The sequence below is a fragment of the Rousettus aegyptiacus genome, unplaced genomic scaffold, assembly GCF_014176215.1.
Source record: "Rousettus aegyptiacus isolate mRouAeg1 unplaced genomic scaffold, mRouAeg1.p scaffold_m13_p_5, whole genome shotgun sequence".
In the NCBI taxonomy this organism is placed as follows: domain Eukaryota; kingdom Metazoa; phylum Chordata; class Mammalia; order Chiroptera; family Pteropodidae; genus Rousettus; species Rousettus aegyptiacus.
The window spans coordinates 16287588-16396428 of NW_023416308.1; the positions used below are offsets into that span (position 1 = coordinate 16287588).

General features: G+C 47.8%; 6 protein-coding genes and 2 pseudogenes across 16 annotated transcripts; 3 read left to right on the forward strand and 5 right to left on the reverse strand.

Annotated features, from left to right (window-relative positions):
* Positions 1–2393: 2393 nt before the first annotated feature.
* CUNH5orf52 (chromosome unknown C5orf52 homolog) lies at positions 2394–9606 on the reverse strand. The gene is made up of 3 exons (XM_016135767.2): positions 9305–9606; positions 6261–6369; positions 2394–2908 (listed from the first exon to the last, which is right to left on the reverse strand). Exons 1-3 carry the CDS (start codon positions 9574–9576, stop codon positions 2687–2689), a joined length of 603 nt encoding a protein of 200 aa, XP_015991253.2. The 5' UTR covers positions 9577–9606; the 3' UTR covers positions 2394–2686.
* Positions 9607–9729: 123 nt separating this feature from the next.
* Positions 9730–15690, forward strand: DUSP18 (dual specificity phosphatase 18). Of its 2 annotated transcripts, XM_016135735.2 has the most exons (3): positions 9750–9859; positions 10027–10096; positions 12905–15690. In XM_016135735.2, exon 3 carries the CDS (start codon positions 12975–12977, stop codon positions 13539–13541), a length of 567 nt encoding a protein of 188 aa, XP_015991221.1. In that variant the 5' UTR covers positions 9750–9859; positions 10027–10096; positions 12905–12974; the 3' UTR covers positions 13542–15690. The 2 variants fall into 2 exon arrangements, with proteins under 2 accessions (XP_015991230.1, XP_015991221.1); XM_016135744.2 differs by lacking the exon at positions 10027–10096 and having other exon boundaries at positions 9730–9859.
* A 343-nt stretch (positions 15691–16033) lies between these two features.
* Positions 16034–18884, reverse strand: LOC107505524 (annotated as a pseudogene).
* A 10352-nt stretch (positions 18885–29236) lies between these two features.
* On the reverse strand, positions 29237–29355 carry LOC118603342 (annotated as a pseudogene).
* Positions 29356–31062: 1707 nt separating this feature from the next.
* On the reverse strand, positions 31063–37792 carry SLC35E4 (solute carrier family 35 member E4). Of its 2 annotated transcripts, XM_036221013.1 has the most exons (3): positions 36497–37792; positions 34001–34099; positions 31063–32031 (listed from the first exon to the last, which is right to left on the reverse strand). In XM_036221013.1, the coding sequence occupies exons 1-3, from the start codon at positions 37113–37115 to the stop codon at positions 31598–31600; spliced, it is 1152 nt and encodes a 383-aa protein (XP_036076906.1). In that variant the 5' UTR covers positions 37116–37792; the 3' UTR covers positions 31063–31597. The 2 variants fall into 2 exon arrangements, with proteins under 2 accessions (XP_036076906.1, XP_015991194.2); XM_016135708.2 differs by lacking the exon at positions 34001–34099 and having other exon boundaries at positions 36497–37787.
* Positions 37793–41789: 3997 nt separating this feature from the next.
* Positions 41790–54968, reverse strand: TCN2 (transcobalamin 2). Of its 2 annotated transcripts, none has more exons than XM_016135698.2 (10): positions 54852–54968; positions 54368–54570; positions 51251–51443; positions 50347–50504; positions 49349–49510; positions 48051–48223; positions 47733–47919; positions 46587–46758; positions 44405–44520; positions 41790–42373 (listed from the first exon to the last, which is right to left on the reverse strand). In XM_016135698.2, exons 2-10 carry the CDS (start codon positions 54429–54431, stop codon positions 42312–42314), a joined length of 1287 nt encoding a protein of 428 aa, XP_015991184.2. In that variant the 5' UTR covers positions 54432–54570; positions 54852–54968; the 3' UTR covers positions 41790–42311. The 2 variants fall into 2 exon arrangements, with proteins under 2 accessions (XP_015991184.2, XP_036077194.1); XM_036221301.1 differs by having other exon boundaries at positions 54368–54584; positions 54852–54939.
* Positions 54969–63276: 8308 nt separating this feature from the next.
* On the forward strand, positions 63277–78139 carry PES1 (pescadillo ribosomal biogenesis factor 1). 2 transcript variants are annotated; one of them, XM_036221226.1, is made up of 15 exons: positions 63277–63515; positions 66169–66248; positions 66972–67125; positions 68702–68811; positions 71120–71291; positions 71380–71469; positions 73965–74081; positions 74198–74272; positions 74497–74583; positions 74736–74869; positions 75255–75380; positions 75512–75696; positions 76167–76330; positions 76462–76623; positions 77604–78139. In XM_036221226.1, exons 1-15 carry the CDS (start codon positions 63492–63494, stop codon positions 77685–77687), a joined length of 1764 nt encoding a protein of 587 aa, XP_036077119.1. In that variant the 5' UTR covers positions 63277–63491; the 3' UTR covers positions 77688–78139. The 2 variants fall into 2 exon arrangements, with proteins under 2 accessions (XP_036077119.1, XP_015991175.2); XM_016135689.2 differs by having other exon boundaries at positions 63281–63515; positions 74739–74869.
* Positions 78140–79028: 889 nt separating this feature from the next.
* Positions 79029–94084, forward strand: GAL3ST1 (galactose-3-O-sulfotransferase 1). Of its 7 annotated transcripts, none has more exons than XM_036221509.1 (4): positions 79904–79923; positions 88339–88476; positions 91676–91815; positions 92669–94084. In XM_036221509.1, exons 3-4 carry the CDS (start codon positions 91685–91687, stop codon positions 93807–93809), a joined length of 1272 nt encoding a protein of 423 aa, XP_036077402.1. In that variant the 5' UTR covers positions 79904–79923; positions 88339–88476; positions 91676–91684; the 3' UTR covers positions 93810–94084. The 7 variants fall into 7 exon arrangements, with proteins under 7 accessions (XP_015991166.2, XP_036077402.1, XP_036077404.1 ...); XM_036221507.1 differs by lacking the exon at positions 79904–79923 and adding an exon at positions 87092–87148; XM_036221508.1 differs by lacking the exon at positions 79904–79923 and adding an exon at positions 87195–87276.
* Positions 94085–108841: the final 14757 nt, after the last annotated feature.

The following is a 108841-nucleotide window of genomic DNA, read 5'->3' on the forward strand; positions in this document are numbered from 1 at the left end:
AGGCTTGAGGTGGGCTTTGTCATTTATCAGCTGCCCAACTTTAGGCTAGATTCTTACTCTCTGAGCTGCAATTTCTCATCTATAAAACAGGGCCAATAAAATTACCTTCTTTGTTGTTGGGAGGACTCAATAAATCATGTTTGAAAAGCCTTGTGCCTGGTGCATTGAGTGCTCAATAAACATTAATATGTCAATGGTTTTGATAACTTGAATGGGCTTCCAGATAAGATTTCATTTGAACTGAGTTCTGTGTGTGGGTACGGGCATGTTTCCACTGGAGAATCTCTAACCCCATCCCTAAGCTTCAGAATTCTATTTCTCAAACAATATCTTCCCATCCAACATCCTTCCATTCTTCCCTCATTGATTTTCCTTCCTTTTTATCTTTTTTCCCCCTCCCAATAATTAAGCTGCTTCTCCAGAATATCATCACCTCTTATTACCAACTTAAATGCAAAATCCTCTGGTTTTTAACGCAAAAATGAGAAGAATAAGTCCAGGCAATCAGAGATAAGTTAGGGACTTACAAAGGGACTCATTAGGTTGATGTACCAACCCCCATACCCATTCACTCCCAGGGGGCCTTTGGGCCACAATATAAGATGCAAAGACACTCAACCAAGGCCTGCCATCAGGGAAAAAGGGTGCATGAGGCTGGTGGCTAGACCAGGGTAAGGCTCAGAGAGGCTGTATTAGGTGAAATCTAGGAGGTGGAGAGTTCCTGGGGACAATTTGGGAAAAAGAGGGGCCAGGGCTGCTCTGTGGAACCTCTAAAGACTCCAGGATCTCCAAAGCCTTTCTCCTTTCCAGGTACAGTGCCAAGGAAAAAGACTTGTTGAAATGAAACAAATACACCAAAATTCAAGCAGTGATTGATCTAATAGAAGAGTTTTTTTGTTTTGTTTTGTTTGTTTGTTTGACAAAAGTGGTCATATTGCTTGTATAACAAAATTTAAATATATAAAAATCAGTTATTCTAATCATTTGTGCTCAACCAAAGAAATGTACAAGAACATAGAAAAAGATTGTTTCGGCTCCTACTCAAAAGTAGCATGTTTTAGTTCTCCAAGGAAGAGCATAAAGGGAGGAAATAGAAACAACACAAACATCTGGCTCCCTACCCCTGTCTACTCCCCTGTGCTGGGGGCTCGTTGAGATCTAGCTTAGAGGAAAGCCTGCTGAATGGCCAGGCAGCAATGTTGGAGAGGCGTGATGAGTGAGGATGAGGATGGTGAGGAGGACTTCCAAAAGCCACCAAGAGGACTGAGGTCCTTAACTAGCAACTGCGGTGATACAGAATGACTATTCCACAGCAGTCAGGAAACCTGCTTCTAGTTCTCAGACACTAATTTGCTATGTGATGTTGAGAAGTCAGATCACCTTTCTGGGCCTCAGTTTCCTCTATAAAATGAGGGGACTTGGTTAACTAAAAAAATATGTACCAGGCTCTTATTCTGTGTGTGGTGGTGACGCTGTAATACAAAAAAAAAAAAAAAAAAAAAAAAAGAATAAGGTAGTCATTCATTCAAACATCACTGAGTGAATACCCTATTTACTAGGCATTGTGGTTACAGGGATGAACTAGCAGGCGTCTTGGCCATTAAGACATTCACAATGTGGTCAGGGAGACAGGGAACAAACAAGAAATGGCCAACCAACCCTACTAATCATTTAGTGGTGCAAAATGGAGGCGTAGGCACAGGTAGGAGTGGCCTTTCTACTGTGGCCAGGCGAGGGAAGTGTCATGGAAGAGGCCCGACCTGGATCTTGGAGGATCCTTGGTCTCTGCTCTCAAAGACTGTACAGTCTAATAAGGGGTTGGACAAATACCCAAATAGCTACCACAAAAGGCAGAGTGAAGCCACCACAGGTAATTTAAGTTCAGAGGGAAGGGGAAACCCATGTAACTTAGGCAGGGTAAAGTAAGGGGCAGACAGGAGGTAGAAGGTCAGAGAAGCTTGACATTGAGATAAGCCTTAAAGGATGAAGAGCATTTCCTGAGAGCCTTGGGGTCTTGGCGGGGGCGGGGGACTGAAGAGGCATTCTAGACAAGGGGTCTGCTCAAGTAAAAGCACAATGCGGGGAACTGTCGAGGGGTAGTTGGAATAACAGGCAGGCCAGGGAGTGGGGACTGGCAAGGCTGGAAGCCAACTGGAGCCATCGTGATGAGAGCCACTGGAAATGACTGGCCCTGGGCCAAGCAGGCCACATCCTCATGCCAGTTCTTGGAGGTAAGTTCCCTTGTTACTCTCGCATTCTTTCAGATAAGGAAACAGTCTCAGTAAGATTACAAAGTCAGGTACCTGATGGGCAGCATAAATAGCACTTGACCCAGGGCTGTCTGATGCTCCACCCTGATACCACTGGAATGCTAGGCAGTGGCATTACCGAGCCCTTCCCATATAAGGTACCACTGTCTCAGCATACCTGGCCTGGCATTTCACCTCAGACAAGGTTGATCTTTGCCTTAACCATGTAAGCTGCCTTGATTCAGTCTCCTCCACTCAGGCAGCTATGGGACTATCGGGATCTCCTTCACCAGAACAGAGGGGTGGCACAGGACGGGGAATATTAGAAGTGCTAGAGTTTTTATGCTCCACTGTCTACTGGTCTTGGTTTATTGTTGTTCTACAATGGTGTCAGCTGGCTAGCTTCTACATCTATTCCTCCTGTCAGTCTCATGTTGTCATGCCCCTGAGGCAGATTGTCTGCCACGAAGGCGGCGGTGGCTAGCTTCTTTTTTTAGGATGGAGTGACCTTGCACTCCGGTGCTATTCAGGTACTGCCGGAGGTTCATGGAGTCCCGTTTCCAACTCCCCAGCTTTCTAAGCTGGTCCGTCATGAACTTTTTTTTCAGGTGGTCATACAAGTAGCTCATCTTTTTCTTGGTCTTGTCTGAAGCTTTTGTCTTATAAAAAACAGAGGAGAGGTTAGGGTGAGGAAACTACTTCATAGCAAGAGAAGCATCTGTACTACTGATATGGGAGTGAAAACGTACCAGCTGGACCCAATATTCCATAAATAATTCGATTCACAGGGAGCCCCGTCTCCCTGGGCATTGAGCTAGATAACCATTATGGTGCCCTCTGAACGTCTGCAGCCTAGGAGACTGATTTTGACCTTAACAACTCTATTTGAAAACTGGTCAGAAAGAGGTGGGGAGGATGTGGGAAAAGGGTGCATCTTATTCCTCACCCCTTCTTTAATTTCTATCACCCTGTCCCTACTAATTTAGTGGTTCCCACATATTGTCTGTGACATCCCCCATATCACACTTAACTCACTTCTTCTATCATATAGCTTTGTCCTGTCCCCAACAAGACTTTACGCTCTGAGGAGGCACATCCTCTATCTTACTCACTCATCTATTTATTCCAGTGAGCTAGCTGTGGAGTGGATACTATGGAAAATCAGCCACAGGTCTTCACAGAAATTATGACATAGGAAGATGAGACACTTAACCAAATATTTCTAAGCAAAGCAGAGAGTGATACAGCCCTAAAAAACAGTATAGCGTTCAAAGAAGGTAGATAGCAAGATAAGCCTCATGGAAAGTTGGCATAAAAACTGGGGTTGGGTTTTGAAGGCTGGTGAAGTGTTGGGCATGTTGAAATAGAACCAAGTGAGAGGCAATCCTGAGAGTCAACATTGTAACAAATTCTGGGGATTCTAAGCGCCGACATTGTCTCAAAATACTCAGCATAATGTAAACAAAAGAGAGCTCCACAATGCTGCCACCATTATTTGATACAGGGAGTTAGTGCCTAAGTGGATCTTGGGAACAAGAGATGAAGAGAGAGGGTGGGTGGCAGAGAATATGGACACTAAAAGACATACTTCAAATCGATGGTCTCTGAATGGCTGAACATCAGAAACCTTTCAGTTGCTTGATAAAAATATAGACCCCAGAGATTCCAGCTTAGTAGGGTTTACATGGGGCCCAGGAATCTATATTTTTATCATGTATCTGAGATGCTGCTGGTACAGCCATTGAGAAATTAAGTGGCTGCTTTGTATCACCATTTTCTAGTTCACTCCCATGACAGTAGGCTTTTCGGCCTCTCTAAGCTAGTGATTTCACCTTGAGCTTCACCTTTACTATGGATCAGAGTCTCTCAACCTTGGCACTACAGACACATAGGGCTAGGTAATTCTTTGTGGTGGGGGCTGTCCTATGCATTGTAAGATATTTAGTACCATCCCTGGTCTCTACCCACTAAATGACAGTAGAACCGTCCCACTCTCACTTGTGCTACCAAAATGTCTCCAGACATTGCCAATGTCCCCTAAAGGGCAAAACTGGCCCCAGTTAAGAATCATGGGCATAGATGAAGAGATCTTAGCCACCATCCCTTGTTCTCAGAGTATGCCCAGGGGATTCCCAAGACACTAGACCTTGGCTGTCCTCATTATGGCCCTGAGAAATCAGTGACTAGCCAATGCTACTTCTTCCCCTAATATTAGCACTTCTTCCCCTAATATTAGCACTTCTTTGGAGAAGACATTTCAGGCTTCAAATCCACTGAAATTCCTACAAGCTGGGCCTTCAGCAAGCCATTAGATCTACAAACAATGAGAAGACAGTCCCTGTCCTTAAGGGAGAACATCCTGCACCATGGTCAGTCAGATCCAGGTTTGAAACTGTAATAATGCACTCTGTGACCTTAGCAAAGCTACTCCATTTCACTGACCATAATGAACACTGAGTACCTAAAATATAGAAGAGCTCAATATGGCTTTAAAAGAACTTCTGGATGGCTGGAGGATGGCACAGCCCTCTGGTATGTATAAAACCAACTCAGAAGAGTTTCCAGGTACAGTATCTTAAAGACACTCACCCTACTTGCCAAAAGTACAACATCTCCCACCTATTTAGAGGGGGTTACCCTCAACCTCTCCTGGGCCACTCATAATTACTCGTTTACCCGTACAACCTGGCCACAGGACAGGAATGGGCCTATGGCCCAAAATGGGCCAACGGGAGTCTTTCTCCAGGATTTGTCTAACTCAAGCAACAGAAGCACTCTAATTCCTTTCTGGGCTATAGGCCAAGGTTTCCTATGACCGTACTCCCCAGAAACAGCTAACCTGATAATGATGCCAACATGCAAAAAGCAGAAAAGGAGACGGAGAGAGTGAGTGGAACACATGTCCAATGGTGCTGGAACCCTGGTTTCTCTCGTCTCAAACACTGGTGACCCTGCTCTATCCATCCTTAATTATGTAAACTCATCATTCTCTATTTTGCTTGAACTAGTTCAAATTCAGTTTGTGTCACCTGCAACTGAAAGGATCCTAATAGATCCTATCTTATAAAGGAAAAAGAGTCCTGAAAGAAATATAATTCCCCAAGGTCTCACAAAACTGGACTCTTCGGGTCCACCTTGTTTCCCTTGTATCTGGAAGTTTGGCAGAGGGAGAAACACCCAGATCTCTACTCTTCTTTTGGTCTTTGTGGTCCTTGAGAGGATCTGGCACTTTCTTAAGCCTCTCCCACTCTTTTCAATGTGAGAATCCTATGAGTCCATCTAGATTTGGCCCTGGAAGATGGAGGGAAGCTCCATAGAGTAAAAAGCAGACAGCAGCTCAACTCTGGGCTGCCTGCTCCACTTGAAAAAATGAGTACATCCTTGGACTTTGTCATGTGCACTAGTCTCTTCTCAGTGCCCGAAACAGTGCCTGTCCCAACAGGCCCTAAAGATACATTTAATGAATTAATCAATCTGGGTCTGCAGGGTAATGGCACTGTGGTTTCCCTCCTCTTCTTCTGAGGGCTCTCATCTAAGCTGGTCAAGCTCTACTTCTCCATAAACAAAAAGTAGAACCTCAATTCTCTTATGAACAATGGGGGATGATCCCTAAAGGGAAAAAAAAAAAAAAACTGACTAAAATGTGTTGATGTCACTTGAAGGTCTAGGACCCAAGACTTCTTTTTGTGTGGGTGATGGTAGGAATCCATTCACGGATTCCCCAAATAGAAAGGTAATGTGCTTTGAGGGGGAATAAATGCCATAAGAGTCAAGAGACATAAAATCCTTTCCTGGCTCCCTCCGTCTAGAAACAGCTGCGACACTGTGGGCAAATGAATAATCCCAAATTTCAGTTGCCTCCTCTGTAAAATGGGATTTGCGTTAGAGCACCTTGACAGCTCCCTATCACCTCTAAGATCTGTGATCTTTCCCCAAGGTATTGGGGAGAGTGAAATGAACATGTGTCAAGCCACTAACACCCTCTATTACAAAAACTTGTGAGGACTTTACCTCCATCTCATAGAGTCGTTGTGCACTGAGGTTGTCACGAATAATCACCCGAGATAAGTGGCTCTTGGGTAAAAATTTTGTCACCGCTGCTTCGCTGGAATTCATTAAGCTGGGGGGAGCAGGCGAAGGTGATACAGGTTAAGATGGCTGGGGTCATGGCTAGGACAAGGCCTGATTTCATGGGGTCCTAGAGCAATGGCTGAGGCTTCCCCAGGTTTCTTGGAAAAGGTACAGTTCTGTCATATTTGTCAAAGGAGCAAGGGAATAGACCTAGGTTTCTTCTGGTGGAAAATTTATACTAAAGGGGTGTTTCTTGACTGCTGAGAGAAAAACCATGCTGAGAAGGATGTGAAAAGTCCCAGAGAAGTGTCAGTAGGGACTTAGAACTGTCCCATGGTGAAGATGCAGGATGCAATGGGAGGTGGGGATCTTGGAGGAGAGGAGCAAAAGTTGTAAGGTAGGGTTTAGAGGAATGAATTTGTTAAGGGTAGAAAATTTTCCAGTAAGCCAGCATTAAGGATTTACTTTTGCTTGCTTGTTTAATGTTTAACCGGGGTAAGTTCTAGGAGATATCCTGTGCAAAGATATGCTAATGGTAACTTCTGCTTCTGTAAACCTGCTTGTTTGTTTGATGTAGTTTTGGGCGTTAAAAGCTGCCTCCTCTGGAAGTTCGGGGCTGATTCTCTAGTGGGGAGATCAGTCACCGGCCGGCTAATAAAGGCTCATAATTAATCTCAATTGGCTCCGTGGGTCTTAGATTTGAACGCACCACAACAAATTTGAGGGAGGTTGAGGAGTGGGCACCTGCTCCAGAGTCTTTTTAAGGGGGGCCTGCAAGAGGGTACTCAGAGGAAGCAGTGAAAAAGAGAATACAAAGTTTGGACAGAATTAAGTTTGGTTAATAAAGAAATTCTAAGCGAAAAGGATTTAGAAAAAATCGAAATGAAGGAAGTTTGGGGTGAACAAACATTTGAAGAAACTCTGAAGGCTAGAGGTAGAAGACGGGATGGGGTGGGGTGGAGTGAAATGGAACCAGATGAAACTAGAGATTATTTGGTCAAAATGAGGAATTAGTCAAAAATGGATAATCTCAAGCACCGAGTTTTCACTTTTTGATAATTTAGTTATACCATGAAGTGGTTTTGCAACTATGTACCTTTAAATATTTCTGCCCACTTCAAAATAATTGCTCGTACTTTCATTCTAAAATTTGGAAACTAAATGTACAATTTGGGAAGCACTCGAATAAATTGTGGTTAGGTCACACAATAAAATACTATGCAGTTTTGAATAAAATAGACATTCATAGTGTACTGGAGAAAAAAGCTGATGAACTTTTTGTCGACACTCCTCCCCTCTCCATCCCCCCACCACACACACACACAAAGTGTGTAAGCATGTTGCCATAGATATATATGAATGAATCTGGTACAATATATACCAAAATGTTAACAGCGATTGTCTCTGGCCATTCATTTTGCTTGTGTCTTGTCTGATTTTTCTGCGTGTATACTGCTTTCATAGGACCAAAAAAGAGACAATTTTTAAAGGATAAAATATTTAGAAAAATTAAAATTTTTTCTAAATAATTTTCAGCCAATTTGAAACTATGGTTTTATACATGTTTTTACATTCACACACTAGTAGAACTAAATAAATGGCCCCAATTTCCCATTTACATTTTTCTAACAGAAAAAGGAATGAAGCGATGAAGAGCTGGTTTTGAAATCAAGAATTTCACATACAAAAGTCCCCTAAATCCCGTTTAAAAAAAAAAAAAAAGAAAATATTTAAAGACATAAAACACTTCACCTATTCAGTGTTGCACCAAATATACCATTACTTCTTGGGAGGGAACAACAATGAAAAGGAGTGACAGGAAATATTCCCTTTCAAGTTAATAAATAATGGTAATTTTGAACCAAATTGCTCTCCAAAGCAAGACTTCTGTGGGAGCCTGGAGGATGTTGTGAGGGTTGCAAAGGAGGAGAAATGTGTGTCTGTGGGGTTAATCAAGCCACATTCAGAGACTATAATGTGTTGATTAGCCCTGAGGCCAGGCCAGGAGGACATCTTTAGAAAAAAAGGAAGATTTCTGGTGGATTACTAACGACCCATTCTCCACACCAGTGAAAGGGAAATAGGATCCAAGATTCATTCCCTATGGCTAAAACCATGGGGGGAATCTATGAATTAAAGGCTAGAACTGCTGGCAGGCCTTTCACTCTACATAGTCTTAACTTATTACAGCTACATACCTACATACCTTTCCCTTCCTCACTGTTATGTCTGCATCAAAGGAAATGGGTTGACAAAGCTTTTTAAACAATAATTCACAGGAACTAAAGAGTGATATATGAACTGAATTCCCTAAACACTTGGCCCGCCTCTACTCACTATCTTTCCAAGCATCTCTTGGTCCCTTGCACTGTTTCTGAGAGAAGACCACATTCTGCCTGTGGAGTGTTAATCCTTTTCTAATAAGCTTTCCTTTTGACTTTAACTTTGGCGTGTGTGTTGAATTCTTTCTTCACTCTCCATCAAAGGACCTCTTCTTCTCTTGGTACAGGGCTTGATCTCACCGTCACTTGGGGAAATTCACCCTGTCCTGCATCACAGGGACATTGGGGAACACAGAGGCTGAGAAGAGATGTATCTGAGAAGAGAGGTATTGGGGACTGAGGGGGAACTGGGTCTCACTAGGCTTTAAAGGAAGTTCAAGCCTTGGCCCAAAAAGGCACTGGGGACCCCCGGGCTACATGATGTCAAGCCTGAGAGACTACAGGGCCAAGTCGATTTGAAGGAAATGTGAGCTGGAGGTGGCAATTCCGGCTTCTCCCTGGAGTCTGGGCTGAAGAAATTCTGGCTCCCGTGCTCCTGGCAGTGTGGAGTTGGAATGAAAAGGAACTTGGACCCAGGTCTGTCAGAAATCTGGACTCTTCTGGAATCTAAGAAAGGACCTGACTGGCTCTGGGAGGGCCAGGACTTGGGTCCCAGAGGCCAGCTGAGGGAGCAGGGGTCTGATCGGGGTACCCAAGCCGCACCTGAAGAGCACTAGCGGCCGCGCCATCCGCGGCCGCAGGAAGCAGGTCTGTGGCTGAGTCCCTACAGATCTGACCTCGGGGCGGCTGCCAAGCCTATCGCGGCGGAAGAAGGCCGAGGCCGGATAGGTGCGGGAGCTGGTGGTCGCCTGGGCGGTGGAGTCCGGCGCGGTGGGTGAACTTAGGGCCCACGTGACCGAGGGCCTGGACTGCTGGGTAGTAGCGTTTTCCTCGCTGGGGAACGACTCAGCAACAGAAGCCAAATTGCGCGCCATGCTTTACGGGTGCCAGCAGACGAAGAGTGAGCCCCTGCGCAGACGCGGTGGGCTGAGCCCGGCTCGTTGCCCTGGAGACGAGTGAGGTGGGGAGGGACGTGCATGCGGAACCCGGGGAGCTGCGGTCGAAGCAGGATTGTCCCTCGGCGGCCGCCGTGGTGCGGCCGGTGCGTTGCCGTGGAGATGGGCTGGGCCAATGGAGTGAGCTGCCGCGCGCTGAGACGACACTACTTTTCGGCCAGGACGGCTGTGGCCCCAGCGATCACGCGGAGCGCGTAACCGGGTGAGTTCGGGCGGGGCAACCCCAGGGCGGGGAGAAGAGGCCGCGGTTTCTCCGAAGACTCGGCACGGCGGATTCCTCCGCGCTGAGGGGCCATTGCTATGGAAACCGGAGCGCCGGGCCGCTGGGGATTGTGGCTCCCAGCTGGTGACTGGTCTTTTCTCTGCCAGAGACCCTCGTCCGAAGCTTCTGGCGTGGTTGCTTCCTGAACGAACCTGCCCTCCCGCCCGCGGGAGAGAGGTAAGACCATCTGGGTCTTAACACCCAGTAGATGAGGAAAGCCATTTCAACGCCAACTTCCCAGGAAACGTGTCTGGCTCTCCCCTGGAAGTGGCACCTCACTCCTGTCAACCCTTGGACTTTGTTTCTCGTTCATAACCCGGTATTAACAGACACCCTTCGGTGTTTGCCGACTTTTCCCACACAAAATGCGACCATAAAGACTGGCTTTCAGACCTCTCTTTGTGACCCTAGACAGGTCCCTCCCTGCCTCACTTTCCCCATGTGTAAAATGGAGTTTTTAATTCCAGATACCAGTTTATTATGTCGCTATGAAGATCGAACCGGATGAGGGAAGCCAAAGGCTTTGTGGGCTATGAAATGATAAAATTGAACTGCATAGTTGCTGTGTCTCCACCTCCCTCCCCCGCACTTTAAAAGTTCTTCCTATCTTTGTGTCATTTATTCAGGCGATCTTTGCAATTTCCTAGCCCTGGGCCTGAAGTAAATCCCTTTAGACTTCACTCCTATAATGCCCCACATTCTAACTTCTCTAGCAGTACCAACAGTAGTTATCATTTAGAGGGTGCATGCTGTGCCAGGCCGTGTGTTAAACACTTTACCTGGGTTGCTTCATTTAATTTTCAGAAGATCCTTATAAGATAGGCACTGTTGTCCTGTTTTCTAACTCTTGCGCCTATAGTTGTCTGTTTAATGTTTGTGTCTCCCACTAGATTTTGAGCTCTGTGAAAGAGAGGGCCATAGCTGTTTTGTACATTTCAGCGTACCCAGCATCTAATGGAAACGACTTTCCTCCTGTCGCTACCTTCACCGTCAAGAGCAGTGTCTCTGCAAACTTTTTGTCACTGTAATGAATAGCAGTTTTCCCTGTTGTCCACTGGACCCTAGTTTTTATGGGGGGGAGGGCGAGGCTCAGTCCACTTCTCTCTGGGTTTTTCGATGATGTGGATCCAAAACATTCCTTAGCATTTAGGCTTCCAACTGGGTTGCAGAAGGGGGGCTTTTCCCTGCCTTCACATGACCTTTAGAACAAACCAGCCCATATTCCCTTCCTGGGGTAAGCCTGATGCATTTGACTCTGAGGTCTTGGCTGGATTTACCTATGCAGTCCTTCCTCTCCAGCAGCCTAGGAACCACACTCACCTCCACCCAGCCTTCCCTCCAAATTCTAGAGAAACATGGCTGAGTATATATTGTTTCCAGAAAACGTCTCAAAAGGCAGAATTGTGGTTGTTGGAAACATTCTCTCATTCAGCAAATATTTTTCAAGCACCTACTTGTGGGGACATGGAGCTTGGCACTAGTGATACAGTAGGAGTGAAGACAGATGCAGTGATATCCCAGTAGAGTCACGAACAGATCAAGGCAAAACGACACCTTTAAAAAGTGTTGGGAAGGACAGCACACAGGGCTTAGAAAGCCTGGAGCAGGGATTTTATCAAATGTGGGGAAGGGGTGTGATCACCATAGATTTCCCTCAGCAAGTGATCCTTGGCTAAGATTCAAGGCTCACCTATTCTCTGCTGAATGTAACAGATAAGTTTCCGACAGACTTGTAAGGAAAGAGACTGAGAACACCAAAGGCAAAGGGCTTGGGCCAGAAAGGACCAGGTGTCCATACGGAACTGCAAGTGGCTCAGCCTAGCTGAGGCCCTTCAGAACCTAGAGAAGGCTAATAGGAGGCTAGAGAGATGAGCAGAAGCCAGGCTGTAAATGGCCTTGTCAAGGAAAGAGGCTCCATCTCATTTCGACAGTAGGTAGCCACTAAAATATATTAAGCCTGGGAACAGAACTTCAGCTCCTCATTTGTCTGTGCCAGATGAAAACTGCCATTTGGTTTGAGAGATGTGCTCTAAATTCAAATGCACCTATTTCAGTGAAATGCATGAAAATGTGGTATTTGTATAGCTTTGATCAAGACTAGATGAGTAAGGGGCCTGGGATTTCTTAGTAGAAAGGGGTCTGCCCCTCCCTGGGGTACATGTCACAATCCTGCTGTACACAGCATCATGCTGGTATGCCTTATCTGCCTGAGCCCCCTCTGCCTCTCTGCACTTGCCCTTGGAGGCTGCTATGGTGCCCCTTATGCTGGTTTCCAGAAAGTTTTCAGCGACCCTCTTCAGAGGCTATCCTTAGAGGCAAGGTGCAGGAGCATGGTTAACAATGTAGGACTGTAATTTAACATCAGCTTCACATGGGCACATTTTTGTCTATTTAAGGAGATAGTTCCTGAAGAGGGGAAGCTAAGACCCTTTTCTCTCTTATACCACCAGGGACTCCCAGCACAGTGGGCTGTGGTTTCATGTTACTGGTTCAGTCTCATGATTTGAGCATAAAGTCAGGAGAATGTGAGTTGTTCCCACTTAGAGGCGCTGGAAGGAAGGAGGGGATTCTGAAGAAAAGGGAGAACAGGGCTGTGCGAGCCTAGCTGGAGAGTCAGGCCATTGCTCAGCTGTAGGACACAAGTTGGCCTGCCCAAGAAAATGGGCCCCTCAAGGAGGGCCTTCAGTGCCAGGCTCAGGGGGTTGTCCTTTGTGCTGCAAGGCAAAGCACATTAAGCCTTCTGAGAAGCATGCCGAAAATGTAGATTCATGCTCCTCACCCCAAGTGCCTACTCAGTAGACTTGAGGAAAAGCTTGGGTATCTGCATTTTTAATAAATTCCCTGGGTCATTCTACCATGATGGTCAGATGGCCACTTTGGGCAATCTGCTTTAGGTACCTCCATCCATTTCTTGGAAATTCCCCAGGTTTGGCCTTCTGGCACAACTGGGCTCCTGCCTTCTAATTATTCTTTCCTTCCTTGCAGTTTTCCATGGACACAGCCTAACAGAAAGATGCAACCTTTATGCCTCATTGGACACTGACCGGCCGGCCTCATGACAGCACCCCCATATACCTTCCCGGTTCAGTTCCGGCAGCCCTCGGTTAGTGGCCTGTCTCAGATCACTAGCAGCCTGTATATCAGCAGTGGGGTGGCTGCCAACAACAAGCTCATGCTCTCCAGCAACCAGATCACCACGGTCATCAACGTCTCAGTGGAGGTGGTGAACACCTTATATGAGGACATCCAGTATGTACAGGTACCTGTGGCTGACACTCCCATCTCACGTCTCTGTGACTTCTTTGACCCCATTGCTGATCATATCCACAGTGTGGAAATGAAGCAGGGCCGCACACTGCTCCACTGCGCAGCTGGCGTGAGCCGCTCAGCTGCCCTCTGCCTTGCCTACCTCATGAAATACCACTCTATGTCCTTGCTGGATGCCCATACATGGACCAAATCGTGCCGGCCCATCATCCGGCCCAACAACGGCTTTTGGGAACAGCTCATCCACTATGAGTTCCAGCTGTTTGGCAAGAACAGTGTGCACATGGTCAACTCCCCTATGGGAATGATCCCTGACATCTACGAGAAGGAGGTCCATTTAATGATTCCACTGTGAGCCATGCAACCAGCCCCTACACCGAGGTCAGAGGTGCAGATCTGCTGTTGATCCTACACCAACATCTGAAGTTAAACATTTTACTTTTGTGATCCAGGAAAAAAAAAAAAAAAACAGATGATGCTTTTTATAAGAGCCAAGAAAAAAGGAAGGGTGCTGTAGATTTTAACCTTGGAATCCATCTCTTTAAAGATTAAACTCACTAAATGTAAGATGGTAAAGATAAGTTTCCTACCCAGTAAATAACAGGTCATGGCTGCTGGCCAGAGGGAAGAGTAAGGCAGATAGTACCCAGGTCACACAGACCAGCGCCCATAGTAATTGGTCAGTCCGGAATCCCGCAGCCCTCTCCTAAGCCACTAACCCAAGAATGGGTCTGCCACAATCCTACCTTGTTCTTTCAAACCCCAAACCAGAGCCTTATACATCATGGCACCACCTCGTTTCTCACAGTAAGTGCCAACCTACTGGAAAAGTGACCTTCGGTGTGCTCCAGGAGCCCAGACCATCCCCGCTTCCACCTTTAACCACAGGGGACCACTCTGGTTTTCTAGATTGGATTTACGCATATTTTTCAGTGAAGGCATTCTACTGTATAAATTTATGAAAAACTTTTTTTGAGTGCTGTATTGTGCATGGCAAGGTATCAGAGTGCCCTTGGCTTCTCCCACTAGCCTTTGAGGGAAGGTGACATTAGTTTCCTCCTGGGCACCCTTGGAGAGAAGGCCTGACACAAGGAAGGCCTCAGGGGCTCCTCTCGCAGGCCTTGGCTCAGAAGGCTGCAGTTGCAGACTGGAACCTAGCTTTATCACCTCCCCATGTGATCTGGGACCTCTTGGAGCCTCAGTTTCCTCATCTATCCAAGCAAGGATAGCCCTTTTCTCACAGGGTTGTCATGAAGATCTGATGATTCTTTAGCATGGTGCCTGGCACCTGGCAGGTGCTCAGTGTAACCAGCAGCTCTTGTGGTTAATGCTCTGGTCCTGCTGGCCTAAGTCAGCACAGTCATCCTCATAATGGCATTCCTCCCACCTCTGCACAGCCCTTTACTGTTTACAAAGTGTTCTTCCAAAAAGTCATCCTTCGTGGGGGGAAAAAAATGGTTTGAACCCTTTCAGATCCTACCTTAGAGGGGGCCTAGATTTCAGAGCCTTCGCATAGTTCCCACTGTATTTAATCCATCTGCAACCTGTGGGCCTAAAACCAGGAGCACACTTCCAATTTCCCCTCAAAGGCCTTGTTTAGGTCACTGAACATTAGAGCCAGCGTCCTGGTCTGGTTCAACTCCACTGGGGTCCACAGAGATACATGCCAAAGGGACAAGTGAGTGGGCCCTACCAGTAGGCCCTGAAATCCAGGACTATTCAAACCTCCCAGGGGCCTGAGGATCTGGCTCAAGACCAGCTATTCTATCTAACAGAGATTTTCAGATAATATATAAGATAGACAAAAGCACAACTGCTCTGTGGGTCCAGAACTCGGTGCCAACCAAATGCTCTTTATCTCCTACCCACCCCCAGTTTCCACAACAAGCATGCCCAGGGGTGAAAATCGAGGATGGTGGGGAGAAGGAAAATTACGTTTCTAGACTGATCTCATTTTACAGTATAAACACCAGGACTGGCATAGCAGAGTCCTCATAAAGCAGCCTTCCTGGAAGAAACCCAAATGGAAAATTTCTTTTAAAGCATTTTAAAGAGAAATTTATTTGGATATATTTTGTTTCCATTCTTTAAAAATTTGAAATTAACATCATAAAAGTAACTTTTTTGTATGTACAGTTCTGTGTGTTTTAACACATTTGTCTACTACCACAGTCAGGACACAGTTCTGTCACCCTCCAAATCCCCTTATGCTGCCCCTTTGTAGTCAAACCTTCATGCCACCCCAGCCCCTGGTAAACACTGATCTGTTATCTGTCCCTATGGATTTGCCTTTCCGGAATGTCACATACATAGACTCATAAAGGACCTAACATCCGGGGACTGGTTTTTTCCAGTGTAACATCTTAGATTCACACATGTTGCTTTTTATGGCTAAGTAGTAGTCCATCATATGGGTATATCAGGATTTGTTTTATATTTACCTGTTGAAGAATATTTGGGCTTCCAGTTTGAGGCAATTTTGAATAAAAACTGCTGTAAACATTTGTGTATAGGTTTTTATGTGAACTTAAGAGTAGGGATTGATCAGTTATATGGTAAAGATTATGTTTAACTTTACAAAGAGCTACCAAACTTCCAGAGTGGCTATACTGTTTTTTTGTTTCACTATGAGAACCCAGTTTCTCTGTATCCTCGACGGTATTTGGTACTGTCAACATTTTTTATTTTAGCCATTCTGATACATACCTGGTTTTAATTTGTATTTCCTTAATGGTTAATGATGTCGAGCATTTTTTTGTGTGTTTAATTGTCTTCCATCTCACTTCTGGTTAAATGCTATTCAACTCCCATATTTATTTTATTTTATTTATTTATTTATTTATTACTCTTAAATTTCATTAATACCTTCAGTTTGCGCATCATTTAAAACAAGATATGTGCATTAAAAAGCATTCTTATACGTAAACAGATCATATATCCCTAAGACATGCTCACCATTTTTATTCAGTTGTGTATACGAAAGGGAAATCCACTTTAAGTCTGCTTCTTTGGATTAAAGAAATTATTATTCAGGAATGGCAAATGTTTTCCTGGAACAAATGTGTTTTCCAATAGGAAATGCTGATGCAATTAAAAGCCATTAGTGTTGATAAACAGAATTGGAAAAGCATTTGTGGAATGCATGGTCACCAGGAAAAACGTTCCAGTGGGCTAAAATCCATGTCCAATTAATGAATCGAAAGGTTTAGATGGAAGAACAGGTAGCATCAGCCAGGTTATGTGACATATATATATTCAAGGCACGTGACTAGGCCAAACAAGTGGCTAGATTTTATAGACTGATTTGGTGTTTCATTGGGGAAATAGTCCAATATAATGTATTTTCCATTTACTGACACGTATTAATAAATAAATGCACATAGGTTCAGAGCAGTAAATGTCCTTTCAGATACACACCAAAAGTACATACTAGTTAACAGATGTCAGAGTAGCCGAAGCAAAGCGATCACGCTCCTGTTTTCTTACAGTGCAGTTAAATGAATGCTAAACTGTCATACATCGTTGTGCCTACTCCTTTCACAAAAGAATGCTTCAAAAGTAGGTAGATTAAAGAATTGACTCAACCACAAAGGATGCTCAGACTATTATTATTCAACAGCAGCCAAACCCAAACCCAGCAGTTGACCATGTTCTCTTTGGGCATTTCCCAGACAGAAAAAAACTTCCCACACTGCCTCCATTCATAGAGCTAAAATACTAGCAAGTCCTCTGTGGTTCTCTCCTTTTGCTTTGGTGAGCCAGAGGACTCTGCCTTCCCACCCCCTCCACTATGTATTCTATTAACTATAGAATTGCTCTAAAAATCAACTGAAGAAAAATATATAAAAAACCATAACTTTCAACAATATTTAAACCATTATCTTCTCAAATCAACTGCAATGGGGAAACAAAGTACCAAGCTCTGCGAGATTTACAAATAGTCAAATTTTTCTTCCTGAAAGTGAATACTAGGAAGTAAAAAATAATTCCGCATACTTATAATGGGTTAGCAAAATATTCTCTCTCTGACCAAGATAAAATGTCTACTACTTCATCTGCTTGGGCTCCTAGAAGCAGGCAGCACCAACAATTGAATTAGAATTCCCCAAATAACAATAATTCTCCATTCATATTGTTTTCAGACATCTAAAACTCAATAACAAAAGACATAAAGATGAGATGTTAGCACTACATGTCTCTTGAATACTTTTCTGTGCACATACAACGTTCAACTGTAGTTTTAGCAGACGATTTATAAGACTAGTGTTTTCCACCTTTTTGATGGCTTTGTGTAATCACACAAAAACGTTTCTCTAAGTGTGTAACACTAGTTAACAAACTAAAGAAACAAAAAGCCTTTTTAAGGCTACTGTTGCAATAAATGGTTCAATTTAGGGGCACTGGAATAAACTGATTGAGAGGACAAAGATAAATCTAGATGCATAGAACAAGATTAAAAACCAAAAGAGGTTTAAAGAGACACAGACACCATCTGTCAGTAGTGAAAGGTTTAAATCATTCGGGCTTTTAACTCCTTGTTCTTCTGTATCATTGGTTTGTCTTTTTTATTTCTTCACACAGCTTGGCCATGTAAATCCACTACACAGAGATGACACAGTGATATAGATGAACATGATTGATAGGATGATGATGATGATGATGATGATGATGATGATGATGATGATAGCGAGCTTGAGATTCTTCATGCACATGGCTCGGGCAAGGTTTCTGCTGGTTGTTTTGAAGATGACAGATGAATCCATGAGATTTTTTTCTTTTATCTATTAATAATTCCAATCTTTCTCCTCACTGGGCTCCCAGATCTATGTTTCTGACCATGATTCCTTTCAGTTCCACTTGGCCTTGAGTCTCTATCACTTTGTCTAGGCCCTTATTCTGAGAATGATGCTTCAGCTGTGTGGCCAACACACTTGAGAAATCACTGTTCATGGCCTATGGGAGTGCCGTCTGTGATTTTGAACCATAAGTAGTCCAGAATCTCTTCTTTATCTCATTCAGAAAATTAAAGGCTCTGGAACAGTCAAAATTGTCATCAATGCTACAAAGGTACATGATCCTGTCTTGGCAGATGTAATGAAACAAATAGTTGCTGTGTGAGTATGTTAGTTTGTTATTTTCAGAAGGTATCTGAGCCAGAATCTGCTCTGTCACCTCCAGGATGTGTTCCTCCACACGTGTTTGGCAAGGATGGTGGTTCCCCTGGCAATGACAGCAAAAAGAATGGCCTTGGCTTCAATCTGTCTGAGCATCCTCTCAGAGTATGCAGGCTTGAGAACATGGGGCATGGATCACCCTGGCGTTGCCCACCGCCCACTCACAGAGAAGGCTGGGACTGGACGCCCCCCATTTTTAAATTGGGTTATTTTCTCACTGTTGAGTGTTGAGAATTTGTTACATATTTTTGATACAAGTCCTTTGTCAGATATGGTTTTGTAAATTTTTTTTTCCAATCTAACTTATCTTTTCATTCTCTTAAAAGTATCTTTTCACAGCCAGAGTTTTTAATTTTGATGAAGTGCTGCTTACCAGCTTTTCCTTTTATGGATTGTTTTGGTGTCAGATGTGTCTAAGAACTCTGCCCAACCTCAGATCACAGAGATTTCCTCTAAAATTTTAGAATTTGAGAGTTTAAATTTTTCACTTATTTCTATGATCCTTTTTTATAAGGGATGAGGTTTATTTTAGTTTGAGGTTCATATTTTTTCATATGGGTTTCTAAAAGTTCACCTTTGTTTATTGAAGACTATTTTTTTTCCCATTGAGCTGTCTTTGCACCTTTGTGTAGGTCTATTTTTGAACTCTATTATTTGATATATGTGTCTTTCTCTTCAATATTCCTGATTACTGTAGCTTTACAGTAAGTCTTAAAAACATAGTGTGAGTCCTCCAATTTTATTTTTTAAAACATTGTTTTGGTTATTCCAGTTTCTTTGTCTTCCTGTATAAATTTTTAGAATCAGCTTGTCTGTATCAACAACAAAATCTTGCAATTTCAGTTGAAATTGTGCTAAATCGATTAACCAGTTTGGGAAAGAACTGACACGAATTTTTTGATTCATGAACATAGTATATCTGACCATTGATTTAGGTCTTTGATATCTTTCATCAGTGTTAAGTAGTTTTCAGCATGTAGATCTTCTATATTTATACCTGACATTTCATTTGAGGAAGCATATTATAAAAAAATTTTTTTTAATTTTGGTTTTCAGTTGTTCATTGTTAGTATATAGAAATACAATTGTTTTTCTGTGTATTGACATTGTATCCTGTAACCTTGCTACATTCATTATTCTGAGAGCATTTTTGTAGATTCCTTGGCAATCTACCTGAGACAATCATGTCCTCTGCAAATAGAAAAAGTTTTATTTCTTCCTTTCTAATCTGAATGCCTTTGATTTCTATTATTATTATTATTATTATTATTATTATTATTATTATTATATAGGTTAGGACTTTCAGTGTGATGATGAAGATGAGTGGTGAGAAATAGACATTCTTGCCATGTTCCTTATCTTAGAAAGTGTTCAGTCTTTTACCATTAACTATGATGTTAGCTATAGGTTTTTGTAGTTGCCCTTTATTTGCGTAAGGGAAAGTTGGATAGTATTCTCTCTTCTATTTTCTGGAAGAGATTCACACATCAGTATTATTTCTTCTTTAAATATTTAGTAGATTTCACCAGCAAAACCATCTGGGCTTATAGACTTCTTTTTTCAGAAGGATAGAACAATGAATTCAATTTCTTTAATAGTTAAAGTACTATTCAAGTTATCTATTTCATCTTGGCTGAGTTTTGATAATTTATGGTTTTAGAGGAATAAGTCCATTTCATCTAAGTTGTCAAATTTATACATGTAGAGTCATTTGTAATATTCTCTAATTATTATTTACAGGGCCTATAGTAATACTGCCTTTTCATCATTCATACTGATAATTTGTCTTCGCTATTTCTTTATTCGTCTGGCTAGAGGTTTATCAATTTTTAAATCTTTTTAAAGAACTAGCAACCTTGTATTTTTAAATTTTCTCTATTCTTCCCATTTCTATTTTGTTGATTTCTATTCTTTATAAATTCCATAATTCTGCTCATTTTGGGATTATTTTGTTCTTTTTCTAATTTCATAAGGTGGAAACATTGATTTGAGGCCTGTATCCCACAAATTCTGATGTGCTGTATTTTCATTTTTGTTCATTTCAAAATATTTTCTAATTTCCCTTGAAATGTCCTCCTTTACCCATGGATTATTTAGAAGCGTGTAGCTTTATTTCTAAGTATTTGGAAATTTTACAATCATCTTTCTGTTGTTGGTTTCTAGTTTAATTTCATCGTAGATAACATACGTTGTATGATTTTGTTTCTTTTAAATTTGTTAATGTTTACGATGTAGGATATGTTTATCTTGGTGAATGCTTCATGTGCACTTGGGGGAAAAAAAGGTTATTTTGTGTGGAGTGCCTGATAAATGTCAGTGTTGATTGACAGTAGTTTCAATTCTTTTATCTCCTTCTCTATTTTCTGTTTACTTGTTCTATCGATTACTGAGTGAGCAGTGCTGAAGAATTCAACTGAAATTGTGGGTTTGTCTGTATTTCCTTTCATTTCTTAATTTTATTTCATGTATTTTGAAACTTTGTTGTTAGGTGCATACATACTTAGGATTGTTATGACTTTATGGTAAATCAACCTTTTTATCAATATGCAGTGTCTTGTTTCCTTAATTTTGTGAAGTCCACTTTATCGGATATTAATATAACCACTCCAACATTGTTTTAAGTAGTATTTGCATGGCACGTCTTTTTACATTCTTTTACTTTTAACCTACCTATATTGTTATATTGAAAGTGGGTTTCTTGTAGACATCATATAGTTGGGTCTTTTCTTATATATCCAATCTGATGTGTTTACACCAAAATTATTGATATTTTGATTTAGGTCTACCATTTTATTGTTTTCTATTTGTTTTCGCTATCATTCCTGTTTCCCTTAAGATTACCTTCTTTTGAATTATTAACTTTTTAAAGTATTCCATTTTAATTTTGTATAGCTTTTTAGAGGTTGCTAAAAAGTATATATATTATATTACAGAGATTATAATATATATACTTAACTTTACATACTCAATATTTTACCACTTCAAGATGAATATAAAAACCTTACCACATATAGGTCTCTTTACCCCTTCCTGCTTTATGTAGTAGTCGTGATATATAACACATCTACATATAGTGAAAATCCTACCAGACAGTGTTAAAATTTTTGTTTTTAGCCACCATACATATATTAAAGAATTTAAGAGAATATTTATAATTACTGTTGCTCTTCATTTATTCCTGAAATTCTGTTTCCCTTTGATATCATTTATCTTCCATATGATGGAAGATTTCTTTTAGAGGAGGTTTGCTAACAATGAATGATCTTAGCTTTCCCTAATTTGAGAATTGATTTGGCCTTCGTTCCTGAAGATTTTTTTAGCTGGGTATAGATGTGTCAATTAATCATTTTCTTTCCTTCAGCACTTAAAAAATATACCAGTATTTCCGGTATCCACAGTTTCTTATTAGAAATGCACAGTCATTCCAATTGTCATTTCCTAAAACGTAATGCTCCATTTTTCTCTGGCTGCTTTCAAGATCTTCACCTTGTCTTTGGTTTCAACAGTTTGATTATGATATGTGTGGGCATGGATTTCTTTATGTTTACCCTCTTGGGGTTCACTGATCCTCTTTCAACAACTTTGGAAAGTTTCCATCTATTATTTAAATGTTGTTTTCTGCACCATATTCTCCTCTAACTGTGTCTTCGATGACATGAACATTAGACCTGTTGATATTATCCCATAGATTCCCAAAGCTCTGTTTACTTAAAAAAAAATTTTTCTTCACTCTCTGCTGTCCATATTAGTTTTCTCTTACTGCCATAACATATTGTCATAAACTTAGTGGCTTAAAAGAACAACTGTTATTTTACAGTTTCTGTAGGTCAGAACTCAGATTGGGCTTGACTGAATCATTTGCTTGGGGTTTCACTAGGCCAGAATCAAGGGGTTTCATAAGGCTGAAATCAAGTGTATTTGTTACTTGAGGTTCTGGGAAAGATTCTGCTTCCAAGCTCATTGAGGTTGTTGACTGAATTCACTTCTTTTCAGTTGTAAGGCAAAGGACCTTATTTTCTTACAATCAGCTGGGGGCTGGTCTTTTCACTTGGAAGCTACCCACATTCCTTCTAATGCTTTCCTTGTGGCCCCCTCCAACAATGGTGAGTTGAGTCCTATTCATGCTTTGAATACCTCTGACTATTTCTTCTGCTGCATCTTTCTAAATTCAGCCAGAGAAAATTCTCTACTTTTAAGGATTCATGTGATTAGATTAAGCTCACTGAATGATGAAGATAATCCCAATTTTTAAAATGCATAACCTCAATTATGTCTGCAAAGTCCCTTTTGTCATGTAAAGTAATGTTCACATTTTCCAGGGAATAGAGCCTGGACATCTTTGTCAGGGCTGGGCATTCTACCTATCACAGACAATTTCTATTGATTTATCCTTCAAGTTCACAGACTCTTTCCTCTATCATCTCCATTCTTGTGCCAGGGCCATCTAGTATATTTCCAAATTTTGATTAATATATTTTCTTAGTTTTAAAAATTCTGTTTGATTATTTTCTGTATGTTCTCTTTCTCTGCTGAGACTTTGTCTTTTTCATTTCTAAATTCATTTCCTGATAATTCCAACATCTGAATTATTTCTGCGTTCAGACTTTCTTAGTTCTCTGTATGTAAAATAATTTTGGATCGTATACTAGACATTTGAATATTATGAGACTCTAGGTCTTGTTTAAGTCCTATGGAAAATATTGAGTTTGTTTTAGAAGGCACTGACCCATCTAGGTTTAGTTCTGATCTGCCTCGTATATGCTGTTAAAAACAAGACAATAGGACCAAAATGGAGCCACTTATGCTTAACCCTACGTTATCAAACCAAGATTTAACTTACGGTTTTAGCTTTCCCAGAAATATTTGAAACCAGTGAATAAGGAATCTTCTGATCAGCACTAGTTAAGTAATCTGCCTGATAAACCCCTGCTATCCCCTAAAGGATAACAACCTTGCTAACTAACCCACTTTTTTCCTTAAGATAGCTTCCTTGTTTCTGCTCCCTTCTGCCTATAAAAGTCTTTGATTTTGTACGGCTCCTTGAAACTCTTTTATGTCTGCTATGTGGGATGCTGCCCGATTCATAAATCATTGAATAAAGCCAGCAAGATCTTTAAAAATATACTTAGCTGAATTTGTTTTTCAACAGGGGTATAGTTCAAATATCAATCAGTTAAGTTTTCACAACTTTTGCAGTGTAAGTCAGATCTATCCTAAACTTGTGCCACTGAGGGGGTCAGTTTGAAATCTGGATTATCCATTTAGTAGCTTAGTTTTCAAAGTCACTGAAGTGCTTTTTAAGGTCAGACTCATACATGTGAGCCTAGCAGCCTATTTGCAGCTTTATGGGATCTATTTCTCAAGCTCCCTCCTCTGAACAACCTCCTCCACACTCCAGGGCCTTTAGTCTCCCTGCTCTGCTGCATACATTCTGTGACTGGGTGTGCTCTGGGTCCAATTGACAAGATGAAGAGAGAGAAAAGGAAATGACGATTCCTTCCCTCACACATGCTTTTCAGTCCACAGTTCTTTTGGTCAGAGAAGATTCCTCTCAGGGTTTAGGTGCTTTTTCATCTACCGATGCCACCACTGCTGCCAGGTTTCAATTTCAGTGTGAGGCTTGCCTAGGGGCAGGGCCAGATGGAAAAGAAAAAAAAAAAGATTTCCCTCATTCTCTGTGATGAAGGGATTCTCCTTCCTACTCCTCGAACCTGAAAGACAGGGCTGCTCTTAGAGTTCTTTCTTTCTATTTCTAGTTCATAGTTCCAAGATTCACACTGCCTTTGAGCCCAGGCCAGGAAATACAGGAACAAAAAACAGGAAACTCATCGCAAGATTGTTTATACTTCAAGTTCTGATCTTTTCCCAACCCACCTGCTACCATTTCTTCAGATCCCTCAGATAGCTAGCTGCCTTATGCATTCTGTCCAGGCTGGGGTCCAGGGTTTTAGTTGCATTCAGGGGGAAGGACAGACTATACTTACTCTTTTTTTTTTTTTTCCTACTTACTGTATCTTATTCAATTGTATCTTATTCAACTGTTTCTTATTCAATTCACACTGAAATTGAACTGGAACTCTAAGAAATTTATTTTTGAAAACATGCTCATTTGTGGAAAAAGGAAAACAAATATGGTCCATCTACAATACTATCTTCAAGCTGTAACCAAGTCAACATTTGATATTGTATATATTTCCTTTCTTCTATACATTTTTTAATAGTTGAGAAAATATAATGTTGGATCGTACTTAAATTTTTTTTTTTTTTTTTTTTTTTAATATTTAGGATTGGATGTAGTGAGACCAGTATTTTACATGTTTAGTTGAAGAGATTGAAGTTGAAGTTTCTTGAGAGGGTCTAGGTCCTTTTCCCAAACAGTTCACTCTGTTCTTTCCAGACTGAGAGTGGCTCTTTACTTAGACAACCTAGGAAAAGAAAGGTCATGTTGGAGTTTTAATGCAATCCTGACATAGGAAAGAATGAAATGGCCCTCACGGCCCAACAACCCTGCTTGGAGAAGAGATCCCAGGCCTCTGTTTGATTTCATGAACCTTTAACTTATTCCAAAAGTGAAGAATCTCTTTATGATGAATTGAAGTCAATTAAATTTGGCTTGAGAAGTTTCCGTGAAATTAATAATACCCTGTAGATAAATAGGGACATGCTGGTGGCCCTGGGGATTTCCCTGAATGACCTCTGCTGAGATAGGGATCTGATTACAAATCACAGGGACAGGTAGCTCTTGACCCTGAAATACACAGCCCTCCTTACCTATCCTGGAATGTAAGTCCAAATACCCTAAGAAACTATCAACCTGCACCTCTGGACTGAGGACCTGTATCACTTAGGAAGGAGCTTGTGATGAGAGTCAAGAGGGGTGGAATTTCATCCTCCTTTGTGACTTCGCGCAGACCCTGGAGTTTTCCTGGAATTCTGACCACCCTGTAAAATAGGAGTCAATGCCCTCCATGGTGGCCATAAGAATGTGTCTCTCAGACCTCCAATTACAGAAAACAAAATTGATCAAGGGCCTCAACTGTGGCATTCTGAAATCCATCACCATGTTTATGCTGTGACTAGACTTCCCTCAGGCTCCTTCTAGCCAGTTCCTGAGTATAACAGGGATACTGGGCGTATTAAGGTAGCCCAATCTAGGGATACATGGAACTCTTGTGATTGGCTTCTTTGCTTCAAGAACTCTGAGGCCTTACCAGACCTTCCTTAGACTACATCGTGGTCAAGAATACTTCCACCTGACCTACCTTCTCTCTCTCTTCTGTGGAGTCAGACTTGCATCATACATGTCTCACAGCTCTCCCAGCCTTTCCAGCTCCCTTCGCATTTTCTTTTATAAGTGTTTGCCATCATAAAATCATTACACTTTTAATCCCATCTTGGTGTTTGCTTCTCAGAGGACCTGGACTAACATACCATTCTAACCACTTCTCAGAGGTGCCAAGAATCACTCAAAAGTAGAAGGTTCTTAACATAAATCTCTCTAGACTCCCTCTTGGCAAAATATTTATATTGCCTTTCCCATGAAGAAAAAAATGTTTTGCTGACTAAGCTAGGGGATACCCAGCTGGTGCCTTCTTACAGTAAGTACTCCCCGTGAAATTGGGCCAGAACCTGCATACCCCCATAACTTTGTACCCTGGCTTTGTTCTTCATAGCAGAATGAGGTGCAGGAAATGGCAGAATCCCAAGAATTAGGAAATGATGTCCTAGCCCAGCGGCTCTCTCTTCGTGCAAGATCATTGCTATGGTCTGAAAGTATCCCACCAGAACTCATATGTTGAAAACCTAATGCCCAAGGTGACGGTATTAGGAGGTGGGGACTTTGAGAGATGATTAGGTGATGAAGGCATGAGAGTCATGAATGGGATTTGTATCCTTATAAATGGGGGTCCAGAGAGCCAGCTTGTCCTTCCTGCCATGTAAGGATATGATGAAGTATGTAGCCCAGAAGAGGGCTCTCATCCAACCGTGCTTCTGATAGCAGACTTCTAGCCTCCAGAACTGTGAGAAATAAATTTCTCTGTTGTTTATAAACCACCCTGTCTGTGGCATTTTGTTACAACAGCCTGAACAGACTGAGACAGCCCTCTTGGTTTTTCCTCCTCTTTAAGCTTCAGTTTCCTCACATCTATCATCAGGATTGAACTAGATCTTTGGTTTTCAAATAGGGTTACTGGAAAATTTGGTAGAAGTACCTCAAGGGTGAGGAGGTTCCTGGTTTATCTAGGGCAACACTGCTTTGGCTTTTTTATATTGGGCTCCAGCATAAGATGCATGGACAAAGGTTCTTCCACCAGAGAAAGTTTAAACACACAAAGAGAAATGCCCAGCGCAGGCGGCAGGTACTGCGGGGCCAGTATCTACCCAGCTGGGATGCTGGAATGCTTAGAAAAGGAGGGAAAATGCAGAAGGAAGCCTAGATATGGTAAGGTTCTACCAGGCACAGAGAATAGGAGTGACCTCATAGCTAGAGGGGTTACGGAGAGTGGACTTGAAAACAGAGCATCCAGGGGTTCAGATACCAGACCAAAAGCTCAGGCATTCTGTCTGCAGTAGGGAGCAGAGAAAGAAGCCTACAGCCCTCGTGGAGCAAACATTTGCCAAGGAAAGGTCTGCTGTGGGCCAAGATTGTACAGTACTGTGTCGGGGAGGATTCAGAGGTGTGACTGACAAGATCCTACCATGGAGCAGGAAGCTCTCGAGCTAATTCCCCATGGCCCCAAGCTATGTCCTCAATCACTCACTCAACAAACATTTACCGATGTGCTAACCAGCCTCAGAGATGACCTCAACGACCATCTGGTATTTTCTAATACTGCCTGGTATTCATGCCCTTGTGTAGTCAGGGTGGGAGGGCCCGCATCAAATAGGATTGACTTGTGTACCAATAAGATATTAGGGAAATGATGATGTTAGAATTAAATAATAAATGACTATTAGAGAAGTGAGTGTGACTTTGAAATTGGGTCAAAAAAGATATTGTGGTTTATTGCTCTCTTGAATCACTCACTCTGGTGAAAGCCAACCACCATGTCATAAGGAGCCCTTAGGAAAGGTCCACATGGCCTCCTGCCAACAGCCATGTGAATGACCCATCTTGAAAGTGGACCCTCCAGCCCCAGTCTAGCCTTCATATGTCTGCAGCCCTGGCTGACATCTTGACTATAACCTTGTAACAGACCCTGAGCCAAAACTATTCCACTAAGCCAGTCCCAAATCCTCGTCCCACAGAAACTGAGATAACTGATATTTGTCATTTTAAGCCATAATGTTTAGGGATAATTTGCTACCTCCAATCAATACAACTGATGGTACTCTGTACTGTGCCCAAGACACTGTCTCTACTGTCATCTGCTCACCTGGACCACAACAATATCTCTTCCCTGTTCTCCCTGCTTCCTGTCTCAAGCCTCCTTCACATAGGACCCAGACCAAACTGAAGATCTAGTATCAAGAAATTTATTTAACTTTTGAAATTTATTGCCTGCTCAAAACCTACCATGGCTCTCTATTGTATCTTGTGTTATTTCCAGGAAATATTTGCAACCGGGCAGGAACAGTCTGAGTTTCTGGCTGATTTGAGAGCAAGCAGAGTAGGAAGCAAAAGTCCTTGTTTGCTCTGGTCTCTGGAATGACAATCCAAGGGCCCTCTGGGGAGGGTGGGAGAGGCCCCTGGCAGCCAGGGCTAAGACAAGGCAGCAGCTTTGTTCTGAGTCTACAATGGCAGGATGCCCAGCATAGGCTCAGCTTCCCTGGCTTCCTCCAAGGCAGAGGGCAAGAGGGTGGGAGCTGGGGCATCCATCCTGCTCTACTCAGGAAACAGCATGTCCTGGGGGCTCTCAGTGTGGAGTGGAAGGCTGGAGGTGAAGGAGCTGGAGGTATCTGCGGTGAGTCAGTTTGTTAACATTTCTTGAAGACCTGTTAGGTTCCAGGCACTGTTGCTAAGCACTTGCAGCCTCCTGGAGCAAGACAGGGTTAGGTTCTACTGCTGCCCCCACCTCACACACAGAAGCCCAGGGCCACACAGCTTAGATAAACCAGAGCTTGGATTTAACCCCAGGTCTGGCCCCTGCTCTTGACTAGTATTCTCTTCCACTTACTCCAACTGTGCCAGGCACTGTGCCAATGCTGTGGTGACAGCGATGAGCAGGACAGTTGTCGCAGCACTTCCAGAGCCCAGTCCAGTGAAGAGGTGATAAACCAGTTCTGAGAGTGGGATGTACATCGGGTTCTGCCTGGAGAAGTGCAGGGAGCTGGGGTGACATTTAACTTAGCTTGCTGTGGGGCCGGACAGGGGTAAGAGCAGGGAAGAGCTTCCCAAGGAAGGTAAAATCTGTTATCCTGAGGAGAAGTCTTCCCAGAAGGGAATGAGCACAGAAACTGAGGCTCAGAGAGCCGAAGTGACTTGCCTGAGGGACCAGGACTAGTGAGAGGCAGAGCCTAGAAGGACAGTGGCCCGTCAATGGGAATCATGTGCTAAGCCCTTCTCTCTAGTTATCCTGGTGATCCTTACTCCCGACGAGACTGTGAAGTCAGAAGAGACCAGACAGGTCACACAGAGAGGAAGACCAGACAGGACACAAACCCAGGCTTTCAGACTCCCAGTCTAGCGCTCTCTGTGCCCACTGCTGGGAGGAGTGCTAGATAGTCCTAAGTCTGGTGACAAGCCAGCCCCCAGGCCAAGCACAGTTCCAATTCCCCTGATGCCACGCCTCCACAACCACCAGGGGCTGGCTCTGATCTGATGAGAGGTTCACCCTTTTTTTTTTTTTTTTTTTTTAAGGCGAGGCAACCCTTGGTTGACCTCACAAATTGCAAGGACCTTGTCAGTTTACAATCCCTTATTTTTTAGTTCTTATGCCTACAGCGCCTGGTCTTCCTAGGTGGTCTCCCATCCAAGTACTAACCAGGCTTGACCCTGCTTAGCTTCCAAGATCAGATGGGATCGGGCTTGTTCAGGATGGTATGGCCATAGGGGGAGTTTCATTCTTAAGCCAAGCATTCGGTGTGACCCAGGAGCCAGGGTGAAGTGCTAAAGGGAGGCTCCCGCTGTGGCAGTAGACTCCTTTGAATGAGGAAAGGTCCTGAGTATAAAGAAGGCTCTACCCACCCAAAGCCGCCTGTCCTCTGTCTTGTCTGGCCAAGGCTCAGAGTGGACTCTAGAGGTCCCTAGGCTGTATAGGGATGGGCTGAGCGAACGTCATCTCTGACTCACAGGGACGGCGGGTGGTAAGTGACTGGTCCCACTTCCCCTCCTGGGCGGAGGCCAGGACCAGGAAACCCTGCCTGTCTTCTCTGGGGCAGGTGACTCACAGGCCCTTCCTGCCTTTACCCCTAGCCTTGGGCTCACCCCTCATGCAGCCCTGTCTGGCACTGGCTGGCAGAGTGGTCCTCCATGAATTTAGGCTGTGTGAAAGAATGAATGATTCCTAAGTCCCAGGCCTCCTAGACCCCACCTTCTGCCTAGTCTGGCTCTCATCCTCACACAGAGAGGGGAAACCATCCCCACTTTCCAGATGGGCTTGGAGCCTCAGAAAGAGTAGATAATAGGACGATAGCCCAAGATGGGGACCAAGCCAGCTGACACCATCACTCCTCTTCTCCCCTGGCCCTGCCCACCAGGCTCCTCATTGAACCCTCTCCATGGGGACCATCAGCCGCATTTTGCAGATATAGAAACTGAGGCCGAGAGAAGGGAGGCTGCCTACCTAAGGCACACAGTGAGATGGTCAGAGCAGGATTAGGTTCCTGTTCTCTGAACCCAGGTGGGGTCTTTGTGGTTTTTAATAGGCAGCCTCCAGCAGAGGCGGGGGTGGGTGGTGGTGGGGGGTGGAGTTAAGTGCACAGAGCCAAGGAAAGGATGAGAGAGGAGAAATGATGAAGCTGAGTTTAGCCAGCCAGTCAGGGAGGCTCTGGGCTAGTTCTAAGGGTTGAGAACACTGTCCTAGGTTCTCCACTTGGCAGGCCCACTTCCCTGCAAGGCCCCTGAGTCAGCCTGCTAGGTGCCCCCACAGAGTGCCCCCTATTCCATGAAGCCACCCCGATTCCTTGCCCTCTGAACCCACAGCCCTGGCCATGGCCCCTTGTCCAGACCCTTTTTTCATCAGGCTTCCTTTTTTGGTTTTTCTTTTAAAGGAGAGTTGCATGTTAGAGTTTTCTCCTCCAAGCAAGGATTTAGTCATGAAAAGGAGAGACAATACCAAGCAGAGGGAACAGCACGTGCAAAGGTCCCTGTGAGCGGGCCTGGCATCATGGGGGACCTGAAGGAAGTTGGAAGGTGGAGCCCAAGAAGAGAAGAAGTGAGACTGCAGGAGACTGGTGAGGCCACAGGGGCCAGATCCCAAGGGCCTTGTGATCTGGAGCAGAAAGTTCTGACTTTGTCCCAAGAGCTGTGTGGAGCCACAGAAGGCATGTATTTTAGAAAGGACCCTCTGGGGCTGTGTGGAAGATGGAGTGGAAGGCCCAGAGTAGAGCAGGGAGGAAGCCACTGCCACGATCCAGAAGATGGGCAATGGCAGCCTGGCCAGCGGAGGGACTTTAGAGAATAAGACTCAGTTGGGGGCCTGCACAGGACATGGTGGATGAGGGAGGATGTTCTTGTCCCTCTGTGGGTGGTTAGTGGCCAGTGGGCCCATTGCTCTCCCTCTATTTCCTTGGCTATAACCGTGAGGAATGACACAGGTGTACAAGCAAAAATAGTTTATTTGAGGACGGAAGATCCAAAATTGGGGGGCCCAGGGGCGAGGCCACAGCAGCTGCCAGGAGTTGGCGCAGAGGACCCCCCTCCCTCGGGGAGCCCAGCAACAAAGGAGCCCCTCCCTGGGCCCTCTAGCTGCCTCCCCCACTTTGTGGAGGAAGGATTGTGCAACTGCCGAGAATCGTCATTGTCATCAGAACACGGTGAGGTTCTCAAAATTTGGCCAGCAATTTTCAGCATAGTAGTTGATATTAATAATAATTACTCTGACAAGCACAGTGAGCGTGCCAGGCTTGGACCCACCATCCAGTGGTGAGTGGGGTCTGTGATGAGGAGACACAGGCAGGGACAGGTGGGTCTCTCTGGGAGGCCCCATTCCAGCCTTCAAGGTGGCCCTTCCCGAAGGCACCTCTCTCTCCCATGGTTCCAGCAGCTGCCTGCTCTCCACTTTTCCCATGGCCACTGGCCAAGGTTGGATTCAGGCTGGGGCTGTTCCAAGTGGCTCATGCGCTCTCCCAGGTCTCAAAGACCCTTGTCAGTCTGGTCCCTCCGCCAGAAGCCCCGGCGGGCAGCCCAGGAGGCCACGAACTCGCAGTTGTGGTAAAGAAACATTCCTGAAAGGGTGAGTGCAATGCCAACGTAGCTGAGGGAGCTGAGGCGACTGCCAAACAGGAGTCGGGACAGGACGAGGTTGCCCACGACAGTGAGGTTTCCCAGGACGTGGACGGTGAGAGCAGAGGTGAGGGCCAGCAGGGAGAAGCTGGCCAGGTTGTAGAGCACGGACAGGAGGCAGCTAAGCAGGATGCAGGCCCAGAGGCGGGAGTCGGTGGGAGCAGGCGGCAGTGCCACACCAGCCTCCAGCACCAGGGCCGCACCTGCCAGCAGGCAGAAGCTGGGCAGGGAGGTGGCGTACAGCAGGGTCACTGCATCCAGCCTCTCCTCCTGCAGCAGGGCACCTGCAACCAGGACGGCAGCCATCAGCACCTGGTGGGAGGACAAGCCCCACTCGGCCAACCTGGCATGACCTACAAGGCCCATCCCCCAGGAAGCCTGCCCAACCCCTCTGGCAGAGCTAGTGGCTCCTGCTCCGTAAAGTAACGGTCGGGAATCTGGAATCAGATGGCCTGGGATGTGACTTGCATCCACTCCTTACTAGCTATGACCTGGCACTTACCTTCTGGAGGCCTAGGTTCCCTCACATGCAAAGCTGGATGATAATAAAACCTAATACACAGGTTTTTTGTAAAGATTAAAATAGATAATGTGCATAAAGTCCTTATAAGGTAAGTGCTCAGTTACTGTAAAAAGATAAAATAAAATGAACAAGCTCATTATCCCCCACTTCAAACTGCCTTCCATTGGCTGAAACAAGAACCTGCTTGTGATATCCGAATTACCAATAAACATAAAATATGGCTCAAAATAAAAATCTTCAGGGGCTCCCCAGGGGAAAACTATTGTGGGTTCTAAATGAGCTTTGAAGGCCCTGCACCAAGTGGCCCCGACCCACCTTTCTTGGCCTCAGCCCTTATCACACCCACTACCCCACAGTGCAGTTCCCACCATCGCAGCAGAGACAGGCCAGCAGAAGGCCCCAGCTCTGCCACTTACTAGCTACATTAGAGAGAGAGAGAGAGAGAGAGAGAGAGAGAGAGAGAGAGAGAGAGAGAGAGAGATTGAGAGAGAGAGAGAGAGAGAGATTGAGAGATTTAAAATAATAAGTTGTTTGAGTCAAATGTTGGGTCCATTCATTGCTTCATTCACTTATGACCATTGGGATGACAAAGGAACAATAAAAAAAGTCATCGTTTGCGCTTGGCTGTCACTCACTAATCAGTATCTTCTGCTAACAACATTGGGGTTTATAGAGGAGAATTTAGGACTAAGAGGAAATCTTTTTGCTTTGCAAGGAAAGAGGGGATCCTACCACTTTGCGTATGTGTGAATGCATGCCTCTGTGTATGTGTGCGTGCATGTGTGCATGTGTGCGTGTGTGAGTGCACACATGTGTACACGTTACCACCCAGCCAGTTTACAAAGGAAGTGCTGGTGCTCATCGTCAAAATCAGACACTGCTCAGGTGAATGGTAGTATTTGCACAAGGGCAATGACGGTTTGGGGCCTTGTCCAAATTTTAGTGGAGAGAAATGAGTAATGGATCTAAAGATTGCATTTTCTGACACACACTTTCCAAAAAGCCACAGAGGAGCTTACTCATAGGCTATGCTTAGAATAGGAAATCTTAACTTCTCTCTCGATTTCATTCTGATGTTTTTTGGCTTTGTTCTCTAGGCAACAGTCCCTCAGGCTAGAGCATTTCTAGAAATGAACAGATAATTAAAATGCCTCCTGCTCATTCCCTCCAAATATAGTACTGTTATGAGCGGTCCGTGACCTCATATCAAAGATCCAATCACTAGAAGGTGTTTAGAATTTCAGATGAACTTCACCCAGGAAGGTCTGAACCTCCTCACCCAGCCCCTGTGCCTGTTCTGCATCCCACCCACCCAGCCCTCTGCCTTGCAGCCCAGGGAAAGTGTGATGATCCTCTGCCAGAGGTGACTCACCCCACCGAGGGCCTCCAAAATGCCAGCTTGTCATCCTGCCTCTTCAGCGACCCCTTTTCTGTCAGCAACCCCCAACCTTCCTTTTCAACTTCTCCTTCAAAGGTATTTTTGTTTCAGCATCTGAAAATGCCCAAGCTTCTGCCACATGTAGACAGATATGTTTCCTGGACCCTATTCTGGGGCTACTGGTTTATTACATCCTTACCTCTTTCACTAGCTGTGCAATATCGGGCAAGTCAGCCTCCCTAAGCTTTCTTATGTGTAGCATGGGGAGGGTGACAACACCCCTCCCCACAACGCACACAAAGCTGTGTAACGTACTGAGCACAGGGCCTGATGCCCAGTGGTAACTGCTCACCATGACAGCTGTCTCGATCCTCCACACTCTGCTCCTGTTGGCTGACATCCTGTGCCCTGGCACAGCCTGTTTCCTGCTCCCAGAATGCCCTTTCCTGCTCTGTGTATAAAGAACGGGCACAGCATAGACACATAGTGAGGGATAGCGTTTGCTACTATTATTACATTATCGTTATTGTCTTCACTGCACGCTTCCTCCCCTAGGCAGCCTTCTCTGCTTTCCTCTAGAAATAACTGTTCCCATCACACCTTGGCTCTAGAGCTTCTCTCCTGTCATTGTGACCTCTGTTTCTGAGTGTCTCCCCACCAGCCTGAGAGCTCAGAGGACAGGGATCAGGTCAGGCTGCTCTAATGTAGGTGAGTGCAGCTGAGAATAAGCTCTACAAGCTGGCTCCCCACTTCCCAGCCTTTCTGTGAGTGGGAGGTTGGCATCACTCCTTTCCCCGTGTATTCCCCTGGGTCTGCAACTGGCTCAGATAGGAATGAGGCTGCTGGATGCCTGGGGGCTCCTCTTCCTGAACTCACATCTTCTGCTCCCGTGAAGTCTGCTCTCAAGATAGGAGCTGGTGTCAGCCATTTACACTCTAGTCTGAATCTGGCCCTGAAGCCTTTCCTGAAACCTCATCTTATGCAAAACCCATGTCACCCCCCTGCTCCAATCTGTTTCTCCCTTCTCTGCCAGATGCCTATCTCTGTTGGTGGGGCCTCTAGCTTCCTAAGTTCTCTCCTTAGCACCCTGAGCCATATAGCCTAATCGGCCTACCAATTCTGCTGTCAGAGCCATTAATATATTCACCATTAAGGTGTACCTGCCCTGTGCTAGGCCACAGGCCTGGTGCTGGGGTGAAGATGTCCTAAGCCAGTCTATGGCCTCTCAGAGCTCCTGTCTGATGGGAGGCAGGCAGGTAACCAAGTGGATAAAAAATAGGGCATTTGGTCCTAATTCAGGAAGCAGAAGGTGTTGTGGGAGTCTAGAGCAAGCACCCAACCCACCTTAGGGGCCAGGCAGTTGACACAGGAGGGATGGAGGGAACTGGCATAAGCCAAAGTGGCCTAATGCCAAGCACCTGCCACTCTCGTGCCCATGTGCCTGAGGCCTGGCCTGCCGTAGCCCATCCTGTAGACCAGGGCTCCTTCTGGGTGAGGCATGTTGTGAGGCTTAAGGCTGGGGCCGTTCTAGACTTGTGACCCTGTCTGGGGTAGAGGTGGCAGGGTCGGTGCACCCCTAGGGTCAGGTTTCCTACAGCCCAGAACTCAGGCCCAAGCTCAATCACCAGCTCTCATGTAACCTGAGGGCAAAAATAGAACTGGGCTTCGGGCCTGCCACAGGGCCCAGGAGGATAGGGACAAGGCCTCCAGGTCTTGTCTCTGAAGATACCAGGGCAGGGCTGAACTCTGATTTCAACCTTCCATGGCTGCAAGCCACCCCCAACCCAGCCCAGTGCCCCCTTCCTTCTCCCAGGTCTGGGTCTCAGAATCTCAGAGCTGGACGGGAGGGAAAGGAAGAGGCCTCTGGGCCTCCATCAACTCAAACACTCTTCCACTGAACAGATGGGGAAACTGAGGCCCAGGAAAAACCTGGACCTGCCCAAGGTCATCCAGCAAGTATGATCAAAGGTGTGCCTGGAACCCTGGCCTCACCACCCTGGGTGGGTACCCTGGCCTCCCTCACATCTCTCTTGCGTTTAGGCAGAGGGAAGTTGAGGTCTGTGACTCAGATGCCCCTCAGAAGGACAGGCAGGGAGACGGCCTCCACCCTGCGGCAGTGATTTAGCAGGCTAGTCCTAGAGCCTCCACCCCACCCTTTGCCCAGAGTCCCCCTGTTTTCTTTCATCAGAGGTAAGGTGACCCTAGGAAAATCACATACCTCTCTGGGTCTTAGTTCCACCCTCTATAAAATGGTGGTTGCCATGACTACTCAAGGTCAACACCCAGTACAGGGCCTGCTACACTGCAGCTCCCGGTAAACATGAACCCTTCCCAGATTCAGCCAAACTCCTGGCCTTCCGAATCCCAGCTCAAGGCCTTGTCCTCTTTCTCTTTCCCTGGTCCCCACTATCAGGCCTCCCTCTGAGTCCACAGCCTTATTCCACATCTTGGTCAGAATGCAGATTGACTGCCTAGGTTCAATTCTTACCTCTACTGCTCACTGGCCACATGGCGGAGGGCAAGCAAGCCCCTCTAGCTGTCAAATGGGGACAAGATAGTGACTTCCTTGATCAGGGCAGTATGGAGATCCAGCAAGATAAAGAGACAAAATAGGGGACACAGATCAATGGCAACTATTATTAAATACTAGTTGGGCTTCTAAAGCCTGTTTGGGGCCTGGAACTCACTGAGCTGTTGGCCCTTTCTGAGTCTCAGTTTCTGCCTCTTCCAAAGCTGTTAGGCTCAGTTTCTTCATCTATAAAATGGGATACCAGTCATACCCCTAACAGGGCCATCCCGGCCTCATACCCACCCTGATTCCCACCTCCTCAGTGACCCAAGCACTCACTCTGCTGAATGGACTTGAGGCCACGGAGGCAGGTGGCCGCCAGCAGGAAGCCACAGCCAGCGGGAGGTGTCCGGAGCTCACCAGCCAGGCTGCAGGCAGCCCCCAGGCAGAGTGGGCCCATGGCAGCAAACTGCAGCGGGTGGTGGCGACGGCCGAGCAGCAGCGCTGACAGGGCCAGGGTGATCAGTGGTGTGGTAGTAGTGGCCAGCTGTGCCAGGTCCAAGGGCACAGCACTCAGGCCCACGTTGCCGCAGGCCATCGAGGTGCCGAAGGTAAGGCTGAGCAGCAGTACTTGCCGGTGAGTACCACGGGGCATGGGGTGCTGTGCCCCCCGGTAGCATGCCAGTGCGGCTGCCAGCATGTGCAGTGCTGAGAGCAGTAGGGGCCTCCCAAAGCCATGCACTGTGAAAATCCACTTGTTGAGGCTGGACATGCTGGCTCCTGCCAGCAGCCATACCAGTGCTGCTATGGCCACCCGGGCCCGGCCAGGCCGCCCGAGAGTCTGGGGGGTAGCATGGGGCCACTCGGGGGACCCGGCCACCAGAGCACCGCCAGCCACTGCCACTGGCTCAACAGAGGTCATCCTGCTGTCATATTGCTCCAGAGGACAGCGGCACATCCGTACCAGTGGGGCTGGAGCAGGAGGCGAGCTCTCAGTGACCAGTTCTGGGCCACCAGAGAGCCCTCCTTAGAACCAGTCCAGATCCTGGGTCCTCAGATCCCGGCCCTCTTCTCAGACAGGTGAGAAAACCACTTCTTGTGTCACGCCTGCGCCAGCGAGGTCCAAGAGCTATATGCTCTGTTCCCAGCCCAGGCAGGATAGAATCCAGGTCGTGGTTCCTGGGATGCCAGGTTCTCTGGTGCTCAAGCCTGGACTAGTAAGCTCCGGGCACCTCTGCTCAGTGCCTGGTGAAGTCTCCACTCTTCTCCTTGCCTAGTGCCCATGCTATCCTTAGATGGAATCTTCCTTCCTTTGCTTCTACGGTCCAGACTCAGGATTTCTTGATCGTTAAGGACGTGCCCAGGCCTGGCAGGGGTGATCCAGGCTCCTGCGCCCAGTGGTGTCCGGTGGTGCCCAGGGATCGCAGCTCGCTGCCTTCGACAGTGCCTAGTCCCTGCGGCTGACACCCCGGCCCGCACGGAGAGCTCGGCTCGGCTCGAGCAGGGCCTGCCCCCCCGGCTCTGGCTACTGGCGGCTCCGGCTACTGGCGGCTCCGGCTGCAGCTGCGGCTGTGGCTGTGATTCCGGCAGCAGCTACCCGCCCGCTCCAGCTCCAGCCCCGCCTGCGGGGCGAGGCCCCGAGCTCTTGGCTCCGCCTCTGCTGCCACAGCCTGAGCCCCACCCGGAAAGTTGGGCTGAGCCTCCGGCCCCGCCCCCGGAGCACGGAGGATGTCTCGCTCCGCCCCCTCGCCAGCCTTTCTCAGCCCCTCCTGGGTCGGCTTTGCATTCCCTCCATCGGCTGACCCCGCCCCCTCTAGGTTTAGTGGTCAGCCTGTCTGTCCCCCTTCACCCCACTCGTAGGCGATCAGGCCCCTCCCCACCCAGAGCCAAGGCGAGTCCTCAGAGATCAAATGAAGGTGGGAAACAGTGGGGAATTTTTCCAAGAGCGTGATAAAACCTCCCATCTTCACAGGAGACTCCATTTTATAGGACCCCACCCCCCTTCTCCCCTCCCCCCGCCCCGCCCCGCGGCCCCTCTCCAGGGACTCCTATCCCAGGGCCTGTCTCTGAACCGTCCGATCTCTGACTACAGTTATCCCATGGGACCTCAGTATCCAGAAGAGTTGGACCACGGGCCCCTTAAAGCTCCTCCTAGTCCCAGCACCTCCTCCCTCTCCCAGGCCAAGGAGGGCCCCTCGAGGCAGGCAGAGAGAAGCTGAATCATCAAGGCCACCACAGTTCTGGAAGGAGGGTACCGCTGGCTAGCACCCGTCCCTGGCCAGCAGCCCCTGTTCCATCTCCTGGCACTCAGAGCTGAGTCACAATTGGACCTTCTGGGGTTCCACCCTCTGCCCCGAGCCTTGGCAGGACAAAGAGCCCTGGATAGGCTGGGAGGCAGGGTAGCTGCCACCAAGCCCTTGCCCTTTCTTGGGTCTGGGGGTTCCCATCTGAACGACGATGCCCCAGGGCAACACAAGCTGATAGATTCGAGTCCCGGCCCTGGCCTCTCTGAACTCCCAACCAGGTGCTCAGTGCCGGCTACAAGCCTCTTTCCTGACATCGTGCTTTCTTCTCTGAGGAAGCTCCTGCCCACTGGACACGGCCCACCCCTAGTCTTTGATAACGGCAACCTCTGGAGGAACAAGACCTCAAAGGGCGGCCACTTAGGCCAGTCTGAGGCGCCCTCTGGCGGTCAGACTGCGGAATGGCTGCAAGTGTCCCCCAACCCCATACAATCCTTGGACTCGATCGAATTTAAAGGCCCAGCCTCTCTGGAGAGGCTCAGGAATCCGCGTTTTTACATTTGCCTCTGGTGATTCTGACCCCTTCTGGAGCCTAAACTGTATGGCAGGGGATTCCCAGGTCAAAGTCCAAAATATGAGGGTATATAGACAGGGTTTCACCAGGAGGGATTTTGGGAGGGAAACTGAGGCAGTCAAGGGGGGCATGCCCCTCCCCCTACATTTCCTGAATAAGAGGAATCAGGGCCCTCTAAGGGGTATATTTTTTGTGGGATTCTGTCAGTTTCCAGCAAGTTTCCTTTAATAACAATAATAATAATCTTTAAAAATAATAAACACCCTCATCCCTGCGCTGGGCTGGGAGTTGTGGCAGTGAAAATCTGTCCATACCTCCTGCGAGACTGCCACAAAGCTGCTCCCGCCTGCCCTGCCTAGTGAGGGGTGGGCTATGAGGAGTGAGGATTAACCAATATGATGAGGCCTGGGTGACTTGGTGGGATGGAGAGAGCTGCACACGTAAGGGTGGAGGCAGGGGGAGGCTGAGGGCAGAACCCAAAGCAGATGACCCAGCAGATAATCCCAGATGGGAGTCCAGAAGGGCCAGGGTGCAGAAAGACATGACACCACTGGCTGCCGAGGACAGAGGCTCCAACCCATGCACTGCACACTTATCCCTGGAGCTGGATGCTGCAGAGAGCTTGGTGAGGGGAAGAAATCAATGTGCCCAGGGTTGTGGAGTGGGATTTAGAAAAGGTCTGTCTGGCTCCAGAGCCCCAGTTTTTAACCTGGGCTCTCCAAAGGTTATTCTGTTGTGAGAGAATGGGGAGTGAGGTGCCCAACTTCACGGAGAGCAGCAGTGGGCCTCTTCTCACTCTTTGGGGCCACATGAAAGCCCAGAGCAACCCAGAGCACCTTGCCCTTGCTCATAGGTTTCCAAATGCCCCAGATTTGACTGCTGCCCTTTGGGTGATTTGGGGAGAGACTCTAAGAGGCACCAGGAGGGGAGAAGGACTCCTTTTCAGCAACTGGACTGTACAGTCTGTGGGGTGGGCCTCTCCTCTTGTTGCTGCATGTCCCTAGACAAATCACTTCACTGCTGGGGTCTCAGTTTCCCCACCTGTGATCTATGATGAGCTCACAGGCATAAACATGCTATGTAAACCAAGGTGCCATCCCATAGCTGTGAGTTAGGAAACAGATTGAGAGGGGAAGTGACTTGTCTGGAGTCACCCAGATCTAAACACAGGCTAGGCACAATCCTGGTCCCTGGTCCCCAGGGAGGGCCTGTTTAGCAGACTCTTACTGTAGGGGTCTGTACCAGACATGACTATCCTCTCACCCACACCCATTCTCAGGGTCCCATCTCATGGTGCCAGACTAGACACCTAACCCAGTATCCATAGGTGGACTGTGCTGGTCAGACCCCTCTCCAGGCTTTGAGACACAGTAAGAGGGGGCTAGAGACTTGAACTAAAAGGTGGCAGACTCACTGCTGGGGTCATACTCAGAGAAGGCTGACTGAGGGAGAGGACACAGAGGAGGCCTGAGGATAGTGGAGGTGACGGAGCCTTGAGCCCCAACTTCCATTTCCCTACTGCCCTTGGTTACCCTTGAGGCAGTGGGCTGGGTCTTTTGAGCAAATATCCTTTGATTTGAGCAAGATTCAGTAACTTCTTGCTCCTCAGAGCCAAGCACAGCCCGACTCAGATAGTCCCTCGAGAGGATGGATCACATCTAGCTCATGGATTCTTGAAAGCCCAGTACAGAGGCATTCCCTGTAGTAACTGTCCACCTTTTCTCTCACCTGCCATAGCTCATCTCCCATATGGGAGAGGCCTGTGGCTTTCTCAGTTGGTGTCTTAAGGGGTGGAGAGGTGTCAGGGTGGTGCAGTGGCAAGAGCTGAGACCTGGGGGTCAATAAATGAGGATCTGGGTTCTGCTACCTCCAGTCTGTGTGACCTGAGTCTCCACCCTTCTGCTACAGGGTAGTAAAGGGAAGAGTCATGGGCAGGTCCGGAAACCTCCTGGAAGTGCCCCCTGGCTGTGATTAAGGAAGGACAAGTGAACAAGCACTCCAGGTCCTGGGCACAGGCAATTCACCCTAAAAGCAGAGGCTCTCTGATACTTTGAAGTTGGTTTCACTATAAAAGAATTTTTTAATTGCCTACTTCCCTTAACTGCTCAGACCCTATATATTAAAAGTGGCACCCTAGGAAGAGGCCTCTGTTTAATCTGTGGCTTTGAGGACTCAGTATGTGTCACAGTACCTGCTGTCTGTCAGAGTCCCCCTCAGAAGGTAGCCCTCCTTCCTAACCTCAGTGGGGTGGGGTGTGTAGGGTGCTTCCCTGGCCTGAACCCCACTTCCCAGAGGGCAGCCCAGAGTCCAGGGCCCTCCCAATGAGCGGCAGGGTCCCCATAACATAACTGCCAAGGCCTGGAGTGGTACACTGACTACACTGGGGGAAAGCTAGGGGTGAGAGTCCAAGCTCTAGGGTCCTGGGCTTCCTGTCAAATTCAGGCTCTGCCACGTAATCATAACAATAACTGAAGCCCTCATTTTTAGTGTTTGAGTGGAGGAGCCGAGGAGCCAAGAAGCCACCCCAGGCGAGGTCTGTCTGTCTCTTAGGCCATGTCACCTGCTTGACACTGTGGTGAGTCACTTTCTCTTTTTGAGCACCAGTTTTCGTATGTGTAAAGCAGAGATGACAACGAAAAAATCAACCACCTCAGAGTTATGCAAGAAAGTGTTTAGCAAGTATATGCTCCCTAAACAGTAATCAATGTCACCACTGCCAGCATTGTTCTCCCCAGGACCCAAGACAGACACTCATCCCTTTCTCTGCTCACAGTTCCTGCATCTGCTCATTAGCATCAGGTATCAGGACACTGGGGCATGTGCACAATCAACGCTTTAATCATTTCAGAGGTAGGCTTTGAGCAGCCCTGCAGAGTGCAGAGCCCTTTCCAGCTGCTTTGCCACAGCTAGCTCTGAGACCACCATTCTGATGGTGCACTGGAGAACTGGGCTCAGGGCCCCAGCCCTTGGGCTGCAGAGGTCTCCTTGCAGGACTCCAATCCCAGAGAAGGCGGTACTCACAATGCCAGCAGCTAGCAGATTTCTTGTGCTGAGGAGTCTGAGATGCTGCATGCCCTTCAGACTACGAGTGGTCTTCACAGGATGCCTGTGGGGCCAGGGTGAGCCAGACACAGGCAGGCAGTCCTCTGTGAGAAGGTGCTTGGCTCCCTGCTTAGAAGCCTCGCAAAGGTGGTGGCTGGTGATCCGGAGACATTGCTCCAAGAGAATATGAAGTGGGGGGCAGGGTCAGGCTTATGCCTGTTACAGTGGTGTCTGGAGGGAAGGTAGGAATATAGGGACTGTGCATAGCTGCTGGGGTGGGTGAGCCAGTGCAAGGCTACCAGGCAACCAGCCTCAGCTCGATGGTTTCTCCATCCTTGGGTCTGTAGTCAGCAATACCTGCAGAGACAGGTTGAGTGGGGAAGGGGGTATTAACAGGGCAGAGCGTCCCAACCCCCAACCTCATCTTCTGGACCCCCACCCTAAGGCTAAGGTCTATCACATCTGCTTAGGGCTTGGTGGTGGGAAATTGGAGCCAGTGCAGAGACTCTGAACTGAGCTATAACTTAGGATCTCTGAGGCCCACAGGCTCATTTTGCAGTGGGGCACCCCTAGAGAGTAGGGGTACAGGACAGCATGCTAGATAACTGACACGGGGTTAAAGGAAACAGAAACCCTGACAACACTTGATGGTCACTGTCTTCATAGTCCCCAAGGGGCCGTCAAGATGAGGAACTCGCTTAGTATGGTCTGGAGGGAGAACTTGGCCCACGAGTGAAGTCTCCTGGGAGCCAGCCAACCCTCACTGGAGACAACCCAGGCAGGCTCTAGCATGGTACCTGGCTTCAAGCTCCAGCTTTGTCACTCATTAGCAATGTGACTTTGTGCAAGTTATTCAACCACCATGAGTGCTAGTGTTCCCATTTCTCAAATGAGGGTGATGAGAGTATCAACACAAAGGCCTTCCTTCTTCCCACAGAAGTGGGCTTCCTGCTGGACTAGGGGTCTGTGGGGACAGGAGGTAGAGGACACAACCACCCACGTTGGCCTCATGGCTGTGTTCATCGGGCTTTCCTTCCAGGCTACCTCTTCCAGCCCAGCCTTTATCAGTAATAGAGACCAGATCTGGGGTCCCCATCTGCAACCCCTTTGTTTTATTTCTCAATTTGCTCACAAGCCAGGCAGGGAAAGAGAATGTTTCTAACTGGGCTCCCTCAGAAAGTTCCCATCTTCTTTAAAACCTTGGCCCAATGCCTGGTACATGGTAAGTGTCCAGTAGAAGTTCTAGGTGGTAGGAGCAGGGATAGATGATGTTTAAGAGTCTGGTAACTGGGCTGATGCACGAGGATGCTCATGACAGCTTGGAGTGTAAGAGTTAAAACTGGAGACACCCTAGAGGTCCAGCAGGCTGTGGCCCACCCATCCCGCTCCATGCCCAGTAGCACAGCACCCAGCACACCATAGGTGGGCCCTGATTGGCCTAAGCCAGTCATGTGGTGATCTCTTCTCTCTAGTCAGTGGGGGTTACAGAATCTGGGTCATCTCCTAGCAAATAGGGATGGGTCCAGGAATGCACCTGTGTCCCAATTCTATGTTCGAGACACCAGAAGAAGTCTGCTGAGTATTCAGACCAGTTTCCTCAGTCTTAAAAGAGAGCAGCCCCGAGAAGGCACAGGAGGGCCTCTCAGGAAGAGGAAGCCAAACAAGAGAAGGGAATGGAGTCCCAGGGAAGCCAGCTAGAACCAAGTTACACCAGCCCTGAAATCCTCACTCCCTCTGGACTCCAATCACATGAGCCACTGGATGTCACATTCTGGAAGCTAGTTTGCATTGCATTTCCTGTTACTTGCAGTGCTAAGGACCCTAGTGGATAACATAGTCCATGCGGTCATTACAAAGAAAGGGGAATATCTGCATAAGCTGATGTAAAAATATGCCCATAATATATTAAGAAAAAAATAATTTGCAAAACAGTATATAGAGCTGCACCGTCCAACATGCTAGCCATTGGCCATACGTGGCTACTGAGCGCTTAAAATCTTAGTACAAAAAAAAAAAAGCATGCAAAATGTCATTAATAATTTCACATTGATTACATCTTAAAATGGTACTATTTAGGATATACTGGATTACATAGGATACGTTATTATTATTAGTCTCACCAACTAGCAAATTTAGGATTACATGTGTGGCTCACATTTTATTTCCATCAGACAGCATTGCTAGAGTATGGCTCTATTTTTTTTATAAAACAAAAAACTTAGATGTTTTCAAATAATCTGGAAGGAAACACACTAAAAGTTAAAAGAAGTTATTTCTAGGTAGCAAATTACAGGTGAATTGAAAGCTGGAGTGAGTTGATGAAATCTCATTGCCGGGTCAGGGCTGGGGTGGGGGACACATCCAGAGGTGGCCAGCCACCAGACTCACCTTGCTGCAGTGGGGTGTCGGGGGCTTGGATGAGCTGCCAGAACTCACGTTTCTCAACTTCTTTGCCCATAACGGAGGTCAGGTAAGGGCCTGACAAGGAGGCCCTTGTTTCATACCTATGAAAGAGACAGATGAAGAGATGACTTTTGCTCTCATTGACCCAAGGGCAGAAGTGGAGCTCGCCCACACCGGGAAGTCTTGCCATCTTCCTCAGGGCCAGCACCAGCCAAACCCTTCTTGGGCTACCTCACCATGGGTCTCACCTCTGGCCCGTCTCTCCAGCCCCATTGACACTGCTCTTTCAGGGGAATTTATGCCTTCTGTGCTGACCATGACCATGTCCTGCAGGAAGGGACACCTGTTACATTATCAACCCAGCAGCTGGCCCCTCTCCGAGGGCTAATATTATAGGGGTGAGAATTAGAAGTTGCCGGCATTACACATAAAATGCCAATATCCAGTGAGAGAGGGTGAAGCCAGCGTGCAGGGAGAGCTGGAACATGGGGGACAGAGATAGAGACACTTGGTGGTGGCACTGGGTCTCTCGTTCTCGAAGTGTCTGGGCTCAATGGCATTCTCTTTTTGTAGTCATGTTGCTCAGTCTACACCCTGACTATACATACACCATCCTCTGCATTACAAGAGAGCATTGGAGATATATTTCTGGACCTTGCAACCAAAAGTCTCCTTACACACGCCCCCTTTCCTGAGCTCCTTGCCTCCAACTTTGCATTTCTCCAACCCATCTGGACGCCACAGCCAAAGGATCCTCTTAAAACTCTATGGCTTGTGTCCCTCCTTTCTCCAAAAAGCTGATCAATGGTTTTGGTTCTAGAGAGGGAGAGCTTTCATAGTTTTAAGAAACAGAAACCCAAACCCATTCGGGGTAACTTAAGCAAAGGAAAAGTATTACTTTAGGGGTGTCATGGAACAATCCCCTTTCTCCAGTCATTCTGTAACTCTGTGGAGTCACATGGCTGCTTGGAGCACTTCTCTCTGAGCACTGTCTTTCTGTCTCTGTCTCTGCCTCTACCTCTGTCTCTCTGTCTCTCTGTCTTTCCGTCTCTCCCTCCCTCTCTCTCCTTCCTTCTCTTTCTCTTTCTCTCTCTCTCTCTCTCTCTCTCTCTCTCTCTCTCTCTCTCTCTCTCTCTCTCTCTCTCTCTCTCTCTCCCTCTCTCTCTCTTTCCAGTCCAGCTTTCTCTGCTTTGTATTCCTGAGCCTTGAACTTGGCCATCTTGCCTGGCCCCTCAACCCAGCTCAGGCACCCATCTTTACTAACAAGATAATTATTTCTTAGACTGGTACCCCTGATATCTTCTCAGAGGTCCTGGAGTTCTGAACAAAAATGTAAAATTCTATTTTTTTCATTCTGATAACAATATCCAAACATAAATCCGAGCAGTTTCTGGATAATCTCAATGCCTGGTAGACTGAGGCCTGCCAAGCAAGGGTGCTCAGTGTGTGTGACCATCTGGACTGCATCGGCCACCAGCGGTACTGCTATATGCACTACAGACTACCAGAAAGAGAACAGTGGCTTAGTAGTGAATAGTGAATTAGGGACGAGGGAAGAGCCTATGAAGACACAGCTGCCTGTACAAATTGAGGTCGGATGGCAGTTCAATCCAAGGGAATGCTGAGAGCATCGGGCTCTCCCTGCCCCTGGCATATTCTTGCTCCTTAGCAGAGAGTCTTTATGTGAATGTTATTGGCTTTATAGTTTTCTTTGCAAAGTTGCTTAGAATTTATAGTTGTCCTGAGCCAGAAAGAGAAAGGACTTTTAAGAGTAAACTTATTAGCCCACATCTAAGTCGTATTATAACGGAAGTAACTTAACCTGGGGTCTGTGAGAATTTTTATCCTTTCAGAAGGTCTTTGCATATTTCTGGCTTGAAATTCCCTGGGCCCAGATGACCCTAAGGCACTAGCTATGGGCCCTCCCTGGCTGCAGGATGCTGTCCTCTGGGAAAGTCAATTAGGGGCGGAAATGGGGGCCCTCTCAAGCTGAGGCACATATTTCTAAACAAAAAATCTGGGGTCCGGTGATCCAGTATAAGGCACACACATCTCTGGGCCAGATTCCCCACTGGCAGCATGAGAATCACTCCCATCTTATTTGGGCATGACCCTATTTCAGGGATGTGGGGTTGGTGGAGTGAGGGCTGGGACATGGTGGTCTTACATGAATCCTCCGAGCTCCTGGGCCTTCTTTAGGACATCTTCCAATGAGGACCCAGCAGGGACAGGGATGAAGTGTCCATATGGTGGCCAGACACTGGGAACCTTCAGCATGACATGAATGACCTCTGGGACTTGGCTCTGTGAAAAGGACTCCACAGCTTGTTCCAACATGACTGTGCCAGGGAGAGAGAAAGCAGCAGCTGGCGTGAGGGCGTGAGGCCTGGATGTTAATCTTCCTTTCTTCCTTCAAAGACGCTATGGCTCATGAAGACCTCTTCCTTCCCCAAGATCTCATCTCAGCCAATACCATCGCCGCCTGCACAGCTGAAACCTGGCTCCATCCTACCCCGCCCTGTAACCTCAGCCCCCACATCCCCAGCTGCCCAAGGTCAGGCCCCTCACTGGTTTCCCTGCCTCCAGCATCCTCCCTCCTACCTATCTGCCACATAGCACCCCAGAGGGCTCTTTCTGGAATGTACATTTGCTCATATCACTCCCTTATTCCCCCTGAGGATCTTTTCTACTTTTTATTTTCTACCCGCCACTCGAGCTCATTCTCCCACACCCCTCTCTTTAGCAAGACCCTTCCCCCAAATTCCAGTCTTTATACTTCTATGTTTTTCTCTTGCTGTTTCTTCTCTGCTCTGCCCTCCTTCTCTCTTCTCCACTGGCAAATCTCACTCACCAAGTCAAGTTCCTCTCCCAGAGAAAGCCATGATTCAAGCTGCCAATTGGGACTCATTATGATGTATAAGAGCTGACTGAAATGTGTTGTCATGCCCTATCCTTCCTTCCTTCCCTCCTTCCTTCCCTTCCTTCCCTTCCTCTCTTCCTTCTGTCCTTCCTTCCATCCATCCATCCATCCATCCATCCATCCATCCATCCATCCATCCAAATACTTTATCAAAGAAGGGGCTGGAGATTCCCAGCCTACTCAGAGCTCTCCATTTGGTGTCTCCTTCCCCACATTGTGAGTTTCTAGAATCCCTGACTACATCTTAGCTGCCAGTGTGTCTCATACACTTCCACAAACCCCCATAAACACAGCAAATCAAGACCAAACAACTACCCATCACTGGGTCACGCAGACTTCAGTGAGTGCCCTGCACATTGAAAAGAACCATGCTTCAGTGAAAGGTTTGGGTACCTCTTGGTGCCAGGCAGTCTGGAGAGATGAGATCCACATAGCTTTTGTGGTTCAAGACAGGCAGCAGCTGGGAAATCATGAGAACATTCTGGAAGGCCCCATCCTGCACGCTGGCTGACAGAGCAGCCCCCGCGTTGAGGCATGCTGTGCCTAGCTCCACTCCGGGCACAGGGGAGGTCATTAGGAACTGGTGACAGAGTAGGGGAGAAAAGGAGCAGGTGGGTCAGCTGCCAGGGAGAAACCAGGTCCTCCTGCCCTGAGCAGCCCACCTCCCACCAGCCACCAGGGTAGATCATAGTCCCAGAGTCTCTTTCCCACCTGCAGTGCCAGAGGGGTACTGTAGACATTCCCGAAGTGTCCTTCTGGGGTCTGGGCCTTCAGGATCTTCTCTTGCACTGTCCTGATGGCCAGGTTGATCCGGTTTCTCAGATCAGTGTTGAGGTTAGAGCGCTTCAGACAGGTGAAGGCCAAGCCTGCCATGGCTAATGTGTCTGTAGGGGACAGAGCCAACTTTGGTCAGCCCAGGCATGGTCTAGGACCAATGGGCACCCACAGAAGGGCTTGAAGAATGGGGAAAACATGGTCAGATGGGCATTTTATAAAGTTTCTGCCAGCTAGGGGGACCAACTCAGCCCAGTTTGCCCAGTCCTTTCCCAGTTTGGGCACTGTAAGTCCAGTGTCCTGGGAAACCCCTTAGTCCAGGACAAAGCAGGATGGTTGGTGAACCCTACCCGTCTACTGCTTGGGCATTAGAGGTTGGGAGAGAGGCTGGAGGAGGGAGGCCCAACAGGACTTCATTCTACACCACTCATTCCCAAACCTGCCTGCACATCGGGATCACCAGGCAAGTTTTAGATAAACCAATACCTGGAATAACCCCCAGATGACCTGATGTGATAGGTCCAAGGAGCTGCCTGGGCTCTGGGTCGGGGGGTGGTCAAGCCTTCCCCCACCTCAACCCCCAAGGTGACTTAATGTGTCCACAGTGGTTTTTCTACAAGCTTCTGAGGCAGAACAAGCATTGTGATGGAAGGGGCCCTGCTGCCTTCTTCTCTTTGGGCACCTAACCACCCCTGGAACCTACTCTATCCTATCCCACCCGATGTGAGGCACACACACTCACTCACAGAACCAGGCCTAGAAGAAACCTTGAATCACAATGACAAGAAAGGGGCACTGGAGGCCCAAAGTCACACAGTAAAGAAGCAGATCCAGTATCCAGGCCTCAAGCTGCCCAGCTTATACAATGATCAGATCACAGCTATATAACCAGAATTTCCCCATGCCAGGTACTATGCTAAGCCCTTTATTTTTAAAGCATCCTTTATCGATGCTGCTAGGAGGTCATTTTACAGGAGAAACTGAATCAGAAAGGCCAGCTGACTTGCCCAGAGCATCCTACAACAAGCATGTGCCACGGCCCAGAGGTCAGGATGTTAGTCCAGGTGCAGTGCTGGCTCAGAGCTGCTGCACCATATACAAGCCTTTGCCATTTTGCTCCTAATGGACTCAATAAAAAAGGGAAGGTGAGTATGGGGCTAGAGGGTGGAGGCCTTCAGTTGGGACTGGGGGCTGGAGGAGTGCTAATTTGACCTCGCAGGGTCTGGCTTACTCACCTACAGAGAAGTGGCCTTGGTGGAGATGGTGGTCGTGTTCCACAGCATATAGGAGCTTGCCCACCACACTGTCGTGAACCCGCTTCTGCTGGACACATAGGGCCAGGATGCTCAGGCCGTACTGGTAGTAGCTGGTGTGGGGATGGCCCTTGTGATCATACCCTGAGAGGACGAAAAACAAGGGGCAGGGTGTCACACCAGGCCTGAGGGGTGGCCTCTCTGCCCCCTCCCAGCAACCAGTCATGCTAGTACACAGGACCCTATGGCCCGTACTTTTTGACACCCTCCTTTGGGTCGTGAGATCCGTCATCCCTTTGAAACATACCTGCCGAGGCCTTACTAAGTGGTGGGCGCTGTGCTTGGAGGTATGAATACAGGTACAGTTGGGGCCTCCGACAAGAACACAACCCACACTCATGAGAGTACAATTAGAACGGAGATGTGGACCAAGGTCCATGCGGCCATATAACAAAGGTTTTTGAGTAGCTGGGGAATCAGGGCAGGAGAGAGCTAGAGGGGGAGAGAAACTTTCCAGATAGAGGGAACGTATATGGAGAACCTGGTTTACAAGCTACAAGAAGGCCAGGGTGGCTGGAGCCCACCGAGGGGCAGGCAAGCGGATAAGCCGGAGAATAGGTGGGTAGAGCTAGAGAGGACAGACAGGCTAGGCCTGAGGGCTGTGAACACAGCAGTGTTCAGATTTACATTTAAAATGCTTTTTCTGTATGCTGCGTCATCAGGAGGCAGGAAAGTTAGCAGAGAGAGGCTGGGGAGTAAGTAGTAAAAAGGCTGTGCCATCGTCCCAGAGGCGGACAGTCAGGTCAATCTTGGTGGTGACTGAGCAGCAGAACTTGCTGATAAAGTACATGTGGGGTGGCTACTGGGGCAGGCCCGAGCCTCTGGGTGGATAGTGAGATAGGCAGAATAGAGGGCAGGAAAGAGGCCTGGGGAGAAAACCCATGACCCCTCCCCATCCCTAGCAGATTGCGTCCGCTCACCAATGGCCCTCTTCTCATCCTCCAGGAACCGCTTCAACTGAGAGACCAGCCTGTCCCCCTTGCGGCCTCCAACAGATTCACAGTTGGCCCTGAGAGCGAGCAGGTAGGGGGCCAGCTGGCCCACGGAGGGCGTGGCCTGGGAGTCACTGTTGTCATTGCTGGTGGCAGACCGAGGACAAAGTCAGTTAATACCACTTCAGGGGAAAGTGCCACCCAAGTAAAGCTGGCTAGGGGTGCCCCCCATCAATACCACAAAATGGAAAAAAAAAATCCCAGCAGTTGGAAAATGTACTATAACTCCCCCAAAGCAGATGTAGTCAGCTATATAAGTTGAGAGGTGTGTGCCATGCACATTTCATAAAGATGAAAAATTAAACTCAAGGACAAACTCTGAGGGTTCTCTCATCCAAATGACCCCTGCTTTCCCCCACCATCTTGGTCATGCTTCACCCACGCACTCTCCCCTGTCCTTCTTCTTCCTGCCCTGTGTCCACTTCTCAAGAGGGAGGCCAGGGCGATGATGCTCCATAGTGCTCCTGATCCTTCATCTCTCATTAAAATTCCCACACCGGACCTCAGAACAGGCCTCCCCTTAATCCTCTAGAAAGGGAGCACAGAGTCAGATGTTTCTTCTGGGCTCAGTATGGAAGAGTGCAGTCATGGATTAGTGATGCCTGTCTCAGGTACGGGAGGGTAGAGCAGCAGCAAACAGATCTTGTATCGGCATCTCCATTCTAGTCAAACCAACTCCATTCTACTGATGGAGAAAGGCCCAGAGAAGATGAAACTTGCCCAAGGTCTCTCAACCAAGCAGTGACAGGTCCAAAACAGAATGCAGGTCTACTGTCTTTTAGGATGTAGAGCAAGAAATACAAGGAAAGGAGAAGCGAGAGCATGGCCATACCCTAAGAGGCTCTGCTGGTAGCTGAGCTTGAGGCTGTGCAGGTAGAGGGCCTCCTTGTCTCTGGCCTCCAGGCTAGAGAGGCGCAGGCCCACGTAGATACTGGGGTTCAAGTGCTCTGGGGAGAGCTGGTCCATCCAGGGCAAGAGGTGCTGGCCCAGCCCCTGCACCAGCTTGCTGTCTGCCACTGGTATGCCTTAAAAAAGAGAAAAGGCCAAGTGAGGTCACAGGGCCGGACCACCGGAACCTTCTCCAGGGCCTTCTCCAGGGAATAAACATCTCCACCCCACCTCCACCCAGCACATACCCTACTCATATGGGAAAATCTGGCCATAACGAAAGCCAGCAGGTAAAAGGGGGAAAGCAGATATCCTGAAAAAGCTGTTGGAGTGGGCCAGAGGGAGGTGGTGGCTGAAAGCAGAGGAGGCTGGTGCCAGGGAACCACTCTACCCATCAGGAATGACAAAGAGACTGGGCGCCAAGCCACCTGGTGCATCTCGGGCACCACACAAGACCTCATTCAGTCCTCATGCCAGCCCTGTGACATGGGTAGGTACTGTCATCATTGCTTTGCACAAAAGAGGAAACAGAAGTTCAACGTCATGTCATGTCTTACACAAAGCTGCTGAGCCAAGGATGGACCTGCCTGCAAAGCCCCTGCTCTTTGATGCTCTGTTGAATATATGGAACATGTTACATATTCATTTTAAAACACTGCACACTGCACACTGCCCACTGTCGACCTGGGGCTGCATGGTGAACTTGCTCTGCGCAGATCTCAAAACAACCCTTTTTCTGCCACCTCTGCTTAGGCGAAGAAGACCAAGATTGTGAGGTAAATTGTTAGAAAGCCATCACGTTTTCAACCATTTATCTGTGTGTTTTGGGATTTACCTGAAACCGTGTAACTGAAATTTGGTAATACATGAAATACCTAGGAAGCTGAAGCCTTGTGGATATTATTATGTCTGGCTGAGCTCCCTCTACTCTCTGCCCTTAGGGAAGGAACCTGAGCTGAGTAGGTGGCTTGCAGTCACTTTGGACTTTTCCCCATTTAATGCCTCCAGGTCACTGTAGGGCTCTAGCTGTGTCCTCTGTGCCCTGTCCCAGGTTGCTGTGCAGTCAGCCCCTTCCTGGGAACTGAGCAAAGGAATTGCCAGACAGAGGTGCCTCCTGGGCCTCCTGGCACGAGGACCAGGGCTCCTCTCCCACAGCCCATCTCTCTTGGTTTGAGTCCTACCATCTTAGGTGTTTTCCCAAAGGTCACCAATATCTGTTGCTATGACAGCAGGGGGTTAGAAGGAGTGGGATTGGGGGAGGTAAAAGGGAGTTGCTTCTCTCTGTCTCGGGGTCTGACTCGATTTCTGTAGCGCGCTCTCTCTCTCTTTCTCTGTCTCTCACTGTCTCAGTCTCTACATCGCTCAGCCTGTCTCTCTGGTCATCTGTCCCTCCACACCTCTCTTTTCCCCTCCTTTTCCTTCAAAATGGTGAGGGAGGCCCTGCACCCACCCTGGGCTCTGACCTCAAGCAGGTGAGTCAGCCCTGGGGTCAAAGTGACAAGAGGAGCTGGAGCTGTAAACAGCCTCCTTAGAAAGAAGGAACCAGGGTAATAAAAGTGGCCCTGGGCAACCTCCCTCCCCACTAGGGTCTCCTGCTCACGTGTGTCACCTAGCTCTGCCAGCTGAGGCCTGACTGGCACTGACATTTGTGTAAAGCACAGGAGGCCACTTTGCACAAACATCAGTACAACATCCCTGCCAATTTCACAGAGCTTTAAGCAGGTAAAGAAGGTATGTGGGCTCCTGGCACCACACGAAGGAGGAAGGCCGGGAACATTCTCACCCATTTTGCAGGTGAAAGAATGAGGCTAGGAGTGACTAAGTGGCTCAGCGACAACAAGCTGCACCCCAAACCCAGTCCAGGGCTCTCTGAGCCCCATGGGAAGGGGATTCTTATGGGGTTGGGCCTATGGGCCAACTATTGACATGTTCACACTGAAGTTGAGGACCAGGTCCCAGGTTTTCCCTGGAGCCTGTCTAGACAGCAACCAAGAGCCAAGGGCCAAAGAGTCTGGTTGCACTTGCGGAACACAAGTCGGAGGCTCCTGGTGCCCGGGAGAGACCCTGTCCTGGAGTTCTGAGAATTGAGTCTGGCAAAGCCCTGGAAAGCTGGAGTGCCATGGACAAATCACCCGGCCCCTCTGACCTTTGATTATGTCATTTATCACCTGGACATGACTGAACCTGCCTCCCTGTTTCTCCAAGGATCACAAGAGACCCTACCCTGGTGGTGAAAGTGTATTGTAGAGTGTAATGCTGTCAGCAGAGTACTGGAGGGAAGAAGAGAAGTGGGTGGCCCCAAAGTTCAGAGGCTTCTCTTCATGGCTTCTGCTTCCTGCCTGGCCCCAGTGCCCAGGCAGCCCCAAGCCTGTGCAATCAGACTCTGACAAGTCCTGGGAGGCCCCTGGGGTCCTGGCCATGGGACACAGAGCCCAAGCAGCCAGACCCCTGTGAAAGGAATATCATGCAAATGCCTGATCATAGCCTGCTCTACTCCTCTGGGACTTGTCTCCCCTCCAGGGTCTCTACACTCACTTCCCTCCTTCCAAGTTCTTTTTCTTCCTTTCTGTTTCAGTTCCCGTGGTGCCCTCTGGTCCTTTTAAATCTTTCCCCAACCTCTCTCCCTGAATAGGTGGCCTTTGTGCCTGGTTGGCTTCCTTAGGCACTCACTACAGCCCCTAAACACAACACCTACTTGCCTCTTGACTGTCCCCTTCACTAGAATGGGAGCTCTAGGAGGGCAAGGATTGGATCTGTCTTGCTATTTGTTGCTTCTCCAAAGCCTAATACTGTGCCTGTCACAGAGAAGTTTCAATCAATGTGCATTAAACGAATAAATGAACAGATGACTGAATTAATGGAGGCGATCATGTCTGGTGGAGAGTCAGTCATATAATTAATCTCAATACAATGTGCTAAACACTGAGGTCCAGCTAAGGCAGAACTGCTGTAGGAGCTGAAAGGGGCAGACAATTCGTACCTCCTCCCACATTGGAACCTCAGTTTCCTCCCTCCTAAGGACCCAAGAAGAAAAAGGGACAGGGTCAGTCTGGTTACTTACTGCAGATATCAGCGAGAGTCCCCAGGGCCCCCAGCAGGAAGAGGAGGGCCCCAAGGTGCCCCATGGCGGCAGCAGGAGGGTGAGCAGCAGCCAGGAAGCTGGACAGACTCCTAGGGCTGGCCTGGAAGAGGCTCTCCTGACCACAGCTGGTGGTCACTGCTTCGAAAGAGGTAGCTTTCTGTCACTGATTAATCTCTCCACACCTGGCAGCACACTGCTAAATCGGCAGAGAGAGGGGAAACAGTCTGTAGCCGAGGGGAAAGGAAGGCCAAAGAACAGAGGAAGGAAGGGCAGAGTAGCCTTCCTTCCTGCAGGTTGGGAGCAAGGGGAGAGGGAGGGCACGTAGGGATGGTGAGAGAAATCTTGAGGCCAGCCACATTCTCTCCCCATGCCTAAAGAGCACGCCATTGGATCTGTCTGACTCCGCCTGTCTGGTTTCCCCCCAGCAGTTCCAGAGGTACACGGGCAGTGCTGGAGTACCTACCTGCTGCCCCGCACAGAAAGAGCCCTGGAAGTGCCTACCCTGGCCTGGGACAGGGAGCATAACAAGGAGCTGCAGTGGTCACGTGAGCGAGACTGCTGGAATGAGATGTTATCCCCGCCTCTCCCCGCCCAGAGAGGCGTGGCTGGCTGGACCTAGACCAGACAGGCTAGTTTTCTTAACCAACCGGAAAGCTGGGAGCCTTCTGGAGACAAAACAAGTTAAGGAACTAGATTTGATTATCTGAGACACAGAGCCTTGCGTAGCAGGGTTATTTGTTAGGACTAGGAAAGTAACCTAAAAAAGTCTCTGCAAGGAGAGGGACTAAAAGATCCTCTTCTGCTCAGCACCACAGGAGAATTGTATAAAAGTTAACTCTGGCGTGGCTGTGTGACCTTAGCTAGGTCACTTAACGTCTCTGAATTTAAAATAGTTTCTTCTTTGAGAGGTGAAAGAGTCGGACAAAATCACTCTAACTAAGCTCTTTTCCTGCTCAACTTGAGAAGTTGTTAAGAGCTTAAAACACCTCTAAAAATTTCCAAATAAACTTTTTACTGCAATCGTTCTATGGCAAATTGTCAAGGTTCATTCTTGCAAGATAATCTGCTACAAGTCAGGTTCTTGATAAAGATAAATACAGTCATATACCACATAGCAACATTTCAGTCCATGATGGACCGCATACATGATGGTGGTCCCATGAGATTATAGTGGAACTGAAAAATTCCTATCACCTAGTGATACTGTAGCCATCATAATGTAAGAGGTGATTCCTGAGGAATTCACTAATGAGGAGTTGTTGGAATTGGAACGGGAACACATAGCTGAAGAAGAAGCAAGAGAAAAGAAAACTTAGAAAGAAAAGAACGCCCAAGAAAATTCACAGTAAAAGGGTTTAGCAAAAGCTATTCAGACCCCAAGAAGCTCCTTGAAAAGTTTGAAAATATAGACCCCAACACCAAAAGGTTTTCATTAATAGAGAGGTATATTCATGGTGCATTATCTGCTTACAAGCAAATCCATGATGAAAAAAGAAACAAATCAAGCAAGCCACCATGGACATATTTCTGAAAAGAGTTAAATCTCCTCAATAAGAGCCTCAGGCAAGTCCTTCTGGAGGTATTCCAGAAGAAGGCATTGGTGTCATAAAAGATGATGGCCCCAGGGTATTACTGCCCCTAAAGACCTTCCAATGGGACAAGATGTGAAGGTGGAAGACAATGATGATCCCTACCCTGTGTGGACTGAGACCAGTGTATGTGTTTGTGTCTTAGTTTTCAACAAAAAATTTTTAAATGTAAAAAAAAATTTTTTTTAATAGAAAAGAAGCTTACAGAATGAGGATATAAAGAAAAAATGTTTTTTTGTACAGCTGTACAATGTATTTGTGTTTTAAGCCAGGTGTTATAAAAAAGTTAAAACAATTTAAAGTTTATAAAGTAAGACAGTTACAATAAGCTGAGAGGTTAATTTATTACTGAAGAAAAAATTTTTATTTAGAAATTTAGTGTAGCCTAAGCGTACAGTATTTATAAAGTCTACAGCAGTGAACAAGAATGTCCTAGGCCTTCACATTCACTCAGCACTCACTCATTCACTCACCCAGAGCAAGTTCCAGTCCTACAAGCTCCATTTGTAATAAGTGCCCTTTACAGGTGTATTATATTTTATCTTTTATACTGTATATTTACTGTACCTTTTCCATGTTTAGATGTGTTTAGATACAAAAACATTTACTGTTATGTTATAATTGCCTATATTTAGTACAGTAACATTCTGTACAGGTTTATAGCTTGGGAGTAATAGGCTATACATACAGCTAAGGTGTGTAGAGGCTAGCTCATCCAGGTTTGTGTAAATGCACTCTCTAATGTTTGCACACAGACGAAATCGCCTAACGATGCATTTCGCAGGACGTATCTCTGTAGTTAAACTATACAGACATGTGCATCTGTTTACAGAAGTACTTTATAAATTTAAAATTAGACTGTTGGATGCAGGAAGGCTGGGTGTAGCCCATCTGGAGGAGGTTCTGGAGAAGGAATGAGGCTAGCTGGAGGCCCAACTTTTGCAGATTCCCCAGTTCAGAACTCTAGAGGAGCCTCAGCAGTGTGTGTAATGGAGCTTCCTTAGTCCGGGACAGAACTGCCCTGCCCCCACCCCCAACCCTCTGCCTGTGGTGAGTGATGGTGATACTGGTTCCCGCCACTTTCAGGAGGCCATATTGGAGGAGGTGGCCATAATGGAGAAGCTCCCCATTGCCTGGCCTCTGGTAAGAAGTAGCTTCCTTTGGGAGGGTCACCTCTGATTTCTGGGGACTCAAGGATCCCTCAGTGACCAGCAAGTACGAAGTGTATTTCCCATAGCCATTAGAAGTAGAGTGACTGTTTGAGGGTAGAGTTGAGCTGTTTAGGTAATGTGGTTCGGGAAAGTAAAAAAGGAAGATGACTAAATCATTTGGTTCAGAATTTCTATTTGGGGTCTATAGCTGAGAAAGTAAAAATTAGCTTGGAATGGGCAAGTAAAGTCCGCCTGCCCATATATCAGAACAGGTATGAATAAAGCTAGTTGCAACATAAACAAGAATCATTATTTCTCCCAACATCAAATCACAACTGTAAAGTGTCCCAATAACCATGTTCTTTGAAACACTATTACTTTTTTACTAAGATTTATTTTTTGCCCTCTAAAATCACAAATTATCAGAAATTTGCTGTTCGAAATCAGACTACTAAGAATAAAACATGCCTGGAGGAGCTAAGTCACTGCAACCCAGAGAAGCAGCTTCAGGTAAAAAGTTCCTGGATTTAACAACATTCCACACTTGACTTTGTAGTTTCCAAAACCAAAGGAATAGGACTCTGGGTCCACTTGGATGTCCAGACCTGATGTCAAATCTCCTGTGATCCCTGCCTTGCCCTGAGACTGTGAAAACATTGCTTGGTTTACATTTCATCCAACCTCCCCCTTTCCTCTCAAAACTTTAATAACCTCTCCCTCAATGTGGCCAGACCCCCACAGTTCTCCCTGCTAGGCAGTCTCCCACATTGCAATGGGTCAACAAAGCTGACTTTGCCAGACTAAAAGTTTGTTCTTGAGGGTCTTAGGCTGACTGGGCTAGGACATGGCAAAAGAAAGAATCCAAAAGAGAAAAATAAAATTCTATGCATGAAGGTGGCATAACGAGAATGGATATGACACAACTGTGTGGTTATAGATGGAATATCTATTTTATTAATTAAACGTGTAAACATACAAAATTCTTATTTTAGAACCCATTTAATAAAGAAAGATGTTCATAACCTTAAATTTAAACAATTACATAAATAACAAGCTGATTGCACAAAAAATGAGAAAATACAGATTTGTTAAGGAAGAAGAAAGAGGAAAAAGAGGAGGAGGAGGAGGAGGAGGAAAAAAAGAAAAAGAAAATGATTGATTTCATAATATAGAAAGTGGTTCTCAAAATGTGGCCTTTAGACCCCTGGGGGTCTTTGAGTTCAAAATTACTTTCAGAAATAATACTAAGACATAATTTGGCTTTCATAATGATGGTGTCTCTACCAGGGCCCAGGGCTAAGCCAGGAACTCTCTCTCAAAAGGTATATAATTCTCTGCAGTAGATGGCATGAACTTGCCCCAGAATTCCAGAAGTCTGCATTGTGGTTCTCCCACTCAGGCTTGCCACAAGCTCCATACTGCATCTGTTCAAACACTGACTCCAAAACCATAGGGTCAGCTGAATCTGATGGTCCAAGTGGTGGGCCATTTGCTCTGCAGCCAGAGAGCCCTTTCCTTACTCTTCCTGCCTGATTAGCATATCAGTCTAACAGATGAGCATGATGCTCTATGGGCTGTCCAGGTGATCCAGATCTTTCTAGACTATATTATGACAGAAGCCAGGAGAATTAACATAGCCCTGATATAAAACTCTATGTCAGTTCCATGACAATGACAGTTGTTTCATATCCTCTTTTTTAGTGAAATGGAAAAGAGTACACTGTTGCTAAATCCATGGCAGCATACCACATATCTCAAATCTTATTAATCTGCCCTAGCAATGATACCATTCCCACAGCAACTGTGATCAGGGCTACTACTCGGCTGAGTCTACAGTAGGCTACAGTCATTCTCCAGAATCAGGCCAGTTCCTGCAAAGGCCAGACTGATGAATTAAACAAAGATGTGATAGAGACCACCACTTCTGCACCGTTTAGGACTTTAATGGTGGCACTAATCTGCTATCCTTCCCTCTCTACTGCTCCCAGATGCAACACTGATTTTTGAAAACTTTATATTGTGGCTTCACTGAGGTAAAATTAATATACAATGAACTGTACATATTTAAAGGGTACAATTTAATACATTTTGGCAAATGTATACAACTGTGAAACCGTTACCACAATCAAGATAATGAGCATATCCATCACCATGAAACATTTCTACCTGCCCCTTTGTAATGCCTCTCTCTTGCTCCACACCTGCCCCATCCCTAGGCAATCATTAGTCTACTTTTTACCACTGTAAATTAAACTTTCCAGAACTTTATATAAATGGAGTAATTCAGTATATAACTTTTTTTCTGGTGTCTTTCGTTCAGCATAATTATTTTGAGATATATCTGTGTTGCCCTCTCTATCAATAGTTTGTTCCTTTCACTGCTGAGTAATATTCTGTTATATGGATATACCATAGTTTGTTTCTCTCTTCACCTATTGATGAACATCTGGTTTTTTTCTACTTCTTGGCTATTACAGGTAAAGCTGTCAAGAATATTCATGTACAAATCTCTGTGTGAATACCTGCTATAATTTACTTTGGCAAACACCTAAGAATAGAGTGACTAGATATGCATATATTTATATATTTATATATGTGTTTTTATATTTAACTTTAAAGAAACTGCCCGATTATTTTCCAAGGTAGTGATACAATTTTACATTTATCAGTAGTGTATGAGGGTTCCAGTTGATCCGTATACTCACCAACACTTGATATGGCTAGTCTTTTGAATTTCATCAATTCTAGTGGGTGTGTAGTGATAGCTCATTGTGGTTTTATTTGAGATTTTCATTTAAATGACTAATAATGTTAAGTATATTTTCAGATGCTTATTTGCCATCTGAATATGTCTTCGAATCATTTGCTTATTTTCTTACTGTGTTTTAAGAGTTCTGGATAAACAGCCTTTATCAGATATGTTATTTGAAAATATTTTTTTCCAGTCTGTAGCCTGTATTTTAATTACTCAATATTGTTTTTGATTTACCATCTTGGATGGGGCAGAGGACAATTTCAGAAGTTTCTACTTGGTCTTTCGCACTATGAGATCATTTACCCCACAGATCAGGGGCCCAATATGAGATTACTTCCGCCTGGTAATATCAACACCAGTTACACGCTCAGGGCTTTGGAAGTGACTACTGGGTGGGTCTTCAGATCCAGTGAGCCCACTGTGAGCTAGAGTAGAGTCAGGATTCCATTTCTTACCTGGCCCCTGTAAGTCCCTATTCTAACAGGGAGGCTACAATGGCCATCGGGTATGTATCAGTGTCATCTCAGATCCTTTGTCTAATACTTCTCTAAATGTCTAGGTATTTCCTTTTCTGCTGTGTCTATTCACCTGAGTAAGTGGCCACAGTCCCTTTGGGGAAGAACTTGGGGAAATCATCACAATTTATACCTGTCATGGTATTGAAGCGTCCTGTTTCTTAGGAACCTGGCCACCTCTTTAGTCAATGTGTTCTACTAGGGAGGAGGCAAGAGAACTAAAATGTTAAATCAAGCTGGATTCAGAGACTGCAATATGCCTATCAGCCCTGCAGCCAGACCATGAGGAAATTGCAGAACAAAGGAAGACTTCTGCTGCCATTGCTAACAAACCATTTTCCACACCCTGAAAAGAAAATAGGAAAAACAGAGTCTTTACGTGGCACCTACACAAAATAAAATCACTTATTCCCTATGGCTAAAACCAAGAGGAACCTATGGATTAAAGACTGGGAACTACAGCAGGCCTTTCATGCCACATATTCTTACCTTTTTATTACTCTTATCTTTCCTCACTGTTGGTCTATATCAAAGAAAAATGGGTAGACAAAGTCTTTAAACTATAAAGTACAGGAAATAAGAATGATAAAACCCCTGAATTCCCAGACTCAGGTTTCCTCTCAGTGCCTTTGTTCTGTCCCTTTCATTGTCCTCGTCTCTATTGTCTCTGTCCTTCTGAGTCTCTCTTAGGCTCTCTTACTCTCTGCCTCTGAGAGGAGACCACACTCTGTCTATGGAGTGTTATCCCTTCTCTAATAAACTTTCCTTTAACTCTAACTTCAGCATGTGTCTGCTTTCTTACACTCCGCCAAGAACCCTCTTCTCTCTCAGTTCAGGGCTTAAGTCTCCCCAACTCAGGGAATTTGCTTTGTCTTGTATCACTACACATGAAAACTGCTTTGAGTCTAAGAACTGAGCAAAGAATTGGGACTTTGCATAAGGGGGACTGCCCTCAGCCTTCTGCTCTCCTCTTTTTACTTTTGTTTTGGTGTTATAGATGTTAAACATCACTCTCGTTAGACCACCTGACCTATTACTCTGGAGATCCTTTTATGAACCAGCCACTTCTGCCCTCTCAGATCCATCTTTTTCCTCTGGCCAAACACACCCCCACGCTCCAATCATAATGGACTTAAGCTATCATACTCTGAATCCCCTAAACTTTTGCCTCTGGTCTGGATTGTCTCTTTCTCCTTTCTCTTTGTCAGCCCCATTCTTTTTGTCCTTAGATCCTTTTTGATACTTTCCTCAGTCTTCTGTGTGAACACTCTGTTTTTCTTCGCACCTCTCTGGCAAGTTTCTTCAAAATATTTGCCCGCTTAATTTCCTTTACCTGGTTTTCATTTCATTTTGATGCAGGACAAGGCAAATTCCCCAAGTTGAAGGGGAGCTCAAGCCCTGCACCAAGAGAGAAAGGGTCCTTGGTTGAGCGCAAGAAAGAATTCAAATGCCTGCCAGAGTTAGAACCAAAAGGAAAGTTTACTAGAGAAGGGGTAATGCTCCATAGGCAGAGCATGGTCTCCTATCAGTCTCCTATCAGAGGCAAAGAGTAAGAAAGTCTGAGAGAGACTCAGAGGGACAGAGACAGTGGAGAAAAGGACAATGAGAGAGACAGAGTAAAGGCATTGAGAGGCACTCAGAGTGTTAAGGAGTTTATATCATTCTTTGTTTAGCATTACAGTTTAAAGATTTTGTTTACTCATTTTCCTTTGATGACATCGGCATACAGAGTAAAAGGATAAGGGTACATTGCATGAAAAGTAAGAATATGTAGCATAAAAGGCCTGCTAGCATTCCCAGTCTTTGATCCGTATGTCCCTCATGATTTTAACCATAAAGAAAAATTTATTTTATTTTGTGTAGAGGAAATGACTTAAAGATGCTGTTTTCCTTCCATGATCTGAAGAAATGGTTTGTTAGCAATCCCGGCAGACATCTTCCTTTGTTCTGCAGGTTTCCTCATGGTCTGGCTAAAAGGTTGATCAGCATATGCAATCTCCGAATATAGCTAGATTTAACATTTTAGTTTTCTTGCCTTCTCCCTACATTAATTTCATTTTTCATTATTTGGGGACACACTGGGGTTTTATTTTATTTTAGCTTTAATTTAAAGTAGATAATAAAATTCAAAATAAGCATTGGCCAGTGCTTAACGTCTGTATCCACCACTAATTGGTGAGTGCTGTGACCATAACCTTAGGCCAGGTCATATTTACAAGGGCCTCAAATTTAAAATTTTGAGGCAATTTTCAAGTGTAGTTTGGAGGCCTGAAGGAAGAAAATATCAACTTTAAAATTTTATCTAATTCCTAAACCACACCACCTTGGTGCGAATATTTGTATAAATCTTGTAATTATCCTTTGAGGAACAATACAATATTTACGTGTGCATATTAAAAGCTCGAACGTGTTAAATGTACTACGAATTCAATAACTCTGCTTGGCCTTTCAGCATTTTTCAACGCAGCGCTTAAAGTTCAGAAAACTATAAGTCGCCTCTCAGGTCTCTGTAGGAAAATAGTTTGCTTTTGCTTTATTTTATTCCCATAACAGCGAATGAAGCAAAAGAAAAGCTGATGGCTCGCAGAGAATGGAGAGTAACCTCACTTAGCGCCCCTGGCGGCCGCTTTTCAGCCCAGGGAACGAAGTTCCGACACTGCCTAGCAACCGTTACCAAGATGACGGAACTCTCGTTCTCGGGCCTGAGTGGGCGCTTCTCTGTATCCCAGAAGGCTCTGCGCTACCTTTAAATCTTCCGCCCCCTTCCATCCCAACATGCAACGGGGCCCAAAGGCCTTGCGTTCGTCATCAGGGTAACTATAGAAGTGCCTGAATATCCTTCTTCGTTTAAACATTAAAACTGTAGTAGGCTCATAGATGGCAAAGAGCGATCACAGTGTTTTTTTTCCAGAGGTTCAGTTGTAAGTCTTGAGGAGGAAAGCCCTATCTTTTCCAAGATTCGCTCAGACACCTTGTTGGGAAGCCCGTACAGACGGGCGGCGTGGGGTCCTAGGGGACCTACGCAGGGCACGTGTGGAAGGAAGTAGCGCTGTCAATCCGTGCGGTGCTTGTAGTCCCCTTCAGCGTGGAGCCATGGGAGGCCTGGAGAAGAAGAAGGTGAATGGGGGATATGCCGGGACGGGGTGGGGAGGGGACCCTGGGAGATAGGAAACAGGAGCGAGACGGAGCTTGGGGACTGCGCCTTTCCCTGGCCTTGGTCCCCCCGTGGGTACAGAAACGGTTGGGACCAATGTGACAGACCTCCGTGAGAAGGGTCCGAGGATGGGCGAGGAGGGCTATATTCGTCCGCTGAAATCTGGCAAAGAAACTTGGGGTAGGACTGTAAGAGAGTTGGCTACCAAGCATAGCTTCACCCCTAAAAGCAGGCCTAGCCGAAGGACAGCGATAAACATTACGTCAAGTTCATCATTACATTACGTCGAATTCATCACGTCTAAAACTTATCTCCTTTTCTCTGGAACAAGGCCCTTCCCTGGACACTGGGAATGGTGACCTAAACAGTCAGACGTGGTCTCTGCTTTCTCCAAGCTCATTTTCTAGCGGGGGAGATGAACTCTAAATAACCCGATAAAACTATTAGATTGTTAAATGTTCTATGTAGGAAGCATACAAGAGATAAGGGTGGAGAATATAGAAGGATACTTATTTCAGTTAGTATTGTCTTGGAAGGTCTCTCTGAGTCATAACATCGAAGCTGAAATCTAAAAGATCAGAAGACCTGGAATGAATTCTGGGGCACAGAAGTGCTTATTGAACTAACCTGGCAGGGGAAGTTAAGTGCTAAGGCCTTAGGTGGGAAAGGCTTTCTGTGTGCAAGGAATTGGATGGACATCATGATTGCTGGGGTATAATAAACTAAGGTAAGAATCGCATCTGCTGAGACGGGTCAACCAGGGACCAGATCATGTAGGGCCTGTCAGTCACAGTGAGGAGCTTGAATTTTATTCTCTGTGCAGTAGAACTCAGATAAAGGCAGAGTACCATGGTCGGTTTTTCAAGGAGTTCTGGTTGCTATAAGGAGAATCCTTTTGGTGTCATGAGAAGATTGGGGAAGAGATGAGGGTGAAGTTTCTTCAAGTGTTTCGTTCAGCCTGAAAGTTTCTTTTGCCAATTTGTGTTTAACCTGACATACTGTTGAGTAAGTACTAGTAAGTAAGTACTAGTGATTGGAACTACAAAGATAGAAGATGAAAAACCTTCCCTTGTGGCACAGATGAAGATATGTAAACAAATCATGACAGTTTTTAAAGCTGCGTTTCACAGCCATTTTGAGCCAGATAAAGCTTTGTTGTCCAAAGGGCTGTCCTGTGAATTGTAGGATGTTTAGTAGCATCCCAGACTTCATAACCTGCTAGATGCCAGTAGCACCCAACAATCCAAAATGGCCATCCAGCCATCCCCCACCCCAACACACACACATACCCAGGGAATAAAATCACTCCAGTTGAGAACTTATCCCCTTAATGTTTAAAAGGATAAGCATGGTGACAGAGATATGTATGGCATAAGTCAATGGAAAACACTTTTAATGAAGACTCAACTTTCTGAAATAGTTTGAAACTCACCTTTGTGTCCCCAAGACTTGTCATGGGCCTGATCCCCAGTAGACAATAAATAAATTTCTGAAGGAGAGAATGAATGCTCCATGACTGTGGCGTTATTCATAAACATACTCCTCAGGAGGCTACATGTTCATCTATTTAGAGCTGTACCTGGCCATCAAAGCCCTTGCTTTCTTAATTTAAGGGAAGATCTTGTTTAGAAAGGACATACTTAGTGTTTCCTGGTACTTGGTACAGTGCACTCCTGCTGTATCAGAGACAGAGGTGAGTGTGAGGCAGCATCTTGGCATCATAGACATCCATGGTTGCACAAAACAGTGTGCTCCTTGGAAGCAGGATAGAGACCAGGATTTTTGTCTTGATTGCCGTCAGAGCATCTAATATAATTCTTGGAACATAGTAGAGATCTGTTTATTGACTGCTGAATGAGTGAATGGGGAACGGGAGAGGCTTTATGGCTTAGAGCATGCATTCTTAACCAGATGATATCACTGACAAGGGGAAAAAAATTGGTTGGGGAAGGAAGTCTTAGATATTACAATGGTTTATGGCCTCTGAAAGACCACATTACATAAACGGGTCTATAGTATATCTGTGGTATTAACAGTTTATGGGGCTCTGAGAGGGGGCGATTAAGGCAGGGAAAGCGCTAAAAAGATTTCTGCTGGTGGTGGGGTGGTTATAAAGAAAAAAGGTTGAGAAATTGGCTTAGCGAGTTAGGCACCCAGGCTCTGGACTCACCTAGGTTTGAATCCCAGCCTCAGCTCTTAAAAAGCTATGTGACCTGGGCAGGTTATTTTCACTAAGATATCTCCTCCCATGTGAAATGGGAGTTTTAATGGTACCCACCTCTCACTGTTATGGAGATTAAATGAAATAATGTGTGGAAATTGCTAATCATAATGGCCAATACTTAGAGCTACTACTAAGTGCTTGGCACAGCACCTAGTCCATAGCAACCTCATGGTCCCCAGCACCATGCAGATGTAGGTGTCCTTTATATTGACTACAGCTAAGGACAGTGCAGGAGAGTTCATTTAGGTGGTGGGCTCCCTCCCTAAAGTGTTTCCTATCCCAGACACCTCTCGGCCACTTAGCCATAGTGATAGTTTCCTCTGGCACAAGGCATACCCAGAGGTTGATGTCAGTCACTATAATCATTGCTAATTGCTTTTTTCTTCCCCAAGTATGAACGAGGTTCTGCCACCAACTACATCACTCGAAACAAAGCCCGGAAGAAGCTGCAGCTGAGCCTGCCTGACTTCAGGTGAGGTTGGAGAGGAGTGGAATAGGATGCTGGGGAGCGAATCACACAGGGAATACTCAGCTCCTTGCCTTCCCTGCACTACCTCAAACTCGGTCTGGAATTTTGAAGATACTCCTCCTCTTTCTCGCTTGGTCTTGCTTTAGTGTGAGCTGTGCTTTGCCAGGTGTGGTCTTTGGGGAAGCTGGAGGAGACCTGGGTCAGCTGCTATGAGTCATCAGAATGGCCCTGCTGCCATAACACACTGCTGCTCTCTTTCTGGGTCTTTGTTGCCCATCCCGCTCTTCTGGCAGAAGAGACCCCTGACCCTGCAGTTAAGGGTTATCAGCTTGTGGAGTCAGATCAGACTCCTGCACATCTGTGGGCCCTGCCACCTAGCCCACTTACAGTCCTTTATGTGTGCCCACACTTCCGCCCTTACAGCCTTTGTCCTTCTCGGGATGCTCTTCCGTCCACCTTTTATATGGCTGAAGCGTCAGCTTCTCAGTAAGACAGAGAGAGGTGCTTGCCATCTGGCCCCGTCAGCCTCCTGATTGTTTCTTCTCTGGTGCTTGTGACAGTCTGCATTATGTGATTTGAAGGGGACTTGTGATTGTCAGTCTCCTGCACTAGAATGTGAGTTCTAGTACAGGCCCTTGTGTTCCCTGTTTACTGCTGTTTTCCAAGCCCAGCGTGGCCAGCGCCCAGCACGTTTACTGACAGAAGGGAATGACCTTTATTTTCTAGGCGGCTGTGTATCCTGAAGGGCATTTATCCCCATGAACCCAAACACAAGAAGAAGGTTAACAAGGGCTCCACCGCAGCCCGGACTTTTTACCTTATCAAAGACATCAAGTTCCTTCTCCATGAACCCATCGTCAACAAGTTCCGGGAATACAAGGTGAGGGCTGGGCTCTAGGGTATTTCTTGATGGGCCCATCACAGCTCTGCGACCCACTAACTGTGGCCTCGTGTAGATTGTTTAGTCTCTCTGAGCAAGCCTGCATAAAGGGTGAGGTAATTCTACCTCACAGTGTCTCAAGGTTTGACTGAGATCGCTTGTGGAAATCCTTTGCACAGAATCTGCCAAATGATTAATGTTTTACCTGTTGTGCTTTTGTTCGTTTGTTTTTTGTGTTTGTTTGTTTTAGGCGAGGCAACCCTTGGTTGACCTCACAGATTGCAAGGACTTTGTTAGCTTACAATCCCATATTTTTTAATTTTTTTTACGCCTACAGCACCTGGTCTTCCTAGGTGGTCTCCCCTTGTTCTTTTGAAAAAGTAAATTTATTGCCTCTGAGCCAAAGATGGTGCTGTTTCAGAGGCTCTCAGGTGTGTTTTCTGCCCAAAGAAACCACACCTATTTCAAATTCCTCCCAGAATTCTCCCCTGGAGACCAAATTTTTCATTCCACAAATAAAAACCATTAATTGGTTTAATACCACAGAGAAAGTAGAAACCTGTTTATACTAAACAGATAATTGGAAGTAGACTATTGCTGAGGCAGTCAGGCTGAGGCCCTTCATGAGAAGGGTGGGACGCCACCTGGTGGCCACAGGAGACTGGCCAGCAACAGCTGCTAGCCCCCTTGCCCAAGTCCACTGAGGTGATGGCTGGCCCTATTTTGTTGCTGAGTTTTACCACTACAGTTATATGCCACTTAACAGTCGAGATAACATTCTGAAAAATGTGTCATTAGGTGATTTCCTTATTGTGTGAACGTCATCGAGTGTGCTTACACAAACCTAGGCGGTGTAGCCTACTACACACTCGGGCTGTATGGAATAGCTTAATGCTTCTAGATTCCCAATGTATACAGCATGTTACTTCACAGAAACAACATGTGACTAAATCGAGCACAATAGGAAATGATGCCATCAAGAGACATGGTAAACACGAGATAATATGAGGCTGCTGCTGGTGTAACTTGGTTACTGTTTTAAAACAAACTTTTTTTTAACAAGTAGAATACGCTCTAAAGTAAGAATAAAACGTATAGTATAGGAAATATATAAACCAGTCACACAGTCATTTATTATCATTATCAGGTATTATATACTGTGCACAATGTGCTATACTTTTGTACAACTGGCAATGCAGTAGGTTGGTTTACACCAGGATTACTACAAACTCGTGAGTAACGCATTGTGCTACGACATTATGATGGCTATGATATCACTAGATGATAGGGTTTTTTCAGCTCCATGATAATCTATGGGACCACTGTTGTATACGCAGTCTGTTGTTGACTGAAATGTCGTTATACAGACTCTGCTTATTAGAGGAGGTCAGTTTTGACATTCTTTAGAGTTGGTCTTTTTGCACATCCTGGTCTGAGGGGGCAGGTGGCATAATGCGACAGCTGTGGTCAGCTTCAGGAGGCCTTGGAGGTCTTCCTGCCCCACGTACACCTTCTCCATGGAAGAGGGGTCTCCAGGAGCCCTTGGCCCCAGCATCAGTCGTCTCCTCCCTTCCAGGTGTTTGTCCGGAAGCTCCGAAAGGCCTATGGGAAGAGCGAATGGAACACTGTGGAGCGTCTGAAAGACAACAAGCCCAACTACAAGCTTGACCACATCGTCAAGGAGCGGTAAGTTGGGTCCCAGTCTTAGCACTGGGGATACAGTGGGGAACAAGATTAAGACCCTGTCCAAACTGCTGGCATCCTTTCGGAGGAAGCAGACCAAAATCCAAACTGACAAATTGCTACAATGATTGCAAGTCCAGTGAGTACCATGAGGGATGCTAACTCGGTGTAGGGAACTGGGAGACGTAATGTTAGTTACAGGCTTTTCAGAGGAGGTCATTCTGAGGGAAGACATTTGAGCCAACCAGGGGAAGCACAGTCCAAGCAGAGGCACAGTGAGTGCAAAGGTAAGAGACAGAGTTCTGGGGTGTGCACACCAGGTGCATGGTTAGACCTGGAGGACATGGTTGGACACCTGATCTTACCTGTTCCTCACCTAGCCTTCTCAGCAGTCCCACTCATTTATTGATTGAGTCAGTGGTTCTTAACTAGGGAGTCTGGAGGCACTTCTGATTCTCATGACTTGAATGAGTATTTGGGGTGGGGGTGGGGAGGGGTCTATTGATTTTTAAGGGATAGAAGCCAGGGATGCTGCTAAACACCCTATAATTCATAGGATAGTCTCCACAATACGTAACAACCTGGCCCAAAATGTTATAGTGGTAAGGTTCAGAAACCCTGGGCTAAGTGAATGTCCATCCTCTCTTGGGAGCTGATGACCTGGGAACACTTAGCTCCAGGCTGGATGGACTTAGCTTCATTGAGTCAAGCCAGCTATGTGCTAGTGCAGGAAGAGCCCTGGCCTAGGAGCCCAATAGGCCGATGTTCTCACTCCAGCCCTGCAGTCCGCAAGCTGAGTGGCCCAAGAATAGTTCCTGCTCTGAGCATGTCCTCCTCTCTAACAGAGATGATGATAGCTCCTGTTCTGCCTGTGACACACAGCTGTTGTGTGGAACAAATGAAGAAAATGCACAAGAAAAAAGTAAAGTGTCTGGATTCATGCACACACCACATGGCGGTGTGGTTGTGGTGGTCCTGTTCAGTGCCACCTGCACCCCCCTCCCCCCAATCTCCTTAGCTATCGGTTAAGAAAGAAAAGCAGGTGACTCAGAAATGGTGCTGTTTCTACAAAGGGCTCAGGTTGGTGGGTTTGTCTGGGAAGTGGAGAGTGGAGAAACTCTGAGGTTTCAGAGGGGCCAGTCTGGTTCTGGCCTCTGCACCAAGAAACGGGATTCCTCTCCCGTTGTCTTACTTGAGATCCCTGTTGCCTTTCTTCCATCATGGTCTGGGTTTGAAGACCTGGCAGACCCCTCCTGACTCATTTTCAGTGAGCGATGCCATCTAGGGCTGGAAGGACCTTGGCCATCTCTGGTCCCATAGCTTTCAGAGTCCCTTTTTGAAGCAGCAGAATGCTTTCTGCAAAAGAAAGTTTCCTGAAAGACAGTTTGGATACCAGAGGCTCTGGCAGCTGTTCTGGCCAAGGGAAGGAGACCTGAAGTCCTGTCTGTCCACTTGCCCCCAGGTGCTTCCAGGGAGCCCAGGTTTAAACCAACAGTCTGGTCCAGTGGTATCATTTTCCAAACAAAATCACTGAGGTTGCGTGAGACAAAGTGAGCCATCCTGGGTCACAGTTGGAATTAAAATTTACAATATTTATAATCCTGTGTCCTCTTCTTGACCCACGCCTCTGTCCCTCAGCAGGACAGCCACGTGATAGAGGATCCTGCCAAGGAAGGCTTGTTCTCATCGGCTTCCTATTTACCACAGGATTCCTGGAAGTACTTTCTTGCTCTGGCTTTTCCTGGCTTAGGACCCAATTCCAGCATTTTTACTGTCTGGTTCTAATTGATTCTGTAAACTAGACCGAGGTCTTAGTAATGAGAGACAAGCAACCCACTCTGGTGACCTGTGGCCAGGTCAGGACATAAGTGCTGCTGAGGACAGGCATACCCCCACCCTCTGCCCTGGTCCACTAGAGCAGTGTCACATTTTCTGCTTTCTATCTTGGACCTCCAGATAGATTTCCTTTGATCTGAAGTTTCCACCTTGAGAAAGAGTTAGGGAACTGCTGACTCAGTCTCCTTTCTTTGGCCACAACTTATAGAAGTGGGTCATGGCCAAGTCCTTTGTTTGCAGTGGGTATCTTAGAGGCCCCTGCCAGGATTTCTCAGATCTTTAGAGCTAAGTGGGCGTGTTCTGGTTCTGTGGTTCCTCCCAGGGCTGTGGGGAAGCTGGTACTGCCAGGCCCCTGGGCACTTCCCTGCCCGACTTTTTGGTCAGGAGGTGACAGTGGCAAGGTCTGGCTTGGGGAATGGGGCCTCCAGGATGGCCCATGACTGAACCTGTGGGTGCTGCCCTTCTGGCCATGCAGGTACCCCACGTTCATAGATGCTCTGCGGGACCTGGACGACGCCCTCTCCATGTGCTTCCTCTTCTCCACCTTCCCCCGGACTGGCAAGTGCCATGTGCAAACCATTCAGCTGTGCCGCCGGCTCACCGTGGAGTTCCTGCACTACATCATCGCCGCCCGGGCCCTGCGTAAGGTTAGCCCAGGGCCACGTGGCAGGGCTCTACCTGCTTCCTTCCCACTGTCCCCTTGGTTTTCACCATGCTGTCTCCTCCACCCCCCAGGTCTTCCTGTCCATCAAAGGCATTTACTACCAGGCCGAAGTGCTGGGGCAGCCCATTGTGTGGATCACGCCCTACACCTTCTCCCACGATGTGAGTGTGCCCATGGGGCGGGCCATTGCTCCCTCTAGCTTCTAGACAGAGATAAGGGCATGAGCGAGGGGGGTTTGCTATCCTGCGGAGTCAAGCATGTGCTGGATTCCTAAGAGTTGGTGGGGATGTAGGGTTGGGTAGAGAGCATGCCGCACAACATTGCATTGGAATTAGAGCTCCAGCCAGCCTGGCTCCAGCAGCCCCTAGCTGGGTAATCTTGAACATGTTCCTTCACCTCTCTGTGTCTCAATTTGTGATGCACTTCCACTTTCTAAGTATCATTGTAAGGACTGAAGAAAAAATTTCAAAGTGCCTAGTGCTTGGCCCTTTGGGGTCACTGAATGAATAGTGAGTGGCTGCAGGGGTCTGGACAGTGGCTAAGCCCAGCCCCACTCTCAGATCCACTGGGGTCCTCTTCCTGCTCTGTTGCCGGCAACTACTACACCTTGGCCAAGCCACTTTGCTTAACTCCTCAGCTTCCTCCACCCTCATCACCCCCATATTTCTTGGAGCACTGAGGGAGATTGGGGAGGGTGGCACTACTTAATTTGTGTTTTTAGACTGGGAATTTTTGGAGAGAAATCCTCGTTTTGCCTCCTTATGGGCATCATTAGCCACTAGTCTCAGCCAGGTTCACCACCTTGTCATTCTGTGGGCCTGCACTCTGCCCAGCTTCCTACTCATGTGCTGAGCGGAAGCTGGTACCTTCAGTGGAGAGCAGATGCGCCAGCCTGGCTGGACAGTGGGTTTGCTGACCAGGTATCAAGTGCTCCAGGGTGAGCCGGTGGTCTGGGCTCTTCTCCTTTACCCTGGGCTAGTGGGGGGTTTGAGGACCAGAACTACTCTGACTGCCAAACAGCAGTGATGGTGGTAGGCTATAGTCTGAGTGAGAGGTGAGTGTAGTTCACGCTCTCATTCCCTGGGACAAGCGCGTGTGCCAGAGCCCATGGCTCTTCCCTCTTCCCTATTCTGTTCCCTCCTCTTCTCCTTCCTGCTTTCTTCAGTCTTCCTTTCCTTCTTCCTCTGTGACTTTCCCACTCTTTCCTTTTCTCTGATGTCCCACCCCCGTGCTGCTCAGACTGGTCTTTGTGCGTCCTCCTGGGTGGTGAATAGGGGCCTGTGGAGGCCAGCCTCCACACAGCTGGCCGGGGGGAAGGGAACGGCCACTCATTCTTCCTTCCTGGCCACTTACTACCTCTGCTTCCTCTGAGCAGGATGGGGGACTGGTCCTGGGTCATAGCTGAGGCCCTGCTGTGCCCTCTCCCCCTAAGCAGCCAGTGCTGAGCTCCCCAAAGTGGGACCCAAGCCAGTGTGGGGGGCCCTGTCAGCACTGTACTGTGGGAAATGGAGTTGGTGCTCAGATGCTCGCCAGACCCGTTAAGGGTCCTGGCAGATGGTCTCGGAAGACGGAGGTGTAGGTGGGGGGAAAGGTAGTATACCTCGTGGCCCTGTGCCCTTACAGCCCAGGTCACTGCCTGATGACAGGATGGAGAAACAGCTTAGTCACAGGCATACCCAACACAAAAGAGTCATTGCGATCGCTAGCAATTTAGGCATTCCTCAGCATAACCTCCTGTCCAGGTCCTGAGGGTCCGCAGCACTGGCCTTAGCCGCCTTGGTTGGGAGGGCAGTGCTTCTCAAGAGTTGAGGTGCTTTGGTCTGGGTCTCAGGTCCTTGCCGTATTTTGTTTTATTAACTCCTCAGGGTCAAAGACGAGCCCTCCCATGTCCCCTGTTTGCTGGGTTGGCAGCTCAAAAGGGTGGCGCTATACACCTTTGCTCAAAGCGGGCAACTTTTCTGCCCTCCATTTCTCCAGAGCACTCTGGGTCAGAGTCAGGCAGCTGCCCCAGCCTATCTCAGGTTTGGGCCCTAGGTCGGGTTGCTGAATTCTGAGTGTCCATCCCAAGGCTCCTGCCAGGGCTCGAGGACACTGAGCGCTGTCCACTCATTGCCCCTACTGGGCAGACAGACTGCTCCAGAGCCACCTCTCCCAGCTGGGCCAGCAATAGGGCTGGACCCTGGGAATACTACTGCCCTCCAGATGCTCTCAGGCTAGCCCTGGAGAAGACAGTAAATGAGGGTTTCAGGATGGGGAAGGCATGAGCTCTGACCAGACTGGTTGGGGAAGATGGCCTCTGCAAAGACAGAAGTCTGAGCTGGGACTTGCAGGGTGAGGAGAGAACTGGAGCAGGAGAGGGAGGGTGCCTGCCATTCCTGGAAACAGCATGACAAAGCTGTTCGTGCACTCTCTCCTAGCCCCCCCTTTATGGCTTGAGGATCTGGCACTGGCTACCAGAACATCCCTAACCCTTAGGACTCCTGTCTAAAGCCTCTCTGGTGCCCAGAATGCTCCTGGGTGGGGACATACTACACAGCCCCTTCCCCTAGGGCAGAGGTCCGAAGGCAGGGGTGCCCTGGAGGAGCTCCTTGCCTCATGTAGGTTGTCGGTGCGGTCTTTGCCCCTGCTCTGCTGATGTGCTTCCTGTGCCCCCCAGCACCCAACAGATGTGGACTACAGGGTCATGGCCACTTTCACTGAATTCTATACCACTCTGCTGGGCTTCGTCAACTTTCGCCTCTACCAGTTACTCAACCTGCACTACCCACCCAAGGTAGGGCCCCAGCCCAGTGCCACCTCCTCACTGTGAAGAGGCTACAGCCCTTCTCCCCCTACATGGCAGTGGGCACTATGGTCATCTTCTTCCTCTGAGCTTCTCCTGTCTCCCAGCTCGAGAGTCAGGCCCATGCAGAGGCGAGAGCCCATGAAGACACCTATGCGTTGGACTCTGAGAGCTCTATGGAGGTGAGACGGGCTTCTAGAGCATCAGCTCTGCATCCCCCATCCCTGGCTGGGAAGTGGGAGTGGTCGTGGCTACATATGTGGTTTCGGGACTTTCCTTAGAACTCACACCCACTAATGTCCCAGAACTATCACTGCTAACCTTCCCCTCGCCACACCCCTAGATACCCACCCCCCACCAATCCCCCTGCAAACAACAGCCTTGAAGCCCTGCTTCTTTTCTGTAGAAACTGGCAGCCCTCAGTGCCAGTCTGGCCCGAGTGGTGGTGCCTGCAGAGGAGGAGGTTGAGGTGGACGAGTTTCCTGCTGATGGGGTAAGGACTGCGTGGTTTTTCAGAAGGAGCGGGCAGGCAGGGAGCATTGGGCCTAGAAGGTCTAGAAGGAAGCTAGGGGGTCATTTGCAACCTCGGACCTCCGGTGGGGGTGTGAATGGGCCTGATGCTGCGAGGTCTGGCCCCTTTGTCGGCAGGACATGGCAGCACAGGAGGAGGGCCGCAGGAAGGAGCTGGAGGCACAGGAGAAGCACAAGAAGCTCTTTGAAGGCCTGAAGTTCTTCCTGAACCGTGAGGTGCCACGTGAGGCCCTGGCTTTCATCATCAGGTAGGGAAGCCCTGCCTCCGTCACACTTTGGACTGGGTCTCGCCCTGTCCGAAGCAGTCTTGGATGCCCATCATAACACTGGGATTGTGTCAGTATCTACTTCCTAGGGCTCTTGTGAGGATTCAACAAAATGGTGCGTGGAAAGTGCTCAGTGTGCCCAAAGCACGTGGGAAGTGCTCATCATAGGGCAGCTGTCATCACTTTCTCACCAGCTCTGGGCAGAAGGTCTCTACTGGGCCAGCACTGGAGACATCAGTCAAATAGGGGATCTTGCGGGGTGGGGAGGAGACAGGCATTTCCCAAGAGAATGAGCTTGTGGGCCAGTGGGTTTCAGGGCAGGCACCTCATACCTGAGTGTTCTTGTGGGCTCCCCCTGTGCCTATAGGAGTTTTGGGGGGGACGTATCGTGGGACAAGTCTCTGTGCATCGGGGCCACCTACGATGTTACAGACTCCTGCATCACCCACCAGATTGTTGACCGGCCTGGGCAGCAGACCCCTGTCATCGGCAGGTACGCTCCCATAGTCCTCATCTCTCTACCTGTTTGGGGTCTGGGTACAGACGTCTGTCTCAAGGCCCCTGTGGATACAGTGGGACCTCATGTGACCCCTGTGACCTGTCTCTGCCTCTGCTCGGCACCAGGTACTACGTGCAGCCCCAGTGGGTGTTTGACTCTGTGAACGCCCGGCTACTCCTCCCTGTGGCAGACTACTTCCCTGGGGTGCAGCTACCCCCACACCTCTCGCCCTTCGTGTCGGAGAAGGAAGGGGATTACGTCCCCCCTGAGAAGCTGAAGCTGCTGGCTCTGCAGCGGGGAGAGCATCCAGGTGAGTGGGAGAGGCTGGGCCAGGCAGCAGGATAGCAGGCTCCTTGGGGCTGGCTGTGGTACCCTGGGTCTCAGCTGTTTTCCTGTTTCCCTTCTTGGCTACAAAGGTGGCAAGCTCCGGAGAAAAGGGCAGCAGAGGCACAAAGCCCTTTAAACCCATCTTTGGAATAACATTTAGGAGAAGGGGATGTTTGTATCCTGGGTGTTCAGAGTAACTGGGCAGAAGAATGGTCTGGAAGTTTTTATTGAAGTTTACGTAGGAGGCACAGAGCTCAGGAGCGGGTGGTCTCGAGTTTCCTCTGAAGGCAGCTAGGGCTGTGGGGAAAGGTGCCAGAGTGGGGCACAGTTGGGACAGTTCTGCACTGCCAGTGGGATGTCCCCAGAGCCAAAGAGGGTGCCTGGTGCCAGTTCTCACTCTGCCTTTGGAAGAGCAGGGTCCCAGGGCATTCAAAAGCCATCGGCTATTTATAGGGGATTTGAATGTATCTGAAGAGGAGGAGGAGGGGGAGGAAGATACTGATGGTGATGAAGAAGGAGAAAATGAAGAGGAGGAAGAAGACGATGTGGAGGCTGGTTCGGAAAAGGAAGAAGAAGCCCAGCTGACAGCCCTGGAGGAGCAGAGGATGGAGGAGAAGGTACTGGAGAGCTGACTATGGGGCGGCCTGGGAAGCAGCCCCACTGGTCATCTTGGTGCCAGCCTTAGCCTACCCCTGGTATGGGTGGGTGTGGGGATCAACATCTACAAGTATTCACCCTGTGTTCCCAGAAACCAAGGGTGATGGCAGGCACCGTGAAGCTGGAGGACAAACAGCGGCTGGCCCAGGAGGAGGAGAGTGAGGCCAAGCGCCTGGCCATCATGATGATGAAGAAGCGGGAGAAGTACCTCTACAACAAGATCATGTTTGGCAAGAGGCGCAAAATCCGTGAGGTAAGTCCCTGCCACCCGCCTGAGACTCCAGGTGTGGCCACCAGATGTAGCCACATAGGTGAACTTTGAGGCCAGCTTCTCTCCTCTGGGCAGACTCCGGGCCCTGTTTCTGAAGTTGCATGCCTGGCCCAGCTCCCATCCAGGCCTGTGTGGGCATCTTGGCATCAGCAGCTCTCAGCTGGGCTTTCTGCAGGACTTCTGTCGAATCCTTCCTACACCTGGCTGTTTCTGAGTCTGTTGGCATCTGGGGACAGAGCTGTACCAGCAGACTCAGGGCCTACTCTTATGAAGGATCACTTAATTGGTAGCAGGGTCCATGGGAGGTTTTAGTTAAGCATCTCTCTATTTTATTTCCTCTTGTTCACAAAAGCACACTGTAAAACAAAAGTTCCGTGCACATCAGCACTTTGTAATGGATGTAGTAACAGCCCCCAGGTTTCTTTTTGGGTGTATCAGACTACAAAAGATTATTTTCCAGTGCTTTTCATTTAACCATAGCATGAACATCATATAACATGTAGCCTGTTTCTTGCTGATTGGATTGGATTTTCCATTTTCAGTCACTCTTAGAAAAAACCCTTGAGCTGTCCTTGCCTGCTAGCTGCAGGGTTAATTCTTAGGAGTGTAATTGCCAGATTGAAAGGCCTACCTGTTGTGTAGTAGATATTACCAGATGGTCCTGGGGGAAAGACCTTTTCAACTCGACTCCTCCCAAGGGCAGATGGGGCAGTTGCCTCTAGCTGTGGGAGCCAGGGATTTTCCTAACTTGTGGACCTGTGAAATAATAGAGGTTTAAAGGCAAAGGTGAAGGCTTGTTTCCTCATCTGAGGATGTTCGATTTGTTTTTCCCCATGATAATTGCCTGTTACTTCTCTGAACCCCGGTTTTTAAGGGATAGCCTCAAGAGAAAGGGGAAGCCCCTTTCCCTGCTCATCTCTTCCATCCCCGTCACAGCCTGACCACCCCCTTTTTCCTCATAGGCCAACAAACTGGCAGAGAAGCGGAAAGCCCACGACGAGGCCATTAGGTCTGAGAAGAAGGCCAAAAAGACAAGGCCAGTGTGAGCGGTGGCAACTTCTTGATGGGCGAGGCCAGCTCCTGGCAGCTGGACTTGGCACAAGCAGTCCAGAGGACTCAGGCTTGGTGGCAGGCTGGAGTCCCAGAGTGTCTTCTGTTTTCATCCTCCTCCTCCCTGTGCCAGCCCCAGCTTCCTTTCATGCTCTCTGGCTGGGCCCGTGGGCTGTCCTGGCCTCCCTTGGATTGAACTCTGCTGATGGCTGGGCAGAGAAGAGGCCACTGTGTCCAGCCTGACTCTGTCTCCCAAGAGTCAGCGACATGGAGCAGGGTCCCAACCAGCGCTTCACCAGCCACTCCTGTGTACCCAGGCTTTCCGCAGCCCCTTCTACTCCCGTGCCACACACATATGGTTAGACACATGATTCTCCTGGTGCTGTGAGGTGGAAGAGGGTAGGGAAGCTTTTGTTATTAAATGGCTGGAGTTTTACAGCCAATTGAATTCTGTGTTCATGAGCCTTTTTGGAGTTGGAGAAGGGCACCTAGTGCCCTGTGCTCCAGGCTGAACCAGCCTGGGTACTTACTGAGATGGGCCTGCCTGGTCACTGCTCAGAGCCGTCTGGATGTCCAAGGACCTCTTTGGGCCCAAGGATGCCAAAAGGTAGATGCAGAGGTTCTGGGCTTGGGCTCTGAAGTCAATCTGCCCTTGGTTCACAGTCCATCCCAGATACATTTCCTCTGTGGACCTGCTTTCTCGTGTCTAAATTAGGGGTAGAAATTCTGAAAGCTGCCTCCCAGGGATGTGTGAAGGTGTTCACGATAATGTTATGTAGACTCCCATAGTGTCAGGTGTCTAGTAAAATGCTAATTAAACAACTGTGACTGTTATCATTTCTGTTTGTCAGCTCAGAAGGTAAGAGCCAGTGTCTGAAGGATCTGGGGGGTCTGAGTTGAGGGTACCAAGCTTTACTTGTGCATTCCTCAAGAGGACCTTTGACTAATTCTCAGTGTGGATGTTACCAGCAGCCTGACTTGTCACCCCGCTGGATTGGCCTTACTGCATCCCACCTAACCCAAGCAGTGTCCTTGCTGTGGCCCAAGGGGACAAGCCCTTACCTGGGACTGCTGGTACCTTATGGCAGAGCTAGGGCCAGAAGCCAGGGCCCCTCCCAAGTCAGGCAGGGAGTTTATGAATAGCTTCCCCCAGGGTGCCCCAACGTGCCTGGTGCATGTGCATCCCAGGGCCATGGAAGGGGTGTCAGGGCAAGGCTGAAGAGCAGGCCCATCAGATATGGAAAAATCTGGCAGCTGTGCTGATGTGGAATTTTCTCCATTCCAGAGTCCCCCAGTAATGGCGGGGGCAGTGGGGCTCTGATGTGGCCCATGTCCCACTGGGTGGCCAGTTAGCTTCGCACTGCCCACAGCTGGAGCTGAGCATTCCCTGCTCCAGGCAGCCGTTAATCCCCATCCTTGGTCCTCTGGGGTGAAGGAAGGAAGCCCAGGACTGGGAAAGGGTGGATCCTCTAGGGGGCACCTGCATCCTGATGATGCTATGCTCAGCCCTGATGGGTGCCCTGGAGAGATGGGGTCAGCTGAGACCTCCAAGTGGCTGACCAGTTGGAGATGGGTTCCTTGCCTGAGCTTCCCTGGGAAATTTTGGCAACTTCCCCTCCACATAGCCACATTTTGGAAACCAAAAGCGTGTGTTTCCAGCTTGCACTGACTTTGGAGCAGGGGACCACACCTTCCATTGGGTCTTTGCTAGAGCTCCCAATAAAAGTTTAGCAAATACTCTAGCCGCCTCCCTTTTCTCAGAGCTGGGCTTTCCTCACCACCACCACGCCATCCCATTTCCCAGGCACCCTCGAATCCCCGGAGCTCGGCTGAGCCTCAGGGTCCGGTGGTGGGACAATGGCCCCGTTGGCGCTTCCGAGACAAATGCGCCTTGTTGGGCCGCTGGCGGGGGCGCGGCGCAGCCCCGGACGCGCTGAATGTGGCTTCTGTACATTCTGGGAGCGCGGAGGAGCCGGGAGGGGCCCAGGGCCCCAGGCGCCCATTGGCCACGGCGCTGGGGGCTGGGCGAAGCTGGTGGCCGCACCTGGCCCGAGCGGGCGCAGCGGGCGCAGCAGCCGGGGCTGCGGCGGCGGGGGCGGGGTGGCAGCATGGTCCAGGCCCGGTGGAGCGGGGGACTCCGGCGGGTACGCCCCGCCGCCTGGTAAGCGCCCAGGCGCTGCGGCCCGGCTCGGGCCGAGCCAGCAAGTCAAGCCCGAAGAGGACGGGGACAAGGTATGCCCTAGGGACCTAGCACCCACTGCCAGCTGGTGTCCTGCCTCAGTCTGCCCCCTTGGGTCCTGACCCGAACTACTTCAGCCTTCAAATTGGGATTGTGCAAGGCAGTCAGACTCTCAGACCTGCGTCGTATGGGGGTAGTTCTACACTACAGCTCCAGGGTTTGGCTGACCGCAGGTGGGTGGGCAGGCTGGGGCCAGGAAGGGCGCAGGTTGGTGTTCACTCTGCCTTTGGTTTCTTCCCCAGGGCCACCATTTCCAGGGGTTTCCCAGTCCTTGGATTTGGGATGGGTGGGGCTGGAGCTGGGCTGGAGCTGCAAGTCTGTTAATGATTAATCTTGGACACAGCAGCCTGTATTCTGGGGGTGGGGAGGCAGGAATCTCCCCTCTTCCCACCAGCCCTCCCCCAGAAGGGGGGCCAGGGTAAGGGACAGATACCCTCTACTTGGGGAAGGCCCTGTACTGTACCACAGAGCAGGCAAGGCCACCACGGAGAGGCTTGTGGAAATGGGACAAACTGATATCCAGGAAGGGTCCCCTAGGAAATCCAACAGCTCCCCTGTTTCCTGGACCAGTGCACAAGAAGGGGGACCAGCTCGGACTGCCCCTTGCATACCAAGCCAGCACTTTGGTAACTGCACCTAGCAAGACTGTTGTCCTTTCCCAATGGGACCCCTCACACACACCTGCCTAAAGCAGGAGAGGTAATGAGTGCACATCTGGCTGCAGTAATGCACACCGGTGGGAGGGAGGGAGGGAGGGTGGCAGGCCTGACATCTGATGCCTAGGTTGCTGAGGTGACAGGTGCCATGGAAATCCTCAGGACAGTCCACCTGGGAGAATCCATCCTCTTTACCTAGGGGGTGACCTGAGGCCCAGAGAGGGTAAAGCCGCTGGCACACCTGGGCCAGAGTAGCCTCTGAGCTGCTGTACTGTACCTTGCCCTGCAAAAGAGGTGTTGTTATTATTCTTATTATCCTAATGGGGAAACTGAGGCTCTGAGAGATTCAGGGACTTGCTCAAAGTTACATAGTTCAAAGGTGGCTGCAAATCATAGGAGTCTTGCCCTGGCCTACATCTCAGGGCCCCAGCCCTGCTCAAGACATCTGTGTCCCTCTGGGGTCCTAGCTTCTTGGATCTGCCTGGGCTGCCTAAAAACCCCAGCTCTGGACCCCACCCTCTTGCCTCCCTAGCGCCCAGCTCTGCCTGACACTTCGGGGGGTGAGCAGGCTGCTACTCTGGGAGCAGAGACAACAGAGCCCTGTTCCCAGCTGCCACCTCGGGTGGCTTTATTCTCTGCTTCTCTCTCAGGCAAAGTGCTGCCTGAAGGAAGCTGCCTGTGGACAAAGAAGCCTTCCTGCTTCCTGTGTATTCCCTTGTCCAATGGGCATGAATCTGATGTTTGAGAGCTTGGGTCTAATGTCCTCGTGTCATTCCCCAAGGGAGGAGTGTGTCCCATATGGTCCCTCCCTCTCTCTGGGGTCTAGGGACTGAGTATGCCACCCTGGTGAAAGAGGCAATGATTAACTGAGAGAATGATGCACAGATGATGGAATTCCAGGTATGGCAGCAGGCTCTTGAAGGGCTTTTTGCTTTGCTTTGACTGGGTGAGTAATATGGACAAGCCCTGTTAGGAGCCTTATCTTACTCCAGACAAGGAAGGCAGGACAGAGCAGAGGTACCCATGGAGATCAGTGGGCTGGGAGCTGGTGGAATTGCCAGGGGAAAAGTGTTGTTCCGGAGGAAGCGGGGTCCCGGAGAATACCTTCTTTCTCTCTTGCCAGTTCCAGGGCAGAGATAAGGTATGGCTTGGGAAGCCCCACACCTGGTCGCAGTGATGCTCTGACTTGTCATGGGACCTTACGCGAGTTCTTTCCTATCTGTGTCTCAATTTCCTTAAATGTGACATCTGGGGTTTAGGGAACTTGGGTCTGGAGCGTAGGAAATATGAGTGCTCGGATGGGGAGGGTGGCCTTCCAGGAGTCTGCACTGATGGGTCCTGCTTCTACTGGCAGAGGGCTCTAGAAGGGTCATGATAATGATCCGAGGTGTGTGCAAAGGCCTCTGCATGCCTCATCCCATTTGATTCTCACGGCTAGCCCTTGAGTGGGTTGCAGTATTCCCATTTTTTAGGAAACCAATACTCAGAGAGGGGGAGTCACTTGCCCAAGGTTGCCCAGCTGGGGAGTGGTGGAACCGGGGTATAGAGCCAGAGCATCTCAGCCCCTCCAGGAGTGAGCAGGGTAGACAGATTCAGGGCATGGTGCAAAGCAAGTGCTCAGCACCTTTTAAAAACCTTTTAATACTGTTGCATGTTTTTATGCAAACAAGTGTATTTCTTTAAAAAAACATTTCAGTCATGCTAAAAGGTACAAAGAATAATATTACCAGCTCCCGCATACCTCCAGCATTCTCAGTAATTTTGGAGCTAATAAAGAAGTGTCTGACTTCTTAGTTAACCTGTGTTTTGCCACTCTGCAATTAGGGGTGACTCCGATCTGTGATCAGGAGAGGTGGTGATTTGCCCAGAAGAGGCAGTGTAGCAGAAAGAGCTATGAACTTGCTCCTGGTTCTGACTTTGACATTTAGCCCCTTCATAATGTTTTGAGCTTGAGTTTCCTTCCTTGACACATGGGCTAAGAGATGACACTGGGAGGGTCTGTTGAGGTTGCAGGTGTGGTTGCTATTTGAAACGGTAGATAGAGATGACTCTGCGAGATCAAAAATTGCTTTCTGAACATTGGCCTCTTCTCCGTCAACTGGCTGGCCTGGTACCCAGCTGGCAGCCATTCTTCCAGTCAAGGAGGAAGTAGGAGTGAGACGTTAGGGCTGACAGTTTGGAGGTGGTCCTGGGAGCCAGCAAGTTGGGGTTCAGCTGAAGTGTCCCCCTGGGTGAGATTCCCCATCTCTACTCCAGCACCCCACTCTCCAGAGAGGCTCAGAATGAGGATGCTTCTGGATCCTCGCAAGTCACTACCCTAAGCGCTTCTGGATGGGGGGCCAGTCTCTCCCATCTGCACCTTCAACTGTGCAGCCCACAGTTGCCAGCTTCTCTGTCCTAGGCCCCCGCCGCCTCTTCCTCACTTTAGGACACTGAGGTTCAGAGAGGGCAGCATGCCTGCCATGGTCACACAGTGAGACTGGACATGTTTCAGACTAGCCACTCCCTCCTCCTCCAGCCAGACTGCAGTTTTTCAAAATGAAAATACCTTTATTTTTAAATTTTTTTCCCCAAAGTAATACAGATTCTTCGTAAAGTAAAATTATATATGTGTGTGTATGTTTATGTATGTACATGATATGTGTATATATATATTTTTCACTTCACTATATATTGTGGACATCATTTCAATGACTACATAATAGATCACAGGTAAATGTCATATAAAATTTTTAACGATCCCCTATTGTTGGACATTTAGGTTCTTTCTAAATTTCCCCTTTGCTATATAATACTGCAGTGAACATTTTTGTGCCCTGTCTCAGATCTCTTTTTAGATTATCTTCTTTGAATAAATTCCCACAGGTGAAATTGCCAGGTCCGAGGATGGGTACTTTTAGAACTGTAGTAGTTGCTGTCAAATAGGCACTCCAAGCACTGTAGGGAGAATCTTTTTGCCCCACTCTCAAAGTCTAATCCAGTATCCCTATGAGATTTCCTCCACCAAAGGAAACTGTGCTAGGACACCCTCACCCCACCGCCTTCTCTGCCAGAGAGAGCCCCGTTCCTATGTGTGCACACTGGTAAACAGCACAGGTGTCCCTCAGTCAGGGAATGGTTCATGGGGAGCAGTGGTTCCACAGGCTGGTTTTGGAGACACTTCATCTCCTTGAGGCGGGGGATGCTCTTCCCCCTCCTGTTCCCATAAGTGCAAAGTTATTCATCCTCAGCCTTTCCCCAGTGACTCCATCTGCTCCTCTGCCCTCAGTTCCCACCTCTGTGATCATGGTCTCCAATTGCTGTCTTTTGAGATCTCCTTCTTGTGCTCCAGGCAGGGGATCCTACTGTTCTACAAGTATCCCACTCATTGTCCAGCCTCAATGTGTTCTCAATTGAAACTGACATTGCCCACTCAGGCCCATACTAAACTTTCCCCCATCTTGGTCTCCCCCACTCAGGGGATTAGATACACCCCAGCCAATTACTCCAACAGGAATTCTTCCTTCCCCTCCTCCACATCCTATCACCACCAAATGCTATCCATGCCATAGCCTATAGATGTTTTCAGTCCATTCCCAGCCTTCTCCTTGGTCCAGGTCATTTCACACCTAGACAGCTGTAACAACCATCTTCCAGGTCTGCCTGCTTCTCCCATTCTTTCCCCATTCATTTTCCATCTAGCAGCCAGCCTGATGGGAATCCCATCTCCTCCCTTCTCTGCTGAAGACCCTCCCAGGGCCCTCCGTTGCCCAAAGGACCCAAGCCAGATTCCTTTACATGCTTCCTGAGGCCCTGCATGTCCTGCCTGCCCCTGCCCTCTTCCTGGCTGTGCCTCTAATCTTCCCTGCCCATCCCCCAACTACTGACATGTACACATACTGAACACTCCATCCAGGCTAAACATTCATTAGGTCCTCGATTGCCCTGGGCCTTTTCATTTGCTTTTCTACTTGCCCAGCTCATTCTAGGGTAACAGGTGCATTAGTTAATGCCCACTGCTGTAATAGACAAGCCCCAAATTTGAAAGGCTTAACTCAATGTCAGTTTAGTTGTTCTTTTCATGAAATCCAATCAGGTGTTTGGTGAACAGTGATGCTGAGACTCAGGCTCCTCCCATCTCCTGACCCCACCCACTTTCAGATCCTTAGATACCATCCCCATTCATTTAGCAAAAAGAAAAGGGGTCCACAGAGAAGGCCTGCCCACTTAACTTCATCAGCTGTCATTCTGCTCCCATTACATTAGCCAGAATTCAATCACCTGAAACTGAAGTGCAAGGGAGGATGGGAAACATAGTTTAGCCGTGTACCCAGGGAGAAAAGGGAACTAACTGCCTTTGGAAATCGGAAAACATACAGAAGCTTCTGCCACCAGAGCCTCTTACCCCAGGGAACCTCCCTGACCATGTCCCTCCCATTCCCAGGCTGGATCAGGTGTTTTCTCCGTGCTCCAGCAAGTTCGGCCAGTGTTCCTCTATCATAGCAGCCTTTTTCTCCTCTCAATGAGAGCCCTGAGCTCAGAGCACTGGGCATCTTGAACCTCAGTTATGGGCACAGTGCAGGCGCAGTGAACAGATCAATTTAAAACTCATCGTGGTCACAAAACAATGTCCACAATCTATTGATATGTTAAAAAAAAAAAAAGCAAGTTAAAACAAAATATATTCTCCAAAAGAGAACCCTCCCATCATCTATATGCATATAGAGACAAAAAAAAAAAATATGAGGAGGCTTATGCTAAAGCTTTAAGGGTCATGACTTACTTCTGTGGATGGAGCCCTTTTTATTGTCTCATTTATTTTTTCTGTCATTGTCTAAATTTTTTTTTCAGTGATTATGGACTGTTTTTATAATTAAAAAATATTTTCGTTGTTGGGGGGAGCACCAGCTAGAGCTGATGTCACTGATAACTCTGGAAAGAGACCCCTCTGGCAGGGCCGGAGGCACAGGTTCTCCGTCCATGCTCTTTACTCTGGAAAGCTTTGCTTCATGTGGCTCTTCTTAACCCCACCCATGAGCTTACCTCTTGCTCGAGAGCCTGAGCTTCACTCCCACCTGGGTGAGGTTCTTAACCCCATGTGACACTGGGCTTGTCTCTTCTCCTCCTTGAGCCTCAGCTCTCTTCCCTGTAAAGGCACGATGACAACAGGACTTCCTGAGAGGATTACGAGGGTGCGTGATGCACAGGACGTTCTGAGCACAGGATTGGTCTCTGTTTAGACCAGAATCCATGCTCATAAATGACCATCCTGGCTCTTTGCTGCCACCTTTGCCCAGACTCACCCCAGAAAAGATGAAACAACTCTACCTCATGCCCGAACCTGATCCAGGACTCAGACTAGGATTCTGGGCCACTCCTGTGCCCATAGAAGCTCTGGTATTTCATGGGTATTTGGGGGCTGCTCCCAGGCTAGGTGGATCTCTGGGGGAGATACCTGCTTCTCCTTGGGAGGGGCTAGCAGTGGCTCAATCTATGAAAGTGCTCAATGTGTGATAAATGACTGTCACAATAATGACTATTATTAATTGATGATGACACCTGGGTACTTAGAGCCCAGTGCCTGGGCCTTAGCGGGGGCTCTGAACATCAGTGCCGAAGGAAGAATGTTGGTGGGGGAACTTTTCTGGGCACCCTCTGTTCATGAGCAAGGCTGAGAGAAGGCAGACCCTAACCTGGCTAACCTAGATTTTAGCACCTGAGCTGAGCCTGAGGGCTCCTGGGGTTTAGGGCCAGGCTCCCTAGAACTGCCTCTTCCTACTGAGGGCTTGGGAATGATCGGCATTTCTGATTTAGCCTGAATCCCTTCAGGCTAGTCCAGGGTGACCTGTGCCACCATCCCTCACACAGAGTTGGAAGCAGGACAGGCAGGATTCTGTACCGTGCCTCTTTGATGAAGGACTTGGAGTTTAGAGAGACACAGTCTCATCAGATACATTCTCCCAGCCCTGGTCAGATGCTCCCCTCTAAGAGGCCTTCCGGGCTGAGTTGTTCACTCTCCGGGCTCCCCCATTTTTTGAGACAAATCTTGATCTCTCATTGTGTCTCAGCCTCTTTAAGCCCTGAAGTTTGGCAAGTCCACATTTGGACTATGTATGGCTGTCTGCCCTCTGTTAACTGTGTGACTGTGGACAGGTGAGTTTACCTCTCAGCCTTGTTTTCTTCACCTAGAGAGAGGGCTAACGATGGTCCTTGATGCACAGGGCAGTTTTAAATAAGACATGTTTCAAAGATCAATTAGTCTCCCTGCCCAACTGCCTCCCTGTCCCTCCTATAGCCTTTGAGCTTGTGCCAGGCTCTCTGCAGTGTCCTGGCTGCTGAGGTCTAGAGAGGGTTAGTGACCACCTAGAGGGCAGAGGGCCAGGGCAGCACCTGCAGGGTACAAGGACATGCCACCTGCTATCCCCAGGGAGGGAACTCATGAATATTCACACCATCTGGAGCATGAGGGAGCCAGCCAGCATATTGCTGGGTGTCATTGGAGCGTTCTTGTTTCCCAGTGACCACAGAGGCAGCCTGGGAGTCAGACGTGACTCAGGCAGGAAAAGGAAAGGGGCGGCCGGAGGTGAGTGTGTCTTCCTCCATCATCGCACTGGGGTCCCTGGGGGAGCAGAACACCCTGAGACCGAGGCTTGCCTGGTGATGATGCTCCAGGCCAGAAGATTTACCATCCTTGGTTCTGTTTCCTTGTGTGTATGTACACCGTGGGGACAAGTCCCGTTTCTCCTTCTTTCCCTGGAAGGTGCTGGTTCAGCCAAACTGGAGGATTGCTTGTTCTGGCCTGGAGCCAGCCATTGGCACTAATGGAGGACAGTGTGGCTGGGGTAACCCAGAAGGGCAGGAATAGATGGGGTGGGCTAGGAAAGGGGACCATCTGCCGTGAATGCCTGAGACTGTCACCATTGTGGGCAGAGGAAGGAGAACCAGGTTTTAGTCCTATCTCTATTGCTGCTTTGCTGTGTGACCTTGAGGGTGGCCCTGCCCTCTAAGAGCCTCAGCCTTCCTGCTGGGCTATCTTCCAGACTGGAGTCTGTGAGGCTTAGGCCATGGTGAGATTGTCCTCAGTATCCCATAGCCTTAGACCTGCAAGCCTCCATCGTGGGCCAGTGGGCACACACCTTGAAGGAGCCATGACTGGGATCCTTGGAGTATAATAATGATGATAATAATATTGGTGGCAGCCGATGCTCAGAGAGAGTCTGTTCTGTGCCTCCCCTGTGCTGGTCACTTTCCTTGTGGGACACAGAAGATCCTCATACCACCCTATGATAGAGTTAGAATTGATACCATCATTTTGGAGGAGAAATTGAGGGCCAGAGAGGAGCACGGAGTTGCCTAGATGACACAGCAAGGAAGCAGCAGAGCTGGGATTCAAACCCAGGACCCTGGCCCCAAAGTGCTGGCTCTACGTAACTCTTACATGTGTGACTGACACACGTATCTCTCACACATGTTATCAGCCCTGGCCATGTTCTGCACTGAGGTCATGGGAATTCATTCATCGAACATTCACCAGGTGCCAGGCTCAGAGAGCTCAGAGCTGAATCACCAGCAGGCTTTCCTGCAGCTGGGCACAGAGGGGATTCTTTCTCCTGTGCGCCTGGGCCCATGAACTAGGGCTGGGCCTTAGTCAATAGTGATAATAATAGTTAATGTGTATTAATCTGTGTATTAATGTGTATTAATAGTTAATGTGTCTGTGTACATTCATTCTCTTATTCAACTCTCACAACCTCATAACTGTTTTATCCCCAGCTGGGCTCCTGGCTGCCAGCCAGCTTCTCTCTGGGCCTCAGTCTACCCAAGGGCTCTGCTGTGACCACTAAGGCTGCCGTCTGCCCTGATGTTGCTGTTATGTGTCCATTGTACAGAGAAAACTGAGGCTCGCAGAGGGTGAGCGATGTGCCCAAGTTCAAAGAGGCCAGGCAGGGAGGGAAACTTCCAGCCTTGGATGTCTCAGGCTGTCAGGACAGAAGAAACCAGACACCAGGGTCTCCTCTGCTTCTTCCCCCTTCATCCTGGCTGCCTTGGCCCAGCCCATGCAGGGCAGATCCTACCGTGTTGCTGGGACAGAGGTCCACAGCTATACCTTGTCCTTCTGTGATGGAACTTCTGGCTGCACACACCCTCCATCCCTCAGGCTTGGGGCTGGGCCTGGGACACACTAAGCAAGGACTGCCATGGACAAAGCTGGAAGCTGCACGCTAGAGGCTAACAGACCTAGGTTCAAATTCCAGCCCTGAACCCTGCCTTGCTGAGTGACCCTGGGCAATTCACGTCACCTTCTGGAGCCTCAGTTTCCCTATCTGCAAAATGGGGGTGACACTGGGGTCTGCCTCCCAGGATAGCTGAGCGGAGTCAGTGAACTGCTCTGAAGAAGCCCCTACTCAGTGCCTGGCTCATAGTAGGGGCTCAAAAGTGAAACCAAAGGGTGAGATGGCCCAGGGCCCAGCACCACCTGAGGAAGCTCAAGTGGGAAAATGAATGAGTGAAGCAGTGATGGGGGTTGGTGCAGGGGGCAGCCTGGGCGGGGCCTGGCGGAGCCTGATTGATGGTTCTGGGAGGCTAGTCTGCCCCCTGCTGCCTGCCCTTCACCTCAGAGCCTCTACTAGCAGCCTCTCAGAGTTCCAGAAAGTTTCCTGGTGAGTGGGGCTATTGGGGCAAGGGTGGGCCCTGCAGATTTTCTGAGGGCAGGAATCCTAACCTTTCCCTTATTTTAAAGTCAGGGAAACTGAGGCCCAGAATTCCACTCAGAGATTGGGCCCAAGTCCAAGGCTCTGGCCTAACCCAGGGCTCTGCTCTGTTTTTCACTGGGCCCTGGCAAGCAGGAGGCTGATAGGGGATCTTGAAGCATGGAGCAGGTTTGTGTTTAGTGGTGGTGGGGGTGGGAGCAATGGCCACCCCCCACCCCCGCACCCAGAGCAGGTCCCTGGGGGCTCAGGAGGGGAGCAGCTAACACTCTGAGCTATTACTATATGCTAGTTACTTTGCTTGCTCCATCTCAGAAAGAGCCGGCTCCCCATTTTGTAGATGAAAACTGAGGCTCCAAGGGGTTCCTGTGATTGGAACACAGGACTGGATCTTCCAGAGCCTGAGATTGGCACCTCCGCTTCCTGGAGCCCCTTCGTGACCAGACCATGACTACCCACCTCACAAGCTTTAGGATCTATTATTTAAATATATTAAATATATTTTACTGCCTTTTTTTCCTGATTAAAAATGTCACACATCCTCCTTTTAAAACATATGATCATTATCAAAATGCATAATATAGAAAAAATTTCCTATATACTCCCCACACTCCCAGCTATGCATAAGATTCCACTGTTAAAATTTAAAACACTGCCCTCTAGTTGTTTTGGGCCTACATGTATATGGATTTGGGGGAGTTCTGAAACTTTCTTTTTTTCACGTTAATAGATCAAAATGTGTTTTTGAGTCAGTCCACTTAGCTCTGCCTTTTTTTTTGCAGGGGTGGGGGGTGGAGGGGGTGGTACAGATGACCCTATCTGGGAATGGGCCTTGATTTGTGTTATAGTCTCCCACTGACAGACACTGAGGCTGTTTCTAATTTTTTTTTTGTATTTTTGACCAAGCTGCCATGAACACCCTTGCACGTGTGACTTTACCCAAGTGGTTCCGTAAAACAGTTGGAATTCAGAGAGCTTTTAGCTTTCTTTCTTGATAGAACTGCCCTCTGAAAATCTCTCACGCTCTCGTGCATCCCCGACCCTATCCTCCTTGCTCACATGAATAAACAGGGATATGTCATTGTCATGAGGGAGGCCACATTCCCTCTCGTGTAGTTTTTCCCTCTGCAAATTGCTTCTTCATGCCCTTTCCTGTGAGAAAAAAATTCTAGATGATGAGCAGATGACTCGGGGACTATTTTGGCTTGTGGAATGGGCCTGGAGTGCCCCTTCTTTGTAAAGGGTTTATAGGTGCCTTGAGTAACTTTTCCAAGCGGAGGTATGTAGTGTCCTCTTCCAAGCACGCTGTTTGGCCCCTGCCCCCAGGATAGCGGTGACATGTCATGTGTGTGGTCACGGGGCAGCATGTATGACCTCTGATGGCCTTGGGCCCAGGGCCCCATGCTGAATGTGCCAGAACAGGAGTGGAAAGTTTCATGCCTTGGCCTTGCAGCTAAGGGGAAGTAGGAAGGCCCCTGAGCCCCAGCTCTGTCCTGGACCCCCATCCCTCAGCATGAACTGCCCCCGTTATAGCTCATACCTCAATCCCTTGCTAATAGGGTTGTCAACTGCTCCCCCAAACCAAAAACAAACAACAAACCAGGAAACTCAGTTAAATTTGATGTTTACCATTGAATAATTAGTATAAATATGTCCTATGCAATATTTGGGATATACTTATACTAAAAAAAACAACCAAATTATTTTCTTTTTTTCTGAAATTCAGATTTACCAGAGTAACCCTGCCTGCTGGCAATTGGAGAGGGGATGGGTGTATGGGCAGAGGCCTAGCTGGCTGTTTGATCTGAGCCCTCTCTTTTCTCACTCTGAGCTTCAATTTCTCCAGCTGCCTCTCCTACAGACCCAGGGGCCCAGGGGCCTGTGAAGAGATGAGGAGCCTCGGCCCACCCCTGGGCAGCTGGGGAGGGTGGCAGAAGGGACTGACTGGGCTTCTGAAAGGTGGAGGACTCAAGATGACCCCTCTATGTAGCCTCTGGGGCGGGGGACAGGGCGATGGGAGAGGGTCTTCTTTTCCTTCATAGGAAATGGTTACATTACGAAGCCCAAAAAGGTATAAAAAGTAAACTAATGAACACTCATGTACCTACTCCATCACTCAGCTTAAAAATGAACTGAGTCAGGCAGTAGAACCTTCTCACTGCCCCACTCCCCAGCCTCTCTGCGCTGGCTTCACACACTGTCTCAGTCTGCAACCCTGTCGCTGTGTCTCTCCATGTATTTGACTCTCTGTCCCTGTCAAGAACTTGCTGGGCGGCCACAAAGCTGTCAAAGGCAGGGACCAATGTCAAAGGCTGCCACTCAACTCATCCGAGCCTGGGGCAGCAGTAGGGGCTTCTTGGTGCCGGCCTCCTGACGCTTGCCCTGCTCTGTGCCTCCTACAGGTGTCTGAGATGCCGCTGCCGCAGAAGAAGCGCTGGAAGTCCATGGCCAAGGGGCTGGTGCTGGGAGCACTCTTCACCAGCTTCCTGCTGCTGCTGTACTCATATGCTGTCCCCCCGCTGCATGCTGGCCTGGCGTCCATGTGAGTGGCCCTCCTGGGCAGCTGAGGGGTAGGGGTGGAAGTGAGGGGCAGAGGCCTGGCTGGCCTAGCTTGTGTCCTGCGCCATGCTGTGCCAGGTAGCAATTCTACTGAGGGAAGAGCTCACTATATAACCCTTAGCCTCAGTGTTCTCATCTGTGAAATGTGGGCGTAATAACAGCGCCTGCCTCATGCAGTGTGAGAATCAGATAACGCCAACTATGTGCAGGGCTTGAATTACCATTATCTGAGGCTACAACAGGGCTGCGAGGTGGGGGTGACTTGTCCAAGCGTTCAGCTGGCACAGGGCTTGGATTCGAACTGGAGTCTGTCTGCCTCCAAGCCTGGCTCCTAACCATGAGGCTATTCCGCCTCTCCCATGGGACTGCTCAGCCCAAGCCTGGCACAGCTTATGTTCTTAGTTGTAGTATTAAGCTGAACTAGAGGAAATTACCACTAATTGACCATTTTTGGTCAAAAACTGACCATTTTTGCCCTACAGAATTTCATGCGGTTCAACTTAATACTAATTTATGATAAATATACAAGGACACAGTGGCCACAGATGAGACAAGAACCAGCATGCTCATTTCACTTTGACTTCACACCGACACTATGAATAGGGTCTGCTATGTCCCCCATTTCATAGGTGAGGAATATGAGGTCAGAGAGGCCAAACCACAGGCCCTGGTATTGCAGCCTGGACACAGGCCCATCTGGTCTCCTATCTGGGTCCCCCCCCCACCACCACCACTATCTCCATCACCCCTGCTCCTTAGACAGCAGGGCTCCAGATTCTGACACCTAGATGCCCCAGCAGCCCCTGAGGCTCTCCTCACCACTCTGTCCCCAGCAGGACCCCGGAGGGTGTAGCACCTTGCTCCCCAGCCCCGGGAGAACCAGAGACGGTGGGCCCAGCCAACAGCTCGGTGGGAGAGTGCCAGCCTCGGCGCGACATCGTGTTCATGAAGACACACAAGACGGCCAGTAGCACGCTGCTCAACATCCTGTTTCGCTTTGGCCAGAAGCACGGTCTCAAGTTTGCCTTCCCCAACGGCCGCAATGACTTCGATTACCCGGCCTTCTTCGCCCGCAGCTTGGTGCAGGACTACCATCCAGGGGCCTGCTTCAACATCATCTGCAACCACATGCGCTTCCACTACGATGAGGTCCGGGGCCTGGTGCCGCCCAATGCCACATTCATCACTGTGCTGCGCGACCCCGCCCGCCTCTTCGAGTCCTCCTTCCACTACTTTGGCTCGGTGGTGCCCTTTACGTGGAAGCTCTCAGGCCGCGACAAACTGGCTGAGTTCCTGGAGGACCCCAACCGCTACTATGACCCCAATGGCTACAACGCCCACTACCTCCGCAACCTGCTTTTCTTCGACCTGGGCTACGACAGCGACCTGGACCCCGGCAGCCCGCAGGTGCAGGAGCACATCCTGGAGGTGGAGCGTCGCTTCCACCTGGTGCTCCTGCAGGAGTATTTTGATGAGTCACTGGTGCTGCTCAAGGACTTGCTGTGCTGGGAGCTTGAGGACGTGCTCTACTTCAAGCTCAATGCCCGCCGGGCCTCGGCCGTGCCCCGCCTGTCGGGCGAGCTGTACCGGCGGGCCACGGCCTGGAATGTGCTGGATGCCCGCCTCTACCGCCACTTCAACGCCAGCTTCTGGCGCAAGGTGGAGGCGTTTGGGCAGGAGCGCATGGCCCGCGAGGTGGCCGCCCTACGACACGCTAATGAGCACATGCGGCGTATCTGCATCGATGGGGGCCACGCCGTGGATGCTGCCGCCATCCAGGACTCAGCCATGCAGCCATGGCAGCCACTGGGCACCAAGTCCATCCTGGGCTACAACCTCAAGAAGAGCATCGGGCAGCGGCATGCACAGCTCTGTCGTCGCATGCTCACACCCGAGATCCAGTACCTGATGGACCTCGGCGTCAACCTGTGGGTCACCAAGCTCTGGAAATTCATTCGGGACTTTCTTCATTGGTGACATCCTGCCTGTCCAGTGGCTCTCCCTGCCTGCTGGCCTCCCTTGCAATCCCTCCTGGTGCCACCCCGGTCCCCGGGGTAAGGTGGGGCTGTTTTGGGGATGCAGCCAGCCAGGACTGGGCCCACGGCACACAGAGAAGTCCTGAGATCAGTATTTGACTAATTATACCATTTTAAAAATTAAATTCCCTTCCCTCCAAAAAAGAATGTTCTATTTCCAGCCTCCCCTTAAAGGGGAGACCTCAGAAGTAAAGGCATTTGATGTGTTTTTGTTAATCAGCCTCAGTGGTGGTGACTGGCGGGGCCCTAGTGGGTAGGCGACTGGTGGGTTGAGACCATGGATGGGTGCCTATGTGAGTGTATTTGTGAGACAGAGCCCTGTGGTGTGTCAGGGATTTGGTGTGTACCAAAATTTGATGTGTTACATATTGAAGCCTTGTGTGGTTAAAGGACTCCAACGAGCTACCAAGATGTGGAAGATTGTGTGTGTGTGTGTGTGTGTGTGTGTGTGTGTGTGTGTGTGTGTGATCATCTAGGGGACTATACCAGTTGCTTACTCCAAGTGAACACAGGCACTGGGCTGAAAACTTTGTGGTCGTCATCTCAATTCATCTTCATCAAAACTCAAAGACATGGGGACTCTTACTATCTCATGCTAGAGATGAGGAAGGGAGCTCAGAGAGGGAAAGTCACTCAGCCAAGATCACACAGCAAGTGAGTGGTAGGACTGTAGCAGGGACTGGGCCAGGCAGAGTGTGTGTCCACATGGGGATAGAGTCCGCGTGTGTGCGCGCGTGTATATATGTGTGTATGCATACACACGCCTATGAGACCAGAAGGTGGGGACCACTCTGTGGGCATTAAGCAGCAGGTCCTGGGCCCAAGCTAAAGATTCCTTGTACAATCTCATTAATCTCATAATAACCCTTTGAGGCAGGCTCAGTAATTGTCCCATTCTGCAGATGTGGGAACTGATAATCTGAGAGGAGAAAGGACTTCCTCAAGGTTACATATCAAACCCAGAACTAAACATCTCTCTGGGACCCTGTACCCTTTTCATCTTTAGTGCCTGTTCACCCCATCTCTGCCTTTCCCTTCTCCCCCATGGACCGCTGTAGGATGCCTCACTCTCTGCTTGTGCTCCAACCCTACTCGAGCCCTGAGTGTCCCCCTTCCATTCTGGAATTCAGTATATTAATCCCAAAAACATTTGACATTCACTGGATATCTGCTGTGCACTCCCAGCCCGAAGCTGACTTTAAGTGCACAGCAGTTGGCAAGTTGGCCTGGGCTCCCCTGGAGCTCATGTCCAAGAGGAAGATGGCGGCCAAGCAACCAAGGCAAGTCCTGTACGACCAACCAGAGAGGGGATGTGTCTGTTCTAACCACCTGCTTTCCTTAGCCTCCTGAGGGAACAGGGGCTCTTTCTGGGACCCTTGGGTTTCTAACCAGCAGCCAGCAGCCAGCTGTAAAAGGCAAAAACCACAGCCAAGTGGCTTCATTGGAGACCTGTTTGTGCCAGGCTCCAAGCCAAGTGCTCACACATCCTTTAGGAATATCTATAACATTCCAGCTTTCTAGACCAAAGTTCAGAGAGGCTAAGTGACCTAACCAAGGTCATACAGCTAATTAGTGCCAGAGCCAGAATTCAAAGCCAGATCAGTCAGCTTTTAGCCCCTCCCTGGATTTGAGTCAATCTTCTTCCTGGGAGTGGGTTTCTGGTCCAAGCAGGGTGGGAAGGGATTAAGGTCACTAAGTGTCTCAGTTTCCTGGGATTGTCCCAGCTTTAACAGTGAAAGTTCTCACATCCCAGGAAACTTCTCAGTCCTGGGCTACCAGGAAGGTGGGTCAATCTGAGAGTCATTTGACCCTATCGACCCCCTAGAGCCACTACATGCACCCTCATAATGTCTTTTGCAGTGAGAAATAAGCACACCTTTGAAATCTTGATTCAATTCATGAGGAGACACCTAAGCGATAAATATATAAATAAAACTGGCAACAGCTAAGATTATTCTCTGGAAAAGATGTTAGTGACTCCAAATCCATGAGATAACTTTTCTTCCCTTTTATTAATCAAAGATAGATGCGACTTAGTGCGATATAACATCCTGGGTTTGTAGAACCCGATGATTATATTTCCTTAGTCCCCTAAGGGTTTAGAAATGCCAGTAATAATATTATTATATATTATTTTAAAAAATAAATTTTTTTCAACTGAAAAAAAAGTTCACCCTTTTCTCCCACACTCCACACATCACCCCCTTCCCAACTTCTGGGAACTACCAATCTGTTCTCTGTATCTATGAGCCTTTTTCTTTTAAAGTAAATATGTAATTACAGTATTTATTATTATTAATACTGTCACTTTAGGCCCTTAGGGATCCAAGGAGAACAAATCTGGCAGTAGATGCCAAGAATGTAAATTATTTTTGTTAACATTTACTATCTGCCTGACCTGTTTTAAGAGCATTATAGTTATTAACTCCTTTATTAAAGTAATTAATATTTTTATGTTAAGGAGTTGCCAAATTCTGAGCAATCACTCTGTGCCCAGCCCTATGTTGGATAACGCACAATCCCCTTTGCTCCCTCAGGAGGCAACTGAAATACAGAGAGCTGGAGTAACTAGCCCAGGGTCACTCAGCCAGGCAGCCACAGAAGCAGAATGCAAACCCAGGTCAGTCAGATGCCAAAGTGGTGCTCGCAGCCTCTGGACCTACAGCACCTTTCCAGTTGGCCAGCTAAGCCTCAGGACTGAGGGCTCTGCCACAGCTGAAAAAGTATGAGGTCTCCAAGGAGCTCTGCTGCCTGTAGCTTGCAGGAGCCAGACTGCTCTTGCTATACCTGGGCAGCAGAGGGTGCCATGGTGCCAAGTTTGTTCTTGGGCAGTCCTGACACTTCTGTCCAGATGGGGGTTGCAGGCATCCACCATGACCAGTCATCTGTAGGCCTGACATGTGAATTTCTGCCCTCTGGGAGAAATTCAGTTGAACCACCTGTTCCTCTGTTTCGGGTTGAACTGTATCCCCTAAAAAGATATGTTGAAGTTCCTTACAACTGACTTTATTTGGAAATAGGATCTTTGTACATGGAATCAGGATGAGGTCATTAGGGTGGGCCCTGATCCAGTATGTCTGGTGTTTTTACAAGAAGTGGAAATGACACTGAAGGTAGATACATGCCACGTAAATAAAGGCAGAGATCAGTGTGATACAGCTGCACGCCAAGGAATGCCAAGTGTCAATGGTCACCTCCAGAAGTTGGAAGAGGCAAGGAAGGATTCTACCTAAACTTTCAGCAAGAACATGGCACTGATTTCAGACTTCTAGCCTCCAGAACTGTGAAAGAATAAATATCTGTTGTTTTAAACCACCCAACTTTTGGTGCTTTGTTATAGCAGCCACTGGATACTAATACACTCTCTGCTCTCTGTTCCTGTCCTGGTTAAGCCTCTGCCCCTCACCTGGAAACCTACCTCGTCTCCTTCCCCTTGACTCACCCCTATTAACTATCCTCCCCCTGCAGCCAGAGGCCATCCTCTGCTCAGAGCCCTCCATGGTCCCCCTCGCCCTTGGAGAGAAGCCGTGCAGCTGAATGTCACTGTGGCTTCACACCTGCTGTTCCTTCTACCATAAGGCCCCCTTCCGTCGGCAGCCCTAGCATTGCTATGTCCTGCATATGTCAAGCAAGCTCTGCTGCCTCTTCTGGGCAAGCTTCCTGACACCCTAGCCCCAAGGCCAGTTTAGAGCCTCCAGTTCCTCCCATCTCGGTTTGCTCACCCAGGGCCAGAACTGTGGCCTTGCTTATCTGCAAGGTCCTGACAGTGGGCTCCTCCAGGATGCGGCCTGGGTCTTATTGACAAAATTGGCCTGTAGTGCCCAGGCCAGTGCCTAACACACATTCAGGTCTTAGTAAATGTTGAAAGACAGATGCTAAAAAGAAAGGAAGGGAGGCCTTGCACTACAGGCTAAGGGTTTGCAGTTTCTTCTGAGGATGACAGGAGCCAAGGAAGGCTTTGGATCAGGGCAGGGATGGACCCACAGGCAGACTTCAAGAAGGTGCTGGGGTGGGAAAATAGGGGGAGGGGACTAGGGCCTGGGTCAGGGAAGAAGCAGAGGCAGGTGGCCTGCCTACATTTGCCTCTTGTGGCTGAAGTTCTAGCCCGTGGGTCTGTGGGTGCTGGAGAGGCAGATCTGCTTCAGTTACTCCCATGCTAGGCCAAGGCGAGACCACTGCGAGACTCAGGCCACACAGGTGCGTGCTCTGGCTGGAGCCAGGCATGTGGGATACAGTGTCCTGAGTAAGTGCTAGGTTCAGACAGTCCTGATTGTCACCCAACAACGGCATGGCCTCAGGCATGCCGCCCACCTTTTCTAGGCTCTGTCAGATGGAGAGGAACAGTCTGGGGCTCATGGACCACGTGAAGCCTTTGGTCTAACTGGTCCCTGAGTAGACTGAAGCTGCCCGGCCAGCCCATATTCTCTCAACCTCATCATTTCCCAGCAGCTGCACCCACTTTCCTCTGCCCAAGGCCTTTCTCTATCTCCTGGAGCCATGTGCCCAGCAGGCCAGAAGTGACAGTAGAGTGGAAGGTCCCTGGAGCAGCCCTCGACCAAAAACCGTGGGGAGCTGGCATGTAAGAACCCCAGCTTCCTCACCCCTTAGGAGGGGACTCTGAGGTACATGTCTCCCACTGCGTCCCGTTCATTCCCAGGGAGAGTGAGCTCTTCCTTACTTTCTTATCTTTCCTGCACAGCTGTCTTTCATCGTCTCTCTCACTTTCCCACTCCACTACTTGTGTTTCCTGGGATCACTTCCAGAATCAACACTGTGCTCTGAAGTCCTGGTCTCAGGATCTGCCCTTGGGGGAACCAGATGAAGACAAGTGCTGTGTGCCAGGCCCTGTGCAAAACAGTGTGATTTCACGTGTCCTCATCTTAGGTTCTGGCTTTCTGCTTGTCCGGGGGGAGGGGGTTGGAGTGGGAGGAGCAGACCACAGCTTTTATCCCTCATCCCTCACCCACAGGCCAGGTGTGACCCAGGTCAGGGTTGCACATCCACCTGCTCGATCTAGGCCTGGGAAGTCTCTCCTCATCCCTGAAATCACATGTTCTAACAGCTATGAATAACCATTGGCAATTGTTCTAGATACACCAGGTGGTAGGTGGAGCCTGGGATACATTGGAACATGTCAGGGCACAATGACAGTGATTTCCAGGCCTCATTTGGGGAGGTGAGGTGTGGCCTGCCCAGGTTCAGGAGGTATCTGATGGGACCACAAGAGTAGAGGGTGGAGGACGGAGAGGCAGGGTAGAGAGCAGCCTGTGTGTGTGTGTGTGTGTGTGTGTGTGTGTGTGTGTATGACAACAGAGCGTATTACTTTTCAGCATACATTAATGACCCAGGTGGAATACACACAACCATCTGAGGACAGAGGTCAGGGCCTCCATGGCCCATTTGCTCCCTCCTTGCTCATGTGACCCTCCCCAGAGCCCACATTTTCCCAAATGTTCAGAGAGAACCCAGAACACTTAGACAAGCAGACACTGTAAACCTATAAGGGCACTTTGCCTCTCAGCATGGTATGCAGTTTATATAACATTTTCCCAGCTCAGAGTCTTGGCTTGGGCAGTTCCCTCCATCTAGAATGCCCTCCAAACTGCCACCAGATCAGAAGAGAACGCTGACTCAAGTCGCAAAGACCTGAGACTAATCTTACTTATGCCTCCTACTGGCTGGATAGAACCTGGGACAGGCGGCTGGCTTCCTACTCTTTGGCTCATTTCCTTCCTTTCTCATGGGGACTCTCTCCCTTGCCCATGTTTCAGGGTTGTCATGAGGGCCAAAAAATCAATATGGGGACCAGTCCTGGGGCCCAGGGCACCAAGCGAAACCACTCAGTTCTCATCAGCTGGGGCACTTAGAAGAAGTGCCACTGAAGCAGGTCAAAGTGGAGTGAGCCAAAAGGGACAATGTTGGTTCCAAGAATGCTGAATGACCCTGACATCTGAACTGGCTTTTGGGCAAAAGGACTGCTAACCTAAAAATAACAAGACCTTTCTAAGCCAGAGGCAACAATCATTTATTGATCAATAAGAATGGCTATTCAGGATGCACTGATTCAGGCAGAAGCCCAAAGAGTGTTCCGATTAGGAGACAAAGGCAATGGGTATTTATGAGAAGGGGAAGGAGAACAATGATATCAGTAGAAGAAAGGCATTTTTATCGGTGCAGTAACATAACATAGAGTAGTCATAACAACTACTCTCTTATTCTTGCAAACAGCTTTTTGGGGCACAAGGTGCCTTAGGCCGAGTCCAAAGGTTACTGTGCCCTGTTTTAACATTCCAAAGATTTGTGGCATAAGTTGTGCAAGGCAGTTCCTCTGGCATGGCAGCTGGCAGCTCCGGCTCCATTTTAAAGTTGCTCCGCTGATATTGTTTACAAGACTGTGCTGCCTGCCTGCCCACAGGGACTGCTAAGTAGGACCTGACTCCCATTTGTTTACAACATCCACTTTGGATTTTTCTGATTTTTCTGATCAGGGCACATTTATCACTGAAAATCTGGAAAGTACAGAAAAAGAAAAGCACAAAGAGAGTTGTACAAATCCCCTGTAATCCCACCACCACTGCGAAGTAACTTTGCATATAATTTTTTTTTTTTAACACAATCGAGCTCATACACTGTATATTGTTTCGTTTACTGATCATTTCAGGAACATTTCTCCAAGTCGTTTAAAAAGTTCTTCTAACCTAAAATTAATTTAAATAAATAAATTTATTTTTTAAAATACAAAAAATAAAAATAAAAGTTCTTCAACTCTAGAGTAGTCGTAAGACTGTGGAACGTTCTGGGGGCAAGGGTAACTCTATGCCATTGATTTATATGCTCACTTCCTGGCATCTCTGCTTTCTTAGTTGGACAGAGCTGGTCCCATCTGCAACATGAACCACTTAAATCATAGATCTGAAGACTGACGAATGGTTAACAGTAGAAAAAACTCTATTGCTACATTTATTTTTAAGTCTAATTACACAGAGAACATCTAAATATATTCTCATTGTAAAAAATTTAAACCTTACTGATAACATCGAAGTGCCCCAAAGTAACCATTGTCACCAGCTTGTGTGGATCTTGCAGACTTTTTTCAATGCATTTTCATGTATAAATGCAGAAATATCAAAAAATGTATGCAATATGCAAATACATAAAATGTTCTATATAATATATACAAAATACAAACAATACAATAAAATAGAAATGCCTAGAATACAGGATTTAATGTATTGTAAATATTATTCTGCAACTCGTTCTTTTTATTAGACAATATCTATGACTCAGAGATCTGTTCATTTGAGCATGTTTTAATCCCTCTTGTCCTTTTTAATGGTTGCACAGTATTTCACGACACAGAGGGGCCAGCAATTATTTATCTAGCCCAATAGGAATGGACATTTAGGTTGTTTTCAAATTTTTCATTATTACAATCACGTCAGCATGGAAAACCTGTACACATCCCTTTGCACAAATGCGAGTGTTTTTCTCAGGTGGATCTCAAGAGGTGGGGCTTCTAGGTCATGGGCAGGCTTAATTGAGAGATAAGGACTCCTAGAGAGAAGGGAGTGGCTCAAAGTCACCTAGCCGGTTAGTGACAGTATTGGAATGTAACCTTTTGGATTATTTTAAATCATTCACAAGCTGAACCAATGTATCTCAAAGTGTGGTCCTGGAACCCCTAAGAGTTCCCAAGACCCTTTTAGAGGGGCCTTGAGGTCTAAATTATTTTCATAACAATACTTAGATGCTATTTGCCTTTTCTGCTCTCATCCTCTCATGAGTGCAAACAAGTTTTCCAGAGGCTACATGATGTTTGATGACATCAGTGCTCTGAAGCTAAGGGAATGTGGGCTTGTGTATTCTTGTGTTTAAAAAAGTCTCAATATTAATTTCTAATATAGTTAATATAGACAAATATAACCAAAATAAACAATAGTTCGTTGGCATCTTCCATGATTTTTAAGAGTGTAAGTGACTCCTGATTTAAACAACTCCCAGCCTTGCCATATTCTGAGGATCTGATCTCTTAATGACTTTTCTGGAGCAACAGGAAAAGGGACTCAGGCCCAGCGGGAGTCTCCAAGGCCATGGCAGTGGCCATGGATGTGTCAGGGACTCCAAGTGCTGTTTGGACATTTTCTCTTCTTAGTTTTCTTCTAGGCAGTGGTTTCTCTCTCCAGTTGCCACCACCACCAAGTCCTACTCAAGGGGCCATCAGCCCAGGGAATCAAGAGGCCTGTATCCAAGTCTTCCTGGTGCTCAGAGTACCTCGGCTCTTACTGAGCCGCACTGTGGTGCCCCACATCAGGAACAGGGCACTCTGAGTAAGAGGAGGCAAAACTGGATGGAAGATGAGGAAGGGCCTCTCCAGACACCTAGAATAAGCCTCCAGGATTCCACAACCACAGCTCTGTCCCCTCATTGCAGCTCAGAGTTTCAGCCTGCAGAAATCATGCTTTGGAAGGTGAGGGCAACATCCTTCCTGGCCTAGCCTGGCCCTGTTTTTCATCCCAAGCCTGAAGCATTCATTCATTCATTCATTCATTCATTCATGCATGCATGCATGCATGCATGGAATACCTATTTACTGAGGCTCAGCGGTGAGCCCAGCCTGTGCTGGCACTAGGGAAAGTGGTAGAAAGAGAAAACAAAGAAACTGGATAAACAAATAAGACAATTCCTGAGAGTGGCAAGTACAACAAAGATAGTAAAATGGGAAGAAGAGAAGTTGTGGAGGTCTTCCTTGCTGAGGTGGGACATTTTGGCTAGGACATGAATTCCAAAAGGAGGCAGGTACGTGAGGCACAGATTTGCAAAAGCCCTGAGGTGGGAATGAGCTGGTATATTCCGGGACCATAGGGAGGTCATGTTGTAGAGAGAAAGGGGAGAGGTGAGGCTGCATGGGTGGCCCAGGCCCATCCCCCTGGGCCCTGCAGCCCTCCTTATGGAATCTAGGTTTTTGACTAGGGGCAACTGACTGAAAAGTGAGGAGTTAAGAGCCTGACTCCTCCTACCTTGCAGAGGTCTCAGGATGGCCAGATGGCAGAAGGCTACCAGGCCTAAAGGGGCAGGCCTCGGGGCAGGAACTTGTCCACACAGGAACATATGTCAAACCCTCGATCTAGACCAAGAGCCTCTCATCCTCAGTCCTGGGGGGCACCAGGAGCACACAGAGAGAGGGAGCAGGATGACACAGGACAGCTCTGGGCTTGACTCCCTCTGCCTACCATAAAGCCTCTCTGCGCCCCCACAGATCCCCCCTTTTGCCCAACAGGCAACTGGAAGCAGGAGCTGCCAAAGTTTGTCTGCCCTGACCAGCTGCCCATGGAATTTGTGGGGACCATGACTGATCCTGATGGCAACCCGAAGTGCCTGACCGAGGTACGGGGTGCCCAGAGTTCAGGGAGGGAGGGCTGTGGCCATGGTACCACTCACCCACCCTCACCCACAGATCAAGTACAAGGGTAAGATGCCCAAGAGCTACTACCTACACAACCAGGTGAGGGTGCATTATGAGCACACGGTGACGTTGGGCCATGGCTCCTCCCTGCAGCTGGAGAATGAGATCCTGTTTCCACGCTGCGTGCTCAGGTACAGATGGTGGTTACTCACACCCAGCTGGTGGCCATGAGTGGGCCTTGTCCTCTGCAGGTGGCAGTTTATATCAGATGGGGTGGACTTTGGCCTTGGGGCGTTCCTGAATACCAAGAAGTGGAAGTGACAGAGAGTTTCATCTACCTCAAGTCCTGCATCTGTATGTGTTAGCAGGGAATGGGTCCACCTGGAGCTGGGGGGTGGGGACAGGTGCCTCATGCACCAAGGTCCCTCCAGTTAGGGGCCCCTGGTTTCCGACTCTCAAGTGTGGCAATGGCTCCCTGGTCTGGACTAGATTCCATAATAGCCAGTCCCAGCCCTTCTGTCACAGCGGGCTGCATATTAGGCACCACTGGAGCAGTATCTCAGTGATGGCCAGACGCCCACAGCAACAAAGCAACACAAACACTATTCCCATTGTTACCTTCTGTGTCCTCAAGCTCAGCAAAACCTCCAGGCCCTTTTCTGTGAACCAATACCAAGTCATGTGTTCCTATATACTAAAATATATTGTGTTAATAGAAAATTTGAGATATCATGAGATCTGCAAACAATTGTCATTGGAAAGATAATATATTACTCAGCTTGCTCTCAATGTGGTAGCCCCAGTTGACAGTCAAACTACTTCGCTAATTAGCCTCTTTGCTGGAAATCCTGTCCAAACACGGAAATGTGGGCATTCAACAGATCTTGCTCTTGGTGACCCCATGTAGGCTCCCAGAGCTCATTGTCTTCATTTTTAAGGACTCACCATCCACTTTTACTCAGCAATCTATTCCAGAATTTTGATAACAAGTTTACTCAACTAATTCCAAAATCCTTTGGCTTGGTCCTCTCATCCTCCATGATTCTGCCATGTTCTCTTGAGGAACTGGGCATGGAGGGTAGCTGGAGAAGTGATCCCATAGGCTGCAGCCCAGTGGGTAAAGGGAGGGCATCAGGGATCCAAGGCAAGAACAGAGGAGTCTCTCTGGCTCTGGACCCTTGGCCCCATGATCTGTGCCATCCCACCCACCACGTCATCCGCTTCTAATATTTGTCTTTGCCACAGTTTCCTTGGGAACAGGCTTAAGGCTAGAGCCAATGGAACCCTCCCAAAGCTTCCCTAGAGCCTAATTTCTACCTCCCAGGCAGGCAAAACATGAGGCCACTCATGCCCTGGGCATCTGTGTTAGGCAGACACTTTCTCCCAACCCCTCCTCCCAGAGTAACCCAAGCCAGGTCCTATGTATTTGGAGGGGCATCCAATGGCATCTGGGCACCCTAAATGTCCACAAGATGAGACTGATTTAGCCATACGTGGGGACAGAGTTCACAGGGGCTCCTGCAAAGTCTGATTGCACCCTCAAAATGAATTTCCTTCAGTTGGCAGCTTATAGGTTTGAATTTGGACAATAAGCAGGACACCTGTGACCACTGAGAGATACCTTTGGAGCTCCTGGAAGGTGGGAGGGAGACAGACTGCAATGAGTAGGCAGGAATGTGAAATTAGGATTGCACATTAGGACAACACCATCACCACAGTCCAGCTTCTCAGCCCACAGGTCAGGGAGCACCAAGAGAATGAATCACCTGCTGGAAGGTGGGAGGAGACAGGCATATCATGGAAGAAAGAAGTCATCTGTCCCCCAAATCACTGGCACCCAGATAGTTAAAACAACAGCCCTTTATGCCCAGCAAAGCTGATGTTTGAGGAAGTGGCAGTGTGCTGTGGGCTCAGAGTAGGACGTCTGCTCTGTGTTGGAAAGATAGGGACTTGAGGGTGACCTGGGACCATGGAGCAGGCAGAAGAACATGGCATGGTGAGCACCTGGCCAGTCCTGGCTTTGTGCTTGCTGGCTTGAGACCTCAGGAGGCTCCTTAACTTCGATTCCTGGTCCATAAACAGGGATGATAATAGTGCCTACCTCAGAACGTGTTCAGAGGATTAAATGAGCTAACACTGCACTATCCAATATGGCAACCATTGACCACTTACATTAGTTCGCTAGGCCGCCGTGATAAAATATCCCAGACTGAGTGGCTTCAACAACAAAATGTATTCTCTCACAGTTTTGGAGGAAGGAAGTCTAAGGTCAAGATATCAGGAGGCTTGATTCCTTCCAAGATCTGTGAAGGAGAATCTGTTCCATGCCTCTCCCCTAGCTTCTGATGGTTTGCTGACAATCTTTGGTGACCCTCGCCTTATAGAACATCACCCCATCTCTGTCTTCATCTTTACATGGTGTTCTCCCTGTGTGCATGTCTGTCTCCAAATTTCCCCTTTTTATAAGGACACCAGTCACGTTGGATTAGGAGCTCGCCTTACTCCACTATGACCCCATCTTAACTAATTACATCTGCAATGACCCTGTTTCCATTTAAGGCCACATTCTAAGGTACTGGGGGTTAGGACCTAAACATATGAATTTGGGGACCTTAACATATGAATAATGCAATTTAATGCATAACAAACACTACATATGGCTATTTCAGCATCTGAAATGTGGCTAGTTGGAATTGAAATGTGCTGTTATACTAAATGCACACTGGATTTCAAAGGCCTGGTACAAAAAAAAAGAATACAAGATCTCTCATTATTAATTATTGAGATCATTAATTTATCCCATTTATTGGTCATATTGATTACACATGGAAATGATATTTTGGATATATTATGTTAAAATATATTATTAAAATTAAAAAGTTTTATGTGGCGGCTGGAGAGTTTTAAGTTATCTGTGTGGCTCCCATAACCTATCTATTGGACAGCACTGAATTAATATTTACAAAACTCTTAGTCCAGAGAGAGCCTGGCCTATAGAAAATACCTGTAAGTGCTGGTTAAATAAAGGCTTTTTGTGGAGGTGACTTGTGACCTATGGCATTGCCAGAGCCAGTCGGCTAAAGTCGATCAGTACCTGAAAGAGGGGGGTGAAGCCTAAGGGAAAAAAGAGAAGACAGAAAAGATCTTTCAGGGACAGCATACAGTCAGAGCTGCAGCTCCGAGTTTATTTAGCATAGCCTATTTATGTGATTATTGAATACCAGAATCAATCACTACATTGCCATAGCAAAGCACACCATACATATCTATAACAATGCTTGTCAATTACATATGATCATACATAGCCCTGTTTCCAAGGTTGTAAAACATTCCGTTACCTTAAAAGGTGAGTTTACGAGGCTCATCAAGGTAACTCAACTTCTTGTTTCCTGGGACCATTGTTTAAGCAAACTCAGTAGCCATGTTATGGCTTCTAGCTACGTGACTTCTTCAGTGCCTCATAATGGCTTCCATCATGTCCCAAAATGGCTCCCGACACGTCATTTAAAAAATATCACTTTTCCTACTCCCCAGAGACTGGAGAAAGTTGGGGACAAATTTATTTTCTTGTCTAGCCCTTCTTTTATTGAGTGAATTTTGTTTTACATTCCAGAAGCATGTGGCACATGTAATGTGGCCCGATCTTTTCCAAATTGTTTTTGCTCTATTTTTTCCACGGCATTTATAAACTATCATCCACATTAAGCACCATGGTTTCCTGAAAAATTGTTTCCAATATTCCTGCTAACAATGCACAATGTTAAGCTGAAAATATTTTCTGTTTGTTAGGGTTGTTATTGAGCCAAGTGATAAACTATTGAAGAATCCTAATGAATATTTTCAAATAGTTCTTTAGAAAAGCCAAACCAATTTTTAGTCCTGCCAGCAATGTATGAATGTCTGCATTTTACCAACTTCTAACTAACTTTAGGATTATTTTTTTAAGTTTTGTGTATGTGTATGTGTGTGTGTAGTTTGTTTTGTTGCTGATTTGGTGGAGGGAAAAAACATCTTCACTACTCGTAAATACATTTCTTTGATGACCTGAAAGTTGAACATTTATCCATTTGATTGCGTTTCCTTTTCCGATAATAGATGTTTTGAGTCTTTTGTCCATTTCTTAGTGCCCTATTATTCTTCTTATCGATTTATATGCATTTTTAATAAACATATCAAATTTTGTACATTTTCTTTTTCTCAGCTTCACGTTAGCAACTACTGACTGACTGCCTTAATTCTGTTTCTTGCTTAACAATTTTTTTGTATTTGTGCATAGTCACGTCAATTGATTGTCTCTTTGTGATTTCATACCATGCTCTTCCAGAGATGTGGTGTCATTTTTACTTTCTTTTAGCTTTTCGTAATTTTAGTCTTTCATTCTCTCTTTTCCTTTCATTTTCTTTCCCTTTCTTTCTTCTTCCCTTCTTACCTCTCTCTCTCTCCCCTCTCTCTTTCTCTTTCTTTTCTTTCTTTGAGATTTGAAATCCCTCTAGGACAGCACTGACCCAAATGAAATATAATGGAGGCCACGAATGTGAACCACACATGAAATTTAATTTTTTCTGGTAGCCACATTTCTAAGAATTAAAAGAATAAGCAGAGCACAGAAAATTTTTAGAGTAGTGACACTGTTCTGTATGATACCACAATGATGAATACATTTGTCCAAATGCATAGAATGTACAATGACAGGAGTGAACTCTAATGTAAACTATGGACTTTGGGTGATAATGGTGTAGGTTCATCAGTGTACCACTCTGGTGGGGGATGTCCATTGTGGAGCAGGCTGTGTATGGGGACAGAGGGTGTATGGGAGCTCTCTATGCTTTCTGCTCAATTTTGCTGTGAATTTTAAACTGCCATAAAATATAAAGTTTATGAATTTAAAAAATTCTAAATTATAAAAAAGTAAGAGAAACAAGTAAAATTAATTTTAATAATCTATCTTATCAACCTAATATATCCAAAAATATCATCATTTCAACATGTGAGCAATATAAGAAATTAATGGAATATTTAATTTGAGGGGTACTAGGTCTTCAAAGCTTGGTATGTATTTTACACTTACAGCTCATCTCCATTTTCACTAGCGACAAGCCACCTTCCCAAAACTCAACGGCCACATGTAGCTCGTGGCTCCCAGATTGGTCAGCGTAGGCTTAGAACTTAGTTTGACCCCAAGAGAGGACAGAGGGTAGAGGTTCTGGTGGTCTGATTTACCGACTCCTTCTATCTTCACCTCTCACCTGCTTCTCCCTTGGAAAGTTCCTGCCCAGTTGACTTGAGTTTTCTCACCTTCCCCAGTGACATTTGCCTGCCTGGTTCTTGGATGCCATCCTGGAAATCTGTGTCAGCCGCCCATCATCTTTTGTCCTCCTGACTCCTCCATCCCAGGGCTTTCAACTATCCTCTGCCACCTACAACTCCCTGGCCTTTGGGTGTGGATTCTACCAGGAGCTAACATGGGAGCCATCCCCAATCTCTACCCCTGAAGCTTGCTGCTCTGGTGACCACCTCGATAGTAAAGGTTATGAAACAATATTCCTACTGTGCAATGCCACGCAGATCCA

What these genes read in the sequence shown, in the direction of transcription:
- CUNH5orf52 (XM_016135767.2), bottom strand. Translation starts at nt 9,576, where the DNA reads ATGGCGCGCAATTTGGCTTCTGTTGCTGAGTCGTTCCCCAGCGAGGAA. An exon ending in CGGCCGCTAGTGCTCTTCAG is followed by an intron (nt 6,370 to 9,304) that starts GTGCGGCTTGGG and finishes TGCTCCCCCCAG; the next exon opens with CTTAATGAATTCCAGCGAAG. An exon ending in AACGACTCTATGAGATGGAG is followed by an intron (nt 2,909 to 6,260) that starts GTAAAGTCCTCA and finishes GTTTTTTATAAG; the next exon opens with ACAAAAGCTTCAGACAAGAC.
- DUSP18 (XM_016135744.2), top strand. Translation starts at nt 12,975, where the DNA reads ATGACAGCACCCCCATATACCTTCCCGGTTCAGTTCCGGCAGCCCTCG.
- SLC35E4 (XM_036221013.1), bottom strand. Translation starts at nt 37,115, where the DNA reads ATGTGCCGCTGTCCTCTGGAGCAATATGACAGCAGGATGACCTCTGTT. An exon ending in CCTCAAGTCCATTCAGCAGA is followed by an intron (nt 34,100 to 36,496) that starts GTGAGTGCTTGG and finishes CTTTATACACAG; the next exon opens with AGCAGGAAAGGGCATTCTGG. An exon ending in GGATCGAGACAGCTGTCATG is followed by an intron (nt 32,032 to 34,000) that starts GTGAGCAGTTAC and finishes TCCTGGTTGCAG; the next exon opens with GTGCCCTGCTGCAGGAGGAG.
- TCN2 (XM_016135698.2), bottom strand. Translation starts at nt 54,431, where the DNA reads ATGGGGCACCTTGGGGCCCTCCTCTTCCTGCTGGGGGCCCTGGGGACT. An exon ending in GGATGAGAAGAGGGCCATTG is followed by an intron (nt 49,511 to 50,346) that starts GTGAGCGGACGC and finishes TCGTCCTCTCAG; the next exon opens with GGTATGATCACAAGGGCCAT. An exon ending in GTACCCCTCTGGCACTGCAG is followed by an intron (nt 47,920 to 48,050) that starts GTGGGAAAGAGA and finishes CTCTGTCACCAG; the next exon opens with TTCCTAATGACCTCCCCTGT.
- PES1 (XM_036221226.1), top strand. Translation starts at nt 63,492, where the DNA reads ATGGGAGGCCTGGAGAAGAAGAAG. An exon ending in GACCACATCGTCAAGGAGCG is followed by an intron (nt 68,812 to 71,119) that starts GTAAGTTGGGTC and finishes CTGGCCATGCAG; the next exon opens with GTACCCCACGTTCATAGATG. An exon ending in CAGACCCCTGTCATCGGCAG is followed by an intron (nt 75,381 to 75,511) that starts GTACGCTCCCAT and finishes GCTCGGCACCAG; the next exon opens with GTACTACGTGCAGCCCCAGT.
- GAL3ST1 (XM_016135680.2), top strand. Translation starts at nt 79,549, where the DNA reads ATGGCCCCGTTGGCGCTTCCGAGACAAATGCGCCTTGTTGGGCCGCTG. An exon ending in CCGAAGAGGACGGGGACAAG is followed by an intron (nt 79,924 to 91,675) that starts GTATGCCCTAGG and finishes TGCCTCCTACAG; the next exon opens with GTGTCTGAGATGCCGCTGCC. An exon ending in CATGCTGGCCTGGCGTCCAT is followed by an intron (nt 91,816 to 92,668) that starts GTGAGTGGCCCT and finishes TGTCCCCAGCAG; the next exon opens with GACCCCGGAGGGTGTAGCAC.